The sequence below is a fragment of the Ovis aries genome, chromosome 9, assembly GCF_016772045.2.
Source record: "Ovis aries strain OAR_USU_Benz2616 breed Rambouillet chromosome 9, ARS-UI_Ramb_v3.0, whole genome shotgun sequence".
NCBI lineage: Eukaryota > Metazoa > Chordata > Mammalia > Artiodactyla > Bovidae > Ovis > Ovis aries.
Genome location: NC_056062.1, coordinates 55577458 through 55721636, shown reverse-complemented (window position 1 = coordinate 55721636; position 144179 = coordinate 55577458). Strand labels below are relative to the sequence as shown.

At 38.9% G+C, this 144179-nt stretch overlaps 1 long non-coding RNA gene and 1 other non-coding gene across 3 annotated transcripts; one reads left to right on the top strand and one right to left on the bottom strand.

Annotated features, from left to right (window-relative positions):
* The first annotated feature begins 33910 nt into the window (after positions 1–33910).
* LOC114116375 (uncharacterized) lies at positions 33911–133343 on the top strand. Of its 2 annotated transcripts, none has more exons than XR_003590314.3 (2): positions 33911–34099; positions 133263–133343. It is a non-coding gene; the product is annotated as an uncharacterized LOC114116375 (long non-coding RNA). The 2 variants fall into 2 exon arrangements; XR_009594964.1 differs by lacking the exon at positions 133263–133343 and adding an exon at positions 35823–35904.
* Positions 115743–115873, bottom strand: LOC114116489 (small nucleolar RNA SNORA61). Its single transcript, XR_003590393.2, has one exon. It is a non-coding gene; the product is annotated as a small nucleolar RNA SNORA61 (small nucleolar RNA).
* Positions 133344–144179: the final 10836 nt, after the last annotated feature.

The window sequence follows — 144179 nt, the reverse complement described above, 5'->3', positions numbered from 1 at the left end:
TAAATTTTGTTGCTGGCAACTTCTGAGCCCCAGTTAAGAAATCTTTACCTGTTAATGGGCTTATGAAGGCATTCTTCTATATTGTCTTTTAGAAGAGCACTTTCCATTAAAATTTCTATTTGCCCTGCCCAATAAATTGACTTTAGTTAGCTACACTGATCATTAAGCATTTGAAATATGGCTACTGTGGCTGAGAAATCAAACTTTCATTTAGTCTTTTCTTTAATGTTTTTTAAATTGTGGTAAAAGTTACATAATATAAGACATATTATTTTAACCATAGTTAAATGTACAGTTTGGTGGCACTAAGACGCAGCGTTGTTGTACAACTCTTATCATTGTCCATCCCCAAATCAGTTGAAATTCAATTTTGTATGGCTACATGTGGTTAATGGCTATTGTATTATACAATATATAAAGCTCTATAAAGTTCTATAAAGCTCTATAGTTTTAACTTTTATATTAATATCTTCAATTCATCTCAAATTATTATGTTGTTGATTTTGTTATTTGAAATACTGGCAGAAAATCATCTTTCTCTTTATTTGTTTATCCATTTGTTCCACCATCATTAAATTGTCTTATCAAAAACAATTTACTATGTATTACTCTGTGTCTGAACCCTCTATTTTGTTCCAGTGATTTATTTCCTCTCTTTATATTCAAATACAATGTTAACTTGGTTACTGTAGGTTTATATCTATGTTTTAGAATCTAGTGCTAAGTAACTTCAGTCTCGTCTGACTCTTTACAACCTATGGACTATAGCCCATCAGGCTCCTCTGTTTGTGGGCTTTCCCAGGCAGGAATATTAGAATGGGTTGCTATTTCCTTCTCCAGGGGGTCTTCCTGACCCAAGAATTGAACCTGCATTTCTTAACATCTCCTGCATTGGCAGATGGAGTTTGTTTTTTTTTATCACTAGCATCCCTTGTACTACATTCATCAATTTTTTTAAACCATTGTTTTGCTTTTCTAGTCCTTTGCATTTTTATATAAATTTTAGAGTTAATTTTTCAATTCATAAAAGAATATCTTTGTGGAATTTTGACTGAAAAAGTCTGCATTCACAGACATTTAAAAAATCCTAAAGTATGATGACAGATGTTAACTAGATATTGTAAGAATCATTTACAATATATACAAACATTGGATCATTATATTGTACACTTGAAACTTGTATAATGTTATAAGTCAATTATATCTCAATAAGAAATTCTAGTAAGTCCTTTTTATTATAGACTCTGTTTCTACTGCTCAATTCACCATTTTGTAATCAATGAGATATTACGTAAAATTCTGAAGGCCACAGAGAGTTAAATTTTTAACCTAGAGTTTTATGGTTCCTCATCTTACACTAACCATATTTTTACTTACCAACTTGTAAAGAGATAGTTTAGTGAAAATGATCAATTTTCTCAGAAGAATAGTGTCAAGGGAAGATATATATATATGTATGTATCTGTTCAGTTCCGTCACTCAGTCATGTCCAACTCTTTGCGACCCCGTGAACTGCAGCACGCCAGGCCTCCCTGTCCATCACCAACTCCTGGAGTCCATCCAAACCCATGTCCATTGCATTGGTGATGCCATCCAGCCATCTCATACTCTGTTGTCCCCTTCTCCTCCTGCCCTCTGTCTTTCCTAGCATCAGGGTCTCTTCCAATGAGTCAGCTCTCCGCATCAGGTGGCCAAAGTATTGGAGTTTCAGCTTCAACATCAGCCTCTCCAATGAACACCCAGGACTGATTTCCTTTAGGATGGACTGGTTGGATCTCCTTGCAGTTCAAGGGACTCTCAAGAGTCTTCTCCAACACCACAGTTCAAAAGCATCAATTCTTTGGTGCTCAGCTTTCTTTATAGTCCAACTCTCACATCCATACATGACTACTGGAAAAACCATAGCCTTGACTAGATGGACCTTAGTCGGCAAAGTAATGTCTGCTGTCTAATATGCTGTCTAGGTTGGTCATAACTTTGGAGTAAGCATCTTTTAATTTCATGGCTGCAGTCACCATCTGCAGTGATTTTGGAGCATGGAAAAATGAAGTCAGCCACTGTTTCCTCTGTTTCTGCATCTATTTCCCACAAAGTGATGGGACCGGATGCCATGATCTTTGTTTTCTGAATGTTGAGATTTAAGCCAACTTTTTCCACTCTCCTCTTTCACTTTCATAGGGAGACTCTTTAGTTCTTCTTCACTTTATATAAAACATGTGTATAAATGCCAGTTATCAATTTTATCTTAAGACAGCTATAATTTTGTCTACATCCCTCTCCCCCATATAGCAAGCAATTACATATCCTATTACACTATTGCACAGGGACAATTTGGGCTATAATTCATGCTTTTTTAGTTCTCTTCCCTATACCTACATGCAATCATTCATAATTACCTTCTATTTTACCACCTTCTCTCCTGAGTTGAAGAAGAGATGATCTAATCTGCCTCATTCCCAGTACCTCTAAAGCACGCACATGCACACAGGCATAAATTAAATTTCATCAACATTTAAAAGTTTTTCCTCTCAAAAGACACTTTAAGAAAATAAAAAGATAAACTACAGAATGGAAAAACATTTGCGAAGCATACATCTAACAAAGGCTTTTTAGAATATACAATGAACAGATAACTGCTTACTAATGGATATATAGAGCCCAAGGAACAGAAGGATTTGAGAAAGAGAAAAAAGGATTTGAACATTTTGCTACAGAATATATGTATATGTAATATGTATGATAAATATGGTATATATAATATATACATTTATTCTGTAGTATGTATATAAATTCTATATATAGTATATATATGAATCTATAAATGTGTATATATAATAAACACTTAAAAATGCTTAACTTCTTTATGCATTGTTGTTGTTCAGTTGCCAAGTCATGTCTCAGTCTTTGCAACCACATGGACTGCGGCACACCAGGCTTCCCTGTCCCTCACCTTCTCCTGGAGTTTGCCCAAGTTCATATCTTTTGGCTCAATGATGCCATCCAGCTATCTCATTGTCCATTACCCACTTCTTTATGCATTAGGGAAATGCAAATTAAAGCCATAAAGAAATACAAGTACCTTTTGATTAAATTATTTAAAATGAAAAACAGTGACAATACCAGGTGTTGAAGTATATGTGGAACAACTTGAACTCTCTCTTTTTTTAAAAATTTGTTTTATTTTATTTGTTTTGAATTTAAAATACAATTTTATTTTATTTTATTTTTCCTTTTTTAAAAAAATTTTACTTTACAATACTGTATTGGTTTTGCCATACATCAACATGAATCCGCCACGGGTGTACATGTGTTCCCAATCCTGAACCCCCCTCCCGCCTCCCTCCCTGTACCATCTCTCTGCGTCATCCCAGTGCACCAGCCCCAAGCATCCTGTATCCTGCATTGAACCTAAACTGGCAGAGTGAAGTAAGCCAGAAAGAAAAACACCAATACAGTATACTAACACATATATATGGAATTTAGAAAGATGATAACTTGAACTCTAATACTCTGTTGGTAGGAATGCAAAATGATATAGCTAGCCACTTTGGAAAATAGGTTGGCAGTTTCCTTAAAAGTTAAACATACACCCAGTCATTCCACTCTTATGTATTTATCTGAGAGAAATTCAAACAACCATTCAAAGATTTGTACCTAACTATTCATACCAGCTTCATTTGTAATAGACAAAAAGTGGATATAACCCTACTGTCCATCAGTATGTGAGAGGATAAATACATTTGTGGTATATCCACATATTTCCCACTAAAATGGTTTCATGATCTACAATTAAAAAGACACAGATCAACATGACTTGTTCCGGATAAAGGCAAATTACACACTGAGTTTGGGATAGTTCTCAGCTGGCCGCGTGCGCTCCTGCAATCTGGTAAACTCCTACAGTCTGTTTGAGATGCTGCTCTGGCATGTCTCTTTGGCAATGTCCCCACTCCTTCTCCTAACAAAGTTTATTGCTGCCTGCTTTGGACAACTATTATGGAGTCCATTTATTAAACTGAGTGACTGATAATTTTGTAACAAAGGCCATATTTTATTTATTGTTGCTTCCATTTATCCAAGGATAAATAGACAAATGTATGAATGATTATAGAAAAGATACCCAAATGATCTCTAAGTGTGTGTATGGCCATGTGTAAATGAGCAGCCCCTTTTTGGACTCCTTAGATGGACTTAGTTTGGCTCAAGTTTTGCAGGAAAGTCATGGATTTTACTTTTAAAAAAAATTTTTGAGAATATAAGAGATGGTTTCCATGCTACATGACAAAGTTCTGAGAAGGTCAAAGCAATAAAGAATTCTGAAATACAAGAGTAGACTTGCATAAAATCCAAGGTGATAAGTGTCATTAAAAGACGAACTTGCTCTTCTGCCTGGCTCTGTGGGCTGGGTCTTGTCTATACATTCCGTGAAACCAAAAATTCTGGTGCTTTCCCAGCAGTACAGTGGGCGGCTGCCAATATTTAGCTTAATAATTTGACTTCTAACCTAATGGGGCAGGAACTGTTTTGAGACTCTGATGGAAATGAAAATGCCCCTTCTTAGCAAAAGATTTGCCTAAATACATCCACAATTTTATATATAATATTAGGGATTTTACTCTGCTGTAAACCAGGGGTCCTTAGCCCCCAGGTCATGGACTGATACCAGTTCACGGCCTGTTGGGAACTGGTCACACAGCAGGAGTGAGTGGTGGTTGAGTGAGAAAAGCTTCATTTGTATTTACAGCCACTCCCCATTGTTAGCAACACTGGGTGTTGCTGTCTCCCATCGCCCCTAGATGAGATCCTCTAGTTGTAGGAAAACAAGCTCAGGACTCCTGCTGATTCTGCATATGGTGAGTTGTATAATTATATTCATTATATATCACAATATTATAATAATAGAAAAAAAGTGCACAACAAATGTTCTGTGTTTGAATCATCACCAAAGTCATTCCATACCCCCATTCCCTGCGGGTCCATGGAAAAACTGTCTTCCAAGAAATCAGTCCCTGGTGCCAAAAAGATTGGACCTGCTGCTGCTAAATCGCTTCAGTCGTGTCTGACTCTGTGTGACCCCATAGATGGCAGCCCACCAGGCTCCCCCGTCCCTGGGATTCTCCAGGCAAGAACACTGGAGTGGGTTGCCATTTCCTTCTCCAATGTATGAAAGTGAAAAGTGAAAGTGAAGTTGCTCAGTTGTGTCCGACCCTCAGCGACCCCATGGACTGCAGCCTTCCAGGCTCCTCCGTCCATGGGATTTTCCAGGCAAGAGTACTGGAGTGGGTTGCCATTGCCTTCTCCAGAAAGATTGGAGACTGCTGTTATTAACCAACATGATAAAAATCCTGCACCAAATAGTAACAGGATAGTATCTCATCAGGATAACCTTAACTGTTACTTTTTAGCATTTCCTTGTCTGTGTGTGTTATATGCTCAGTTGTGTCCAACTCTTTTGACCCCATGGACTATATATAGCCTGCCAGGCTCCTCTGTCCATGGAATTCTCCAGGCAAGAATACTGGAGAGGGTTGCCATTTCCTTCTTTAGGTATCTTCCCGACCCAGAGATCAAACCTGGGTCTCCTGCATTGGCAGGCAGATTCTTTACCATCTGAGCCACCAGGGAAGCATCTCCTTAGTGAAAGGTTTTTGAATCTTTTCTATCTTCTTCATTCCTACCTCCTCCCGTTAATAATGTCTCTCCTAAAGAGTAACAATAATCATGCAACCAGGCTCCTCATTTCTATTTCCTTCTAATTCACCCTGCACACTCTTGCTGCATTTCAAAGAGCCCATCTCTTCACATCACTCCACTTTCAATAATCTTAGGATCAAGTTCAAATTTATCAGAAAGCGCTTGAACACCAGATTTTGGCATGAATCCCTTGCTTTCCATCTCCTGCAACTTTCCATCTTGACTCTTTTCTTCAGGCATACCAGTCTTCCTAGATTACGAATTATATAAGCAAGCTGCTGCTTCCATACTTGCCTCCTTCCCTGGTCCCCACACAACCTCCTGCCCTGTCAGTGGCTAATCCTGTTAATCTTTCATAGATTAGTTCTGTTACTGAGAGCATTAACTGAGCTAGCCTCAGCTCTCCTTAGCTAGGACAGTAGTAATTCTTCCATTATTTCGCAGCCTGTGTCTACCCTTCTATGCTTATCCTTCTGGGATTAATTGTTGATTTTCTTGTCTGTCTCTCTGACCAGATTCTAGGTAGCTTTAGGGCAAGAATCCTGTCTTAGTACTTGAGTGCTTGATGCTGAGGTCTCTAAATGAATGAATATATTTTGCCTCTTGCTTCCCTTAGAATAGCTTTAAGAGAGGGTTGTCCCCTGAGCTCTTGGTTCAGGAACACTGGATGAATTTGCTAGGGAAATCTTCCTGCATCAAGAAGGCCAGCTTTGCATGACTCGGCTTCTGATCATCTGTGCTTCAGATCCTTCCAGCTTCTGCAGTACATGAAAGGCATGACCTACATGCAGACTTTATAATTCAAGGATTAAGTTTAAATGTATGATAGAAGGGGAACTTCATATCATATCTAACCAGTATAGAGAAATATCACTTTTCAGAATTCCAAGATAATAAAAATGAAAAATTGAAGAAGCAAGCATTGCTGACCATGACTCAGAAAGTAGGATGATTTAGAGAAAGTTTCTTGGAGGGAAAAGGCATTTGGTGACTCTGAAAGTTTCTACTTTTCTCACAGAACTCATGGTCTGAAAAATGACACCATTGAATCTTTTTGACCATCACAAGGATATTCCCTGGTGATCATAATCCTCCAGTCACCAGCATGGACACCAAGCCCAAGGGTGAGAGAGGCAAGTGAAAGTCAAAAGTAAAAGTGTTAGTCTCTCAGTTGTGTCCCACTTTTTTGCAACCCCATGGACTGTAACCCACCAGGCTCCTCTATCCATGGCATTCTCCAGGCAAGAATACTGGAGTTGTAGCCATTCTCTTCTCCAGGGGATCTTCCTGACCCAGGAATTGAACCCAGATCTCCCTGAGCCACTGGGGAAGCCCAAGAGAGGCAAGGGGCCTCAGCAAACGTTCAGTAGCTGAATTCATTGAAAATTTTAATCTCAGGTTCACTTTTGCATTCATTCAGGCTTTCCTCCTCTGAGAAACAATTTTTTAAGCCCTTGCTTTTTGCCAAATCTCAGGCTAGGCTCTGGGGATTTAGATATAATCAAATGTCAATCTCTGCTACAGAGTTTTTTCCTTTTTTTTTTGGGGGGGGGGTGTATGTGTGTGTGTAAAAAAAAAAAGCATAAAATTAACCCTTTTAATAATTTCCAAGAGTACAGATCAATATTGTCGACCACAAGCGCATTGTTCTGCAACAGATCAGTGGGAACCACGCCCTTCACTCTCCTGCCTGAGTGAAGCTCCACACCCACCGCACAACACTCCTCAGCTGCCCCTACTTCCAGCCCCTGGTACACCTTCTATTTTCTGTTTCTACAAATTTGATTAGATACTGCCTGTAAGTGGAATCATGTAGTATTTGTCCTTCTGTGACTGACTTATTTCACTTGGCATAATGTCCTCCAGGTTTGTCCATTTAGCATATGACTGGATTTCCTTCTTTTTTAATGTTGAATAATATTCCATTGTAAGTATATACATTTTCTTTATTTGTCCACTGATGGGCATTTAGGTACTACCTTTTGCTTACTGTGAATAATAACCACATGTGTGCAAATGTCTTTTTGAGATTCTGTTTTCAGTTCTTTTGGATATATACTCAAAAGTGAAGTTGATGAATCATATAGTAATTCTATTTTTAACTTTTAGCACCTTCCATATTACTTTCCTTGGTGGCTGTACCATTTTACATTCCCACGAACAGTGAAAAGGGTTCCAATTTCTCCACATCTTTGCCAACATTTATTGTCTTTTTTTTAAATAAATAACAATCATCCTGACAGATATGAGTTGATATCTCATTGTGTTTTTGATTAGTGATAATTAGTTATGTTAAGAATATTTTCATGTGCTTTACAGTGCTTGTATATTTTCTTTGGAGAAATACCTTTGTATTTCTTTGTATGAAACCTATTTCAGTATTTTGTATTCTCAATAATTTTTTCCCACAACTTTATGAGGTAGGTGCTATTCCTGTTTTTTAAGTAAAGAAACTGAGGAACAGAGAAACTAAATAGCATATTGTTTTTCTCAGTTATGAATATATGTTCTTATCAGATTCTTTCTTGTTACAGGTTTTTACAAGACATTAAATATAGTTGCCTATGCTATGCAGTAGATCCTTGTTTTTTATGTATTTTATATATTGTAGTGTGTATATGTTAATCCCAAAACCCTAATTTGTCCCCCCTCTCAATTCCCCTTTGGTAGCCATAAGTTTGCTTTCAATATCTACGAGTCTATTTCTGTTTTGTAAATAAATTTATTTGTATCATTTATAGATACTTCGTATAAGTGACATATGATATTTGTCTTTGTCTGATTTACTTTTCTTGCTATGATAATCTCCAGTTCCACCCATGTTGCTGCAATGCATTATTTCATTTCTTATGGTTGAGTAATATTCTATTGTATATATGTACCATATCTTTATCCATTCACATGTCGATGAACATTTAGGTTGCTTCCATGCCTTAGCTATTGTAAACAGTGCTGCTATGACAGTTTCTCAAAAAATTTAAAGAGAGTTTTCCTGATAATGGAAACATTGTGACCACAATAGATTTATGTAAATAGCACTGCTCTGAACATTGGAGTGCACGTATCTTTTCAAATTAGAGTTTTCATTTGTTTTGGATGTGTGCTCAGCAGTGGGATTGCTAGATCATATGATAAGTCTGTTTTTAGTTTTTAAGGAATCACCATGCTGTTCTTCATAGTGGCTGTAACAATTTACACTCCTACCAACAGTGTAGGAGGGTTTCCCATATCTCCCTCTCCGGTATTCATTATTTGTAGACTTTTTGATGATGGCCGTTATGATTGGTATGAGGTGATATCCCATTGTAATTTTGATTTGCATTTCTCAAATAATTAGTGATGTTGAGTAGTAATAGAATCTAAAATTTCTTGTATTTTTACCTTTCCATATAACGTATAGATTCTTCTTCTGAAAACCTGTTCAGGTACAGATGTTTGTGAAGAAAGGATAAGGCTCACTGATCGAAGAAAGGATGCTCACTACTGATATCTTAAAATACAGAAAGATTTCAATAAATATTGTTTTGAATTATGGAAAGAAATAAATATCCACATTCTTTATGAAGCAACAGAGAATCTGAATTTCTGACATATGCTAGGTCTCGGTATGGGCTGCAGGTTCAGCTTGGCCACATCACCCAAGCCTGCGAACATTCTTGCTGTGGTCAGTTTTTATATAGGAAGGGATTCAAGAGCACACTCATGGGTGCTCCATCTCCTGGTCACAACTTCAACTATCACTCATCACTCTTTTCCCTTTGAACTCAATCACATTATCTTAATACAGGTCTACATAGTGAGCATTAATTCTTTAGTCAAGAGGGATCTTGTGAATGGCTCTCAAGGTGCAAGTCTTTTCAGTGAATTTCAAGAAGCAGAACTCACTTTTTAATTTCTTTCATGGGGACATCCATGCATGTATGCAAAAATACTTTAAGGTCTTATTCTAAGTCAAATCCTAAGCCAGATATTCCTGTGATAGAATTGTAAAAGTTGGTCTCTTAAAGAGTTAATTGTCTATGGGAAAAATAAGCCTACAGCTTGATCTTGTCTCAGCAAACATGCATATGTTTATATATGCAAATAGAAAAAATATGGAAGAATTTACAATAAGGTATTAGTTTCTATCCCTGGACTATAATAGGCATAACTTCTTCTAATCTTTTCTATAGTATTTGTATCTTTAACTTTCTACTATACATACAGATACTTGCTACATAATAAAAGCTTGTTAATTTATTTTTTACTGAATTTTATTGGAGTAGTTGATTTCACAGATAATCACAATGGTATGATCACTCACCTAGAGCCAGACATCTTGGAATGTGAAGTCAAATGGGCCTTCGGCAGCATCACTATGAACAAAGCTAGTGGAGGTGATGGAATTCCAGTGGAGCTGTTTCAAATCCTTAAAGATAATGCTGTGCAAGTGCTGCACTCAATATGCCAGCAAATTTGGAAAACTCAGCAGTGGCCACAGGACTGGAAAAGGTCAGTTTGCATTCCAATTCCAAAGAAAGGCAATGCCAGAGAACGCTCAAACTACTGCACAATTGCACTCATCTCACATGCTAGCAAAGTAATGCTCAAAATTCTCCAAGCCAGGCTTCAACAGTACATGAACTGTGAACTTCCAGATGTTCAAGCTGGTTTTAGAAAAGTCAGAGGAACCAGAGATCAAATTGCCAACATCCGTTGGATCATCAAAAAAGCAAGAGAGTTCCAGAAAAATATCTATTTTTGTTTTATTGACTATACCAAAGACTTTGACTGTGTGGATCACAATAAACTGTGGAAAATTCTGAAAGAGATGGGAATACCAGACCATCTGACCTGCCTCCTGTGAAGTCTGTATGCAGGTCAGGAAGCAACAGTTAGAACTGGACATGGAACAACAGATTGTTGTTCCCGATGGTTCCAAATTGGGAAAGGAGTTTGTCAAGGCTGTATATTGTTATCCTGCTTATTTAACTTATATGCACAGTATATCATGAGAAGTGCTGGGCTGAATGAAAAACAAGCTGGAATCAAGATTGTCAGGGGAAATATTAATAACCTCAGATATGCAGATGACACTACCCTTAGGGCAGAAAGCAAAGAACTAAAGAGCCTCTTGATGAAAGTGAAAGAGAAGAGTGAAAAAGTTGGCTTCAAACTCAACATTCAGAAAACAAAGATCATGGCATCTGGTTGCATCACTTCATAGCAAATAGATGAGGAAACAGTGGAGCTGTTTTATTTTTATTTTTTGGAGCTCCCAAATCACTGCAGATGGTGACTGCAGCCATGAAATTAAAAGACACTTTCTTCTTGGAAGAAAAGTTATGACCAACCTAGACAGCATATTAAAAAGCAAAGACATTTCTTTGCCAACAAAGGTCAGTCTAGTCAAAGCTATGGTTTTTCCTAGTCATGTATGGATGTGAGAGTTGGACTATAAAGAAAGCTGAGAGCCAAAGAATTGATGTTTTTGAACTGTGGTGTTGGAGAAGACTCTTGAGAGTCCCTTGAACTGCAAGGAGATCCAACCAGTACATCCTAAAGGAAATCAGTCCTGAATGTTCATCAGAAGGACTGATGCTGAAGCTGAAACTCCAATACTTTGGCCACTTGATGCGAAGAACTGACTCATTTGAAAAGACCCTGATGCTGGGAAAGACTGAAGGTGGGAGGAGAAGGGGACAACATAGGATGAGATGGTTGGATGGCATCACCACCTCAAAGAACATGAATCTGAGTAAACTTGGGGAGTCGATGATGGACAGGGAGGCCTGGCATGCTGCAGTCCATGGGGTCACTAAGAGTCGGATACAACTGAGCAACTGAACTGAACTGAACTGGTAGTTGATTTACAATGTTGTGGTAGTTTCACGTGCATAGCAAAGTGAATTAGCCTTACATATATTTATAACCACTCTTTCTTAGAGTCTCCACTGAAGACAGAAATGCTAAAAAAAAATCCAATATCTATGAATTATAAATGGCTGTTTGAGCAAAGAAGAGAGAGGATAATAATCCTATCAGGAGTCAGAAGGTGGTTTACAGAGGAAATGACCAATGGCTGATCTGGGAGAATGAGGAGTCTACTGGTCAGAAAAATAGTGGAGAAGGACATACAAGGTGCAGAGAATGGAGTAAACAGAGACAGGAAGTAATAGGACATGCATTAGATGAGGCAAGATACAGGGTAGCAAAGGAATAGCTGGAGAGATTAGACAGGCATCACAGTCCAGATTAGGACACACATACTCTTTAGATTCAGAAGTGATGGCTTCAAACCCTGGTTTTGCCACCTGTGGGCTGTGTGAAGTTTGGAAAGTGACTTGAAGCCCTTTCAACCTTGGTTTTCTTGTTAGTTAAATGCATACTGTGAAAATGCTTGCTCTACTATTGTAAAGGGTTTTTGTGAGGCTCAAAGGAAGTATATTAGATTGCAAAGTTCATACTGTTGTTGTTGTTTAGTTGCTAAATCGGGCCCAACTCTTTTACAACCCCATGGATTGTAGCCCGCCAAGTTCCTCTGTCCTTGGGATTTCCCAGGCAAGAATACTAGAGTGTGTTGCCATTTCCTTCTCCAGGGGATCTTCCTGACCCAGGGATCAAACCCACATCTTCTGCATTACAGGCAGATTCTTTACTGCTGAGCCACCAGGGAAGCCCCAAAGATTATATAGATATATACACCAAGGTTGCTGTAATTGTCTACAATACCTGTTGGAAATGCCCTGCTCTATTGATAAGTTACTGTTTTCTTGATATTTTAACTAAATTTTTATGATTATATGACTTTTCTTTAAATTTTTTTCTCTATTGATGTTAGCTCTAAAATACAATACAGAAAGAATACATAAATATGTATATTTCTGACATTTACTATCCTATAAATTGGTTTTTAACACCCACTGCAATTGACAAGATTTTTCTTGGGAGATGTGGTTATCAATAAAATTTATTCAATGAGCAGTCTAAGTGGTGGTGGTATGATTTAATGGGTTGATAAAAGATAGGTAGAGTCTGAGAGCCTGGAGAGAGGTGACAGGACTTGGAAGACTGTGCTAAAGGGTCACATGTTGATTGTGGGAAAGAGTTAAGTTGGAAGGTGGAAAATATTGAGGGCTGAAAAAGACAGTGGTCACGAATCCTGTGTTGGACATAGGAAGGTGCTTAGACTCAGATTAAATAGGATCTTGGAAGGGTACTACTGTGAAAACTCAAGCAATGGTCCTAAGTAAATGGTCCAGGGTCCTGACCTTTGATTTGGTTTGTAAGGCTTAGGTTTAATCACAGAAGCAAGACATAATGAAATATGAGCATAAGGTCAGAGCAGGCGAGCAGCCTCATCACCCAGATGCAATCCTTTTGTCCTTGGGTTCTTTATGCTTCAGTAATGGGGATGAGCTGGCCCTGCAGGATTGCTAAGTGGCTTCAGCTGGAGGATCAGAGGACCTGAAAACCCTGAGCCAGGGGCTATGGTATGGACTCTACTTGGAAGTTTAGGGACTGAAGGGGAATGTGCCCGGAGGTTTAGTTGTTGAGGGTCAGGTTTTCACAGGGAGAGTGTTGGTTCACTATCTCAAGAGTTCCCTGGATGAAACCTGAAATTAGCCCCCTACATGGAGGGTAAAGAGAGACGGAAGGAAGAGGTAGGCCACTCCAGATGGGTAGGAGGCAGGTGCAATAAGCACAGGAACTTATATTCACAGCGTGTCTTGGACAACCATGAGACAGATAGATCTCTGCACCAGCCTGGTTTCAAAAACCAGGCTTCAAGACATCACTCTCTCAAGGCTGCCTCCTTAAGTGACTCCTAGCATAGGAACAGTGAACCAATCATACATTTTAAGTACAGGAGAAGAAGTAAGGCACCTTTGAACACTCAGGTCCAGTTCGAAGTTCAGCTGGTGGTCATGTCCGCTTGATGACTTCTTCCAACTAAAAGATAAGGGGGGATAGTTAAGTCGTATATACAAAGTGGTAAGGATTCACTGATGCCTAGTTCGTATCTCAGCTGCTCTCCGATCACTTCATTCTTGACCTTTTCTTGGTGTTATTCCTATATATTATAATGAGCCTGGGGGACCACAAATTGCATCTTGCATTTCTTTATATCCATCACTCAGAACAGAGTTTTGTTTTTTATTGTTCAAAACATGCTACTTTTGGTTGGGTTTCGTTTTGATCTCCCTTTCCTTGCAGTGCCAGTACAAGGGCCATTTATAAGCAAATAAAATACTCCCCCTTTGGAGATAACAGAAGTCAGTTTATTAGAGTCTTTGTTGCATGCATTCCTTGATCTTCCTGATCTATAATACTTGGTGTAAAATTGTAAAAATTTTTCAAAGAAGAGTTCTACTCACTGCCCCAATTTCCTGATCTCCTGTTTACTTTTTACTCTTCACCATCTGGTTTCTGTCCTAGCCACTTCACTGAAACTGTTCTCATAAGGTCAGAAGTAACCAAATAATTACTAAACTAAAGTGGTATTTTTGATGTTTAGTTACTTGGCATCTTTGTTTCAACTGACACTGTCTTGTAAACTACTCTCTTGACTTGTAAGATCGCACAAACTCCTTATAATGTAGCTACTCCTTGCAGACTTCTTTGTCTACTTCACAGTGCCTCTGAAATGTTGTGGAAACTGTCCATTTTGCATAGTCTTCCTGACTAATTTATTCCAATGTCCTCTTAAACTTTGCTGATCTCTAAAGTTTCTTCTTGTACACCAAATATGTTTAATGAAATTTAAACTTGCCTATCTAATTGATGCCTGTGTCTTTTGGACAAGTAGGAAGATTATGTAAATAATACATATAATATTATTATATATAATTTGTATATAATATATTATATAATATATAATATGTACATGATACATTAATATTAATGTTATATTGTATAATATATTATTATAATATATATTATTGTCAGAGAAGGCAATGGCACCCCACTCCAGTACTCTTGCCTGGAAAATCCCATGGACAGAGGAGCCTGGTGGGCTGCAGTCCATGAGGTTGCTAAGAGTCAGGCACGACTGAGCGACTTCGCTTTCAATTTTTCACTTTCATGCATTGGAGAAGGAAATGGCAACCCACTCCAGTGTTCTTGCTTGGAGAATCCCAGGGACGGGGGAGCCTGATGGGATGCCGTCTATGGGGTCGCACAGAATTGGACACGACTGAAGTGATTTACCAGCAGCAGCAGCATATATTATTGTACATTATATATTATATAAATAATATATTAATATTAACATATATATTATATTATATTAATATATAATACATTATATAATATCATTGTGTATTATATTATAAAACATAATAATATATTATTTATATAATCTTCCTACTTATGTATATGTATAGTGTCCACTTAACCTTCAGTATTCCTGAACCGAATTTGTATCTGTGGCTACCTTCTGCATCTTCTATGTTGTTCTGTGCTATTCTTAGTTGCTCAGTCATGTCTGACTCTGCGACCCCATGGACTGTAGCCTCCCAGGCTCCTCTGTCCATGGGGGTTCTCCAGGCAAGAATATTGGAGTGGGCTGCCGTGCCCCCCTCATCCTCTGTGCTACCTGGAAACAATGGCCTAGGTAATCACCCAAGCTATAAACCTTATGTTTATCTTCTTTCTTGTCTTTCATATTCATTGTATAATCCTGTCTATTTTTTTCTCCTAAATACTTCTTGAATTTGTTCTCTATGCTCATTCCAGCTACTACTACCTTATCTCTTGTTACACGTAACACTTACCACTCATCATTTCTTACCTGTTTTGATCAATAGCTTTCCTAACTGATCTTTAAACCAATCATTTCTCTACACTGCCATCAGGATCACCTACGTGTAACATGTTTCTCATAAACTTAATGCTCCTTAAAGATGATTATTACCAATAGGATAATCCAACTTTCTTACATGATACACATATCTTTTCATGATCTGACTTTTAACTTTTCATGATCTGACCTTTACCTACATCTCCAGCCACAAATATTACAGATTTCCATCTTATGCTTTACTGTTTAGTGGTATAAGTTTGCCTGAGGTCTCCCAACCTCCTATGCTCTTTTTCCTTTCAAAGTTTACATTCATATTGCAGGGAAGAGAGGTGATAAATCCTTAATTTGGAAAATAATTGGAACGTAGAGACTCTTGAGGCTAAATGTTTTCTTTTCTTGGTCTTGACAAATAATATGAGTGGTGGAGTGACCTAGAGTCACAACTCTTAAATGTTAATGTGTGTACAAAATAGATGGAGGTCTTATTGAAATTCAGACTCTGACTCCATAGGTCTGGGATGAAGTTTACAGTCTGCATCTCTAATAATACTCCAGTGGTGCTGATGGTCCCAGTATATGGACCACAGTTTGAAGAGTAAAGCTATAAGAGCCCTGATGTCCAATATGGCAGCTCCTAGCCAGGTATGACTATTTAAGCTAAAATCAAATAAAATTAAAAACAAATTCTTCAGTTAACATTAGCTACAATGCAGTTGCTAAATAGCCACATGTGAGTAGTGTTTACCATATTGGATATTTCCATCAATGTGGAAGGTTCTATTGGACACGGTTCTTTACAGAGACAATAACACTGCTCTATATGGTAGAAGATCTGTGTCTATGTCTCAGTTCCATAATTTACTAGGTTTATCAGCATTGGATTTCATATCTGTAAACCTCAATTTCCTCATCTGAAAAATGGGATTCATAATGAGAATCTCCTCAGAGGGTTTGGAAAACTTAAAATAGTTAGCAAAAGTGACTGACATATTACAGATTCTTGATAAACCATATTACTTAGTAGTTAAAAGCATGTTTATTTATGGAGCCAGACAACCTAAATTAGCATCTTGGTATGTCGATACTACCACTTATTTCTTCTGTGAACTTTGTCAAGTTTTAATGTCTCTGTGTTTCAATTTTTTAATCTGTAGTATGAGGATTATAACAGTAGTTATCTAATTTGCAGAATTTTTAAGAGGATTGAATATCTAAATATATGTAAATCTCATAGAACATAATAAGTACTCAGTGAATATCAACAGAAAAAAGTAATAATTAATTTAGAGTATAATGGATGCTCTTGCTGTCTAAGTGTTTTAGAATAGGGATTCTTAACCTAAAGTATATATAGGTGAACTTTTGAGAAACTTGGTACCCTGAATTTAAATGCGTATGTGATATGTGAATTTTTATTATTCCAATATTCATTCATTCCTTGGGCTGGAACCAGGATAAAAAGGAAGGGTTATTTCAAAGAACTTTCATTACCAGGAGAGTTCTTTATCTAACAGTGACTTGCTTTCAACAGCTCGCTCACCCTGATGATCTTTTTGACAGCAGAGTTTTTACTTGGGGGCTGGGTTCTCAGGAATATGATAAATTCATTTTCCCAGAAATAAAAAATTTCACTTCAGCTCTCGAAGCCTCAGTTTCCTCATCTGTAAACTGGGGCTGTTGGGCTGGGTAATCACTGAATAATACTGGAAATCTAATCTATGTTTATGATCCTAAGACAAATGGAGTGCTGTGACTGAAACGGCCACTGTATCAAGGGCTTGGGACAGATTTAAAATGAAAGCTTGATCAATATTGCTTTATCAAATCCCTTTATCTCTAAACAGGAAATCTAAAGCAAGGAGCTCTTGATACATAGCAGGTGTCTGAGCAGGGAAGCACAGCTTTCTGTGTAGCAACCTCCCATGCTAAAGAGTGTAAATAGAAACCTGCAGGACAGCTAAGCAGCTGTGAGAGGAGCCAGAACGAGGCAACTCAGTTTTTTTCTGCAGAAAGAATGCTTAAGAATACCATAACGCATTGCCTAGACAATGCAGCGGAGTCTGGGGCATGAGCAAAAATCTCTGACGGCCATACTGAGAGTATACCATCAACTGAAATGTGACATCCTTTATAAAACCAATGAATTTGAGTCTAAGATGAATGGTAAAACAGTTCTGCCTTAAACATTCACATGTATGTGATTTTAATTATTTTATCACAAAATATTTATACATAGACACAGCCTTTGTTTTTAAGTCCAAAGAAAGACCTGTACTGTGTGTTATTTTTTAAAAGAGAAGCTTAAATAGGAAAATCACTTGAATCCAAGTCCTTAGTCATTTTGCTGAAACAAAATGATAGTTCCATTTACTCTCTTTTTCCTTATACTGGTGTATGCCCAAATCATCTTTTCTCCATCTCACAATATGCTTTCTTAAGAGACCATTATCATTATTATTTTTGGTTCCTGCTAGCAGTTCTAAATGTTTAAAAGTAAAATTTATCATATTGTAAAGATGCAAACAAGTTAATGATTTTCTAATCTAGATGAAATTCATAAACCATGTAAATCTTGCAAGCTCATTGTGACCGGATATTTATATCTGAATTTGAAGAAAAGAAAGGAAAATTTCTGCCCTTGGAATCCTTCTGGTTATCTAGCTTATTTAGTATCACTCTCATGTTCACACCATAATTTTATTCTCAGCTAATGTTATTGACCCAAATATTTCTAAGTGACAGATTGCTCCATCTCAGATGAAATGTAAACTGCCTTCCTGTTGACTGAGTCAGGAGTCACACAAAATCTTTTCTGAAACTCTGATTAAGCCCATAGTTGTCATTCATCTCTGTCTTTGTATGCAGTGTGTTTGCCTTTCATTTGACCTCTAAACTTGTTAAATTCAGGATGTCATTTTTTTTCTCAGTATCACTAGTAATATCTTTGCTGCTAAGTCACTTCAGTCATGTCCAACTCTGTGTGACCCCATAGATTGCAGCCCATCCGGCTCCCCTGTCCCTGGGATTCTCCAGGCAAGAACACTGGAGTGGGTTGCCATTTCCTTCTTCAATGAATGAAAGTGAAAATTTAAAGTGAAGTCACTCAGTCGTGTCCGACTGCTAGTGACCCCATGGACTGCAGCATACCAGGTTTCTCTGCCCATGGGGTTTTCCAGGCAAGAGTACTGGAGTGGGTTGCCATTGCCTTCTCCAGCTCACTGGTAAATATCAACCATTTGGCAATCACAAGGGCCAGAGAAAAAGGAGGATGTATACAGAGTTACCTGATGCCTTAGGAGCAGTACATATTTCTGAGTTTCTAGTGTGAAAATGAGAAAAAGTAGTCAGTCCCTAACACCATAAGAAGAAGCAATGACAAGCAACAGGACGGTATATGTGGAGAACTGCAAGCAAATTAGGGCTGTCGAGAGATGAGACCAGTCAGTGAATCACCACCTTAAAGGACTTGTACTGTGGTTATGGGGAAACTTTGAAGTGTTTTAAGCTGTATACTTCAATGTTTATATGTGCATTTAGATAGAAAACCCAGTGGGGGGAAACAGTTAATTTATTCCTGTTTTCTTATTTAACCCACAGACAAGCACTCTGCAAAAGGTCAAGGATTGCTGTAAGGAGTACACAGAACTAAAGTGAAAGTGAACGTGTTAGTGGCTTAGTGGTGTCTGACTCATTGCGCCCCTGTGGACTGTAGCCCTCTGTCTGTGTGATTCTCCGGGCAAGAATACTGGACTGGGTAGCCATTCCTTTCTCCAAGGGATCTTCTCAACCCAGGAATCGGATCCAGGTCTCCGGCACTGCAGGCACAGACTTTACCATCTAAGCCACCAGAGAAGCCCCTATACACAACTAAGAGGGTATCAAATTAAAAAAATGGGTACCAGCTATTTTGGTTCATTTTTCTTTCCTTGCTTCTTATCCAGGGAATGAATCGGTGGAAGGAGGGAGTTACCTCCAAAGTCTATGGCAAGTTTTATAAGTAGACGCCAAAGTAATTTTCCTTTCACCTTATCTAGAGGCTCATAATCCTCCCCCACTCTTGCCTCCAGTGGACATATAGCATTTTGTTGCAGACATTGCTTGAGGGGAACATAAAGTGATACGGATGTACTGCAGTCATTTCAGCAGCCCGTAGATCATAAAAAATGAAGCCAGAATAATGAAGATCAAGACACGACAATTTAAAGATGGCATGTTGAGCAATTGGAAGAGAAGGAATAAAAACCTTGCAGTAAGCCCAGCAGCTCTGATTCAATTAAATGGACCCAGCATGGGTCAGTTTAGGACATGGGTCGGCTTGGGACAGAGATCAGCACTGGAGTGGAAAGCAGATCAAAACAATGACTCAGAACAAGAGTGATGAGAAGGAACCAGAATACAAATAGGCTCAGATTTAGTAGTGGATGGTGACTAGTTAAATGGATGAACAGACAGTAAATGAAGACAGTTCAATCCATAATGTGGATGAATTCTTCTCAAGTAATTACTGTCCTCTCTTTTTAAAATAAAACTTCAAATAGAAAATTCTGTAGGTTCTTGAGTGAAACAAAATTATCAAAACTCCCCATGCTGTTATTTTCATTGTTTCTTTCCAAAGAGGAGAAATACTGATTTGGAAGTCATATTCCAGGACACTGTTTGGATTATACTTAGGAGATAAAATCCCTGAAGCAGAAATCAGATGACTTAGGAAAACTGGCGGCTTCCTGTACCCAATCCCATTTGCCAGAGTTCCCTTCTCTTAGATTTCAGAGGAAACTTCCATCCTCAAATTTCTGTTTTGAACAATTCAATATAAGTTGGTTTAATGACACATTAAACCATGTGTCTGAAAAACATGTGGTTGTGTTAGCATTGAGAGCACACTGCTATTGCTTCCCAGGAGGGTCAGTGGTAAAGAATCTGCCTGCCAATGCAGGAGATGCAAGCTCAATCCCTAGCTCAGGAAGATCCTCTGGGGAAAGAAATGTCTACCTACTCCAATATTCTTGCTGTTAAATCTCATGGATGGAGCAGCCTATGGGTTAAAATCCATGGGGTCTTAAAGAGACTCAGTGACTCAGTTCAGTTCAGTTGCTCAGTCGTGTCCAATTCTTTGTGACCCCATGAATCGCAGCACGCCAGGCCTCCCTGTCCATCACCATCTCCCGGAGTTCACTCAGACTCATGTCCATCGAGTCCGTAATGCCATCCAGCCATCTCATCCTCTGTCATCCCCTTCTCCTCCTGCCCCCAGTCCCTCCCAGCATCAGAGTCTTTTCCAATGAGTCAACTCTTCGCATGAGGTGGCCAAAGTACAAGAGTTTCAGCTTCAGCATCATTCCCTCAAAAGAAATCCCAGGGCTGATCTCCTTCAGAGTGGACTAGTTGGATCTCCTTGCAGTCCAAGGGACTCTCAAGAGTCTTCTCCAACACCACAGTTCAAAAGCATCAATTCTTTGGCGCTCAGCCTTCTTCACAGTCCAACTCTCACATCCATACATGACCACAGGAAAAACCATAGCCTTGACTAGATGGACATTTGTTGGCAAAGTAATGTCTCTGCTTTTGAATATGCTCTCTAGGTTGGTCATAACTTTTCTTCCAAGGAGTAAGCCTCTTTTAATTTCATGGCTGCAGTCACCATCTGCAGTGATTTTGGAGCCTCCCAAAATAAAGTCTGACACTGTTTCCACTGTTTCCCATCTACTTCCCATGAAGTGATGGGACCAGATGCCATGATCTTCATTTTCTGAATGTTGAGCTTTAAGCCAACTTTTTCGCTCTCCTCTTTCATGTTCATCAAGAGGCTTTTTAGCGCCTCTTCACTTTCTGCCATAAGTGAAGTCACTCAGTTGTGTCCGACTCTTTGTGACCCAATGCTCTGTAGCCTACCAGGCTCCTCAGTCCATGGGATTTTCCAGGCAAGAATCCTGGAGTGGGTTTCCATTTCCTTCTCCAGGGGATCTTCCTGATCCAGGGATCGAACCTGGGTCTCCAGCATTGCAGACAGACGCTTTACCCTCTGAGCCACCAGGGAAGCCGTGTCATGTGCATATCTGAGGTTACTGATATTTCTCCAGGCAATCTTGATTCCAGCTTGTGTTTCTTCCAGTCCAGCGTTTCTCATGATGTACTCTGCATAGAAGTTAAATAAGCAGTGTGATAATATACAGCCTTGACATACTCCTTTTTCTATTTGGAACCAGTCTGTTGTTCCATGTCCAGTTCTAACTGCTGCTTCCTGACCTGCATACAGATTTCTCAAGAGGCAGGTTAGGTGGTTTGGTATTCCCATCTCTTTCAGAATTTTCTACAGTTTATTGTGATCCACACAGTCAAAGCCTGGAACAAACAAGGCTATTACGGTGGTGTTATGACCAGGGAAGCCCAAAATATGAAAATTCTTCCCAGCACATAGCGGTGGCTCCCCACAAGGTCTCAGAGAGAAATATTTGGCAAAGAAGGTCAGCATAACACTAAATTGTTAGGTGGAACATTTATCTGAAGTCCAAATGGTCTGCATGGCAAGCCTGGACCTGGGTTGGCAGGAGTTGGTAAGGTCAGAGGGACCACTGAGATAGGCCTGGAGGCTGTGGCTTCAGGAACCACCTGGCACCAAGGTGGGCTGGAGGCTGGGTCCTGGGGGCACCTGCATTTGTGGGAGCTGCCCAGAGCTTGGGGCCACAGTAATGGTTCCCTGGGGGAGCCAGTCAGAGCTGGAGTGAATCTGGTGCTGGGTCCCTGATAAAGGTTGGTGCTCCCTTCACTTTCCTTACCTCCACAGCAAGAGTTTCTCTGGGCTGCCTGGTGGAAGAAGAGTGCTGGGACAGTAAGGGGCAGCTGCTTTCCCTACCCACCTCAATTGTTGTTGTTGTTGTTCAATTGCTAAGTCATGCCTGACTCTGCGATCCCATGGGCTGCAGTATGCCAGGCTTCTCTGTCCTTCACTATCTCTCTCTCTCTCTCTCTCTCTCTCTCTCTCTCTATATATATATATATATATATATATATATATGAATCAGTTTTATATATTGGATTCTTACTACTTGGATTTAAAGTTTTAAATTAAATAGAAATGTGAAAAAGAGGAAGCGATGTAACATGGATTTAGCAGAAAGATTCCCCATGTGTTCCCCTGCTAAATAAACTCTGCTTGAGATTATTGGAAAATGGCAGATAACTAGAAGAAAGGGTGTTCCTATACTGGATGAAGCAGTGAAAACTGGAAAAGTGACTCATAGCCTTTAAATAGGAGCTATTTCAGTTCCCTTTTATTTATGTATATTTTAGTTCAGTGCAAGAAAATATAATATGACTTCTAGATGCTCAACTTATGCTAGAGCAGATTTTGTCTTCTAGTATCTTGAAAACAGGAAAAATAACCAGAGTTTTCTAAATATAGGGATGGGAAGTAAAAAGAGAGAAACATGCAGGTGGAATTAAGAAGGATGAGTCAGTTGGTAGTGAGCTTCAGGGAGTCTCTTAAAATTAAATCCGTTCTTCCCACAATACCAAAAGCGAGACATTGAAAACATAATTATAGTTTAGTAATAAGAATGGGCTCTAAATTTGGTGTTTGCCAGAAGACATCTTGCTCCCTTGGCTTCAATCTAATTTCCTCCTGGAATAATATCCATATTAAGGCACTTTGTGAAAAAGATACACCCTCTCAACTTTTTTTTTTTTTTTTTCATTCTAGAGTAGAAGACTTCTAGATTCTTGGGGAAAATTAAATCTAAACTATGTGAGGTATTTATCACTCTCCCCAATGCTGATTACACATGCAAAAATATGAAAGATAATAGGTTTTCTTTCACTTACCAATTTCTGGTTTTCCTCTGATTTCTTCCTTTCCTTGTTTCTTACCTCAATGAGGGCATTCAACAAGAGAAATAAAAAATGAAAGAACACAAAGTCTTCATTTACAGTGTAGTAGTAGTGTTTTTGAACTGTGGTGTTGGAGCAGACTCTTGAGAGTCCCTTGGACTGCAAGGAGATCCAACAAGTCCATTCTGAAGGAGATCAGTCTTGAGTGTTCTTTAGAAGAACTGATGCTAAAGCTGAAACTCCAATATTTTGGCCACCTCATGCGAAGAGTTGACTCATTGGAAAAGACCCCGATGTTGGGAGGGATTGGGGGCAGGAGGAGAAGGGGACGACAGAGTATGAGATTGCTGGATGGTATCACTGACTCGATGGACATGAGTTCGAGTGAACTCCGGGAGTTGGTGATGGACAGGGAGGCCTGGTGTGCCCTGATTCATGGGGTTGCAAAGAGTCGAACATGACTGAGCGACTGAACTGAACTGAACTGAGCTGAGTGGTCTTAGTCTTTTAAAAATTGTATGGAATATTTGATTGGGTTATTTATTTATTCATTTTACTCTTGAGTTGTCAGATTTCCTTACGTATTTTGGAAATTAATCACTTATTCCATATATTATTTTTAAAATTTTGTTTCCATTCTGTAGACAGCCTTTCATTCTGTTGACTCTTTTCTGTGCAGAAACTTTTTAGTATGATGTAGTCTCACTTATCTAGTTTTGCTTTTGTTGCCTGTGCTTTTGGAATCATATCCAAGAAAAATGGTGCAACAACTTTGGAAAACAAAGGAATTTTCTTGAAAAATTAAAACTAGACCTACCATATGATCCAGCAATCTCATTTCTGAGTATACATCCACATAAATGACATGTGGATCTTAGGGGAATATCTGCATTCCCATGTTCATTGCAGCATTATTCACAACAGATAAGATATGCAAACAACCTAAGGGTCCACTGACAGATGAATGGGTAAAAAACATGTGGGAAATGGGCACAATGGAATATTATTCAGCCTTAAAATAAGACATCTTTTTATTTGTGACCACATAGCTGGACTTAGAGACATTATGATAAGTGAAATAAGCCAGTTATAGGAGGTCGACTACATGATTATTCTTATATAAAGTATTTAAAATAGTCAAAATCAGAGAAGCAGCAAGCACAAAAGTGGTTGACAGAGTCTAGAGGGTAGGAGAAGGAGAATTGTTCAATGGTTATAAAGTTTCAGGTATGCCAAATGAGTAAACTCTAGAGATCTGGTTTACAGCAGTATTGGCACACCTCCGACTTTGTTGAATAGATAAATCTCATGGTAAATACTCTTAAAACAAATAGAGAAACAAATAAACCCCACAAAAACAGAGGGACACAGGTAACTTTAGGAGGTAATGGATATGTCTGTTACCTTGACGGTGATGATGGTATCATGGATGCTTGCATATGCCCAAATGCCATCAATTGTACACATTAAATATGTGCAATTTTTGTATATGAATATCTCAATAAAGTTGTTAAAATTATGAAATGTTTGAAACTTACAGAAAAGTACAGAGTAATGTTATTACCAACTCACATTTAGTTACTACCTAGTATTTTTAAATATTGACATTTTGTCATATGTTCCCTTTTCTTTGAATGAAATACATATTTCAGAGAGGTTTAAGAATCCTCGCTACCTTCCTGCAATCCCACCTCCTCTCCCCACAGGGATAAAGCCAAATCTCCTGAATATTAGGTCATCAGTTTTATAAATAGGTAAACCACTGAATAGGGCAAGAAAAGAAAAATAATACCTTTAAGATAGATATAAACATTTTGTTTCCAAAACAGCTTCAGCAGAACTATTCAAATCCCTAAAGGATGAATAGGTTTTGCCAGCAAGGTTTTGCATTCATTATGTCAGCAAATCTGGAAGACCCAGCGGTGGCCACAGGATTGGAAAAGGTCAGTCCTCATCCCAGTTCCCAAGAAGGATAGTACTAAAGATTGTGCTAACCATCAGACAATCGTACTTATCTCCCATGCTAGTAAGGTCATGCTTAAAATCTTGCATGCTAGGCTTCAGCATTGTGAGAACCAAGAACTTCCAACTGTCCAAGCAGAGTTTAGAAAAGGAAGAGGAACTAGAGATCAAATTGCCAACATTCACTGGATTATAGAGAAAGCAAGGGAATTTAAGAAAAACATCTATCTCTGTTTCATGGACTAAAGCCTTTGACTGTGTGGATCATGACAGACTGTGGAAAGCTCTTAGAGAGATGGTAACACCAGACCATCTTACCTGTCTCCTGAGAAACTTCTATACAGGTCAAGAAGCAACAATTAGAACCCTGTATAGAACAACTGATTGGTTCAAGATTGAGAAAGGAGTATGACAGTGCTGTCTGCTATCACCCTGCTGTCTACACTATATACTGAGCACATCATGAGAAACGCCGGGCTAGAGGAGTTACAAGCTAGAATCAAGATAGGTGGGAGAATCATCAACAACCTCAGATATGTGGGTGATACAACTCTACTGGCAGAAAGTGAAGAGAAACTAAAAAACCTTTTGATGAGGGTAAAGGAGGAGAGTGAAAGAGCTGGCTGAAGATTAAATATAAACGAAAACTAAGATCATGGCATCTGGCCCCATCACTTCATGGCAAATGGAAGGGGAAAAGGAGGAAGTAGTGACAGATTTCCTCTTTTGGGGCTCTAAAATCAGTGGGGATGATGACTGCAGCCATGAAATCAGAAGATGATTGCTTCTTGGCAAGAAAGTGATGACAAACCTAGACAGTATGTTGAAAAGCAGCCAAATTACTCTGCTGACAAAGGTCTGTATAGTCAAGACTATGGTCTTCCTGGTGGTCATGTACGGTTGTGAGAGCTGGACTGTAAAGAAAGCAGAATACCAAAGAATTGATGCCTTTGAACTGTGGTGCTGGAGAAGACTCTTGAGAGTCCCTTGGACAGCAAGGAGATCAAACCTGTCAATCTTAAGGGAAATCAACCCTGAATATTCACTGGAAAGACTGATGCTGAAGCTTCAGTATTTTAGTCATCTGATGCAATGAACATGAAGTTGGGCAAACTCCGGGAGATGGTGAGGGACAGGGAGGCCTGTCATGCTGCAGTCCATGGGATTGCAAAGAGTCAGACATGACTGGCCAACTGAACAACAACTACAAACATTTTGTTAGGCTATGCATTTTTTCAGGCTTTTATTCTCATTGATTAAATGAGCCATAGTCACACTCTTCCCACTCAAACTGTGATCTGTGGACCAGAGCAAGGGAATCTCCTGGGACAGTGTGCGTTAGAAACGCTGAATCTCAGGTTCCACTCCAGGTTGACTGGTTTAGAACCTGCATTTTAATGATAACATTAGAAGATTTATATGTGTATTAAAGTTTGAAAGACACAGGTCTAGAGCAGCTACTCTGAATTTCTGTGTCTCAGCAGGCTGATGGATCATGATGAGCTGCAAGGTGAATACAAATACACTGTTACTAATAACAAATAAAGACACAACTTTTGGAAAGATTTTAAAATAGAGCAAATTTGAAGTACTTCACACAGTACCATCATGCAAACTGTGCATTTCCTGAGTGGGAGGCTAAGAATTGAGCTGGGTCCCTAGAGATAGAGATGTGTGCATCACCGTGTTGCAAATATCTCAGTAAGTGTTTTGGAATGCCGTGGGGATAATCATGTGCTCTGTGGCTATCGGAGAGTAAGTTAGTGACTGTAGTAGAGTTATCCCATGGAATGAATAATCCAGTGACTAACTGCTCTCAGAAACATTTCCTCATTGAACAAATATTTGTTGCTCCCTTACACAAGCCACTTCCTCTACTAAACCCCAGAGGACAGTGGGGAACACCACAGACACAATGCCTGCCTTACAGTTTCTCAAGGGAAGTAGATATTTAAGAAGAGATTGGTCAGTGAATCTCAGGGGAAGAAAGGTATGAGTCTTATGAAGCAAGCTAGCCAGGAAGATAGATAGATAGATCAATAGATAGATAGAAAAGAGACAGATAGATAGATGATTGACTGATAGATAATATATAGTAGATTGATAAATAGAAGATACACAGAGACAGAGAGAATGAGAAAATACAGCAGAGGTACTTGCTGGAGTCTGCGTGCTGGATCCAGAGATTAGAAGCATTTGAAAAGTTAGAAGAGAAATGTCTGATTTTAACAGAATAAGTGAAATTCTTAGAACATGCAGAAGCAAAGAGAAACCAGACTGCAGAACTTTGCAGGCACTGGCTTTAATAAGATCACCAGACATATCAGGTTTTTAAAAAACTATGTATTTATTATGATTAGACATAACAGTTCAGTAGAGCAGTATGTTATTTGTGACCTGGCTCTTGGAAACTATGATTCAAACATTATTCAGGTTTCTTAAGACGTAGTATCTGAGTCTTTCAGAAGCAGTTATGCCATCGTTCAGCCGTTAAGTCATTTCTGACTTTTTTTGACCGCTTGCACTGCAGAATTCTAGGCTCCTCTGTCCTTCACTGTCTCCCAGAGTTTGCTCAAAATCATGTCTATTGAGTCAGTAATGCTATCGAACCATCTCATCCTCTGTCATCCCCTTCTCTTTTGCCTTCAGTCTTTCCCAGCATCAGGATCTTTTCCAATGGGTCAGCTCTTCACATCAGGTGGCCAAACTATTGGAGCTTAAGCTTCAGCATCAGTCCTTCAAGTAAATATTCAGGGTTGATTTCCTTTAGAATTGACTAGTTTGATCTTGCTATCCAAGGGACTCTCAAGAGTCTTCTCCAGCACCACAGTTTGAAGGCATCAATTCTTCAGGGTTCAGCCTTCCTTCTGGTTCAACTCTCACATCTGTATATGACTACTGGAAAAACCATAGCTTTGACTATATGAACCTTTATCAGCAAAGTGATGTCTCTGCTTTTTAATACCCGTCTAGGTTTGTCATAGTTTTCCTTCCAAGGAGTAAGTACCTTTTGATTTCATGGCCTCAGTCACTGTCTACAGTGATTTTGGAGCCCAAGAAAAAATCTGTCACTGTTTTCACTTTTTCCCTAACTTTTTTGCCGTGAATTAATGGGATCATTGCCATGATCTTAGTTTTTTTAATGATGAATTTCAGGCCAGCTTTTCCACACTCCTCTCTCACCTTCATCAAGAGGCTCTATAGTTCCTTTCCACTTTCTGCCATTAGAGTGGTGTCATCTGTGTATCTGAGGTTATTGATATTCCTCCTGGAAATCTTGATTCCAGCATGTGATTCATGCAACCTTACATTTCACGTGATGTATTTTTCATAGAAGTTAAATAAGCAGGGTAACTATAAACAGCCTTGATATACTCCTTTCCCAATTTTGAGCCAGTCCGTTGTTTCATGTCTTGTTCTAACTGTTGCTTCTTGACCTGCATTCAGGTTTCTCAGGAAATGGGTAAGATGGTCTGGAACTCCCATCTCTTTAAGAATTTTCCATAGTTTGTCATCATTCACGCAGTCAAAGGTTTTAGTGTAGTCAATGAAGCAGAAGTACATATTTTTCTGGAACTCCTTTGTTTTTTCTCTGATCCAATGAATGTTGGCAATCTGATCTCTGGTTCCTCTGTCTCTTTGAAACCCAGCTTGTACACCTGGAAATTCTCAGTTCATGCCCTGCTGAAGACTAGCTTGAAGGATTTTGAGAATAACCTTGCTAGAATGTGAAATGAGCAAAGCAGTTTTAGTTTGATTATAAATTGAACCCTAGACTTCTTCCCTGGTGCATAAAGCTGGAAGCTCCCACTCTCTGTCTCTTTCTCAAGGGTCGCACAGGGGAGTCTCAAATTTCTTTTATTTGAAAAAATGATGACAACAAAGCTAATTTTAAAAAAAATGTGTTCTGTTCTATCTACTACTGCTATTTTCCCAGATTATCACTGTGGCAGAGAGGCAAGAAGAGAGGAGGGAAGCACTCAGACTGTCCTGCCTGGTATTAGGGATTAACAATGTAATGGTGTCAGGAAAATACTGTATACATATATTACTATATACAATCTATTATATGAGGACATCCCTGGTGGCTCAGATGGTAAAGCATCTGCCTGCAATACGGGAGACCCAGGTTTGATCCCTGGGTTGGGAAGATGTCCTGGAGAAGGAAATGGCAACCCACTCCAGTATTCCTGCCTGGAGAATCCCAGGGATGGAGGAGGCTGGTAGGCTACAGTCCATGGGGTTACAAAGACTATATACAATATATTATATAATATATTGCTATATACATGTTATATAATGTATATATTATAAATAATGTATATATAATACATACATGTATAAATAATGTATATGTGTTCTCCTGATATTTTCTTTTACTCAGTGGTCCTTCTGTCATTCTAATTTTATCACTTCCTTGGAGAAAGAGTAGACAGCAGAGAGAAAAAAATTCTGGGTTTACCTCTGGGTTTTGAATTTCAAAAGTCTAGCCCTACTTTCAGAAGAAAAAGCCATGAACATTACATTTAAGAGGCCTCATAAAAAAAAAAGAAAAAGAAAAAGAAAAAACACATCAGTCTTCCCTGATGACTGAATTAGATGAAAGTCCTTTGTGTGTGAGACAGAGTCAGAAGAGAAGTGAGAAGTGCCCTGGGTCCTGAACAAGGTGGCGGGTGAGTGGCTATTTCCTGTGCTTCCTATAAGGCCACATCTGAGAAGATAATAAAAATCCCATATACGCTTGGAGGGCCAAGAGCAAAGACATCCTGGATCTTGATTCCCAGGCAGAGTTGGGGAGGTGGCAGAACCTCAGGGAGGGAATGCCTTCACAATGGGTTTAGGCAGGGGCCCTTAGTCAGTCCAGGGGACTTGCACTTCCCCTGTGTAATAAAGTACAAACGAATAATTCTGATTGTCTAAAGTGGTGCAGAAGTTAGACGGTGCTGTAGGTATTTTAATTTTTGTGGCGGAAACTGGTATGGAAGCTCTAGGATGAGTGTATGAAACCACAGGAACTCCCAGACAGCTGAGGATGAGCTGGACCTAAGGGCAGCTGTAGGCAGGAAGCATGGATGACATTGACCCACCTGGTGGACTGACGGCCTGTGATCCGATGGGAAGAGACTCTCATCTGATGCCTGATGCATGTGCTCACAGGTCATGTTTCACCCTTAGTACTCTGTAGACCCTCTGGAATTTGTGTGTAACCTCAAAGTAGGGAGGGTACTAAATTGCTTAAAATTTAGTTTTCTTCACTCAGTAGAATGAGGACTAAAGTATAAATTCAGTATATGCAGCAGTTACAAAGTATATAATTCAGTAACTAAAAAATGGTTACCTTTCTTCATGATCAAAATTATACCTAAAGTTTGTGCTTTTTACAGTAGCTTTCTCAACATTTGTGTAGGATTGAGTTTGGGGATGATGTATATTGAGAGGAGAAAGGAGTTGTCTCTTTTCTCTTGCCTTCTTAACTTAAGGTATTGTGTTATCTATGGTGGAAGCATTTCTGTTCCTGCAGTACACTGAGTCTTTTCCAAATTTGTCCATAAATCTCTCCTTTCTCCACTGTTGACCACTGCTTAGAAATAATGTCCAAGGACACCTTCAATCTCAGATAATATCGTTTCTCACAGAATTCTGCCAGTATAAATGGTTCTATCAGTTCCCAAACCCAATTACCTTCCTTTCTGAGGTCCAAGTTATTCTGGAGGCAAGGATGTAGAAACTTTTTAGCTTAGGGAATGAATAGCAAACATGTATAGAGAGAAAACAGATGGAGAAAATATAGGCAAACATGAAAAAAGATGGAAGAACTGAGCTGGAGAGAAGGAAGAAAGTAGAAACGTGAGCACAGATTTTCTTGTTGAGAATGTAAACCAGTTTGTTCACCAGTCGTTTTTCCTCCCAGAAGGAATATATTTTTGGTGTGATTGTGCTGTCAAGTATAAGTCATATGCAGAGGCTTTGGTGTGAACATGGTAGCATTTAGGAGCAATGTTTAATTTTTTTTGTTTAATTTTCTGGGGAGATGGGGTGCCCTTTGCCTTTTTATTTATTTTTTAAAAAGTTTATTTATTTGTTTGTTTGTTTTTTTTTGTTGTGGACCATTTCTTAAAGTCTTTATTGAATTTGTTACAATATTGCTTCTGTTTTATGTTTTGGTTTCTTGGCCACAAGGCATATGGGTTCTTAGCTCCCTGACCAGGGATCGAACCTGCAGCTCCTGCATTGGAAGATGAAGTCTTGACCACTGGACTGCCAGGGAAGTTCCTGTATTTGCCTTTTTAGAGCCTTTGTCCCTTGTTAAGGTGGATGTTGGGTGGAACCCTTATTATGCTGCTCTGCTCTTGCATCTCTGGCTACTTGGCTACTCTTTGTCAGATGGTAATCATAAAGTGGGCCTCCTTAGTGGCTCAGTGGTAAGGAATCTCTCTGCAATGCAGCAGATGCAGGTTCGATCCCTGGGTGGGGAAGATCCCCTGGAGGAGGAAATGGCAACCCACTTCAATATTCTTGCCTGGAAAATTTCATGAACAGAGGAGCCTGGCGGACTACCATGCATGGGGTCGCCAGAGTGTCAGACATAACTCAGCGACTAAACAACAACCAGACGGCAGCACGTGAGCACCATTTCTGTACACACTGGAGTGGGTTGCCATCTCCTTCTCCAATGCATGAAAGTGAAAAGTGAAAGGGAAGTCGCTCAGTCATCTCCGACTCTTCATGACCCCATGGACTACAGCCTACCAGGCTCCTCCATCCATGGGATTTTCCAGGCAAGAGTACTGGAGTAGGTCGCCAGTGCCTTCTCCCCTAGAACAACAGAAGCTATTATTGTAATGACAGTGGGAACCCCTGTGTCTCTCGTCCTGTGAAGTTTGCTGTGTGTGTTTATCATGGAGACTGCTGCCACTTCCCCACTGGATTTAATAGGGTGCTTGGTGTGGTGGGGCCACACGTCATGAAGGCCTGTGGACAATCTTCCATGGCACTCACATTCACTGGGGGAATCACCCTTGGTTTGTTTGTGTCTAAGGTCGATGCTTGTCTAGAAACCAAAACCACAGCACCACTTAGAACAATTTAGAGCGGTCGATGGCAAACCCTGAGGAGGTGGTGGGGAAGGAGAAGGGGTGTGTTCGAGGGGTCTCTAGCTGCAGCTTTACCCTGTGTGGAGAAGCCGGCTGAGCACTGTCTGCAGGGTGGCACTGACTCAAGCTCTGGTATCGAGTTTCTCACTTTCAGTTCAGTTCAGTCGCTCAGTCGTGTCCAACTCTTTGCGACCCCATGAATCACAGCACGCCAAGCCTCCCTGTCCATCACCAACTCCCAAGTTTACTCAAACTCATGTCACGTCCATCGAGTCAGTGATGCCATCCAGCCATCTCATCCTCGATCGTCCCCTTCTCCTCCTACCTCCAATCCCTCCCAGCATCAGGGTCTTTTCCCAATGAGTCAACTCTTTGCATGAGGTGGCCAAAGTACTGGAGTTTCAGCTTTAGCATCATTCCTTCCAAAGAACACCTAGGACTGATCTCCTTTAGAATGGCCTGGTTGGTTCTTCTTGCAGTCCAAGGGACTCTCAAGAGTCTTCTCCAACACCTCACTTTAGGGAGCAATAAAACAATACAGCTGAGCCAAGAGCTTGGGTGGAGGTGGGAGGGAGGAGAAGAGGCTCCGTTAACCTGGGAGATGCTGCTCTTATTTATTTGCTGAATTTCTGTCACCACACTCTGAACACATAGTGCCCGTTACACATTTGTTGAATGAATAAATAATTTGGGGTGAAATGGTTAATTCTACTATAGTTGGAGTAGGAGGTGGCAAATCATTCCAGTATTCTTGCCTGGAAAATTCCATGGACAGAAAAGCCTGGTGGACTGCAGTCCATGGGGGGGTTACAAAGATCCGACTGACCAAATGAGTATACTATCTTTACTTTCATAATTAAATAATTGTTCATAATAGGTCTATAAACATTCAGTCTATTTTTTTATGTGCAATTCTTTTATTTTTTTAATTGACCAGATTGTCTAATAATTTTACTGATAACTCAGCCATGATGGTCAGACAGAAATCTGGTTGATGAAAATAACTATGGGTCCAATAACTCTGTGAACATTTTTTTTAATTACTGTAGTATAATTGCTTTACAATGTTGTGTTAGTTTCTGTTATACAACAAAGTGAATCAAACATATGTATACATATCCCCCTCCCTGCTGAACCTCCGTGCCCCACCTTCATCTCATCCCACCCCTTCTGGGTCATCTGGAGCACTGAGCGGAGCTCCGTGTGCTACACAGCAATCTCCCATTTAACACATGGGAGTGTAGATATGCCAGTGCTACTCTGTGAAGGTTTCTGTATTTCTGAGAGCATATTCTTAGGCCCCAGAAAAGGAAATCTGCATACATGGCAAGATAATCCCCCCATTGCCTCTCCTCCACAGGGAAGCGTTTGGAGTTCGAGAGGTTTCGTTCAGTGACCTCAGTCTCTGCGATCTGATGGTACAGATGCAGCCATTATTCTTTCATGTGAGACGAGGGGGATTTGCAGTGAACGCAGGGAAAGAGGCAGCAGCAGTCCTTGGACGCAATAATGCCAAGGTCTCATTCTCAAAGAGCAGAAGGAAAACCCTCTCTTTTCTCATGTGATTGTAGAGGAGCTGGACGGCTGCCATTACTGGGAAAAAGCTTCTACTGGCTTCTACTCATGGGTGCAGAGCTCACGGTTTTCCTCAGTATCAGCAGAAGCCTGAGCAAGAGAAAACTTCCATTAACATTTGGCTAAGGTCTGAGCTGGCAGAGTCTGCAAGACGCAAGATGAGGTAAATACATCAACAGACTTGTTCCGTCTGAGAGGCAGCATTTTCCCGGAAGTGGAGGGGCTTCTGGGGATGGGGAGCTTTCCGAGGGGAGAGGGGATGAAAGGGTCCCTGTGCGAGGAGAAGGGACTGCTAGGGAGATGAGGTTAGGGCACAAGCGTATGCCCGAGAGGGGCAGTTTCTCTAAAGGCTTGGAGGGAGAAGCTGTATTTTCAAGGAAATGAGTTAAATTAGGTTATGACTCCTGGTCCTGTCCTTTTTGATGCTTACTTGATACTCCTGTAAAAGATTATTCAGACTGCTGGATCTCAAGGGCAGAGGATCTTCCCTTGGCCATCTCACCTCATAGGTTACCAGACGTAAGATACGAATGGGCAAATAACCCCAGAGAGCTCTGAAAGCCCATTCTATAAACTTCCCCTCCCAAGACAGGCAGTTGATGTGCATTAATCCATCTTTCAAGGTAAAACCAGGGTTCTCTGCATCTTCTAGTACCTAGAAATTCATCTTCCACTCTCTTTACTGAAGACTACGGTATTTTATGGGTCCAAGGGATTCACACATCAGAATTTTTATTGCTTGTAGTTTCAAGGAAACTTAAAGAGAGCATTAGCCTTTTTTTCCCCATCTAAATTATACCCTTAAATGACATTCCTAAAAGAGAATTCCAAATATTCTAAAATATAAGAAGATAAAATTAGAAAAATTAAAAAAATCTATTTTGTGCAAGCTGTTAGAATTTCATTAGGCAAACTTCTGTTTACTATGGACTTATTTTTCATTTCATATATATTGGGTATGTGGCCTTATTTTCAAGATCATTTTACCAAGCATTTTGTGTACCTTTAAGCCAGTATTTTTCTTTGCATGTATTCAGTACCTTTTTTTTTCTTTAGTGGGAAGCCACAACTATTATATACATTATATAATTATATGTGACACTTCTTGGCTATTACAAATACAGTTGACAGGCCCTCATCAGCTTGTTATCCTGCCTGTACAGTGAAACATGAGATCAGTCTATTATTTGAATCTAGTTCCTTTTTACCATTTATCCTCTTTTGTAGGCAATTGATGTTTCCTTAGCAACAATATGAAGTTAAATAGTTACTCAAGGGCTTTCTTCAAGGACTGTATTCATTTTCATCTGTTAATTTTTTTTCCACGTTTGCTTTGTTAATTATGGTCCTTACCTTAAAGTATTGGTTGTTTTTATTGTTGCACTCACATTCACAATTTGCAGGGAAATCAATTTTTAAACCTCCAGAATTTCATCTAATGCATGTCATACGGTCATTTGGATCATGGAAGGGACTCTTCATGGTACTTTAAGTATGCTTTTTAATCGTATGAAAAAGAATCCAGTATTTGTAAATATAATTCTTAAACCCAATCCTCTTGAAGTTAGCTTAGTCAATAAGTAAGCATAATACTGGGGACAATCATTTCTTGTATAAATGGGTTGTTTCTTAAAATTAATCTTATTAGAGAAAAGATAATCTTTTCAACAAATGTTTTTGGAAAAACTGGACAGCTATATGCAAGAGATTGAATCTAGACCACTATCTTATACTATAGAAAAAAATAAACTCATTGTGAATTAAAGACTTGAACATAAGATCTGAAACCGTATATGAAACCATAAAACTCTTAGGAGAAAAACATAGGCAGTATACACTTTGAATCAGCGTTAGCAATATCTTTCTGTTTATGTCTTCTCAACAAGGGGAACAAAGTGAAAATAAACAAATGGGACTACATCAAACTAAAATGCTCTGCACAGCAAAAAAAAAAAAAAAAAAAAGAAAGGTAAAAAGAAAACCAAAGCCATCAACCAAATGAAAAGACAATCTACTGAGTGAGAGAAGACATTTGAAAAATATTTATCCTGTAAGGGATTAATATCTAAAATAAACACAGAACTCATACAACAACAAAAAACGAATAACCCAAATGGAAAATGGGCAGATGACCTTCTTTTCCAAAGAATACATAGAGTTGACCAACAGGCTCGTGAAAAGATGTTCAACATCACCACTAAGGAAATCAAAACCATAATGAAACATCACTTCATACCTGTTAGAATGGCTATTATCAACAGGCCAAGAAATAACAAGTGTTGAAGAAGATGTGGAGAAAAGAAAATCCTTGTACATTCTTGGTGTGAATGTAAATTGGTACAGCCACTATGGAAAACAATAAGGAGATTTATTAAAAAAATTATTAAAAAAATTAAGAATAGAAGTACCATGTAATCCAGCTATTCCACTTCTGAATATTTATCCAAATAAAACAAAAACATGAACTCAAAAAGGTATGTAAATCCCTATGTTCACTGCAGCATTATTTACAATAGCCAAGACATGGAAAAGCCGAAGTGCCCATTGATAAATGAATAAAGTGCCCATTGATGAATAAAGAAGATATTTTGTGTTGTTCAGTCACTAAGTCATGTCTGACTCTGTTACTCCGTGAACTGCAGCATGCCAGACTTCCCTGTCCCTCACTATCTCCTGGAGTTTGCTCAAACTCATGTCCATTGAGTTGGTGATGCCATCCATACATCTCATCCTTTGTCACCCGCTTCTCCTGCCCTCAATCTTTGCCAGCGTCAGGGTCTTTTCCAATGAGTTGACTCTTTATATCAGGTGGCCATAGTATTGGAGTTTCAGCTTCAGCATCAGTCCTTCCAATGAATATTCAAAGTTGATTTCCTTCAGGATTGACTGGTTTGTTCTCCCTTCTGTTCCAGGAACTCTTAAGAGTCTTCTCCAGCACCATAATTCGAAGGTATCAATTCTTTAGCATTCAGTTTTCTTTATGGTCTAGCTCTCACATCTACACATGACTACTGGGAAAAGCAATAGCTTTGACTATATAGACCTTTGTTGACAAAGTGGTATCTCTGCTTCTTAATACCTTTTTTACTTTTAATATATGTATTTATATTCTTAATAATATATATCTATAGACAATAAAATACTGCTTAGTCAATAAAAAGAAGATGAAATCTTTCCATTTGTGATAACTTGGGTGGACCTTGGACCTTGAGGGCATTATACTAAGTGAAATAAATCAGATGGAGAAAGACAAATGCAGTATGATTTCACCTTCATGGACTTCCCTGGTGGCTCAGATGGTAAAGCGTCTGTCCACGATGCGGGAGACCTGGGTTCAATCCCTGGGTTGGGAAGATCCCTTGGAGAAGGAAATGGCAGTCCACTCCAGTACTATTGCCTGGAAAATCCCATGGACAGAGGAGCCTTGTAGGCTACAGTCCATGGGGTTGCAAAGAGTCGGACATGACTGAGCGACTTCACGTTCATGTAGTATATAAAACAAAGTAAATGAACAAATCTAATCAAATAAAGGCAAAAAGGTCAAACGATATGGAGAACAGAGTAGTGTTTATCAGAGGGAAAGTGGGGTGGAGGGAGGGTGAAGTGTGTAAAAGGTGTCATCATATGGTGATGGATTAAAGCTACACTCTTGGTGATGAGTATGCTGTAGTGTATATAAAACTGAAATATAATGTGCTACATATGAAATTTATAAAATGTTATAAGCCAATGTTACCTCAATAAAAACAAATTTAATCTGACAAAATATCATTTAGCAGACTTAGTTATTCAATAAGTGAAATATATGATGTTTTTCATTTGCATGAATTTTTTTTCAATATAAAATGTCTGATAATTGACTACAACTCACAGGCCAAGAAGGAGTATTCAGGAACTTGAAGGGACTTCTTATGAATGTGAGGAAAGAGTGTGATGGTGGAATTTGCATCTTGCAGGCACATGTTTGCTCACTATAGTTTGGCTTTCTGTAGCTCCTCCAAATGACTTTCAAAGTGAGAAGTGAGACAGGAGCCTACAAATTCAGCTTCTGTGGTCTAACCGTGCCAGTTATTGAAGTCATGCAAGAGCCCCACGTGAGAGCGGTTAAGACAGCACTGCCTCTGGTATCCAGTGGAATCAAACATCAGTGTTTTAAACTGTTGAGCTTTGACCTAATTATTTGAATGGTGGGATAGGAGTGTTCCTGGGGCAGGAAATCTAAGATACACACATTCTTAACATAAATCATGTAGTATAGGGACAAAAATGTATAAACTGGTAAAAAATACTTTACCAATAAGCAACTTTTAAATAGGTGTTTTTTTTTTTTTTTTCCTGATTCTGAAAACAGAATTCCTCTTATTTGAAAGGTTGGGAGGTCAGGAGTGAGGGTGGTTACAGAACAATGGGTAGGAAAAAAGAACGTTTTTTTCATGAAAGTGATTTGTAAATTCTAAGTAATGAACAAATTGCAGCTGCCAGTATTATTTTGTCTATTTTTTCCCTGATGATAATCTGCCTACATTTATAGCTCATTGAAACACCTCAACTCAGGGACAATATTATCTAGGTGCTTTTCATTGGAATTGAATTTTACAAAAAGAAAGATGGCTTAGTTACTTTGCATTTTAAGAGAATGAAGGCTTCAAATCTTTAATACATTACCTTCAAGAGACATAAAATTTCTTCAGAAAGCTTATAACCATGATCAAATATAATTTGAATAACTAGATAGTTACATTATTGAAACTTATTGCTTTTAAAAGATCCAACTAAGAATGTGACTTTACAAATGATACATTCTTTTTCTACTTAAACAGTATAAATACTAGATGTTACCAAAAGAAAATCCCTAGTTTTGTAGGAAAATATTAATCAATTTTCTTTGAAAATATTTTGTTATTATGGAAAATTTCAAGGTCATATAAAAAGTTTATAGAAGCTCCCATATGTATATAATCGTCAAGTCACAGTGATTCTTGACATTCAGGTCAGAATTTCAGGAGTAAAACACTATAAAATCTCAGATACTTATTTTATTGCTGTGAGTCATGTATAGTTGCAGATTACATATTATATATATGTAACAAAAATAGCTGCGTGCAAGCTCAGTCTGCAAGGTTAGTTGTGTTCAACTCTTTGTGACCCCATGGATCTGTCCATGGGATTTCCCAGGCTAGAATACTGGAGTGGATTGCCATTTTCTCCTGTAGGGGATCTTCCTGACCCAGGGGTTGAACCCATGTCTCTTACATCTCCTGCCTGGCAGGCAGATTCTTTATCACTAGCATCACCTGGGAAGCCTTAATAGCCAGCAAAGCCTTGTTATAATATATGCAGCTTAGGTTTTTGGGATAGCCATCAATCCTCCTTGAATTCCTGTCACAAATTGGTAGTTTTGGGCCTCTTTTGATCCTGTCCTCTATCTGTGTTCTCTGTAGTGGCAGATATAAAACCTTCCCTCCAACTTCGACAAATTTAGGTCTATAGAGTCCATCTGAAAAAATAACTTTCAGAATTTTCCCTCCCTGTAAGTCTACTAAAAAAAAAAAAAAGCTTATTACACTCTACAATATGGTTAGTTCACACTTATCACCACAGATTCATTTTCCAGAACAGATGACCGTGAACTATGTATTAATATGTGTCTCCCCATTCCTACCTCAACCATAAGCATTAATGAGCTTTAGCATATTAGGAAAACAAAAATGCTTTTTCCCATTGAATTGAAATAATTTATACTAGCCCAGTCTGTAACAGGCCAATTTACGTACCTAGCACCACTTACACAGAATTTGGCAAATTCAGCAAGGACGACAAAACAAAACGTAAGCCAACAGATGAATGTGATGTGGAAAGGAACACACAGTGACTGATATCAATTACAATAAACATTTGGCTGAACTTCCCCAGATGTAGCCAACTTTTGGGATACAGCAGGTGAATCCTGCTGTAGAAGAGGATTTCAAAATACCACTCCCACTCTATAGAGCTCAACCTCTGTCTCTTGCTAATGCTTATTACTATGAATACCATCCAATTTTTTACTTCTACGTAGTAACTTGAGTTTTGTTTCAGCTCCTTTCTGTAGTTTCAACCAGGGGCAAATTTGCACCCAAGGGGACTGTGATGGGATTTATGAGAAAAATATGTTTTTGATCATTCACATTTCTAAGGTTCTTGGCTCACAGCTTTCAAACCCCTTGGAATTGAGATTGAGAAAGATGTCTTTTTGAAACAGTTTTATTTATTTTTAGTTTTGGTTGTTCTGGTCTTTTTTTTTTTTTTTTTTAACTGCATGACGGCTTTCTTTATTTGTGGCAAGTGAGACCTACCCTCTAGTTGTAGTGTGTGAGCTTCTCATTGCAGTGTCATCTTTTCCTGTGGAGCCTGAGCACCAAAAGTGCATGGGCTTCAATGGCTGTGGCACGTGGGCTTAGCTGCCCTGTGGCATGTGGAATCTTCCTGAACCGGGGATGGAAACCCCATCCCCTGCTTTAGCAAGTGGATTCTTGACCCCTGGACCAATAGAGAAGTCTAAGAAAGGTGTCTTTTTTGTGTGTTAATGAGGTGACTGTTGGAGAGCACCTAAGGTTGGGGGCTGGTTGTCAGTGGAACATACCACGGGTTGAGAATTGGAATTTTCAGCCTCCACCTCCCTCATCTCCAGAGACGGGGAAAAGTTGAATCAATTGCCCATTGCCAATGATTTAATCAAGGTTGTCTGTGTAAGGAGGCCTCCTTTAAAACTCAAAAGGACTGGGTTGAAGAACGTTTATCAGTTGATGATCTCCTGAAGGTGCTAAAAGAGTAGCTTTCCTAGAGAGGAAATGAAAGCTTCCTGCCCTTTCCCCATGTCTTGCCCCATGCATCTTTTCCATCTGGCTGTTCTTGAGTTTCATTCTTTTATAATAAACTGGTAATCTGATAAGTAAAATGTTTCTCTGAGTTTTGAGCCATGCTAGTAAGTTAGTTGATCCCACAGAGGATATCATTGTAATCTTTCATTTTATAGCCAGTGGACCAAGTATAGTTAACAACCTAGGTTTGTGATTGCTGTCTAAAGTAGGGTAAGGGGGCAGTCTTGTGGAAATTTTGTGCTTTTCCCAGGTAGATGGTGTCAGAATTGAGTTGAATTTTCAGACCTCCTACTGGTGAAAAAGTTGGCTTAAAGCTCAACATTCAGAAAACTAAGATCATGGCATCTGGTCCCATCACTTCATGGGAAATAGATGGGGAAACAGTGGCAGACTTTATTTACTTGGGCTCCAAAATCACGGCAAATGGTGACTGTAGCCATGAAATAAAAAGATGCTTACTCCTTGGAAGAAAAGTTATGAACAACCTAGACAGCATGTTAAAAAGAAGAGACATTACTTTGCCAACAAAGGTCCGTCTAGTCAAGGCTATGGTTTTTCCAGTGGTCATGTATGGATGTGAGAGTTGGACTATAAAGAAAGCTGAGCGCCGAAGAATTGATGTTTCTGAACTATGGTGCTGGAGAAGACTCTTGAGAGTCCCTTGGACTGCAAGGAGATCCAATCAGTCCATCCTAAAGGAAATCAGTCCTGAATATTCATTGGAAGGACTGATGTTGAAGCTGAAACTCCAACACTTTGGCCACCTGATGCAAAGAACTGACTCACTGGAAAAGACCCTGATGTTGCAAAAGATTGAAGGCAGGAGGAGAATGGGACGACAGCAGATGAGATGGTTGGATGGCATCACCGACTTAATGGAGATGAGTTTGAATAAACTCCGGGAGTTGGTGATGGACAAGGAAGCCTGGTGTGCTGCAGTCCATGGGATCACAAAGAGTCGGAAATGACCAAGCAACTGAACTGAACTGAACTTGTGTTCAAAAATTGCTTGTTGAAGTGAGAAACTTGCTGCTCCCCTTCCCACATGAATTGGAATTGGTGACCAGAACTTTATAGGGATATTTGCAATAGGGAAGCCCCAAGAATAACTAGAATGGGTAGCCATTCCCTTCTCTAGGGGATATTCCCGACCCGGGGATTGAACCCAGGTCTCCCACATTGCAGGCAGATTCTTTACCATCTGAGCCACCAGGGAAGCCTCTTGCAATGTCTGGAAATGTATAGATCCATATATATAATATATGTATTTTATTCTTTTATTTTTTCATTAGGAGGTGCTATTCGTGTCTAGTTGGTGGAATTAGGGACATTGCTAAACATCCTGTGATATACAGAATATCTAAAGCAAAGAACTATCTGGCCCCAAATGATAAATGTGCTAAAGATCAGAAATCTTGCTCTGGACATTTCCATTTTAAGTGACAAGTAGTTTCACTTTTGGAAAGCCAATTTATGTCTTAGGCATGTGTGCCCCAGTGTCAGGCATGGAAAACATATTTCATAGTCTACATTTTAATAGGTCCTTCCTCTAGGGGAGTGCTGGGAAAAACAGAGAGAAGAATATTGATCTCTTTCTGTTCTAAATAGTCTCAGTGCCATGGACATCCAAGTGACAAATTGTGGTTAAGCCCCAAAGTTTCCAGTGTGAGCTTCTTATTTATCTTTCTGATGACTTCTTATTACCACTTTGCCTTGGGGACTCTTACCTCTTGGCTGCTGAGTTTGCCAGCTGAAGTTCTTCTTGAGCTTTTGCAAGGTGTATGTCAATGTACGCCTAGAAGCTCTGGCCCAGTCAACTTGTCCTTCACCAATGTCTAATGTCTATTTTTTAATTAATTAATTTTTAATTGGAGGGTGATTACGTTACAATGTTGTGATGGTTTTTGTCATACATCGACATGAATCAGCCATGAGTGCACATGTATCCCCCCATCCTGAACCCCTCACCCACCTCCCTCCCCACTCCATCCCTCTGAGTTGTCCCAGAGCACCAGCTTTGTGTGCCCTGCTTCATGCATCAAACTTGCACTGGTCATTTATTTTACATATGGTAATATACATGTTTCAATGTTATTCTCTCAATTTATCCCACCCGTGCCTTCTCCCATGGAATACAAAAGTCTGTTCTTTACATCTGTGTCTCTTTTGTTGCCTTGCACATAGGATCATCTTTACCATCTTTCTAAATTCCATATATATACATTAATATGCAGTATTGGTGTTTCTCTTTCTGACTTGCTTCATTCTGTATAATAGGCTCTAGTTTCATGCACCTCCTTGGAACTGACTCAAATGTGCTCCTTTTTATAGCTGAGTAATATTCCATTGTGTATATGTACCACAACTTCCTTATTCATTCATCTGCCAGTGGACATCTAGGTTGCTTCCATGTCCTAGGTATTGTAAACAGTGCTGCAATTAACATTCACCAATGTCTATTTACTTTATCACTGTCACTGCTGGTTGACACAAAATTTCTTGTTCAGCAGTATGCTAAAAAACTATCTTCTCCACATTGTCCCAGCTCTGATGTTGACTGTTAATCATATCCTGGCCATTCTTCTGGGTTGTTCCTGCTATCCTTTTTAGAACTAGGATGGTCCATGCAGGGCTTTTGGTTCTATTTCTACTTTTAGAGAATGAGAATTGATATTAAAGTGTCCTTCTTGAGGATGTCAGTCCCCAGATGAGCTGGGAAGTATCTCTGAGTATGGGATTACCCATACTTCACTGTAAGAGAGTCTTTAGGATAGTAACCTGCTCTCCCTCAATCCACATTCTATGGCTCACCCTTTCCCTTTAGGGCTTAGCTACAAGGAGCTCTTTTAGTTTTGTTTGTATCTATGCATTTGTCTGTCTTTGGCTTCCCTTGTTCACAGTGGGAGACATGACTACACACTCATGGCATCCAGTTCCATCATTTAATGGCAAATAGAGGGGGAAAAGGTGGAAGCAGTGACAGATTTTGTTTTCTTGGGCTCCAAAATGACTGTGGACAGTGACACTGCAGCCATGAAATTAAAAGACGCTTGCTTCTTGGAAGAAAAGCTATGACAAACCAAGACAGCATATTAAAAAGCAGAAATATCACTTTGTTGACCAAGGTCCACTGACAAATGAGCTATGGTTTTTCCAATAGTTATTTATGCATAAAAGTATGGAAGTTCTTTAAATTAGAGTTACCATATGATCCAACAATTCCCACTCCTGGGCATATATCTGGAGAAAACTAATTCAAAAAGAAAATGCCCTCCAGTGTTCATGTGTGTGCATGCTCAGTCATGTCTGACTCTGCAACCCTGTGGACTATAGCCCGCCAGGCCGCTCTGTCCATGGGATTCTCCAGGCAAGAATACTGAAGTGGGTTGCCATTTCCTTCTCCAGGGACTCTTCTGGATCCAGGGATCAAACAAGGGTCTCCTGCAACTCCTGCCTTGGCAGGTAGATTCTTTTACCACTGAGCCATATGGGACAGCATTGTTCACAATAGCCAGGACAAATAAGCAAGCTAAATGTTCATTGACAGATGAGTGGATAAAGAAAATGTGGCATTTATATACAATGGAATATTCAGTTCAGTTCAGTTCAGTAGCTCAGTAGTGTCCAACTCTTTGCGACCCCGTGAATTGCAGCACGCCAGGCCTCCCTGTCCATCACCAACTCCTGGAGTTCACTCAGACTCACGTCCATTGAGTCAGTGATGCCATCCAGCCATCTCATCCTCTGTTGTCCCCTTCTCCTCCTGCCCACAATCCCTCCCAGCATCACAGTCTTTTCCAATGAGTCAACTCATCGCATGAGGTGGCCAAAGTACTGGAGCTTCAGCTTTAGCATCATTCCCTCCAAAGAAATCCCAGGGTTGATCTCCTTCAGAATGGACTGGTTGGATCTCCTTGCAGTCCAAGGGACTCTCAAGAGTCTTCTCCAACACCACAGTTCAAAAGCATCAATTCTTTGGTGCTCAGCTTTCTTCACAGTCCAACTCTCACATCCATACATGACCACTGGAAAAACCATAGCCTTGACCAGATGGACCTTTGTTGGCAAAGTAATGTCTCTGCTTTTGAATATGCTATCTAGGTTGGTCATAACTTTCCTTCCAAGGAGAATGCATCTTTTAATTTCATGGCTGCAGTCACCATCTGCTGTGATTTTGGAGCCTCAAAAAACAAAGTCTGACACTGTTTCCACTGTTTCCCCATCTATTTCCCATGAAGTGATGGGACCGGATGCCATGATCTTCATTTTCTGAATGTTGAGCTTTAAGCCAACTTTTTCACTCTCCTCTTTCATTTTCATCAAGAGGCTTTTTAGTTCCTCTTCTCTTTCTGCCATAAGGGTGGTGTCATCTGCATATCTGAGGTTACTGATATTTCTCCTGGCAATCTTGATTCCAGCTTGTGTTTCTTCCAGTCCAGCATTTCTCATGATGTATTCTACATATAAGTTAAATAAGCAGGGTTGCAATATACAGCCTTGATGCACTCCTTTTCCTATTTGGAACCAGGCTGTTGTTTCATGTCCAGTTCTAACTGTTGCTTCATGACTTGCATACAGCTTTCTCAAGAGGCAGGTCAGATGGTCTGGTATTCCCATCTCTTTCAGAATTTTCCACAGTTTATTGTGATCCACACAGTCAAAGGCTTTGGCATAGTCAATATAGCAGAAATAGATGTTTTTCTGGAACTCTCTTGCTTTTTCCATGATCCAGTGGATGTTGGCAATTTGATCTCTGGTTCCTCTGCCTTTTCTAAAACCAGCTTGAACATCAGGAAGTTCATTGTTCACATATTGTTGAAGCCTGGCTTGGAGAATTTTGAGCATTACTTTACTAGCGTGTGAGATGAGTGCAATTGTGTAGTAGTTTGAGCATTCTTTGGCATTGCCTTTCTTTGTGATTGGAATGAAAACTGACCTTTTCCAGTCCTGTGGCCACTGCTGAGTTTTCCAAATTTGCTGGCATATTGAGTGCAGCACTTTCACAGCATCATCTTTCAGGATTTGAAATAGCTCCACTGGAATTCCATCACTTCCACTAGCTTTGTTCGTAGGGATGCTTTCTAAGGCCCACTTGACTTCACATTCCAGGATGTCTGGCTCTAGGTGAGTGATCACACCATCGTGATTATCCAGGTCGTGAAGATCTTTTTTGTACAGTTCTTCTGTGTATTCTTGCCACCTCTTATTGACATCTTCTGCTTCTTTTAGGTCCGTACCATTTCTGTCCTTTATTGAGCCCATCTTTGCATGAAATGTTCCCTTGGTATCTCTAATTGTCTTGAAGAGATCTCTAGTCTTTCCCATTCTGTTCTTTTCTTCTATTTCTTTGCATTGATAGCTGAAGAAGGCTTTCCTATCTCTTCTTGCTATTCTTTGGAACTCTGCATTCAGATGCTTATATCTTTCCTTTTCTCCTTTGGTTTTCGCTTCTCTTCTTTTCACAGCTATTTGTTAGCCATAAAAAATGAAATAATGTTCTTTTCAGCAACTTAGACCTAGAGATTATCATTACTAAGTGAAGTAAGTCAGAGAAAGACAAATGTCATATAATATCACTTACTTGTGACACGTAATACAAATAATCTAAATGAACCTGTTTGCAAAATAGAAACAGACTCAAAGACAAAACAAGCTTATGGCTACCACAGAGGACAGGGTAGAGGGAGGGATAAATTAGGAGTTTGAGACTAACAGATGCAAAATATTTTATATAAAATAGATAAAAAACAAGGTCATTCTGTACAGCAGCAGGGAGCTATTTCAATATCTTGTGGTAAACTATAATGGAAAAATATGACAAAGCACACACACACATATGTATATATAAAACTGAATCACTTTGCTGTATATCAGAAGCTAACACAACATTGTAAATTAACTATACTTCAGTAAAAATAAAAAATACTTTCAAAAGTTGTCAGAAAAAATCTACATGTGTGTCCCTTCATCTGAATATTTGCAAATAGTATATTTGTGTATATGTCCATGTTTGTCATTCAAAAACATTTTGAATGTCTCTTTTCATGTTTATCACTGTGCTAAAAATGAGTCATATAGATTTCATTGAAAAAAATCTTAATTACTCTGAAGCCTCCTTGGTCTCTAAGATGCAACTGAGAAATCTTGTTAATGATTGGAGAAGGGGATCTACATGTAAACAAATTGACAAATGTGAAACTGACTTGTCAGACTTTACAACCAGGAAGTTCAAATTTGTGTCTTTTTGCTGGACTCACAGGAAATAGCTTAAGAAGCATATCCTTGAGATATGCTCTGACCCACCTATCATTGATCAATGGAGAAAGAGAGAAAGTTGAAACCCACTTGGGGGAGTCACCCCAGTTGTTAGACTGGCTACTAAGCAGCAACTAACTGTAGAATCAGGGTCTAGAGTGTCTCGTATTATAGCTAAAATTAAATAAATTATACTTTTTATGGGCCTGGAACAGGCCTGTCATGTCTATCTATGAATTGATTTTTATAATAATAATTATTAATTGAAATAATTTTGCTAATTATAATTATTAATAAGATTTCTTTTAATCTCACAAGTGACTTAGCTGAGGCCACAAATATTTCCTCTAATCGAAGAAAGAACATGGGGTTTGGGGCTAGCTAGACCTTGGTTTTAATGTCAGCTTTTATGCCAACCTAGTAGGTAGTGCAAGTTACAAAATCTCTTCTAGCTGCAGTCTTTTTAATAAGTAAAATAGAGATAATAATTCTTTCAAGAGTTGTTGAAAGGCTCTTGTAAATGTAAAATATCCAACTGAGTACCTGGCATATGGTAGACAATTAGTCACAGCTACTTTTGCTATTCTGATTGGTATTTTCATCTAAGAAGGTTCAATTCCAAGAGAACAAGTTAACAGAAATCCAGAAAAGAGGTGATACCTGAAGTTAGATTCTGCTTATTCTATCTCTAGGGAGCATCTGAGGCCAGTCACCAAGGACGTGGAGGAGAATGCCCAGTTCTCCTTGAGAGGGCCTGCCAGAATCTGAGACAGGTGGTAAGAGATTCATAGCAATGAGCTTGTTCAAAGGCAGGGCATAGATCCTACTGAAGAAATGTGTTAGAAATCCAGTTATATGGACCAGGCAAGTATAAAGGAGTTGTGGAAATGAGTAGCCACTGCAGTGTTCAGGATGCAATGACTGATGTATCAGATACCACATCTATAGCAGCATTATGAATTCCAGTGTCCATTTCATAATAGATTAAGCCTGTTAATGGTTTCCATAATTGCTTCCAGACTAACCCAGGGTCGAGATATTTTGAGTATATAGCTTTAGAACCTGTGGTTGAGCTATCGTGTGGAGACAGAGGCTAACTCGACCAAAATTGATTTCTTTTGTCTTGATTGAGTAATTTGCTTTACACATGAGAGAGAACAAACATATTTTCATAGCAGGACTACATCAGAGTTTCATCAAACTATCTGCTATCCAAAGGCTTATGGTAATGAATTATAATATTTTATACTGCTTGTAATATAAATAAATTCTACTGAAATAACCATATTATTTCAAAAAGCAAACATCTAACTTTTCAAAATATATAGTAGCATTTTATGGTAGTGCTATTCTTATAAGCATCTGTGGTAACAAAATTCATTGGTGGCTCAGCAGTAAAGAATCCACTTGCGATGTAGGAGATGTGGGTTCGATCTCTGAGTCAAGAAGATCCTCTGGAGAAGGAAATGGCAACTCACTCCAGTATTCTTGCCTGGAAATCCCTTGGACAGAGGAGCCTGGTGGCCTACAAGAGTCTGACATGAATTAGTAACTAAACCGCCACCACTAGGGTAACAGAATTCTAGTGTTCCCACCCTTGTGTACACATTCTGAAAAATGTGGATATGATGGCATATCACCCCCATGATTATAAGGCAGAAGGAGTTTTGCTGATATAATTAAGGTCTTTAACCAGTTGACTTTGAGTTGACCAAAAGGATTATTATTGGGATGGACATGAGCTAACCAGGTGAATGTTTAAAATAAGTAAAGAGATTCAAAGTGACGGAGACTCTTGCCCTGGTCTTGATGGAGCAAACTGCCATGATGTAGAGAAAGCCATGTGGTAGGGAATAGTGAGTAGCCTTCAGGGGCTGAGAGTAGTCCCAAGCTGACAGCCAGCAAGGCAGCAGGAACCTTGGTCCTACAACTACACTAAACCAAATGCTTGCCAAAACTTCAATAAGTCTTCAAGAAGACCCTGAGCTCTAGATAAGCCCACAGCTCCACTCACGACCTGGCTTCAGTCTGGCAAGACTCTGAGCAGAGCATCTAATAATAACCATTCCCAGTCTTCTCATGCTGTGAGTTAATGAGCAGATCATTATAAGATACTGAATTTGTGGTAATTTGTCACACAGCAAGAGAAAACCAATACAGTTACTACACAAACATTACTATGAATTCTAAGTCTAACTGTATTGGAAACCAACTAAAACTGAATGTAAGTTCTTGGTTTTAAGTTTTAGTAGGTTTGGCCAACTTTGATCAGAATTGAAAAGTTTAATGAGAGATTATTCCATGTCTGATGAAACTCCTTAATTTAAAATTAATTCTGAGATCTGAAACTAGCTAGAATTGGGTTATTTTCCCCAGATTTCTGAGTCACTTAAAATGTGATTTTAGAAAATGTATTTAAGCCACTTTCTTTAAAAGCTTTTGTTCCAAAATGTGTAGAAGAAACTTCACAGACCATATGTTTTATGTTTGCTAAATACGGGAGCAGATTTCTGAGCCTTCTAGCTTGCTAGGTATCAGTGATTTCAGAACATTTTATGTATAAGAAAAAAAGTCTTCTGCAACACCTTTTACGCATTTTCCAGGCCAGAATACTGGAGTGGGTAGCTGTTCCCTTCTTTAGGAAATCTTCCCAAAGCAGGGATTGAACCCAGGTCTCCCACATTGCAAGCAGATTTTTCACCATCTGAGCCACCAGGAAAGCCCAAGAATATTGCAGTGGGTAGCCCATCCCTTCTCCAGAGGATCTTCCCAACCCAGGAATCAAACTGGGGTCTCTTGCATTGCAGCTGAGTTACCAGGGAGGCCCCCAAATCAGAATCACTGGAAACCGAAAAAGAATAAGATGTACTTCTCTTCTTGATTGAAGAATAGCACACATCTACTTCAGCCTAGACAATGGGTATTTTCAGAGCAGCATGGAAAGCAGAAAAATGAATTAATGTCTGACAATGTGAGAAGATGAATTCTTACCCTTCTGTTGACTTTTTGACTTTAAAGCTTTTTGTTTTGCCATATCCTTCCTGGTTTTCATCTCATTTATATTTCATGATATTGAGATAGTCATATGTTTCAAATGAATTGCAATGCTTTATTTTTGTCTTTTCCAGAAGACCATAGCATAAGATGAATAGATACCAGATTTAAATCTTTTTGGATGATTCAGAAGGGGAATGAACTTGAATGTAATGTAATTTGAACAACATCACTATAACTTTGAAACTTTTCTTCTAAAAACTCTAACTTGGTAAGAGATTGTGAGTCAGTTATTTCACCTTTATCATGCCACAAGCTTTTTTCTTCTTTTGCAAATATCCTTCTAGTTCAAAGACCCATACATTCAGCATCCTTCAAAATGATATTATCCTTTTTTTTAAACTTCAAAATAAATGGTTGAAATAAAAAGAGAAGGAGAAAAATGCTAAAGTAGTGAAGACAAGATTGTGTATGATTGAGCTTGACAATATGATTGTTGATTAGCGCTGATGGTTTTTATGCATTTGGAAAAAATGCAGTGATTCAGATTGCGTTTATGAGCTGTTGTTTTCAGTTGACAATAGCAGTGTCTTTGAAAGAATGTGTTCTCCCATTTGCTTCCATTGTCTTAGACTCCTCAGCAACACACAAAAGACTGATTTATGATTTTTTAAGCAGCAAGGGTCTTTAAATGAAATTGATTAAGCATTTCTCTTCCTCCTGTACCTTTAAGCTGATTTCACTCCAAAAGCTCTCAGAAACGGAGTATTTATTGAGGCTGCCAGGGTCATCCATTAGTTGGACTCTACCGCATGGTTTACTAATGAGGCTAGGCTGTGTTTGCTGTCACTAATGCTGATTTGAAAGAATGCTTTAATTACTTCTTTGCATTGATTGTGGTTGCTTTTCTTATGGTTTTAGCAGTAACTATGTTGTATGATATCTTTCTTTTGGAGGTTTTTTTTTTTTTTGTACTACTTGGCATTTTGTTGTTGATGGCCATCTATGTTGGCAGAAAAATAGATTAAATTAACCTTCCCACTTGCCATTTGGGCAAACATGATTTAAAGAGTTTTACGTTTAAACTCCTGGGCTTCCCTGTAGCTCAGCTGGTTAAGAATTTGCCTGCAAGGCAGGAGACCTGGATTTGATCCCTGGGTTGGGAAGATCCCCTGTAGAAGGGCATGGCAACCCCCTCCAGTATTCTTCCTCCCATGGATGGAGGAGCCTGGTAAGGTATAGTCCACAGAGAGTTGGACATGATTGAAACGATTTAGCTTGTGTGCATGCAAACTCCTACTTCCGCCAACATATTGAGAGTAAACACCCAGGAGACTGCAGAGGTTGCTAAGCTTCTCTTCTGTAAGGAAAAGCATCATTGTGGATCTCATCTACATGTGTCTAATAATGGCAATGTTCCTCCTTTTATTCGGAGTTTAGGCTGATTCTTTTTGTAAAGATCTTGCATCATATAGCCTGATGTGTAGTTAGGTTAACCCATTCTTAGAGCTGTTAGATGTTATTTCAGTGCCTATACTTGAGTTTCTTTCTTTCATTCTTGTTGTTTCTAACTCAAATGCATTTGACAGAAAGCTAGTCTTTTGAATATCTCCTGGATCTGAGTCACCTCACGTTTTCCTGAAATGTCTTTGGTAGGGCAGATGTTTAAATAATCTTCACTAGATAAATTTCACCAGGGATAATATCTTCTTCCATGATGTAATATAAAGCCTGTATAGAATCTGAAAGTATGCTTCCACCACACCTTCTTGTGTGACCCGAGTAGGTTCCTTAAGCTTGAGCCTGAGCTTCCTAGTGGTAAAATGTGCATGTTACCTACAATTCAGGCTTCTTAGAAAGATTAGAGTAGATTGCATGCTTGCATGGGTGCTCATTCACATCCAGCTCCTTGCAACTCCATGGTCTATATAGCCTGTCAGGCTCCTCTGTACATGGAATTTTCCAGGAAAGAATACTGGAGTGGGTTGTCATTTCCTTCTCCAGGGCTCTTCCCAACCCAGGGATTGAACCTGTGTTTCTTATGTCTCCTACACGGGCAGGCAGGTTCTTTGCCACTAATGCCACCTGCAAACATATATAAAATACACATAAAACATTTTTCATGATACACAGAAGGCCCTCAAATGAATATTGTCTTCAGGTAAAGGTTCTTCTTTATCATTTCCTTATGCTGTCATAAGGACAGTAGCAATAAATATCTTGCATAACTTTATAGAAACTGTCTCATGTACAAATGAACAGGGAGTTCTTACCTATTCCTACTCATTTTATAAAATAAATGTAAAACAATTGTGATGTTGTAGTTTCCATGAGTAGTTAGAGTTTGATTATCACTGTGGATTGATTTATAGCATCACACTTTTCTTTTGGATGAATATGTATTTCTTAATGCTGAATGTGTATGTTACCAAAATATTTCAGTTTTTTTTTACCTCTTGTTTATTTTTAATTTATGTTTAAGGTTTTTAAACAACTGGAGAGAGTTGGCTTGATGAGTATTCCACTGAAAGTTCTACTGACAATCATTTATAATCAGACAAAATGACCTCTGGAGAATGAATGTCAGTCCTGGCCAATTCAACAGTGGATTCCCAAACAAGTTACAAGTTAAATTTTTATTACACATGGTTACATCTAGTCTTGTAGAATTCTTAGAATTTCTCAGGTTTATCGTTTAATGATAAATATCCAGGCATTATACTATATGGCATGTCCTTTAAAAAGGAATGAGAGTCAAGGAATGATTTGAAGGCATATTGTCACAAACACATAGATGTAAGGCAGAGAAGACATTGAAGAGAATGAAGGATGAATGGGTGAGAAATATATAGACTTCTCAAGATGGAGAGTATAGGGTAAAGCATGAGGAGAGAGGACATTGTGAAGTCTATTATAGCAGTGAGTGGAATTGATGTGCACACTTTTGTTAACCAGGCACGAGAGTTGAGGTGTTCGCTCCCCTTCCTGCCCCATTTGACAAGTCATTTCAGTAATGTCTGCATTTGACAGAAGGTGCTTTGAAGACATGTGAACTATGTGGGAGGAATATTGGAATATAAAGAAGAATTTGTACCCTCTGACCAGGGAACTAGAAAGTGTCTGCAGGATAGCAACACGGGGAATCCAAGGAAACAGATGGCTTCAAGCTCTAATCAGCCAAGAGTTGCTGGTTTCTGTCTTCTCAGTGATTTCTCAGTGAGTGCTGTATAATGATTAATAAGCAACTTAAAGTGCTTATACCTTGAAGGGCACATTAATTCAATGGATCTGGGTCCAGATCTCTTAAAATTCAGAAATACTTTGGTTCTTTTCAGTTTCTTTTCAAAAGAGGAGATAAAGTAGCAATAAATCAGAAAAGGGAATCTCTATACGCCAAACTTAGGAATAGTGCTTATTTGGACAAAGGTAGATGTGTATTGGGCTTCCCAGGTGGCGCTAGTGGTAAAGAACCTGCCTGTCAATGCAGGAGACATGAGAGACACAGGTTCAATCCCTGGGTTGGGAAGATCCCCTGGAGAAGGGAATGGCTACCTACTCCAGATTCTTGCCTGGAGAAACCCATGGACAGAGGAGCCTGGTGGGCTACGGTCCATAGGGTTGCAAAGAGTTGCAAAGACATGACTGAAGTGACTTAGCAGCAGCAGCAGTGGCAGGTGTAGAACACCTCATCATATTCACATTCAAGGTTGATCTGAAGTTAACCTGGAGATACTCAGGTGTTGTCTCCTCTGTGGAAAGCTTTTGGACAGTAGGAACCGAAGACATTGTTTTTCATTATTTAAAGCTACTTGAAGGTAGACACCGTGTACTCCCCACCTACCTCCACCTGCTGCCTTATCTATCAGACCAATCACGATGCTCTGCAAAGACAGGCGCCCAGTCACACACCACGGAGAACAGCACAGTGCAAAAAGAGAAGCCGCATTAGAGCAGTTATCCAGACACATGCATCCTAAATCAACAGCTTTGCTTTGGGAATTAAAAGAGAACCTTATATTTTATAAAGTACAAGAGTATGAAAGAAGAGAAATCCATCTGGGTTACTGTGGTCAAGCAAGACATGTTGTATATCATCCTCCTCTCTGGCTCCATGCCTCAGTATTTATTATTTTGGATAGAGAGAGTCAGGGGGGACCTGGTCAAAGTTTTCACATCTGTTAATCTAAGAAGTGGTGCTGACATTAGTCTCTTTATTTTACTTTAAAATTTTATTTATTTTTAAATTTTAGACAGCCTACTTTTTATTGACATTAATTGATTTGCCATAAAAATGAGTTTCTGGTGTACAACATAGTTATTTGATATTCTTGTGTGCGAGTGCACTCAGTCACTTCAGCTGTGTCTGACTCTTTTGTGACCCTATGGACTACAACCCGCCAGATTCCTCTGCCCATGGGGTTCTCCAGGCAAGAATACTGGTGTGGGTTGCCATGCCCTTCTCCAAGGGATCTTCCCAACTCAGGGATTGAACCCAGGTCTCCTGCATTGCACACGGATTCTTTACCCACTGAACCACCTGGGAAACCCAATTTGATATTCATATACAATATGACATGATCACTATGATACGTTTAATTACCAACTGTCACCATACGAAGTTATTGCAAAATTATTAACTATATTCTCTATGCTGTACACTTCATCCCCGTGACCTTTTTTATACCTGGAAGTTTGTACAGTTTTTCTTACATCCTCTTGTCACCTGATGGTCTCTGGATCTTCCAGTGATTTGCTTCATCAGTTCAGTCGCTCGGTCGTGCCTGACTCTGCGACCCCATGGAGTGCAGCACACCAGACTTCCCTGTCCTTCATCAACTCTTGGAGCCTACTCAAGCTCATGTCCATTGAATCAGTGATGCCATCCAGCCATCTTATCCTCTGTTGTCCCCTTCTCCTGCCCTGAATCTTTCACAGCATCAGGGTCTTTTCCAGTGAGGTAGATCTTCACATCAGGTGGCCAAAATATTGGAATTTCAGCTTCAGCATCAGTATTTTCAATGAATATTCAGGACTGACTTCCTTTAGGATGGGCTGGTTGGATCTTCTTGCAGTACAAGGGGCTATCAAGAGTCTTCTCCAACTCCACAGTTCAAAAGCATCAATTTTTTGGCACTCAGCTTTCTTTATAGCTCAACTCTCACATCCATATATGACTACTGGATAAACCATAGCTTTGACTAGAAGGACCTTTTTTGGCAAAGTAATGTTTCTGCTTTATAATATGCTGTCTAGGTTGGTCATAACTTTTCTTCCAAGGAGTAAGTGTCTTCTAATTTCATGGCTGCAGTTACCATCTGCAATGATTTTGGAGCCCCCAAAATAAAGTCTGTCACTGTTTCCACTGTTTCCCTATCTATTTGCCATGAAGTGATGGGATCAGATGCCATGATCTTCATTTTTTGAATGTTGAGTTTTAAGCCAGTTTTTCAGTCTCCTCTTTCACTTTCATCAAGAGGCTCTTTAGTTCTTCACTTTCTGCCATAAGGGTGGTGTCATCTGCGTATCTGAGGTCTTTTTAAAATTTCTCCCAGCAATCTTGATTCCAGCTTATGCTTCATCCAGTCCAGCATTTCTCATGATATACTCCGCATTTAAGTTAAATTTGCCTCAGAAAATGAAGAGATGTGATGGGTGTGACCCTAATCTCCAGAAGTTGGTGAAATACCAGTGTCTGGCTCTGCCCACTTGATTTAGCACAGAGACTTTGTAGGCTTCTTCTTCTGCTCTGTTGATGTCAGAGATGCAAGCTGGAGTAAAGGTTTCCTTAACTTCTAGTTTAGGATATGTGCTGAAACTGGGAAATGTCCCAGGTTTGACAGTATATCCATCAGTGTTGTTAGTATTTCTCAGATCTTTCACTTTGGGGATTTATTTGCTTTCTAAAAATTTGTGTGACAAATCTTTTTCTTTTTCTTCCAGTTTTCTCAATGGGGAATTTTTGTACTTTTATGTATACCCTTCAAAATATACTTACCAGTTTCTCTTAACCCTCTTTCTGTTTGCCCTGATTGTGATCTTTGGCCTGATAGATGCAGTCGATACACAAAAGAATATTCCAAAAGTGAATATTCATTGGCTTATTTTTCACTTACCTCAGGTTAATGCCTGTTTATTTTTTAAAACATCACACAATTCCAATTAATATTAGACATCAGGAGATATGCAATTAGTATAAGCACTGATTCATCTTTGATGTGTGAAAAAAACTACTTAAAATTCATTATATCCCACTAAAAATAATTTGGAATAAATTAAGTATTTTCAAAGGCTATTCCACCCCAAGAGTTCCCCCCAGAGTTTCAAAATAAATATATTTCTCATTACTAATAAGGAATTCTTTTAGCCCCAACAAGGAGCTTATTCTTTACCAGCTGAACCACAAGGGAAACCTTACAAATAGCTGTGAAAAGAAGAGAAGTAAAGGGCAAAGGAGAAAAGGAAAGATATACCCATTTGAATGCAGAGTTCCAAAGAATAGCAAGGAGAGATAAGAAAGTCTTCCTCAGTGATCAATGCAAAAAAATCAAGGAAAACAATAGAATGGGAAAGACTAGAGATCTCTTCAAGAAAATTAGAGATATCAAGGGAAAATTTCATGCAAAGATGGGCACAATAAAGGGAACAAATAGTATGGACCTAACAGAGCAGAAGATATTAAGAAGAGGTGGCAAGAATACATAGAAGAACAGTATAAAAAGATCTTCATGACACAGATAACTATGATGGTGTGATCACTCACCTAGAACCAGACATCCTGGAATGAGAAGCCAAGGGGGCCTCAGGAAGCATCCCTACGAACAAAGCTAGTGGAGGTGATGGAATTCCAGTTGAGTTATTTCAAATCCTGGAAGATGATGCTGTGCAAGTGCTGCACTCACTCAATACGCCAGCAAATCTGGAAAATTCAGCAGTGGCCACAGGACTGGAAAAGGTCAGTTTTCAATCCAATCCCAAAGAAAGGCAATGCCAAAAAATGCTCAAACGACCACACAATTGCACTCATCTCACACACTAGCAAAGTAATGCTCAAAATTATCCAAGCCAGGCTTCAATGGTACATAAACCATGAACTTCCAGATGTTCAAGTTGGATTTAGAAAAGGCAGAACCAGAGATCAAATTGCCAACATCCATTGGATCATTGAAAAAGCAAGAGAGTTCCAGAACATCTACTTCTGCTTTAAGGACTATGCCAAAGCCTTTGACTGTATGAATCACAACAAACTGTGAAAATTCTTAAAGAGATGGGAATACCAGACCACCTGACCTGCCTCTTGAGAAATCTGTATGCAGGTGAGGAAGCAACAGTTAGAACTGGACATAGAACAACAGACTGGTTCCAAATCAGGGAAGAGGTGCGTCAAGGCTGTATATTGTCACCCTGCTTATTTAACTTACATGCAGAGTACATCATGAGAAATGCTGGGCTGGATGAAGCACAAGCTGGAATCAATATTTCCAGGAGAAATATCAATAACATCAGATATGCATATGACACCAACCTCAAGGCAGAAAGTGAAGAAGAACTAAAGAGCCTCTTGATGAAAGTGAAAGAGGAGAGTGAAAAAAGTTGGCTTAAAGCTCAACATTCAGAAAACTAAGATCATGCATGTGATCCCATCACTTCATGGGAAATAGGTGGGGAAACAATGGAAACAGTGACAGACTTTATTTTGGGGGCTCCAAAATCACTGCAGATAGTGATTGCAGCCATGAAATTAAAAGACGCTTACTCCTTGGAAAAAAAGTTATGACCAACCTAGATAGCATATTCAAAAGCAGAGATATTGCTTTTCCAGCAAAGGTCCATCTAGTCAAAGCTATGGTTTTTCCAGCAATTATGTATGGATGTGGGAGTTGAGCTATAAAGAAAGCTGAGTGCCGAAGAATTGATGCTTTTGAACTGTGGAGTTGGAGAAGACTCTTAAGAGTTCCTTGGACTTCAAGGAGATCCTAAAGGAAGTCAGTCCTGAATATTCATTGGAAGGACTGATACTGAAGCTGAAACTCCAATACTCTGGCCACCTGATGTGAAGAACTGACTCACTGGAAAAGATCCTATTGCTAGAAAAGACGGAGGGCAAGAGGAGAAGGGATGATACAGGATTAGATGGTTGGATGGCATCACCGACTCAATGGACATGAATTTGAGAAAGTTATGGGAGTTAGTGAAGGACAAGGAAGTCTGGCGTGTTGCAGTTCGTGGAGTCACAAAGAGCTACATAGGAACAACCCACTGAACTGAACTGAAGGGGCTGATGCAATAATCCTAATGATTGAGTCTATCACTGCTGGGATAGCTATCCTCAAAGACATTTACATTCATCTTCCTTCTTATCAGCACTCCAATCTTATTCAGATATTGGTGGATCCATATATTTTATGAAGTGAAATATATACCCTAAGTCAATACTATTAATATATATATATCCATTGTCTTTGCTAGAGTTTCATGTCATGAAATTCTGATCAATCACAATTGAGGGAACTCTCCTAGGAAAGCTATCTTCACTCTTAAAAAAGTACTTAGAATAAATAGCATTTGCCCTTTTCCCCCTTGTATTTGAACTTTGCGGCATAGGCACACAATGCCTGGAGATACTGTGGTCATTCTGATGCAATGAAAAGTGAAGCCTACAATTGGCAATAGCAATCATGATACTAAAATGCTGATTTAGCTGATGCACCTGTTTTGGGGTCTTCTTATTACATGAGATAACAAGTTTACTTTATTATGTTCAAAAGCATTAAATCAATTTTAATAAGGTATGTGTGTGCTCCGTTGCTCAGTAGTGTCTGACTCTTTGTAGCCCCATGGACTATAGCCAGCCAGGCCCCTCTGCCCTTGGAATTTTCCAGGCAAGAATACTGGAGTGAGGTGCCATTTCTTACTGCAGGGATCTTCCCAATCCAGGGACTGAACCCACTTCTCTTGCATCTTCTGCATTGACAGGTGGATGCTTTACCACTGCGCCACCTGGGAAGCCCCAAGGTATAACTGACACACACTAAATTGTACTTTAAGATGTGCAGTTTGACAAGTTTTGACATCTGTACATACCTATGGTATCATGCAATCCATATAGTGGGTATATCTACTCCCTCAAAAGTTTTATTATGTACTTATATTTATGGTGGCTCAGATAGTAAAGAATATACTTGCAGTGTGAGAGACCTGGGTTTGATCCCTGGGTTGGGAAGATCCCCTGAAGAAGGGAATAGCTACCCACTCTCCACCCTTGCCTGGAGAATTCCACGGACAGAGGAGCCTGTCTGGCAACAGTCCATGGGGTCACAAGGAGCAGACATGATCGCAGAACTAACAGTATTTAATAGAGCCAGGTTTAATTATTTTTTAAAGTGTTATATTCCTTTATCTCACCTGATCACACTGACTAACACAGTGATGAACGGAGCGGTGAGAACTGACATCTCCCAGGTTTTAAGTATGATGTGATATGTAATGTTTTTGAAGATAGTTTTGTTTGGGTAAGTTCTCTTCTCTTGCTAGTTTGCTGAGAGATTTTTACTAGGGATTGATGTTAGATCTATCAAATTTTTTAAAAAAAATCTTTTGACACAGTATACTGTTTGATTTTTGAGTTTTTAAGAAACTGCATTTCTAAAGTAAACCTAGTTTGTTTGTGGTAGCTTTTTGTTTTTATATAATGATGGATTTAATTTGATGACTTTTTATTAAGGAGTTACTGTCTAAGCCCATGAGGGATTTGTGTCTATAGTTTTTTTTTGTTGTAAGGCATTTATCTGGTTTTGGCATAAAAGTAATGTTACTATAAACTGAGTTGGTAGCTATTATCTCTTCAGTCTTTTGGAAAAAAAATCATTTTATCGTTTTCCTGTTCTCTATGTATTTCTGCTATAACCTTTATTATTTCCTTCCTTCTGCTTACTTTGGTTTTCATTTGTCTCTATTGTCCCCTTGATTGTTATGATGAAAGCTAAAATAATTGATTTGAGATGTTTCTTTTCTAACATAGGTATTTTAGTTTTATTTCCCTTTGTTGTGGTTGTTCAGTTGCTAAGTCACGTCCTACTCTGTGACCACATGGACTGCAGCACACCAGGCTCCTCTGTCTTCTACTATCTCCCAGAGTTTGCTCAAATTCGTGTCTGTTGATTGGGTGATGCTATCTAACCGTGGCATCCTCTGTCATCCCCTTCTCCTGCCTTCAGTCTTTCTCAACATCAGTGTCTTTTCCAATGATTCGGCTCTTTCTATCAGGTGGCCAAAGTATTGGAGCTTTGGCGTTAGTTCTTCCAATGAATATTCAAGGTTTATTTCTTTTAGGATTGACTTGTTTGATCTCCTCACAGTATTTATTTCAAGTACTGCTTTAGTTGCATCCCACAAATTTTGATAAGCTATGAGTTTATTCTTAGTCGATTCAAAATGCTTTCTAAGTGTAGATTTGGAAACGTGCAATTTTGTTTCAAATACTTGGGACTTTTCCAGGTATGTTACTGTTACTGACTTAAAATTAAATGTTACTGTGGTTAGATACATGCTTGGTACGATTTGATTCCTTTTAAGTATATTCATGGCATCTGGTCCCATCACTTCATGGGAAATAGATGGGAAACAGTAGAAACAGTGTCAGACTTTATTTTTGGGGGCTCCAAAATCACTGCAGATGGTGACTGCAGCCATGAAATTAAAAGACGCCTACTCCTTGGAAGAAAAGTTATGACCAATCTAGATAGTATATTCAAAAGCAGAGACATTACTTTGCCGACTAAGGTCCGTCAAGGCTATGGTTTTTCCTGTGGTCATGTATGGATGTGAGAGTTGGACTGTGAAGAAGGCTGAGTGCCGAAGAATTGATGCTTTTGGACTGTGATGTTGGAGAAGACTCTTGAGAGTCCCTTGGACTGTGAGGAGATCCAACCAGTCCATTCTGAAGGAGATCAGCCCTGGGATTTCTTTGGAAGGAATGATGCTGAAGCTGAAGCTCCAGTACTTTGGCCACCTCATGAGAAGAGTTGACTCATTGGAAAAGACTCTGATGCTGGGAGGGATTGGGGGCAGGAGGAGAAGGCGACGACCGAGGATGAGATGGCTGGATGCCATCACAGACTCGATGGACGTGAGTCTGCGTGAACTCTGGGAGATGGTGATGGACAGGGAGGCCTGGCGTGGTGCGATTCATGGGGTCGCAAAGAGTCGGACACGACTGAGTGACTGAACTGAACTGAACCGAACTGAACTGAGGTATATTCAAACATGTTTGTGTCACAGTATATGAGTGGATGTTCTGTGTGCACTTGAATACGTAATCTGCTGTTGAGTAAATATTCTGCAAATGTTATATAGGATAAAGTTGGTCAAGTCTTCTATATATTGATATTCTGTCCACTTGTATCAGTTATTAAGAAAGAAATGTTAAAATCTCAGGCTATCATTTTGCATTTGTCTATTCAGAGGGCTTCCCTGGTGGCTTAGTGGTAGAGAACTTGCCTGCTAATGCAGAAGTAGATTTGATCTCTGGGTCAGGAAGATCCCATGGAGAAGGAAATAGCAAGCCATTCCAGTACTCCTGCCTGTGAAATCCCAAGGACAGAAGAGCCTGGCTGGCTACAGCCCATGGGGTGACAAAGAGTTGGACACAACTGAGCTACTAAGCAGAGCACAGCACAGAAATGTGGCATATGTACCCTGTGAGCCAGACTGCATAAAGAAGTTGGTATTCAGTCATAGATTGCAGTAAAGATAGATGCCAATGAGCAAACATTACATTTTATAAGAATCAAAACTGACCTTGGTTAAACTGAAACTGAAGTGGCTCAGCTGTGTCTGACTCTTTGCTACCCCATGGACTGTAGCCTACCAGGCTCCCCAGCCCATTTGGAATTTTCCAGGCAAGAGTACTGGAGTGGGTTGCCATTTCCTTCTCCAGAGGATCTTCCCAACCCAGGGATCGAACCCTGGTCTCCTGCACTGTAGGCAGATGCTTTACCATCTGAGCCACCAGGGAAGACCTTGGTTAAGTATGACACATGTAAGCCATGTTAGGCTATCATTTTAGGCTGCTGTGGAATGTGAATTTAACTTTGCTTGGATGAAAGGAGCCCAAGCATTCTAATTTTGAGTTTTGGGGGGCTTTCTTAATGTCATTTTTTTTAACACCAACTGGATAAACACTAATTGGGATTAAGTATGCCTCCAACAATGGGATAGAGACATGATAAACATAGTTTGCAAAGAAAAATAAATTTAGTTTTGAATTCCAGATTTCATGCCTTTGAATTTTAATTTTTCTACGTGTATGTATGAAAGACAGAAACAAGGAATAGAAGCCAATAACATTTTCAAGAGAAAAGCATGTGATCTCCTGGCTTGCAGTCTTTCTCTACTTCAATCTATCATTTATACTAATGCTTGGAAAAGATTTTTAAAATACTTCTTTGCACTCATTACCTAATCTTCCCAAATTTCAATGTTTTCTTTATTTTATAGATAGAAATCTAGACTTTATGCTAACTTAAACTTCCACATATGGGTTCCTGTGTAAAACTGTTTTTAACCCTAATTGCTGTTTCTCCTTCAAACCGCAAGCAGGATTCTTCCTTTACTCAAACAGATCTATTAGATTTCTTACACATACCAGGCTTCCCTGGTGGCTCAAACAGTAAGAGTCGGCCTGCAATGCTGGAGGCTGGGTTTCAGTCCCTGGGTTGGGAAGATCCCCTGGAGAAGAAAATGGTTACTCCAGTATTCTTGCCTGGAGAATCCCAGGGACAGAGGAGCCTGTGGGCTATAGTCCATGGGGTCACCAAGAGTCAGACACTTTCACTTTCACCTTTACTGGACATGACTTACCTCTTTGTCTTGGGTTGTCTTTTCCCCTCCTTTCTGTATGTCTGATTATAAATTTCTTTTGAAATCTATGCTCATGTCACACATGATTTATGAAGCTTTCTCTAAATGCCCCAATCCTGACTCCCATGAACTGCTACAGAAATGACCGATATATCTTCATTGGCATGTGGACAATTTGGCTGTGCTTTTATCAAGACTTTTATTTGAATTACAAAATGGTCTCAATTTTTCTCTCTGTAAATGCTCATATTTTGAATACTGAGCTTTCATCCACCATAATTCTTCTTGCCACCTAATTTACTTCTTCACAGATTCACGCAATACTCAATTTAAAAGGTTTCTTCTCTTTCAATGCATTATCTTTAAAATAACTTTTACTCAGAAATCACTTTACTTTCCCTGAAATGTGCTCCCTGAATTGAAGTCAAGAAGTAAAAATTGTAACAAAGATAATCACAGCTTTTAGAGTCAGAGACAACTACCAGATTAGGTGTTACCTGGAACTGTTCCTTTTTGTGTAGAAGTTACCTTTATCAAACAATCCACCCCATCTGGGGTAGAGAAATATGTTTTGTATGTACTTCGTGTGGATCATAAATGGTTGAGATAATTAGTAAGCAACTGATATTAAAAGGTCAATTAGAATGGATTAATTTTAGCAAGAGTCCTCTTATTCAAAGAAATTGGGTCATATATTTGGCCAATTAGCACAGTCAAATGTGAAATTACAACACAATTTTGTGCAGTGAAGAATTAAGTTAACTCAAAGACAGATCAGGCCTTCGCCTTTGGCTACTGGGAGGTGATCTTTAGTATCCTGGGATGTTCTGCCTAATAAAAGAGTCTGTCTGGGGAAAGGGAATGAAGACTAAAGGTATTAGTTTGAGCCTCTAGGAGGGACTGGAGACTAAAGGACAGCCACCTGGGTAGTATGTGATGGAGTCCCAGTAAAAGCTCTGGACACTAAAGGCTTGGATGAGCTTCCCTGATTGGCAATACTCTGTACCTGTAATGCAGGAGATGTGAATTCAATCCCTGGGCCGAGAAGATCCCCTAGAGAAAGGCACAGCAACCCACTCCAGTATTCTTGCCTGGAGAATCCCATGGACAAAGGAACCTGGTGAGCTACAGTCCATAGGATAGCAAAGAGTCGGACACAATTTAAGTGACTGAGCACATACATGCTGATACATGTGAATATACCACATTCTTGATTCCTTGGGGAGAGAACAGAAAAACTCCACACTTGCTTCCTTTCTTGGACTCTTTCCTATGCTGCATCCTTGGCTCATTTTAATTTGTACCCTTTCCCTGATATAAACCATAACCGTGATTATAACAGCATCTAAGTTACATGAGTCCTTCTAGTAAGTTATTTAACCAGAAAGTGGTTGGGGACTCTCTTTCCTATTGAATTTCAATTATTTTTAGAAGTGAGTGTACTCTTGTCATGTGCTGTAAATTTGCAGTTGGATAAACTCAACACAGATATTCATCAGAGATATCCATAAATATTTAGAGTCTACTTCTTCTAGGCATATTGTATATATAGAGTGTGTGAAGAACTGTTGTTTAAAATAACTGAAATTTGTAGATTGTAACTCCAGTGTAACCTAGACATCTAGTTGAGGAATACACAAATAAAAGCTTTGACTTACAGCATAGAAGTGTAAATTTGTTTGACTGTATTTTGAAAGGCATTTTCTATGAGTATGGACTCAGAGCAGGGTCCTCCTAGCTTTATTCCCTGATTTTTGAACTCGTATTTCATGTGTATGTCAATAATTCCTTGAGTAATATAATCATAATGCTAGTACAACAGACAAAATGGTTTGGGACTGCATAAACTCTTAATATGCACACAATTCAACTGTAAGAGGAAGTATTCAAGCATACAAAAGGATAATTTAGTGTGGAAGAGTTTTTTGTGTTATGAATATCTGTATATAGGCCTAACAGAAGAAACAAAGTGTTAGTTGATAAGACAAATTAAATGATTGGTCAGAGAGCTTCTGCTATAATTGATTAAAAAGATAAGGTCAATACTCACACTTTGATATATTTCACAAATTTTAAACATCAAGCAGCATTTTAAATTACAACACCTGATCTGTAATTGCTTTTTTAACCTTTAATTTCTGTTCTATTTTCCTTTGTTTCACTTAAATAATGGTTTGTCTTAGACTTATTAAGAGGAAGACTCAGCAGCACAATGAGAGAATCGAAAAGCTTTTACATTATTAACAGTATAAACTCTGAATAAAGGCAGTATATAGTTATAACATGATTTGCATATAGTATAAGTAAATATAGAATTCTTAGTGTATACTTGAATAGAGTGAAGAATTAAGCCAGTTAATGTCTGTGTCTAACAAGTGGTTTGGGAAGTGATTGATTTACCTATCTGGTCCAGTTCTCTCATCACTGTGCTTTCTTCTCAAATCAATTCAGTGCAGTTAATTTTAGTTGCTCAGCCATGTCTGACTCTTTGTGACCCCATGGACTGCAGCAAACCAGAACTCCCTGTCCATCATCAACTCCCAGAATTTACTTAAACTCATGTCCATTGAGTTGGTGATGTCATCCAACCATCTCATCCTCTGTTGTCCCCTTCTCCTGCCTTTAATCTTTCCCAGCATCAGGGTCTTTTTTAATGAGTCAGTTCTTCACATCAGGTGGCGAAAGTATTGGAGTTTCAGCTTCAGCATCAGTCCTTCCAACGCATATTCAAGACTGACTTCCTTTAGGATGAACTGGTTCGATCTCCTTGAAGTCAAAGGAACTCTCAAGAGTCTTCTCCAACACCACAGTCCAAAAGCATCAATTCTTCGGCACTCAGCTTTCTTTATAGCTCAACTCTCACACCCATACATGACTATTGGAAAAACCATAGCTTTGACTAGTTGGACCTTTGTTGGTAAAGTAATGTCTTTGGTTTTTAATATGCTGTCTAAGTGGTCATAACTTTTCTTCCAAGGAGCAAGCGTCTTTTAATTTCATGGCTGCAGTCACCATCTGCAGTGATTTTGGAGCCCCAAAATACAGTATCTTACTGTTTCCACTGTTCTCCGCCTATTTGCCCTGAAGTGATGGGACCAGACGCCATGATCTTAGTTTTCTGAATGTTGAGCTTTAAGCCAATTTTTCACTCTTCTCTTTCACTTTCATCAAGAGGCTCTTTAGTTCTTCTTTGCTTTCTGCCATAAGGGTGGTGTCATCTGCATATCTGAGATTATTGATATTTCTCCCGGCAATCTTGATTCCAGCTTGTGCTTCATCCAGCCCAGCGTTTCTCATGATGTACTCTGTATAAGTTAAATATGCAGGGTGACAATATACAGCCTTGACGTACTCCTTTTCCTATTTGGAACCAGTCTGTTTTTCCATGTCCAGTTCTAACTGTTGCTTCCTGATCTACATACAGATTTCTCAGGAGGCAGATCAGGTGGTCTGGTATTCCATCTCTTGAAGAATTTTCCACAGTTTGTTGTGATCCACAAAGTCAAAGGCTGTAGCATAGTCAATAATGCAGAAATAGATGTTTTTCTGGAACTCTCTTGCTCTTTTGATGATCCAACGGATGTTGGCAATTTGATCTCTGGTTCCTCTGCCTTTGCTAAATCCAGCTTGAATATCTTAAAGTTCATGGTTCACATACTGTTGAAGCCTGGCTTGGATAATTTTGAGCCTTACTTTGCTAGTGTGTGAGATGAGTGCAATTATGCAGTCATTTGAGCATTCTTTGTCATTGCCTTATTGGGACTGGAATGAAAACTGACCTTTTCCAGTCCTGTGGCCTCTGCTGAATTTTCCAAATTTGCTGGCATATTGAGTGCAGCACTTTCACAGCATCATCTTTTAGGATTTGAAATAGCTCAGCTGGAATTCCATCACCTCCACTAGCTTTGTTCATAGTGATGCTTCCTGAGGTCCACTTGACTTCTCATTCCAGGATGTATAGTTCTAGGTGAGTAATCATACCATCGTGATGATCTGGGTCATGAAGGTCTTTTCAGTATAGTTCTTCTGTGTATTCTTCTCACTTTTTCTTAATATCTTCTGCTTCTGTTAGGTCCATACTATTTTTGTTCTTTATTGTGCCCATCTTTTCATGAAATATTCCCTTGGTATCTCTAATTTTCTTGGAGATCTCTAGTCTTTCCCATTCTATTGTTTTCCTCTATTTCTTTGCATTGATCACTGAGGAAGGCTTTCTTATCTCTTCTTGCTTTCTTTGGAAGTCTGCATTCAGATGGGTACATCTTTCCTTTTCTCCTTCGCTTTTTGCTTCTCTTCTTTTCAGAGATATTTGTAAGGCCTCCTCAGATAGCCATTTTGCTTTTTTGCATTTCTTTTTCTTGGGAATGGTCTTGATCTCTGTCTCCTATACATTGTCATGAACCTCCACCCATAGTTCTTCAGGCACTCTGTCTATCCTAATTAATCCCTTGAATCTATTTCTCACTTCCACTGTATAATTGTAAGGGGTTTGATTTAGGTTATAGTGGTTTTCCCTACTTTCTTCAATTTAAGTCTGAATTTGGCAGTAAGGAGTTTATGATCTGAGCTACAGTCTGTGGTCCATGTGATTAGATTGGTTAGTTTTCTGTGATTGTGGTTTTCAGTCTGTCTGCCCTCTGATGGATTCGGATAAGAGGCTTATGGAAGCTTCCTGTTGGGAAAGACTGACTGAGGTGGAAACTGAGTCTTGTTCTGGTGGGCAAGGCCATGCTCAGTTCAGTCTAGTTGCTCAGTCGTGTCCGACTCCTTGCAACCCCATGAATCGCAGCACGCCAGGCCTCCCTGTCCAACATCAACTCCCAGAGGCCGTGCTCAGTAAACCTTTAATCCAATTTTCTATTGATGGGTGGAGCTGTATTCCCTCCCTGTTATTTACCTGCGGCCAGACTATGCTTGCTTCCCTTGTGGCTCAGAGGTTAAAAGCATCTGCCTCTAATGTGGGAGACCTGGGTTTGATCCCTGGGTTGGGAAGATCCCCTGGAGAAGGAAATGGCAACCCACTCCAGTATTCTTGCCTGGAGAATCTCATGGATGGAGGAGCCTGGTGGGCTACAGTCCACGGGACTCCCAAAGAGTTGGACATGACTGAGTGACTTAACTTTCACTTTCTTTAATTTTCAAACTATGCTTCCCTGGTGGCTCAGATGCTTTCTCTGGTGGTAAAGCGTCTGCCTACAATGCGGGAGATCTGGGTTCAATCCCTGGGTCGCAAAGATCTCCTGGAGAAGGAAATGGCAATTCACTCCAGTATTTTTGCCTGGAAAATCCCATGGATGGAGGAACCTGGTAGGCTACAGTCCATGGGGTCGCAAAAAGTCAGACACAGTTGAGTGACATCACTTTCACTTCAAACTATGGTGGAGGTAATGAAGATAATGGCAACCTTCTTCAAAAGGTCCAATGCATGTACTGCTACACTCATTGCCCCCAACCCTGAAGTTGGCCATCACGGACCCACACCTCAATGCTTAACCACTACAGTTTTCTTTCACCACTAAGCCTATGTGCTCCTTGATTTATCACCTTATCTAGCAAGTGTTGATTTTTCTTTTGCAAACTCTCCAATAATTTTTTCATAGGCTTTTCTGAAATCTGCTTTTTTTCTCAATGAAAAATTTGATCATTTTCTCCATCAAGAAATATAGGGCTAAATCACAATGTTTAGATAATATGTACCAATTTGATATATATGTCTTTGCCATGAAATATTAAAAAAAATCAACCAGATACTTTTCAGTAGAGTGGAATGAAGATAATTGCCTGACTTTGCTCTGCCTTCTGGCCTCTGGCTTAGCTGATTGCTCCAAGGGTGGAAAATATTGATGTCCTGAAATTTCACAGATATATAAATTTCAAATCTGCTTTCGGTTAACTTGCTTAGCAATCACCGAACACTTTCAATTTAACAATTATTGTTTTCTTTGAAAACTGAGGGAATTCTATTGTATTAGTGTCTTTATTTTTAAAATAATTACATTTCCAGTTATCTCTTCTCTCTCAATGAAATTCCTATTGCTAGGTCCAAACTCTTCATTTTCAGTTGCTATAATTATGTAACAAATTACTCCAGAACTTATTTCTTCACAACAACATTTTAATATTGCTTATGACTTTGTAAGTTGGAACTTTTGAAAACATTTTTGGTTAGGTGGGTCTCACTTGGGGATTCTAATGGAGTTGCAGCAGACTTCAGCTGGGATTGTAGTCATCTGAAGATTCTACTGGGCTGGACATTCAAAATAACTCATTCATAAGGAGGTAATTGATGCTGGTTGTTAGCTGGAAGCTTAGGGACAGCTGTCAGTTGGAGTAGCTGCCCATGACTTCTTCAGGTGACTTGGACCCCAGCTTGATTTCTTTCTGCAGAAATTTGTTGAATTCTCCAAGCTCCTGATGACTCACTTCATCATGTGGTGGTTTTGTATTATGCTTTTTGGATATCCTTTTGCTATTCTGTTTTTTAAACTATTTTAGTGAAACATGACATAGTTACAAAGTGTGCACAGAATTTTTTTTTAACTCAGTTAATTTTCATTAAATGAACACATCCATAGAATTGGTGCAAAATCAATATGTAGAACATTACCAGCATCACTAAAGTCTCCAATTCCAGTATCTCCTCCCGAGCCTTTCTCCTCTGTCCTAACTTTGAACACCATTGATTGGTTTTGCCTGCCTTGGGGTTAATTTTAAAGAAGTCATGGAGTAACACTATGAGTTTGTGTTAGTTGCTCAGTTGCGTCCAATTCTTGGTGACCTTGCAGACTGTAGCCCGCTAGGCTCCTCTGCCCATGAAATTCTCCAGGCAAGAATACTGGATTGGGTAGCAATTCCCTTCTCCACGGGTTCCTTCTGACCCAGGGATCAAACTTGGGTCTCCTGCACTGAAGGCAGATTCTTTACCATCTAAGCTACAAAGGAATCCATGAACTCTGAATGTGATTCTTTTTACTTGATGTTATGTCTGTGGGAGGAAATCACACTGTAACATATACTGATTTACTCACCCTGTTATTATATTGTACGAAAGGTCATAGTTTGGCTATTTTATTATTAATGTACTTTTTTGCAGGTTTTGGTTTTTATGAATAGTGACCCTATAATTTAGTAATTCTAGTAGCTTATTTGCACATTCTTTTGAATTTTCTCCCTACACAATTCATTTGTGAATAATGACTTTACAATACCTTGATAAAGCTGTTGGGTGGGAGAAAAGAGAGATGCACTTACTTAGAATGACTTCTTGACCAGAAGCCTGGTGAGCACATTTTATGTATAGACGATTTACTAAACCTTCTTTCATAAATGTTGAATCAGTGTGTCTTCCTGGGTATATGAATAGCTGCTTTTTCATAATTTTTCTAATACTGTGTACATTTTGGTATTAACTCTTGCCAATCTTTTATCCAAAAAAGAAGACTTTAAAATTGCAATGATTACTGGAAATTTGCATTGAAATTATTTTGTATATTGCCTTATTATATCTTTTGATCATTTTTCTTTTGACATGCCTTGTGAATTAAGATAATATTTGACATGAGAAATCTGCCAAAGAGGGACTTAAACAGCTAGGGATGGATATCACAGACTTTTTCCTTCACACTCTTATTTCATCTCATAATTGTCACCTTTTGGTATAAGATGGATATTCTCTCTGTTTCTCCAGCAGCAAGAAGGAGATGGGGGTAAAGATTTATACCGTTTACATTTCTCCAACTTTAAGTTTTCCCAGAAGCTTCGTCCCGTAATTTTTGCTTCTATCTTATTGTGTGCGTGTATGTGCCCAGTTGCTTGAGTCATGTCTGACTGTGACCCTGTGAACTGTAGCCACCAGTCTTTTTTGCCCATGGGATTCTCCAGGCAAGGAAACTGAAGTGAGTTACCATGCCCTCCTCCAGGGGATCTTTCCCAGCCCACTTCTCTGGGACCCCTGCATTGCATGCAGATTCTTTACTGCAAGGCCATCAGGGGAGCTCTCTCTCTTATTATCCAGCATTAAGTCATATAGTGACCCCTAGCTACTCTGGAGCAGGAAAAGTAGCCAAGTATAGACAGAGGAATCACCATTTCAAGCAAAATCAAGGTCTGTTTGTAAGAAAATATGGAAGAGTAGATTGGGTAGACAATAGCAAAATTTTTCTCTCTTTATCAGTCTGGCTCCCCAACACCAATACACAACTTCTCATACATAGGATCTTTTTACCATCATCTCAAGAAGTATTCCCTGAAAGGTTCCTCATGGTCTGGTGGCTTATGAACTAAAAGACTAGTCACCTGTCTATGATATATTCTATATACACCATAGAGTAAGAATTTTATGCTTCTTTCATAGCTACAATTAAAATTCCAAAGCAGAAAGGGGCCAGTGGTAACTACACAGTGGCTACTTTTCTCTGCAAATACCACACGCTCCAAGGCAGCCATAGTAAGGTCTCCCTGGCTACAGCCATGATGTAAACCCATTGGCAATGCATCAGGTATGTTTCATTAGAAACAGAACCTGAGACATTGATTCTTATACAAGTCATTTGTTGATAGAGTATCCTCAAGAGAATCTTATGAGGAAATGAGGACAACATGAGAGGAAGGGGAAGAAGCCAGGGGCAAGTTTAACTCAAGTCTCAAGTTCATCCTTGGGGACTTTGGGAGTAGGCATAGTATCACAGAGTTGTCCCTTTTTGAAGCAAGGTGTTGGGCTTTTACATTTGTATCAGTGGGTCCTTAGCTGCTGGGTACCACTCAGCTGCAGGATTTTGGCTCATTGGAAAAGACTCTGATGCTGGGAGGGATTGGGGGCAGGAGGAGAAGGGGACGACAGAGGATGAGATGGCTGGATGGCATCACTGACTTGATGGACGTGAGTGTGAGTGAACTCCAGGAGTTGGTGATGGACAGGGAGGCCTGGTGTGCTGCGATTCATGGGGTCGCAAAGAGTCGGACACGACTGAGCGACTGAACTGAACTGAACTGAACGTCCTGAGTCAGGGGGCTCTGATTGGTGGAGAGCGCGTCTCTGGAGGAAGATACAGCTATCAGCCATTAGCAGCCAGCAGCACAGCAGCTGGGCCTGGAGATCTGGGCAGGTACCAAACAGCATCAGAGAGCTGATCTGGCAACTCCTTTGTATCTAGGGAATTTCTGCATTTTTTTCCTTTGGCTTCTTCTATCCAATGCATATTGGGAGAAAGTTGGAGGAGAGGAGTTTTGTTTGCTCCCTTTTTCCATTGATTCTTCTGAGGTGGGCTTAAGGGAAGGAGGATGTCTTGGTTAGTCAGCTTTCTAAGCCCTCTCCCGTGGGTATAATTTTGGGGACCTAGAGATGGATTTAGGGGTTCAAAGGTTGCAAGCTGTTGCAGACAGGCCTGAGATTTTGTTTTCAAAGTTAAGATCCTCAGACACTTTCTAATTTTTTCTAGTTACGTGCAGTTAGAATGTTACTTATGCATGATGTTTAAATATGAAGATTGTCTGGTTTTATTTAATGGCCTCATCACTCAGGCTACCACCCTAGGGATACTTATGGATGTTTTAGCTTCTTGGTGATGGAATTTTTCTGAACTCTTTACTAACTAAGAAACTGAGGAACAGAGAAACTAAATGCCTGGTAGCAGGCTACACACTTGAGTAGATAAGTTCAGTTTTCCTTCCTCCAGGTCCAATGTTTTGACTAAATTGTGTTCTCATCAATATGTGATTGAGACATAACTGTAATATTAATGGAAGTCTATTTTTCTTGAATGTCTACTATATTATTCCAAATGCTTTACAAACATAATTTATCCTTCCAAGAAATCTACAAATAAATTTCAAGAGGTGACATGGCTAAAAGGGACTGAGCTATTTGAGACTATGCCTAATATTTAGCAGAAAATATTATCCTTCTCCAATTAGACTCCCTAATTCCAAGTGTCGTTTCCTTGGTTTTCAAAACCATTCTCTCTCTCTTTTTTTTCCCCCCAAAATATACTTCTCTTTGACCCTTGTCTGGTCCATGTCATGATAATTTCACATCAGGGCTATTGAAATTGCCACTTTCTGTATTTTCTATAACTGATCTCATCTGATTCTTGAGGCTTCTTTGCTTCCCAAAGCAGGAAGATTTCAACTTTGCCATTTAAAAAGAAATGAGTCTCATTTAAAAGTTTCTCTTTATGATAAGTATTTAGTCAATTTAAACTCCCTTTCAAGACCTTTTTTTTTTTTCTTCCAGGATTTCTTTGTTCCCTTTTTCCACGATTGCAACCAGGCTTGAATGAAAGCTCAGCTTACAGTGGTGGAGAAGGAGCCTCTTGCCCTCTTGCTTTTTTGGGTCTGCATTAACCTCAGGGGAACGGAATACCTCCGTATCTCCTATTCCCAGGCATCTTCTGCTGTAGTCTCTGCTGAGATGTGGTTCCATCATCTTTCTTTCTAGACAGTACACTGACATCCATTGCTGAAACTTGTGTTCCTGTTAGGGAAAGCACACTGACTGAAACCGCCCACCCTGGCCAGGCCCATAGTAACCATTTGCATGAGTTCTTTTATGATAGGAGGTCCTGGTAAGGAACATGGAACTGATAAGCCACCATCAACCGGAAGAGTTCGGGAAAGGTCAAAAGGTGACATCATGTGTCCGACCGCCTCCCCAAATCCTCACTGACATGCATCTTGGATAAGCAATGCCTGCACCACCAGGAAGGACTCTGAGTTAGAATGATTGGTCAGACACAGCCTGGAAACTTCTCCCATCACCATAAAACCTGAGACTGTGAGCCATGTTGCAGAGAAGTTCCCCTGGGTTCCCTTACCCTACTGCTCTCCGCCCGGGTGCTCCTTCCCAATAAAATCTCTTGCTTTGTCAGCATGACAGACAATTCATTTCTGAGTATTAGACAAGAGCCCCATTTGGGCCCTGGAAAGGGTCCCCCTTCCACAACAGTCTCAGCCACTCCCTGGCCTCCTGCCTTTTATACCCCTCACACCCCTGCACTCTACTTGGTGTTACTGGGGCTCCAGTCTGACACCTGCACACAAGCAATGGGCCAAGATGCACTGATGCAGGCAGATTCCCCAGGAGACCATCTTCTTGTGCCATATTAGAAGAGGCGGGGAAGCAAAGAGTCTATCAGAATGTTCTTGGGTTCTTTCTAAGCTTTCTTGCAGCCTCTGTCAGAGTTTCTATTATGCTTTTTCCTCCCTTTTGCAGGGATTCAAGCAACATCTTTACATGTATAAAGAAACTGAATGTGAAAGTGAAGTTGCTCAGTTCTGTCCAGCTCTTTGGGACCCTGCCAGACTCCTCTGTCCATGAGATTTTCTAGACAAGAATACTGGAGTGGGTGGCCATTCCCTTCAAAGTCTCTCTCAAGCTCTTGCCACACTGGAACCAAGCAGGACCCAGTGGGGCTCCTGGGCACAAAAGTCTTTCTGTGTCTGCCTCCCTCTGCTCTCCTTCCTTTCCTGATTACAGGAAATAGGCTTCATTCAGCCTCCCTAAATGTCCCTGAGTTCCAAAGGGCATGTTCAAACAGTTGTTAATCAAGGAAGGGAGAAGATGAGGAGACAAGGGAGGAGCAGCCTTGGGGCAATGTCCTGGTTCCTCCTCAAGGGATATCATCAGTTCAGTTCAGGTCAGTTGTGTCCAGCTCTTTGTGACCCCATGGACTGCAGCACACCAGGCCTCCCTGTCCATCACCAACTCGCGGAGTTTACTCAAAATGGACTATTATATGTTGAGTCAGTGAAGTCATCCAACCATCTCATCCTCTGTCGTCCCCTTCTCCTCTCACCTTCAGTCTTTCCCAGCATCAGGGTCTTTTCCAGTGGGTCAGTTCTTCGTATCAAGTGGCCAAAGTATTGGAGTTTCAGCTTCAGCATCAGTCCTTCCAGTGAATATTCAGGACTGATTTTCTTTAGGATGGACTAGTTGGATCTCCTTGCAGTCCAAGGGACTCTCAAGAGCGTTCTCCAACACCACAGTTCAAAAGCATCAATTCTTTGGTGCTCAGCTTTCTTATAGTCCAAATTTCACATCCATACATGACTAGATGGAGAAAAGTGAAAGAGGAAAGCGAAAGTGAAAGATGAGAGTGAAAAAGTTGGCTTAAAACTCAATGTTTGGAAAACTAAGATCATGGCATCTGGTCCCATCACTTCATGGCAAATAGATGAGAAAACAGTGGAAACAGTGACAGACTTTATTTTGGGGGGCTCCAAAATCACTGCAGATGGTGGCTGCAGCCATGAAATTAAAAGATGCTTGCTCCTTGGAAGAAAAGCTATGACCAACATAGACAGCATATTAAAAAGCAGAGACATTACTTTGCCAACAAAGGACCGTCTACTCAAGGGATATACATAACAATATCTGTGAGCTGCTTTGCAGGTACTGAAACCCCCTACCAGGTGAGAGAACTTAGCCCTGTGCTACCCACTAGCAGGTAGAGCCCAAACCAGCTGGAACCAGAAAATTGTTGATGCTGACTCCCACTTACCTTACCACCAATCAATCAGCAGAATGTTCATGAGCTGATCACACCCTCTTTGAACTATTACTATAAAGCTCCTCACCACCTACTGGAGGTTAGGACACACACAGTTTTGAGGGCATTAGCCTACTCTGGCCCCTTTTGCCTGTAGAGCAATAAAGCTATTTTTTCTACTTCATTCAAAACTCTGTATCCAAGATTTAATATGGTGTTGGTGTATAGGGACCTTTTCATACTGTTCATGGGGTTCTCAAGGTAAGAATACTGAAGTGGTTTGCCATTCCCTTCTACAGTGGACCACTGTCGTTTTGTCAGAACTCTCCATCATGACCTGTCTGTCTTGGGCAGCCCTACATGGCGTGGCTCATAGTTTCATTGAGTTAGACAAGGCTGTGATCCATGTGATCAGTTTGGTTAGTTTTCTGTGATTGTGGTTTTTGTTCTGTCTGCCCTCTGATGAAGAAGATAAGAGGCTTATGGAAGCTTCCTGATGAGAAAGACTGGCTGTGGGGAAAACTGGGTCTTGCTCTGGTGGGTGAGGTCTTGCTCACTAAGTCTTTAGTCCAACTTTATGTTGATGCTGTGGGGGTGTGTTCCTGCCCTGTAGTTTGGCCTGAGGCCAAACTATGATAAGGGTAATGTCCTCCTTTAAAAGAACTTATGCCAGCATGCTGTGGCTCCCAGGACTGTTGTAGTCAGGGCCTCTGACCTTGCAGCAGGCCACTGTCAACCCATGCTTCCACCAGAGACTCTGGGACACTTACAGGCAAGTCTGGGTCAGTTTCTTATACAGAGGCTGGATTCAACATCAAAAGTAGAAGGGCGTTTCTCAACATCTCAGTAAAGTATTACTTATATTAACTGTATTTTTAGACCTCTAACTTTTATTCTTTATTTTAAAAAATATTTATTGATTTATGACTGCACTGGGTCTTTGTCGCTGTGCATGGGCTTTCTCTAGGTGTCGTGGGAGGGCTTCTTATTGTGCTGGTTTCTCTGGTTTTGCAGCCTGGGCTCTAAGGTATATGGGTTTCAGTAGTTGAGGTGCACAGGCTTAGTCGTCCCATGACAGGTAGGCTCTTCCTGGGGCAGGAATTGAACCCCTGTCCCCTGCATTGCCAGGCAGATTCTTAACCACTGAACCAACAGGAAAGTTCCATCTAAGCTTTATTCTTAATACATACAAGGGGGTTGTGGGATTTAGGAAACTTTGTTCTCTCATCAAACTCAGGCTTTTAAGACTCACTAAAACTAAACATTCCAGCTCTTACAACCTGGAGAATGAAGTCTCATCTTTCTAACTTGGAATTTAACATCTTTCAAAGTTTGATTGTTGACCTATCTTTCTGTTTTCAAAGTCTCTGTCTTCAAAAGGATTCATATCCTTATTCCTGTTTAGACCACTTACCCAAACTGAAATACCCATCTCTTCACCTTTCTCCCCTGTTTTGCTTCCTACTTGATCAATTGCACAATCTCTTCCATCATTTTATTTTTATTTTCAGTCCCACCTCTGAGTTTTGGCAATTCTCAGGGTTTTGTTTTTTGCCTTCTCTTGATTTGTGGGCTTTTTTTTTTTTTTTTTTTTGCCCAATTGTACCTGCCCCTAGTTCTTGACTACTGCCTCTAGTTGATCATTCCCACAGCGTTTCTCTTGGAGCAGGTTGTTTCTTTACTGGAGCCATTTATCTCTCCTGCAGGCTCTGCAGACTGTATGCATTCAAAGCTAGTGTTAAAGAAATGGGTGACAGAGAGCTGTAGTTCTTATATTCTGAACAATTTAAGCCAAATTTGTTGTATCAAGATAAAGAAAATTTCAAAAATGATGGAGAATTTAGAATGTAGGAAATTCAGCTTTATGAGTGTTAAATGTTAATTTATCATAGAGAAAAGTCAATAGATGCATGTAGGTATAAAATTTGTGCCATCTGCCCACGTTTTGGAAGGAGTAATACTATGACTCTCTCACTTATGTTCTGTTTCATTTTTATTCCTTAAAAACATTTTTGTCCTGATTATAAATATAATGGGCTTCCCAGGTGGCACTAGTGGTAAAGAACCCTTCTGCCAATGCAGGAGACTTAAGAGATGCAGTTTTGCTATCTGGATAGAGAAGATCCCCTGGAGGAGGGCGTGGCAACCCACTCCAGTATTCTTGCCTGGAGAATCCCCATGGACAGGAGCCTGGAGTCCATAGGGTCGCAAAGAGTCAGACACTACCGAAGTGACTTAGTACATAAATGTAATAAAAGCTTATTAACAAATAATTGGAATACTAAACAAAAAAATATAAGGAGAAAAATAAAAATGGGTCTTAGGTCACCATTCAGAAATTAGAACAAATAAAATTTAAAATTATACTTCATTCTGAACTTTTTTCTATGCATAGTTAATATACTGAATTGAATAGTTTGTTTATCCATTTACATTTAGGTAAAATTTGGTGGCTTAGATGGTAAAGAATCTGCCTGTAATGTGGGAGACCTGGGTTTGATCCCTGGGTTGGGGAGATCTCCTGGAGAAGAAAATGGCAACACACTGCAGTACTCTTGCCTGGAGAGTTCCATGGACAGAGGACCCTGGCAGGCTCCAGTTTCTGGGATCTCAAAGAATCAGACATGACTGAATGATTAAACACTTTAACACTTTCACTCTTTCACCATAGTACTAACTACTGTTCTGTATTGGCAGTTTTCACTAATATTATATAGGGAATATTTTTATAATTTCTCATAATTACCACTTTTAGTGATTGTAGTATATCCCATTGTCTGAATATTATACTATAATTTATTTCATTATTCTCCTTTTATTGATACTTTAGATATTTCAATTTTTTTTCTGTTTTTAAAGGGTATGAATGAAGAGGAGAAGGAAAAAAAACCCAACTCTGAGAACTGATAAAACTCAGAATGAAGCTGAAAGACAGGAAATATAATGGAGGAGATTGTTTGTTGGTGAACATCCCTTTATCTATTCTTTACCTTTGATCTCATGTCTGATTATTTTCTTCAAATTAAGGCCTAGAAATTACTAGGACTAAAGTTGGGAATTGTTTTCTTTGCCTCAACTAACTAACCAAGGTCCAGTCTTTCTTATTCAATCTGATCTGGAATTCATCAGAAGCATAGTGTGAATGTTCCTGATTGTTTTCTTTTTTTAACTATAGCTTTTCTTTCTCCAAAAGGAAAAAAAAAATCAATAACGTGTTTTTCAAACTACTTGTAAAAAACTTGCCTTTGTAAACTGATGATTGCTCCAAGACCATGTATATCTCTACACGTCCTTTCTTCAGATTCTTCCAGCAGAAACACAGTAGCTCCTCAAACCTCATGTGTTTAAGAGGTAGTTAGGGTTCTGAAGCAGATGAGGCCAGAGAACAAAGCCAATATTTAAGGAAGGAACATCATAAGTATTTTCTTTGATCCTTTAAAGAGAATAACATTTTATAAAAGACACTATCACTTATTGACTGTTTTAGGCATTGTACAATGTTCTGGATTACCTGTGCATTTTAGACAAAAGATATAAACACAGTTCCTTTCGTTTAAGGTTTTGTTTTGTTTTGTTTTGTTTTTCCTCCATCATAAGTGATATTCTTCAACACATCTTGAAACCAAGTTTGATTCTTCTGAGTGAAGTAATTGGTTATTGTTATGGCCCGAATATTTGTGGCCACAAGTTCATATACTTTGGCCACCTGATGTGAAGAGCCAACATAGTGGAAAAGATCCTGACACTGGGAAAGATTGAGGGCAGGAGGAGAAGGGGGATGACAGAGGCTGAGATAGCATCATCGACTCAAGGAATGTGAGTTTGAAGAAACTGTGGGAGATAGTGATGGACAGGGAAGCCTGGTATGCTTCAGTCCATGGGATTGCAAAGAGTTGGGCATGGCTAAGGAACTAAACAACAGCAATAAGTTCTTATACTGTTCATATATGTTCATAACTCCCCATGTGATTGCAGTAGGAGATGGGGTCCCTAGGGAAGTAATTAAGCCTTTATGAGATCAGAAGAATGAGGATAGGATCCCATAGAATTGGTGTTCTTAGAGGAAAAACGATCCCAAAGAACATAGGCTCTCTCTCTCACTCCCCATCGGTGTAGAGAAAAGGCCATGTTAGAACACAGTGAAAACTGGTTGTCTACAAGACAGGAAGGGATCTCTCCCCAGAAATCAACCATGCTGCCACTCTGATCTGATTTCCTGTCTCAAGAGCTGTGGGAAAATAAATTTCTGTTTAAGCCACTTTCTCTGTTGTATTATGTTATGGCAGCGTAGAAGATGAATAGTCACTAGTCTAATGTCAGACAGAACCTGGGAGCATAGAGAAGACATAAAGGGTCACTTGTTGAATGCTAAAAGGTGACTAGGGGTAAGAATTTGGAAGAAAACAAAAACAAAAACAAAAATAAAACCTTGGCCTCTCTTGTGTAGAAATACAAACAATTTAAATAAATAAAAATGAACAATAGTCTTAACTGAGTATTTTTAAATGCAAGTGATGAAAACGAATTGTGAAGCTTCTTAAACAACAGAATTCTTGAAACTCAAGCCCAGATTTTCATTTTGTCGGTTGGGTGGGGTCTCTGTGTGTTATTTTTAATTTTAAGAAGCATCTCAAATAAGTCTGATGATTAATTTGGTTTTGGAACCTCTGATCTAAACACTACAGTGTTTACTTTTCACTACTTTTAAAAGAAAGATACTATTTGTTTATACTCATCACAAAATGAGTATAACAACACACAGTGGCCAACTGACTTACTGCTAAACAGTCTTCTCTTATAATTAACAAAGAATTTAATAAAAACTTGTAGTCATTCTATATTTTTATCACTTCATTCTTATTAAATTCTCTTTTTAGGAAACTTGCCTGGAAGGATGACTCACCTTTTATCCAGCTTCAAAAGAAAACATTTTAGTCTTTGTGTTTAATTTCCAGTGTAAGATTGATTGCTTTAGAGAATTAAAACAAACAAAGAAAAACAACAATAGATTCATTTTTCCCCCATAGAAATATTTTAGAATAACAGCTGGTGAATTCATTTTAAATCTCTTTGTGCTATTCTTTGTTCTATTCCTGAAGAAGAATTTCTTTTCTTTTACTTTCTCTCCCTCTTCTCACTGCCTCCAACCATTTTAGTAACTCTAATTTTTATGTGATCTTATTTTTAAAAATTTGATCAAAGCTATTATAAAGGAGCAGATGCTTCCTGAAAAGTGCTGTTGCACCTTTGCTTCAGAGATTGTTCTGTTTTAATATCATGAATTTTTGTATTTCTCTGATCATTTACCATTGTATGTCTTGGTTTGATTAGAAATCAACTAATATCTACTCTTGCCTGGAGAATCCCATGGGCGGAGGAGCCTGGTAGGCTGCAGTCCATAGGGTCGGTCGCAAAGAGTCAGGCAGGACTGAGCGACTTCACTTTCACTTTTCACTTTCCTACATTGGAGAAGGAAACGGCAACCCATTCCAGTGTTCTTGCCTGGAGAATCCCAGGGATGGAGGAGCGGGGTGGGCTTCTGTCTATGGGGTCGCACAGAGTCAGACACGACTGAAGTGAGTTAGCAGCAGGAATAACACTCCAAAAACCATTGTGGGGCTGGTATTATTATCTGTTGTATTGAATCACATAAAATTGCTGCATTTAAAGGTTGAAAAAATCAACTCAGTATTAGCAATTTCATATGACCCAGCCTAATATAAGCAAAAGAGTTCCAGAAAAACATCTATTTCTGCTTTATTGACTGTGCCAAAGCCTTTGACTGTGTGGATCACAATAAACTGTGGAGAATTCTGAAAGAGATGGGAATACCAGACCACCTGACCTGCCTCCTGAGAAACCTATATGCAGGTCAGGAAGCAACAGTTAGAACTAGACATGGAACAACAGACTGGTTCCAAATAGGAAAAGGAGTATGTCAAGGCTGTATATTGTCACCCTGCTTATTTAACTTATATGCAGAATACATCATGAGAAATGCTGGACTGGAAGAAGGACAAGCTGGAATCAAGATTGCTGGGGGAAATGTCAATAACCTCAGATACGCAGATGACACCACTCTTATGGCAGAAAGTGAAGAGGAACTAAAAAGCCTCTTGAAAGTGAAAGAGGAGAGTGAAAGAGTTGGCTTAAAGTTCAACATTCAGAAAACCAAGATTATGGCATCCAGTCCCATCACTTCATGGGAAATAGATGGGGAAACAGTGGAAACAGTGTCAGGCTTTGTTTTTTGGGGCTCCAAAATCACTGCAGATGGTAACTGCAGCCATGAAATTAAAAGAGGCTTGCTCCTTGGATGGAAAGTTATGACCAACCTAGATAGTATATTCAAAAGCAGAGATATTACTTTGCCAACAAAGGTCCATCTAGTCAAGGCTATAGTTTTTCCAGTGGTCATGTATGGATGTGAGAGTTAGACTGTGAAGAAAGCTTAGCACCGAAGAATTGATGCTTTTGAACTGTGGTGTTGGAGAAGACTCTTGAGAGTCCCTTGTACTTCAAGGAGATCCAACCAGTCCATCCTAAAAGAGATCAGTCCTGAGTGTTCATTGGAAGGACTGATGCTGAAGCTGAAACTCCAATACTTTGGCCACCTCATGCGAAGAGTTGATTCATTGGAAAAGACTCTGATGCTGGGAGGGATTGGGGGCAGCAGGAGAAGGGGACGACAGAGGATGAGATGGCTGAATGGCATCACCGACTCAATGGACATGAGTTTGAGTGAACTCCAGGAGTTGGTGATGGACAGGGAGGCCTGGCATGCTGCAATTCATGGGGTCGCAAAAAGTCAGACATGACTGAGCGACTGAACTGAACTGAACTGAATATACTTGTTGGGTGAATAAACTGAATTTCAGGCAGATTAAGTGACTTTGCTCAAGGTTATTTAAATGTGAAAGAAGTAGTTTACGCAACCTGTTTTCCCCTAAATCCTAGTTGTTTGTCTTAGAATAAAAAACGTATTTACCAATGCCCACAATGTATTCTTGCCTGGAAAATCCCATGGACGGAGGAGCCTGGTAGGCTACAGTCCATGGGTTGCAAAGAGTTGAACATGACTGAGTGACTTCACTTTCTTGTTTCTTACAACATGTTTTTCTTTTTTTCTTTTCATAAATTGAAAACAATTAGAGCATAAGTTGTGTTATGTACTGTATACCACACATGCATACAACTCTGATTCATAGAGCATTCATATTGCATTTGTATTATTTTAACATCAAGTAGGCTCTTCTATGTTACTCTCTAGATGTACATGGTTATATGTGAATATACTATTTTATGTTATAGAACTTACTCCTGCAATATAAACAAATTTTAAGTTGATCAAATGTACACTGAAGGGCTTCCCTGATGGCTCAGTGGTAAAGAATCTGCCTGCCAACGCAGGAGACGCAGGTTCGATCCCTGATCCAGGGAGATCCCAGATGTTGCAGAGCAACCAAGCCCATGCGCCACAGCTACTGAGCCTGTGCTCTAGCGCCTGGAAGCTGCAACTACTGACCCTATGCGCCACAGCTACTGAGCCTGTGCTCTAGCGCCTGGAAGCTGCAACTACTGACCCTATGCGCCACAGCTACTGAAGCCCTTGAGCCCTAAAGCCTGTGCTCTGCAGCAGGAGAAGCCACCACAATGAGAAGCCCTTGCACTGCAACTAGGAAGTAGCCCCTGCTTGCCACAAATACACCAAGGAAGACCCAGGAAACCTCCAAAACAGAGTCAGGCTATTTAATAGCATTTTTTTGTGTGTAATCCATTTCCCCTTGGGTGTGCATGGGACATGTGACTTGTTTTGAACAAATATAGAAACTGGGATGAGCTGTCACTTTTCTATTATACTGTAAAGGTAAGGACAATACTCCCATGATTATAGCACATTATCTGTGTGCAATGACTGTAAGCCTACTCAGTCTCCTCTCCTGCTGGCCTTGAGGAAGCATACTGCTATGCTGTGAATCTTAAATGGAGAGGACCACATGGCAAGGGACTGTGGGCAACCACTAGGAGCCAGGGGTTTCAGGTCGTTAGCTCAAATAACTGTTCTGCCAACATCCACAACCATAAGAGCTTGGAAGAGAACTCTGAGATTCAGATGAGATTCCAGCCCACTTGACATCTTGAGCATAACCTGTGAGACCCTGAGGCAGAAAACTGTGTCCAGACTCTCCATGAAAAGTGTGAGATACTTAAATGTGTGTTAGATGCAAGTTTATGGTAGTATATTTCTCAGCAACAGATAACTAATGTACCAAAGGGAGGGCAATTTTTTTCCCCTTACTCTCTCCCCGTGTCTTTTGATATTAAGAAAGCTTCTCAGATTTGAAAAAATATATATATTTAATAAATATGTATATATTTCTATTCTTTAGTAGATGGACCATAGGTTAAAGTCAGAAGTGGATGGTTTTAAACATAGCAGGAAGTTTCAGATGGGAATGGAAAGGAGAGAACTGTGAGATGTAGTTATAGCAACAATGGGAAACTAATACATCTTTTTATACATTCCAGAGAAAAGAAAAATAGAAGGCATTAACTCAATGAAATCCTTTACCTGGACCCTTAAGAATATCCTGGATTTTTTTTTTCCATTTCCCTTTGATATGCTGTTATGATCCTGGGACGTGTGCCATTTATTGATTGTTTGCAAAATGCACATTTTTCTTTATGACTTCAAAAAAAACTTTCTGTGAAAGCTGGAAACTAACACTCTCAAGACAAAGCAAGTTATTTCAATCAGTAGTTAGCATAAGAGAATAAAGAGAGCAAAGAGTTTACATTTCCAAGGTCAGAACATATTCTAAACAATGTTTTCACATCTTTTAAAAAGAGTATTTGCTCTGATTTAAATTTTATAGCTTGGGCATGCTAAAATATTATAGATTCATTTATATAACCCTAACATGTAGTCTGTACTAATGACATGTAAATTAACATTAAAGGGCAGTGTGTTTAATGCAAAATTCTCATTCCTAAATATATCTTTAGACCCACAGAGCCTAACCGTGAAGATGCACAATAGATATTTAGTTAAAATATATGTTGCCAAGAGACCTATTTAAAACAAAAATAACTTTTATATAAGCACATTTACTTATCTGCTCATTCACAAAACTTGGTTGTGTAGCAAAAATATAGTACAAAATGCACAGATATTATAACTTATAAGTTTTTGGCAACTGGATTAATCATGGTTATCATTTTGAAATGTGTAGCAATATTGAATCACTATGCTGGGTACCAGAACTAACATAGTGTTGTAGGTCAACTATCCTTCAAACTAGGTAAACAAGGAAACTCATAGAAAAAGAGGTCAGATTAGTGGCTACCAGAGGCAGGAGTAGGATAGGAGGAGGTGGAAGTGGATAAAGGTAGCCAAAGGGTACAAACTTCCAGTGATAAGATACATAGATACCTGAGATGTAAAGTACAATGTGAGAAATATAATGAACACCTGTTGTATGTTATACATGAAACGTGTTAAGAGAGTTATTCCTGAGTTCTCAGCAAAAGGAAAAAGTGTTTTTTAAATTCTTTTAATGTCATATCTATGTGGTATGATGGATGATGTTCACCAAACTTATTAGGGCAATTATTTCATGATAGTCAAACCATTATGCTATACATCTTATATTCTGTTATATTATATATTAATATCTTAAAAAAATAAAAAATCAAGTTTAATTTCTTATAAACTTCTTATGAACTAATTACAAATATATCACTCTCTCTGGCCTCCAGTTTAATCATTTATAAAATAAGATAAAATGTACCTTCATATAAGAAGTGGTATTGTCCAGAGACTATAGCATAGATACACAGATTCCGTGTGGGTTGAAATCGTGGCTCACCCACTCACTCCACGACTATGGGCCAGTTATTCCATGCCCTTGAGGAATAACTGCCTCTGTTTTCTTATCTGTAATATACGTACTACTTGGTAGAGTCATGGTAAGATTAAGTGTAAGAGCACATTGTCTGTGCTCAGTCTGTGTTCCCTACTGTAATTTAGTTGTGAGGGATAGATGAGGTCACATCTGGAAAGCATTTAGCACTCAGTGTCATCCAGTTTCATTTACTTGAATATTATATAGCATAAATATGTTATAGATAGATACAACACATTTAGTATATTGTGTAACATTTCCTCAACCATGCCTGCTAAGTTGCTTCAGTTGTGTCTTACTCTTTGAGACTCTGTGGACTGTAGCCCACCAGACTTCTCTGTTCATGGGATTCTTGAGCAAAAATACTGGAGTGGGTTGCTATTCCCTCCTCCAGGGGATCTTTCTGACCCAGAGATGGAACCCGCATCTCCTGCATTGCAGGCGGATTCTTTGCCACTAAGCCACTGGCAAAACCTCTCTCCTCAACCTTAGAGCACACTGTTTTTTCATATTATTATATTTCAAATATGGGAATGTATCTTACGATTGACTTTTACATTTAGCATAGTGCTTTTCTCCTCCTAAAGTTAATATTAAATTTGTGATGGTGTCTTACAAATGAGGAAATAATTCACATGTGTATATCATACTTATGAATGCATATATTGGTCAAGAAATTTCTTTATTCACCTCTCTTTCCCAAGGGCCCTCATATTTGCTCAAGAAATGTAAGTTGCACTATAAATAAATAACTTATCCACATCTCTGAATTTAATCCAACCTCCACTTTTCCCATGCCATCTTCCCTATATTTCAGTCTAGCTAAACATACTTTTGGTTAGTCAATTGCTTTTAGATATAATATGGGGCTGCCTTTGCCTTTGAAATAAATACAAATCTCATCACATTAGAAATCATGTCTATTCCAAAATCTGTGCTCCTGCTTGTCTGACTACCTTGGTCCTTCAAAAGTGATCACCTTTGAGTTTCCACTCAGCAGCAAGATCCTGCTCCAACATTCCTGTCTGGTTCCCCTTCTTTCTCTCCACCTCCTTCCCTAACCCCTCCTCCTCCTTTCCAGCAAAGCACAGCTGCTGGGAGGCTGTGCAGCACAGAGAAAGGGCTTGTGAGTCAATGTGGACGGAGGTCTGCAGGGAATATTTTTGTGTATGTTTCTCTAGTTTTTCCCTCATGACCAAGAGCCACTTTTTACTCATTTGTATACTTTCAAGGCACAGTACAATGCCTGACCCACAGTATGTAATGCTTTTGAATTATTAAACTGGAATAAGTCACAGATTATTCATTCATGCTTGATTTATTAGTTGACCATCTATTGAGAACTATGAGCTAATTAGCTGGAAGGAAAAAAAGATGAACAAAGTTTCTTTCCTTCCACAGAAAGTCTCACAATGAGTGGGGAGACAGACTTATAAACTTATAACAACAATAATGAAACACTCAACATATTTATGTAGGAAATGTTATAAGAGCAGATAAGATAGAAAGATTTACTCACTGTTCTTAGGAGAGTGGAAAAGTGAAAATGCAATTGAATTTTGAAGAATGGCCATTTAAGAAGCACAAAATTTTAGTCAAGGAAATTGCAGTATGATCCAGCTCCTCCTGGACATCCTACTGTTCATCCAAGAGAGGGTTACCCCTGATGGCTCAGTGGGTAAAGAATCCACTTGCAATTCAGGAGACACAGTATACACAGGTTCCAGCCCCTAGATCAGGAAGATCCCATGGAGGAGGAAATAGCAACCCACTCCAGTATTCTTGCCTGAAAAATTTCATGGACCAAGTAGCCTGGTGGGCTACAATCCAAAGACTCAACAGAGTCAGACATGACTAACCAAGTAAGCACAGCACAGCACAGCAGACCCAAATGAAATGAAAACTAATCCACACCAATATTGTAATCAAATGTCATAGTGGCATTAGTCATTATAGCCAAATAATAGAAACAACTCAAATGTCCATTAATGGCTGTCTAGGGGAAGCCTTACAAATAGCTGTGAAAAGAAGAGAAGTGAAAACCAAAGGAGAAAAGGAAAGATATAAGCATCTGAATGCAGAGTTCCAAAGAATAGCAAGGAGAGATAAGAAAGCCTTCCTCAGCGATCAATGCAAAGAAATAGAGGAAAGCAACAGAATGGGAAAGACTAGAGATCTCTTCAGGAAAATTAGAGATACCAAGGGAACATGTCATGTAATGATGGGCTCGATAAAGGACGGAAATGGCATGGACCTAACAGAAGTAGAAGATATTAATAAGAGGTGGCAAGAATACACAGAAGAACTGTATAAAAAAGATCTTCACTACCCAGATAATCACGATGGTATGATCACTCATCTAGAGCCAGACATCCTGGAATGTGAAGTCAAGTGGGCCTTGGAAAGCATCACTACGAACAAAGCTAGTGGAGGTGATGGAATTCCAGTGGAGCTATTTCAAATCCTGAAAGATGATGCTGTGAAAGTGCTGCACTCAATATGCCAGCAAATTTGGAAAACTCAGCAGTGGCCACAGGACTGGAAAAGGTCAATTTTCATTCCAATCCCAAAGAAAGGCAATGCCAAAGAATGCTCAAACTACCACACAATTGCACTCATCTCACACAGTAGTAAAGTAATGCTCAAAATTCTCCAAGCCAGGCTTAAGCAATACACGAACCGTGAACTTCCAGATGTTCAAGCTGGTTTTAGAAAAAGCAGAGGAACCAGATATCAAATTACCAACATCCACTGGATCCATGGAAAAAGCAAGAGAGTTCCAGAAAAACATCTATTTCTGTTTTATTGACTGTGCCAAAGCCTTTGACTGTGTGGATCACAATAAAGTGTGGAAAATTCTGAAAGAGTTGGGAATACCAGACCACTTGATCTGCTTCTTGAGAAATCTGTATGCAGGCCAGGAAGCAACAGTTAGAACTGGACATGGAACAACAGACTGGTTCCAAATAGGAAAAGGAATACATCAAGGCTGTATATTGTCACCCTGCTTATTTAACTTTTATGCAGAGTACATCCTGAGAAACGCTGGGCTGGAAGAAGCACAAGCTGGAATCACGATTGCCAGGAGAAATATCAATAACCTCAGATATGCAGATGACACCACCCTTATGGCAGAAAGTGAAGAGGAACTAAAAAGCCTCTTGATGAACATGAAAGAGGAGAGTGAAAAAGTTTGCTTAAAGCTCAACATTCAGATGGGGAAACAATGGAAATAGTGTCAGACTTTATTTTTGAGGGCTCCAAAATCACTGCAGATGGTGACTGTAGCCATGAAATTAAAAGACGCTTACTCCTTGGAAGGAAAGTTATGACCAACCTAGATAGCATATTCAAAAGCAGAGACATTACTTTGCCGACTAAGGTCCGTCTAGTCAAGGCTATGGTTTTTCCTGTGGTCATGTATGGATGTGAGCGTTGGACTGTGAAGAAAGCTGAGCCCCAAAGAATTGATGCTTTTGAACTACGGTGTTGGAGAAGACTCTTGAGAGTCCCTTGGACTGCAAGGAGATCCAACCAGTCCATTCTAAAGGAGATTAGTCCTGGGTGTTCATTGGAAGGACTGATGTTGAAGCTGAAACTCCAACACTTTGGCCACCTCATGCAAAGAATTGACTCTTTGGAAAAGACTCTGATGCTGGAAGGGATCGGGCTCAGGAGGAGAAGGGGACGACAGAGGATGAGATGTCTGGATAGCATCACCGACTCAATGGACATGAATCTGAGTGAACTCCGGGAGTTGGTGATGGACAGGGAGGCCTGGCGTGCTGCAATTCATATGGTTACAAAGAGTCAGACATGACTGAGCGACTGAACTGAACTGAACTGATAAATGAAATAAATAAAATGTGGAAACTGCATGTAATGGAATATTCAGTAGTAGAAAGTACTGATATGTGCTACAATGTGGATGAACCTAGACAATAGTATGTTAAATGAAACAAACTGTATTAGAAATGTTTAAAGAACTTTTATAATGTTCTTTACTATATAAAATGTTAAAAACAGGCAAAACTGTAGGGACTGAAATCTTAATGGTTGCTTAGAGTTGGGGAACCATTAAGGAAATATAGAGAGTGATTTTTAATGGAACAGGTTTCTTTTGGGTGTGACCAGAATTCTCTAAAATTGATTGTGGAGATTATTTCACAGCTCTGTGAATATACTAAAAGACACAAATGTGTACTTCAAACAGCTGGTGAATAAATTATATTAATATCACAATAAAATCATTTTACAAATAAAGAAACAAAATGAACAGGCAATCCAAAGATTTGCTATAAATTTTCATGTGGAATTGTTACAACCAAGATGTTTAGTTGTTATACTGCATATCAAATATTCTTAAAATAACTAAATCCGTAGAGAGGAAGAAATGGACAATACATGAGAGAGATGTAGGGAAGAAAGCAGATGGAGGAGAAAAATCTATAGACTGAGGTCCTTGAAAAACTTGTGGGCAGATGGCATCTAGAACATGGAAGGATTACCTCTCCCACCAGGAGGGGGAGGGATGTAGCTGAAGATGGATAGGAAAGCAGGTATACTAATAGGCGGAGTTAGGAAGGGTTGAGTGTTTATACCATGTGGGCTCTATTGACTCTGGGAAGCATAGCATGTTCTTTCTGAGTGTTGAAAGAAAGAGGAGGGTTGATAGATTGAGCAGCAGACACAGCTGCCAGACTGACAAAGCAAATACTCACCAAGCCTTTTATTCACCCATTGTGCCATAACAGTGTTGCTAAAATGAAATACATGAAATGAGTGGACAGTCTTAGCATGAGGCTTAATATGAATAAAATTCCAGGAAATAGAATATCAGTTTTCATGACAATCTCAATGGAAAAAAATTATGACCAACTCAAGACATTTTGCTTGACTATGATTCCATTTGTATGGTTCCATGTTCCATGTAAACTTAACTTTTGCAAAAAAAAAAAAAAAAGTTAATTCCTTTTTTTAAAGGAAGTCCAAGCTAAGAAGATAATTCTTGACAATAAAGTAAATGAGAAGGAAAACAATAGTTATAAAAAATAAATGCAAATGTATGGAAGCACAAATTAAAAAATTTAGATATTAATAACACACATATTGCATTATATGTCAGGCTCTGCTCTAAGCAACACACTCACTTATTTAATACTTATAAAATCCTATCTGTTGAATAAGTTACACATAAATCCCACTATTTTTTATTTTTATTTTATAATTATTATTATTTTTACTTTACAGTATTTTTGCATTGGTTTTGCCATACCTCAGCATGAATCCACCATAATTCACTTGCCGTACATCAGAAACTAACACAACACTGTAAATCAAGTATATGCCAGTAAAAACTTTTTTAAGAAAAAAATCCTATCTATTGGATGTATACTCACAGTTTAAATAAAGATGAAGCATAGAGCAGTTAGGTAGTTTGGAAAAATTCACATAGGTGGTAGGTATGAAAGGAAAGGTTCGCTCTCCGGCAGCCATGCTCCACAACCACCTTGCAACACTAGATACGCTGTAAGAAATGTCCAGGAAATATAAACTATCCTTTGTGTCTGAAATGAATATAAAGTTTCTAGTGAGCAGTGTCATAAGAGGAAGCTAGAATGGTAGGCTGGGATGTTTGTTATTACCCTCAGATACGGAGCCCAAATTAGTACCATACCAGCTGAGTAGCTGTTCCAAGCATTTATTTATACAGAACTGCAAAACATCACTGAGTGCCAGCAAATTATGAGAAAGTTAATAACATAGAGGAAAGTATATTTACTGGGATTCTTCTCAGAAAAAAACTCAGAATGCATTGTCAAAGAAAAATGATTGGCTCCTTGGACAAAGGATGATATCCCAGAGGAATACCTGCAAGCAACAACAGATGAGACAGCTCGTAACTGCTTTAGGTACTGAAATAAAATTAGTATAAGATGAAGTGCACTCATCTCATACATTCAGTAGGATAGATCTTGACAACTGAATATGCCTTTGAAATCATCTCCCACAACAAAATAAGATATAGACTATCTTCATCTTCCAGAAAGTTCCATAAAACCTTATAGTTAGTTATCTCCCCCACACACTATCTGTTCTCTCACCATAGATTAACTCTGCTTATATTTGGATTTCATATAAAAGAAGTATAAAGTACAGAATTTTTTTTTCTAGTTTCTTTCACTTAGCATTCTGTTTTTGAAGTTCATTCATGTTGCTGTGTGAAACAGTTATTTGTTCTTTTTTATTACTGAGTAATATTTCATTGTGTGAATATAGGACAATTTGTTTATGCATTTTCCTACTGAAGTCATTAGTGCTTTCTTTTCAAGCTTGGGACGATTATACATTTTCTTTTGAATTATTTTTGTGTACATGTGTTTTTATTTATTTATTTTTTTGGCAAACATGTAGGAATAGAATTTTACATCATAGGATGTGAGTAACTTGATTCCCTTCCCTGAAAGATCAGTCTGGATGTTAATAGAACTTTATTTGGCAGAATAAGTTAAGCAAATTTGGGACCAGAGCTGAATTATGTATAAAAGTTGGAGGGAGGATGATGCTTTCTTCTGCCCCTTATCACATGGATGCTCAGCCTCATCCATAAATAATAAATGAACAAATATTGAAGGGCTATTTGTTTGAAGGAATGATAAATTAATAATCTACTAGAGGGAACAAAATGTCTTAAAATCTGGTTTAAATATACCATAGATATGAATGTAGATTTGTTTTGAAGAATTAAGTGACATGATTGAATCTATGTCTAATGACAATAACTTTCGTATATTGGAAGGTGAACATAGAATGGGAAAAAATTTAAGGCTATTTCAAAACTCTAGATGAAAATTAATGAGATCAGCATTTCAGGAATCCTTAGGAGGGAATTGAATTCAGAAGATATATAGACCCCGCTTTTGAATGTGTGTGTGTACACATATGACTCCATGAGCATGCATGCATGTTGCAGTGGAAACTAATTTTGTAATAATACTTTTTTCTCATTCATTGCAGTTACTGCATCCACAATAGATTCTGTATTACAGATCCAGCTTAGTCAAAATGCTCAGAGCAGCTGGGTATCCCCATCGTGGAAGGCTTATGTTGCGCACTCATCCAATGCCTATCTGGTGAGACCCATAACACTTGATATAGCATGACTTTTTAGTTTGTGTCAGAATGTTTCTAAAACTCCTGGCCTTTCCAACATGGTAGTTGAGAAAGTGCTCCAGTGCTCTAGTAACAGTTCTGAAAACCACAGAAAATAAAACATCCAGCTGATGTGAATACCATATATGTGAATTATGTGAATTCATGATTCACATAATTATGCGAATATCATAATATCATTCACTCTGACCCAGGCCTTAACAGTACTTCTTTTATTGTGTTTCTCGGCCATTTTCACATATAAAATAGGCAAGGACTGGTCAGAGATGAACTTTTTAATATCAGATTCAGAGAAAGATCTCAAAATATTTTATTTTTCAGCCCAAAAAGTCCTGAAAGAGCTTATCTTTTTCCTCTCCTTGCTGTATCAGGCTTTGCCTCTCTGCTAGCTGTCATGTCCAACCATGATCTCTACCTCTAACTAAAGTAAAGCTGGATGGTCATGGTTTAGGTCATTTTAATGCACTGTACAGTCTCACTGTTTATTCAAGGTATTGACCCACAACTCTAGAAGATATGAGAAAACTTAAAGAAAAATTGAATTAGAAAGAGCCTTTTCTTGTATGTTTTCTTCAACTTGTGATCAGTATGTGCATATAAACTCCACTATCCAAGTTTATCACACTATCTACCTCATAAATTCACTGCGGATGGTTAGCCTATTATTTATATTATTTCCATTCTTTTCTTTAGTCAATCTTTTACTCGAGTATTTTTCAAAATTGAAACTAGATCTGGAATCAATCTTCTATTATTAAAAATCAAGGATGTTACTTTAAATATTTGGTACTTGCTGAGCAGAAATGTAACCCCTGATTGCTTCTAGTAGGAGCTCTTATTCAAGGCTACAGGTTGGTAGCTTTCATAAACAGGGCGGTACATTATTTTTGTGCGTCACTAGCTAGTCATGGTCATTGTACTCTGGGAGGTCAGGAACCAGAGTGGCAGTGCATATGTTGGGAATATGACTTTATTTGGAAGGTCACATGCCTCCAGAGTCACCAGGAGAAGTGCATGCTAACTCTGGCCCTGGAATGCGTTCACTGATTTTGCAAACAATTTATGTAGCAGCTGTGAACACCAATTGTACTACATCAGCGTCAAGAGGGAAAACAGGCTTTCCTGCACGTTAGAGAAATTTTGCTTAACCTTGGATGGCTAGCTTAGCAAGCTCTAATGTATTTACTTCCATACACAGTGAAAAGCAAGGCATGAAGGTTCTGGTTTTTTGTAAAAAAGATACGCTCTGCTGTATAAAACTTGATGCAGGATTCTTCACCTTGGCTCAACTTTCAATAAATTGAAATTCCAGTCTTGAAATAAAAACTGCTGATGAGACTGTTAGGATGCTTCAAGTTCCACTCTCTATACAGAGAAGACTGCAAACTGTAGTCAGAATGACAAATCAGAATGACTCATCTAATTAGGCAGAAAAGGAATACAATCTTTATTGGAAAAAGAAAAAAAGCCTATATTGGCCTATAATTTCTCTTGCAACTAGATCAGTTGACTTAAATTTGAGTATCTAGAACTTAAGTATCACCTTCAGAACCACAATACCTCCTCCATAATAAATAGAAATTGTTCCATAAGACCCAGCTCAGTTTAATTCACTCAATCATGTCTGATACTTTGAGACCCCATGGACTGCAGCACGCCAGGCTTTCCTGCCCATCATCAACTCCCAGAGTTCACGCAAACTCATGTCCATCGAGTCGGTGATGCCATCTAGCCATCTCATCCTCTGTTGTCCCCTTCTCCTCCTGCCTTGAATCTTTCATAAACAGGGTGGTACATTATTTTTGTGCATCACTAGCTAGTCATGGTCAGGGTATTTTCCAGTGAGTCAGTTCTTCGCATCAGGTGGCCAAAGTATTGGAGCTTTAGCTTCAGCATCAGTCCCTCCAATGAATGATCAGGACTGATTTCCTTTAGGATGGACTGGTTGGATCTTGCTGTTCAAGGGACTCCTCTCCATCACCACAGTTCAAAAACATCAACTCTTCAGTGCTCAGCTTTTTTTACGGTCCAACTCTCACATTCATCTACTTGAAAAACCATAGCTTTGACTAGATGGACCTTTGTTGCCAAAGTAATGCCTCTGCTTTTCAATATGCTGTCTAGGTTGGTCATAACTTTTCTTCTAAGGAGCAAGCGCCTTTTAATTTCATGGCTGCAGTCACCATCTGCAGTGATTTTAGAGCCCCCCAAAATAGTTTCTCACTGTTTCCATTGTTTCTCTCTTTGTCATGAAGTGATGGGACTAGATGCCATGATCTTCATTTTTTAAATGATGAGTTTTAAGCCAGCTGTTTCAGCCTCCTCTTTCACTTTCATCAAGAGGCTCTTTAGTTCCTCTTCACTTTCTGCCATAAGGATGGTGTCATGTGCATATCTTAGGTTATTGATATTATTCCCTGCAGTCTTGATTCCAGCTTGTGCTTCAACCAGATTGGCATTTCACATAATATACTCCGAATATAAGTTAAATAAGCAAGGTCGCAATATACAGCCTTGATGTACTCCTTTCCCCATTTGGAACCAATCTGTTTTTCCATGTCCGGTTCTAACTGTTCCTTCTTAACCTGCATACACATTTCTCAGGAGGCAGGTCAGGTGGTCTGGTGTTCCCATCTCTTGAAGAATTTTCCACAGCTTGTTGTGATGCACACAGTCAAAGGATTTTGTGTCGTCAATGAAGAAGAAGTAGATTTTTTTCCTGGAATTCTCTTGCTTTTTGTATGATCCAGTGGATTCTGGCAATTTGATCTCTGGTTCCTCTGCCTTTTCTAAATCCAGCTTGAACATCTGGAAGTTCTTGGTTCGAGTTCTGTTCAGCCTAGCTTGGAGAATTTTGAGCATTACTTCGCTAGCATGTGAGATGAGTTCAAGTGTGTGGTAGTCTGAGCTTTCTTTGTCACTGCTTTTCCTAGTTTTGTTCGTAGTGATGCTTCCTAAGGTCCACTTGACTTTTCACTCCAGGATGTCTGGCTCTAAGTGAGTGATCACACCATCATGGTTATCTGGGTCATTAACATCATTTTTGTATAGTTCTTCTGTGTATTCTTGCTACCTCTTCTTAATATCTTCTGTTAGGTCCATACCATTTCTGTCCTTTACTGTGCCCATCTTTACATACCAAAGGAAATTTTCCCTTGGTATTGCCCACACAATATCTCAGTAAGGGCTGAATAAAGCCAAATTCTGTGAAACAAACTGCAATGAAATGTTGAAAGTTTATTCACAATAATGGTAATCTGTCAGCTAATTTCTAATAGAGATCGCACATTATGTTTCTCATTAAATTGTCTTCACAAAAAACAATGGATAGTAGCTTGCTTTGGAGATATTTTACTCTTCAGACATCTATACATAGGAAACAGTATTTTAAAATTATTTATATATAATATGTTTTATAAAATAATGTTTTTGAAGGAAAATATTATCAGAAATCAGAATAATTTGGAGTAAGGTATCCTCCGAAGAATTGATGCTTTTGAACTATGGTGTTGGAGAAGACTCTTGAGAGTCCCTTGGACTGCAAGGAGATCCAACCAGTCCATCCTAAAGGAGACCAGTCCTGAGTGTTCATTGGAAGGATTGAGGCTGAAGCTGAAACTCCAATACTTTGGCCACCTCATGCGAAGAGTTGACTCATTGGAAAAGACCCTGATGCTGGGAGGGATTGAGGGCAGAAGGAGAAGGGGATGATAGAGGATGAGATGGCTGGATGGCATCACCAACTTGATGGACATGAGTTTGAGTGAACTCTGGGAGTTGGTGATGGACAGGGAGGCTGGGGTGCTGCAATTTATGGGGTCACAGAGTCGGACACGACTGAGCTACTGAACTGAACTGAACTGATCCTCCTTACTAAGGTACCCTCAAAAAATCTTTTTGATAGTGTTAATCAGTTTAGGCATTGCTCAACTATTCTATCTGCTTCTGTCTGCCAAAAATGTTATCTCAAGTACCGTAAGACCCATGGTGGCTCAGACGATAAAGTGTCTGTCTACAATGCCAGAAACCTGGGTTCGATCCCAGGGTTGGGAAGATCCCCTGGAGCAGGAAATGGCATCCCACTTCAGTACTCTTGCCTGGAAAATCCCATGGGGAGAAGAGCCTGGTAGAGCTACAGTTCATGGGGTCGCAGAGTCGGACATGACTGAGAGACTTCACTTTCACTTTTCACCCTGAGACCCACAAGAATGCTACAAAACACCAGGTGGAGTGGATTCTGAGAGGCAGTTTTTACAGCTATGACCTATTCATCCTATGTATGTATGTGTTAGTTGCTTAGTTGTGGCCAACTTCTTGCAACCCCATTGACTGTAGCCCACCAGGTCCCTCTGTCCATGGGATTCTCCAGGCAAGAACACTGGAGTGGGTTGCCATTTCCTTCTCCAAAAGGGTCTATAGAAAGAAAGTGAAATTGCTCAGTTGTGTCTGACTCTGCGACCCCATGGACTGTAGCCTACCAGCCTCCTTTATCCATGGAATTTTTCAGCCAAGAGTACTGGAGTGGGTTGCCATTTCCTTCTCCATTATCCATCCTATAGAAAATACCAAAAGTTAAAAAAAAAAACAAAAGTGTTTTTGTCTGTACAGTTAGGACTAAATCATATAACAATTTTATACTTGTGTAGAAAGAATAAAAATATTGCTATAAAGAGTTCATAAACACCATTTATTGTCATATAATATTTCAGTGGAGAATCATGACTTAGATGTTTCTATTCCACTCTACTGTGAAATAGAATCTACTGTGGTGACGAATGTCTTTGAGTATAAGATAAATCATGGCATGGCAGAAAATGTATGATACTCAAGAATCAGACAAATACAATTTCAAATTTCATCCACTTATTTGAAAGCGTATGTGACTTAAGACATATTATTTTAGACTTTCCCAATCTTAGATCTCTCACACTTCAAATGGATGTTATATCTACCTGGTCAGGCTATTGTAATAGTTAATTAAGAAAATATTTTCAGAATATCCAGGAAAAGGCTTGATATTTATTACTGTGATTAAATTATTTTATCTATTGCTATTATCATCTTTATTGTGCTAAAGACCTAAGACAGATGCCATTTAATCAGCATCACTGAAGGATAGTTTAATAATTGATCATGCTTACTGGCTATTCCTTAGGACCATTTTTATTAATTTTATTTTTTTATTATCTGAAATGTTAATGTCCCCTTATATTTCTGTTGTTGGTTTATATATTTTAATACATTAATATAATATTTAATATGTTGCTTGATACATTTAAGTTAATTTTTGTCAAAACTTCAAAATAGATTATTGTTCCAGTGAATAGCCTATTTAATGTTTGGATCTTGGAAATATATTTGGACACTGTTTATATTTGCCTAATATTATCTTTGCCCAGCCCTTTATTTGCAATGATATTGTACCATGCATCTTAATTTTTGTAGCATATAACCAAGTTTTATTCTTTAATTCATTTGAGAATTGTTTTCTAATGAGTTTTTTTTTAATATTCAGTTTAAAAAATTCTCCCAAATATTTTTATTTACTTCCTAGGAGTAAGAACACTGTTTTTGGGACCAGCACATGGATTAGAGGTCTCTAAGAGTCAGGCCACATATTATTGAGACAATGTTTCTCTTATTGTAATTGACATTTCCAAGATCCAAGACTTATGCCTGAAAGACAGCTAAATGAAGCAGAAAAGAAGCACGTCAAGTAGAGATGGACAGAGAAAATGAAAAACAGGACAGGGGATATGTATGGAGAAAAAAGTTTACATTTTATTTTAAGAATGAGTTTGAAAATACATAATTATTAGAATTCCCCCTTTATACTTTTCATTGTACATAATTTGGAAAACAATAAGGTTTAACAGGTTATTTTAGCTTGGATTCTATTATCTTCATGTGGTATACTTCTTGTTTAAAGAACTTTTTGTTTTCATCTTCCATTCTGTTTTTTATATAAACTAAATATATTTTGTCCATAATTTCTTCAATAATTTAAATGGCATGTATTTAATTTTTAATTGCATTAAGGAATATCTTGTGTTTTTAAGCACTTTTAAATTACATTTACTTAAAATTCTTAAAATTACCTAAGTTTTTAAATAATAAGGAGATTTTTAAAGTTTATCATTATTCAAGAGAATCTGTTTTCTCTTTATATCCATCTATCCATTATATCTCATGCCTCAGCAGTCTCCCTAGTTTTCTGTAATACAATGCAGGGGATATAAATCTGTATTTTTTAAGACTCTTTTCAACAACAAGTTTTTTTTTTCTTCCACATAATTGTTATGCATTTAACTTTGGATCCAAATTCCATAGATATTTAAGTTATTTCATTGGCTTCTTTTTTTTTGGCTTACATATTTATCATCAGTCTCTTTTATCTACAACTCATCATCGTTAGATTCTAAACTTTGATTCAATAATTGAAGGGCATCTATCTAGGAAGGATGACTTGATAGAAAATCTACTTTTATTTCCACAAACATTTAAACCATCTTGCTATACATTTCACCCATGAAAATCAATTTGGTTACACAAAGATATCATGAGTAGTAAATTTTACTTTACTGTTTTCCAGAAGCTCAGACTGTGCAAAGAAATCTAAAGTCATTGTAAGTTGTACTCATTTTTAATCTACTCCTAATGTGTAAGGTAATTTTAAATATGCCCTGAATATGGGTAGATAATCAAGCTTTTCATAAATTTCTTGAACCATGCCATTTTCAGTTCAGAAACCATTTCTACTATTTTTTTTTTTTTGCTCAAGATTCTATTCATGAGTTCTATTATTTCCTTAAAAGAGGGATATTGCCTCTGCTTCATTTTCTCATATTTATCCTCATCATTTTTCTCTCTTTATACTCTTGTCTGTGATCCAGAAATGTATCTCCAGTTTTATTTACTAAACCTGAACAAGCTGTTCATTCACAAACTTTGCTCCCATTGCCCTCTTGTGATGATCTGCTACATATTCAGACAGTAGATATTTATTTATATTGTGTTGCTTTGAATCCAAAATATTCTTATTATGCTTTTAGGAAACAGCTTAAAACAATACCAATTTATTATCTCACAGACCTGGATGTCAGAGTTTGAAATGGGTTTCAGTTCAAGTCTGAGATGGGCTAACAAGTTGTTGGCAGGGCTGTGTTCCTTTTGGAGCTTCTTGGGGAGAATCCATTCCTTTGCCTGCTCCATCTTCTAGAGGTCACTTGCATTTCTTATCTGGTGCTCCTTCATCCACTTTCAAAAACAGAAACATAGCATCTTCAAATCTCTGACTCTACCGTTTCTCTTTTTTACTTTATAAAAATCTTTGCTTATAATTACACTGATTACAGTAGACCCACCCAGATACTCAGGAAAATCTCCCCATTTCAAGATCCTTGAGCACTTCTGCAAAGTCCTTTTGCCATGTAAGGCAACACAGTCACAGATTCTGGGGTTTAGGGCATGGGCATCACTGTTGTTTAGTCGATAAGTCATATTTGACTCTTTGCAATCTCATGGACTGAAGCCCACCAGGCCCCTCTGTCTGTGGGATTTCCCAGTCATGAATACTGGAGTGGGTAGCCATTTCCTTCTCCAGGGGATTGTCCCAACAAAGGAATCAAACCTACATCTCCTGCTCGGCAGGCGGATTCTTTACCACTGAGTCACCTGGGAAGCCTATAGATGGGCATCATTAGCAGTCCTATTCCAGCAGAATAGAAGCATATATTTGCAATTTCTATCTTCTTATGATATGAAATTGGCCATCAGATGGACAGAAAGAATCTGATCAAATACTGTGATTATTGGATATACTGTTACAAGATATGTCAGAATATTAACTTTTGGTGAACTTCATTTCTGAGCTTATTCTTTTGGGACTGGAAACTTCAGAATTGAGTAACAGAAAGCTTTTTCTCACACATGAAGCCAGAACTATCATTTGTCAAAATTTCAGATTAACCAGATGTTTTTAGGGCACTTGAGTTGAGGCTATTAGATAATTGAGCAACTTTCTTTTTGTCTCTTGATATTCCTATTTCAGGTATATTTATTAAAGTGCTTATAAACAGTTGGTGTACATGAAACAGCTCTTTCTTAAGTTTCAAATCTGTTTTGATTAACATTTGTGTATATATTTTAATATTAGAAATAAACAAGAAGAAAGCTAGCAAAGAAGGGAGAGTGATGTGACATGTTTACAATAAGGAAAATGTAAGTTATCTAGGAAGCTGGAGAAATTGAAAAACATTTCAATCCCTCGTATATCATTTAATTCAAGAATAACTTCAAGCACGTAAGAATATTAAAGAAGTATTACAAAGCATATTAAAATAATAAGGACCTTGGTAAAAAGATATTTTAGTCTCATGGCAAATTTCAGTCTTGAAAAGCATTATAAACCTTTTATGTGCTTAGTGGAAAAGAAGGCAGTAACAATGGATGAAGTCTGCAGTGGGTGTGGACCACAAATTAGCTCTCCCTCTTTTTGATGTTTTATTTGGATTCTTCTGAATTAGCATGCTATAAAATATCAGGCTTTACCAGAAACATGTGGAAAATGTGTTCTCAATATTATTTCTATTTTCTTAGTATCACTGGAAAATAAAGAAAGAGTCCTTCTGTTCATCCAAGGAAACTGACAGATATTTGCCAAATAAAATCCTATTACATGCATTCATAAAGACCATGGATTAAGTATATCGCTTTTCTTATTTTCATTCCTAAATATTATTTTATTATGACTGCAGAAAATAAAAGAACCAACATTCTCTTTATCTGGTTCTGTGAAGGCAAATGTCAAGATGTTTTATGCTTAAAATGTAAAAACATAACCAGAAAGACAAAGAAGGAAGAAAAACAAGCAAAACACATAGTCAGAAGGAAGGAAAACAAGCAAAACATTTCTAGAGTGGAGTTCCCTTTTAATCAGCTGGTCAAAGGACAGGATTTATATATATTTTAATTATAGGGAGAAAATATAAAGAAAAACAGAAGAGAAGAGGTTTTGTATAGTTGTACATATATACGTGGGCTTCCCAGGTGGCACTAGTGGTAAAGAACTTGCCTGCCAATGCGGAAGACATGAGACATGGGTTTGATCCCTGGGTTGGGCAGATCCCCTGGAAGAAGGCATGGAGACCTACTCCAGTATTTCTGTTTGAAGAATTCCATGGACAGAGGAGCCTGGTGAGTTCCAGTCCATGGGGGTTGCACAGAGTTGGACATGACTGAGGAGACTTAGCACGCACATACGTACGTAGTTGCTAGTCGTTAGTGAAAGTCGCTCAGTTGTGTCCGGCTCTTTGCAAGCTCATGGACTCTACAGTCCATTGAATCCTCCTGGCCAGAATACTGAAGTGGGTGTTTCTAGATGGCATGTCTTTCAAGGTGATCACTTTAGAACAGGAGCCCAGAACCTCTGGGTTCTAATGCCTGATGACCTAAGGTGTAACTGATATACTAACAATAGAAATAAAGTTCAAAATAAATGTAATGCACTTGAATAATCTGGAAATCAGCCCCTGCCCCATTCATAGAAAAGTTGTCTTCCAGGAAACCGGTCCCTAGTCCCAAGAATGTTGGGGATGGCTGCTTCAGAGAATCATGGAATAATGACTATGATAAAGACTCAGGGAGGACTTTGATCACACTTCCTAACCCTGAGGATTAAGAGTGAGCAGCTGGCATGTGAGGGGACTGGAAGGAAGCACCAGGTGTCATAGTAAGACTAGGAGACAGTGTACATGAGATAGACCCCCTTCGCGGTCAGTTGGAGTCCCAAAGAGAGTTAGTCAATGAAAGTAAGGGATAAATGTAATTCTAATTTAGTCTTGTTCTTATGCACAGGCCATATTTCCTCCAGCCCTCGCTGAAGCCTGACATTTGAAAATGGTCAGGATCCATTAGAGATGGCGGCTGCAGTTACATCCAAGTGCAGAACTCATTTTGCCTTCCTCCTTATTCGTGGACACTGGGGTAAAAACTCAGAGTAGGTCAAATAGAAATAGGACAGCAGCCATAAGAGGAACAATAATAAACTCATTTCTTCTTTCTCTTATGGCTCTACAGGTCTCAGACGGATATCTGTGTTTTGTTTCGAGAGAAGAATATGAAATTTACACAAAGATGGTTAGGATTATCCCATTCTGTGAAACAATTGTTCTCCTCACTGATAATGCAAGGGGATCTTTGAAAATGCTTTGCAAAGTTGTTTTGGAAGTTAAAATGAATGTTCCTTCTGTCATTCACTAGTACTGGTTGGCTAAAAAGCTCGTTCCAGTTTTTCCATAAATGTTAGTTGCTTAAGTAAAGTCGCTCAGTCATGTCCAACTCTTTGTGACCCCATGGACTGTAGCCTGCCAGGCTTCTCCATTCACGGGATTCTCCAGGCAAGAGTACTGGAGTGGGGTGCCATTTTTGTGTCCAAATCTTAGCAACTCCATGGACTGTAACTGGCCAGGCTGCTCTGTCTAAGGAATTCTCCAGGTAAGAATACTGGAGTAGGCTGTAATTTCCTCCTCCAGTGTACCTTCCTGACCCAGGGATTGAACTTGAGTCTCCTGCATCTCCTGCATTGCAGGCAGATACTTTATTATCTAAGCCAGCTGAGAATCCCAGTTTTTCCATAAAATCTTACCAAAAAAAACACAAATGAAGTTTTTGGCCAACCCAACACATAAAAAAACTATGGCAGTTCTCAGGCTAAGTTTGAGAAAAAAGTATAAAATAGACCTTTTCCCCTGAACAGTCTTCTTTTTACACTATTCCTGTTTTGGGAGGCTACTGCCTTTGCCACTCAATGAAGCTATGAGCCATGCTGTTCAAGGCCATCCAATATGGACAGGTCATAGTGGAGAGTTCTGACAAAACATGGTCCATATCTTATGGGGCTTCCCTGGTGACTTATGGTAAAGAATCCGCCTGCAATGCAGAAGACCCCAGTTTGAACCTTGGGTCGGAAAGATCTCCTGGAGAAGGGAATGACTACCCACCCCAGTTTTCTTGCCTGGAGAATTCTATGGACAGAGGAGCTTGGCAGGCTACCGTCCATGGGGTCGCAGAGAGTCAGACACGACTGTGTGACTAACACTTGGATTACTGATGCCAATGTGATGACCCAGCCAATGCTTCCCAAGACAGTTGTGTCCTCCTCCTCTCTATCTAATCAGAATCTTTCCTACACAATGTCCCACTTTCTGATTGTGCACTTACATTCTTCCCAGAGCTCTTTTAGCTGAAATATTTAAATTCACATGAAGGGATTTTCCAGCAATCGTGGTGTTGGAGAAATGGGACAATAACCTTTAAATTAGAATATGCAGACAATTGCTTACTATGTCTATAATAATTTATTATAGTCTTTATATCAGATTTCCCCTTTCTAAAGGGAGTAAAGCCAAAGGCCTCAGACCTCACAATTACAGAATTATTGACAGAGCCCAGAAATCAAGGAACCAAATCAAATACTTGCTGAAATCTGCTAAACAAAATATGCTGCTCTGGATTCATACTAATTGTCTTAAGCATCACTCACCAGAGAAAACCTTGGATGTAAGATCCAGGCACTAACACATCTCAGGCAAGCACAAGATGCAGAGTTCCTGTCACCATGGAGACAGCAGCAAAAGGACACCGTCTCAGTATCCTTGAACACTTCAGCTACCACAGCAATATGTGAGAAGATTAAACCTTATTCACACCATCGGCACCAAGTCCACTAGAATGTAGTGAAACATGAAGGCAGAGCTAGTCTAGGAAGTGACTTTTCAAGACACGTGACTGGGGATTCACCTGATTTGTCTGTATTAATCTTCCTCTAAAATTCACATTCTTTGACTAGACATGGTGAAATGTCTTTCCCCTGAAGTAATTTGAGTAGAGAATATAAAGTAACAATAAATATAGTTCAGTGAGTGCATTGGTGCTGAAATCAAGAACAGAGAATTAATTCACTTATTCAGCCTTTGTGAATTAATGTCTCCACTAATTTTCATTTAAGACTGAAGTGTCAGACTTTGATATTAGTAACAATGGTAAGTAATATGTAGGCCCTACCCCTAAGCTATTCTAAAATCTAATTTACCAATGAGTAAAGGCCTCACTGCATTATAAGGTAGAGGTTATGGCATTTTGTATGTGGCTGGTACGGACTTGAGCCGTTTAGTTAGGTGCTTTGTAATTAAGCTTATTTTAAGTGGTATTGGCATTTCTAAGGGGGAAAAAAAAACAGTATATGAGTGTTTATACACGTAAATATATACAACCAGGCTGAATAAAACTGGGTTGAATTCCAAATACAAATGGAGATTTATAGCAAAGGGGTAGGGTGAATGGAACATTACTAAGAAGAGACTTCAGAGGTAAGGGGGCATTCTGGCTAAATGACTTGATAAGATTAGCGCTGAAGGCTGAGCCAGGAGATTAGATGTCATCTGGAGGATGATAGAGGATGAAGAATTTGATCAAATATCAAGGGTGATCAGATGGAGTGTGGAGAAGTGTGGTTAAGGGACTTAACAAAATCCAAGCTAAGAATGGGCAATGCAAAGATGAATAAGGAAGCCCAAAGTCTGGATATAAAACATGGCTCAGAATTTTAAATTTGGTCAAGGGGAGTCTTTATGACCCAGCCCTCAGTGGTACCCATAACGGTGCCTGGTTGAAACTCTACCTGCTTGAAAGAGTGAGGACAAATTCAGGACACTTGCTGGTACGAAGCAATTGACTGAATTTTGGGAAGGTTCAGTATTAGTACTAACCTTAATGCTGATAGTAAGGAAATCAATCTGTTTAAACCTCTCTGGCTCTTTGCTTCTTTATTTATAAAATGAAAAAATAGTATCTAAATGGATGACAACAGCATAGCTCCCAAGCAATTCATCTTGGTAGGGTGAAATCAAAAGACCATAGTAGATTTCACTCTATGTATATATTCTATGCTGGGAAAGATTGAGGGCAAGAGGAGAAGGGGACGACAGAGGACAAGATGGTTGGATGGCATCACCGACTCAATGGACATGAATTTGAGCAAGCTCTGGGAGATGGTAAAGGACAGGGAAGCCTGGTGTGCTGCAGTCCATAGGGTCACAAAGAGTTAGACGTGACCGAGCTACTGAACAACAAAATAAATTCCAGTCTTGGTGAAACAACCTCCGTCATTTCTCCTTCATGGGACTGCATTTCATGTGTGCTTGGCCTTCACACTCCATCATTCAATCAACTTGATCATCCAGTAAGCTCTGAATACCTACTCTGTCCCAGAGCTTGTTCTAGGAACATCTCTCTTAGGTCGTATATTACCTGACAAGCTCATTTTCCTGAGAATCACCTTCCCTCTAGCCAGGGTAACAGGTCTCTCTGATCACAAGAAGACCTTTGAGAGAGTGAGGTAGGAAATAGATGAGCCCCTGGGATGGACACCTGGTATTTATCAAGTGAGTAAAATTCAAGCTTTGTTCTCACCCAGACACTTCAAGGACAAGGCTAGTGGTAAAAGTTGAGCTCTGCTAAAGCAGAGATAAGGTGCTCACTCATGAGATCGAGGAAGACTTCCCTGTCTGCACATGCACAGTCAGACTACTTGGGTGCCAAGAAGGGAGGGGGGCACCATCCCATAATAAGTGTGGACATGTACCCATAGGCCTCTTCAGTGGGTGAGATCTATCTTAGGAAAAAGTTGTACATGCATCTTGGGGAAGCTCCCAGGACCAGTCAGGTGTGGAGATAGCAACAAGTTAATTGGCCATATGCAAACAAAGAAAGATCCTGAAGGGCTGTCCTTAAAAGTGGTGTAAATCACCTCTTTACAGCACTCTTCACTCAGAACGCCTGCACTCCTCTCCGGATGCATAGCTCTGTCTTGCCTCTGACAGAATAAACTGTTTCTCTATGTGCTTTCCCATACATTGTGCCGTGTCTCTAATAACAAGCTTTGTACATGTTTTGTAATTTTTGCCTCCTTGAAACATTCTTAGTCTTTGAGAACCCGTGAACTCTAGCCCATCAGGCTCTTCTGTCCATGGGATTCTCTAGGCAAGAATAATGGAGTGGGTAACCATTCCCTTCTCCAGGGGATCTTCCTGACCCAGTGATCAAACTCAGGTTTCCTGCATTGCAGCCAAAGGTTTTCCCATCTGAGCCACCATCGTATTCACCCAAATTCATGTGTTGAGGTCCCAGTCCCCAAACCTCACAATGGGACCTTATTTGGAAGTAGAGCTGTTGTCAAAGTAATCCCTAAGGTGATGTCTGTCAATCTATATGTCTGTCTTTGTGCCAGTACCATACTGTCTTGATGACTGTGGCTTTGTAGTAGAGCCTGAAGTCAGGCAAGTTGATTCCTCCAGTTCCATTCTTCTTTCTCAAGATTGCTTTGGCAATTCGAGGTTTTTTGTATTTCCATACAAATCTTGAAATTATTTGTTCTAGTTCTGTGAAAAATATGGCTGGTAGCTTGATAGGGATTGCATTGAATTTGTAAATTGCTTTGGGTAGTATACTCATTTTCACTATATTGATTCTTCCAATCCATGAACATGGTATATTTCTCCATCTATTAGTGTCCTCTTTGATTTCTTCCATCAGTGTTTTATAGTTTTCTATATATAGGTCTTTAGTTTCTTTAGGTAGATATATGCCTAAGTATTTTATTCTTTTCGTTGCAATGGTAAATGGAATTGTTTCCTTAATTTCTTTTTCTACTTTCTCATTATTCGTGTATAGGAATGCAAGGGATTTCTGTGTGTTGATTTTATATCCTGCAACTTTACTATATTCATTGATTAGCTCTAGTAATTTTCTGGTGGAGTCTTTAGGGTTTTCTATGTAGAGGATCATGTCATCTGCAAACAGTGAGAGTTTTACTTCTTCTTTTCCAATTTGGATTCCTTTTATTTCTTTTTCTGCTCTGATTGCTGTGGCCAAAACTTCCAGAACTATGTTGAATAGTAGTGGTGAAAGTGGACACCCTTGTCTTGTTCCTGACTTTAGGGAAATGCTTTCAATTTTTCACCATTGAGGATAATGTTTGCTGTGGGTTTGTCATAGATAGCTTTTATTATGTTGAGGTATGTTCCTTCTATTCCTGCTTTCTGGAGAGTTTTTATCATAAATGGATGTTGAATTTTGTCAAAGGCCTTCTCTGCATCTATTGAGATAATCATATGGTTTTTATTTTTCAATTTGTTAATGTGGTGAATTACATTGATTGGTTTGCGGATATTGAAGAATCCTTGCATCCCTGGGATAAAGCCCACTTGGTCATGGTGTATGATCTTTTTAATGTGTTGTTGGATTCTGATTGCTAGAATTTTGTTGAGGATTTTTGCATCTATGTTCATCAGTGATATTGGCCTGTAGTTTTCTTTTTTTGTGACATCTTTGTCAGGTTTTGGTATTAGGGTGATGGTGGCCTCATAGAATGAGTTTGGAAGTTTTCCTTCCTCTGCAATTTTCTGGAAGAGTTTGAGTAGGATAGGTGTTAGCTCTTCTTGAAATCCACACACATATGGACACCTTATCTTTGACAAAGGAGGCAAGAATATACAATGGAGTAAAGACAATCTCTTTAACAGGTGGTGCTGGGAAAACTGGTCAACCACTTGTAATAGAATGAAACTAGATCACTTTCTAACACCCCACACAAAAATAAACTCAAAATGGATTAAAGATCTAAATGTAAGATCAGAAACTATAAAACTCCTAGAGGAGAACATAGGCAAAACACTCTCCGACATAAATCACAGCAGGATCCTCTATGATCCACCTCCCAGAATTCTGGAAATTAAAGCAAAAATAAACAAATGGGATCTAATTAAAATTAAAAGCTTCTGCACAACAAAGGAAAATATAAGCAAGGTGAAAAGACAGCCTTCTGAATGGGAGAAAATAATAGCAAATGAAGCAACTGACAAACAACTAATCTCAAAAATATACAAGCAGCTTATGCAGCTCAATTCCAGAAAAATAAACGACCCAATCAAAAAATGGGCCAAAGAACTAAATAGACATTTCTCCAAAGAAGACATACGGATGGCTAACAAACACATGAAAAGATGCTCAACATCACTCATTATCTGAGAAATGCAAATCAAAACCACAATGAGGTACCACTTCACACCAGTCAGAATGGCTGCGATCCAAAAATCTGCAAGCAATAAATGCTGGAGAGGGTGTGGAGAAAAGGGACGCCTCTTACTCTGTTGGTGGGAATGCAAACTAATACAGCCACTATGGAGAACAGTGTGGAGATTCCTTAAAAAATTGCAAATAGAACTACTGTATGACCCAGCAATCCCACTGCTGGGCATACACACCGAGGAAACCAGAATTGAAAGAGACACATGTACCCCAATGTTCATCGCAGCACTGTTTATAATAGCTAGGACATGGAAACAACCTAGATGTCCATCAGCAGATGAATGGATAAGAAAGCTGTGGTACATATACCCAATGGAGTATTACTCAGCCGTTAAAAAAGTATACATTTGAATCAGTTCTGATGAGATGGATGAGACTGGAGCCGATTATACAGAGTGAAGTAAGCCAGAAAGAAAAACACCAATACAGTATACTAACACATATATATGGAATTTAGAAAGATGGCAATGACGACCCTGTATGCAAGACAGGAAAAAAGACACAGATGTGTATAACGGACTTTTTGGACTCAGAGGGAGAGGGGGACGTGGGATGATTTGGGAGAATGGCATTCTAACATGTATAACATCGTGTAAAAATTGAATCGCCAGTCTATGTCTGACGCAGGATACAGCATGCTTGGGGCTGGTGCATGGGGATGAACCAGAGAGATGTTATGGGGAGGGAGGTGGGAGGGGAGTTCATGTTTGGGAACGCATGTAAGAATTAAAGATTTTAAAATTTAAAAAATAAAAAAACTAAAAAAGAAAAAATAAAAAAATTAAAAAGATTTTTAAATTAAAAAACTAAAAAAATGCAAGCAAAAATTCTAACACACACACACACACACAAAGATGATGTCTGTCATTAGGGTGAGCCTTAATCCAATACGATTGGTATCCTCATTATGAGGGGGATATTTAGCCAAAGAGAAATGGACACAGGGAGAACTCCACATGAAGATGAGGGCAGAGATACAGAAGCCAACAAAGACTGCCAGCCAATCACCAGAAGCTAAGAGAAAGGCAAGGGGACAGATTCCCCTCACAGCTTCCAGAAGGAACAAACTCTGGCAACAACTTGATCTTTAACTTACAGCCTCCAGAACTGTGAGACAATAAATTTCTCTTGGTTAAGCCACCCAGCCTACAGTGCTTTGCTATTATAGTCCTAGAAAACTAATTCACCCAAATGAGAAAGCTCTGTACTCTCTGATTCATGCTTTATTGTAATAGCCATGGGGCTGAAAATGTTGCACTGGTGTTTCTACAATAATAGTTATGTGCAAGGGGCTTAAGACAGTTTGGAGCACAATTTGAAAATTTATTACCTTACTCCCAGAGGTCAAAGCTCAGTGTAAGGTAAATAACCAATCAAAATCAGACTAAAGGTACATTTAGAAAATAAGACAATATCAACACAGTTTTTGTCCTTAAAACATATGTGGATAACAGCTTTATTAATAAAAAAATATTGAAAAAGATGTTCATATGACTTTCTGAAAGCAATAGACACAAAAATACAAAGAAAATAGAAGACAATAAAGGAAAATTCGGCAGTACTCTAAAATGCCACACTCACCATTCATTCATGGGAAGTATAGCTGCACACGATGTATAGTAGATACAGAAAATGGTATTTATAATTTTTCTCATGTTCTGAGCTCTACAACTAACAATGGAACAGCATGTGAAGGAATTCCAGAGTCAGCAAGAAAGGGACAAAAAGCAACAAAAAAATACCTATGAGACCAATTAAGATGATTTGGGGGTTTCCCAGGTGGTGCTAATGGTAAAGAACCTGCCTGCCAATGCAGGAGACTTAAGAGATGTGGGTTTGATCCCTGGTTTGGGAAGATCCCCCTGGAAGAGGGCATGGAAACCCACTCTAGTATTTTTGCCTGAAGAATCTCATGGACAGAGGGGCCTTGCAAAGAGTTGGACACAATTGAAGCTACGTAGCGTGCACGTGCATGCACGTGCACACACGCGTGTACACACACACACACACTTTTCAGATCAGTGATTCTTGCAAATAATTTGAAAAAACAATTTTAGAAACACAGGGATGTTTGCATGGATTTTGCTATCCAGTATTGGGGAACTCTGAAAAACTTACTTTCCGGACCAGGCTGATTGAGTCACTTGCCACCTCCGGCCATCGCTGGTGTTCTCTCTAGATTTAGCATATGGGGACTGTTCATCCATTCTCCTCCTCTCTGCACTTTCTTCTGTGAACTTGTGAATGAACTGGAAAAGAGAGGTGAAACATGTTGAATTTATTTATAGGTCCTTCCATTATTTTCATACTTTTAACTAAAATATCTGCATGCTTTTCCCTTTTGCCTTCCACTATTTGATGTTTTCCTTAGCAAGTCTGGGCTTCCCTGGTGGCTCAGTGGCTAAAGAAAATGCCTGCAGTGCAGCAGATGCAGGAGACATGGGTTTGAGCCCTGAATTGGAAAGATCCCCTGGAGGAAGGCATGGCAACCCACACCAGTATTCTTGCTAGGAAAACCTCAAGGAGGAGCTTGATGGGCTATAGTCTAGGGAGTCACAATGAATTAGAAATGACTGAGTGACTGAGCACACACACCTTAGCAAGTTTATAGCATCCCTCTGGAGAAGGGATGAGGTGGGCATGAGAGTGAGAATGAATTGCTACAATGTGGTTGAAAAACATTTAAAACAGCAAAACCTTCAATATTTGACAATAGGCTTGAAAGCCTTTTCATATGTGAAGATCTGTGTGTGTTTTCTCAGTCATGTATGACTCTTTGTAACCCCATGGATTGCAGCCTACTAGACTCCTCTGTCAGTGGGATTTCCCAGGCAGGAATACTGGAATGGGTTGCCATTTTCTTCTCAAATATGAAGATCTTCTGTATTCTATTAATACAGAGCTGTGTACCTCAGCACACTGGTGTGTCAAAAATGAGTTACAGGCATCAGAAATATTGATTTACTCAGACTGTTAGGGATAAGACTGCATGGGGTTAAAATAAAGCTGAGGCCTGGAATGCAGGTGTGCCAAGCTTTCAGGTCCTCACCAAGACAAGAAAATGTGGATCCGGAGTTTATACAGGCTGCTAGCTTTTTCCCAGCAGGATGAACAGCAACCAGTGGAACAAAACATCACCATGGAAACCAAAGGAATCAGAGGACAGCCCAAGGATGCAAGATTTCCTTTCCTTTTTCCCTATGAGGTCACGTGAGCCACAAACCTCTGCCAGGAGAGAAGCAAATGAGAAATATGGGTGGTTGCATATTTTGCGTAAGAACACTATTTAAATTATTGCATCAGGCTAGTATTTAGAGATTAGACAGATTAAATGTGGTCTTCCTTCCCTATTATAGAGGTTTTGAGAGTTTTTGAGAAAGATATGCATGTGTACGTGCTAAGTCACTTTAGTCGTGTCTGACTCTTTGCAACCCCATGGACTGTAGACTGCCAGGCTCCTCTGTCTATGGGATTCTCCAGGAGAGAATACTGAAGTGGGTAACCATTCCCTTCTCCAGTAGATCTTCTCAACCCAGGGATGGGATGAAATCTCCATCTCTTCCATCCTCTACATTGGCAGGCAGGTTTCTTTTACCACTAGCACCAAAGGCAGTCTTAAAAAAATAAAGAGAATGTGCATTCTTTGTACATCTATGTGAGAGTGGGAGTGTATTTGCTTTTCTGCTGAATTTTACTGACTCTTGTCCAGTTTTATGACTGATATATAGGGTGAGATGGATTAAGAAGTAGATGCTAGTAACTAATAGGAAGAAGATTTGAACAGATGCACCCTGTTCTCTCAATGACTTTTCCCACTGACTCACACTCTTCAGTTCTGGAGAGACCTGAAAATCTATGGCTAGCCTGCAGTTAATAGGGACTGTGGGTCTCTGCAGAAATCTTTTTCTGAAGTTTAACATAATTGTGGCACTGTTTTTTCAGCCCTGTAGGTTACTGGGTAGGCTGAAGATGACTGAGTTGCTCATAGAGACTTAATAAATTAGGGCAACTTTGTGTTTCTAAAATGGTAATCTCCGGCTAGCTTTTAAATTTCTAATTTGTTATATTGATAGGTATGTGTGTATATGTGCTCAGCTGTGTCCGACTTTCTGCAACCCTCTAAATGAGTTGCCATTCCCTTTTCCAGGGATCTTCCCGACCCAGGTATCAAACCTGCATCTTTTGCGTCTCCTGCATTAGAGGCAGATTCTTTACCACCTTGCCACCTGGGAAGCCCCCATTAATAGGTATAGTGCTTTTATAAAATATAATTTAAAAAATCACTGAGGTTCAGAGAATCTCAACTTTTTGCAAGACCAGAGAGCATTGGTGATGGCTGGTACAAGGTAGAGTTGGGACATGAGTTGATATAATCTGCTTCTGTTCTCACTGTGGTTTCATTTTTCCTTTTCTTTGTATTCAGAGTTATTCAATTTTAATATGGATATCTCTTCTAATCTTTGGGGAAAAAGATACATTTTTGAGGGGTATCAGTTAAGCACTTGAAGTCAAGGTCTTGCACTGGGTACTGTACAACCACTAATTTACATGGTACAGTTTTGTCTATTCTGAGCTTACACAGAAGTGATGGTTGGGGAATTAACTTTGCATTGAGACCAGGATACACAAAACATAAATTCTTCAAATAAAGACAGCCAAATGAAACTCCCAGGATCCTTGCTTTATAAGTGAAATGTTGTATTAGGAATATTCTTGAATTCAGATAACATCCATCAGAAAGAATTAGAGGTGGAAAAATAAGATTCTTAAGTAGATTATTTTCAAGTTTCTGAAGGATAAAGGTATTTCTGCTTTAATATAAAGATTAAAGAAATGAAAAGAGGTTTAAGAAAAAATTTTAATGGAAATAAAAACAGGTGGTTTGTAAATTCCTAACAATAATCTCTGTAATTTTACGTATAATTTTCTGGTGAATAGGAAAACAGAACAGTTAGTAGAAAACACACTCCCTTCGTTAGTTTAACTGCACTGGGCTCCATTAGCTGTTAAAGAAAACATTTCTTTCTATTTTATCTTTGGTTTTAGGAAAGACACTTTTTCTATGAATTTGAATTAAGTGTTAATAGGATGACTATTTCACATTGGATAACTACAGATTGCTTATTTAGGTGTTTCTATGGTTCAGTAACTAAGCATCGATGAATATGTAATTAGCTTTTAAACTCTACCCTGATAGGCAATATGCAATTGTGGTTTTATGGAACTTCATTTAACATGTCCCTAAGCATTTTTACAATGTTAAATAGAAAAATGTGACCTGGTATTTGCTTCAATGAAATGAATTTATCCCTCAAAAGACAGGTGAACTATATAAAAGTTTGAGAACAACTTAGTGTAGCGATATTAATGCAAAATCTGTTATAGAGACTAGAGTATGCAGAACATTTAGGAAATTGAAAGGAAGTTGCCATTACCTGGAAAATTCATTTAAAAATTCAATTTAATTTGAAGATACAATATAAAGCACCAAAAACAGAGAATATACATGTATGGACTGGGTGAAGCACAAAGTAGAATCAAGATTGCTGGGAGAAATATCAATAACATCATATATGCAGATGACACCACTCTTATGGCAGAAAGCCTCTTGAGGAAAGTGAAAGAGAAGACTGAAAAGGCTGGCTCAAAACTCAACATTCGAAAAATGAGGATCATGGCGTCCAGTCCCATCACTTCATGGCAAATAGATGGGAAAGCAATGGAAACAGTGAGAGACTTTATTTTCTTGGGCTCCAGAATCACTGCAAAAGGTGACTGCAGCCATGAAATTAAAAGATGCTTGCTCCTTGGAAGTAAAGCTATGATCAACCTAGACAGCATATTGAAAAGCAGAGACATTACTTTGTCGACAAAGGTCCATCTATCAAAGCTATGGTTTTTCCAGTAGTCATATATGGATTTGAGAGTTGGACCACAAAGAAAGCTGAGCATTGAAGAATTGATGCTTTTGAACTGTGGTATTGGTGTAGACTCTTGAGAGTCCCTTGGACTGCAAGGAGATCCAACCAGTCCATCCTAAAGGAAATCAGTCCTGAATATTGTTTGGAAGGACTGATGCTGAAGCTGAAGCCCCAATACTTTGGCCACCTGATGTGAAGAACTGACTCATTGGAAAAACCTTGATGCTGGGAAAGATTGAAGGTGGGAGGAGAAGGGGTTGACAGAGGATGAGATGGTTGGATGGCATCACCGACTCAATGGACATGAGTTTGAGTAAGCTCTGGGAGTTGATGAAGGACAGGGAAGCCTGGTGTGCTGCAGTCCATGGGATCGCAAAGAGTCAGTCACAATTTAGTGACTGAACTGATGTGTAGTTTTAGACATAAAATAACAAACATTTAAGTAGGTTTTGGCCAACATGTCTGGAGGTTAAGATGATTAGCTGAAATTCAGTTAGACAGATTTTCATAGTTCTAAAATTCTGTCTGGAAATGATAAGAATTTTTCTGAAATTGTTAAAGAAAATTCTTTCTCCTCTTGAAGGTTGCATTATGAGATAAGAGATGCTAAGAAAGCTTTCTGCAGCATGTTTTGGTAGCAGGAAAAATCACAGAGCATGGGGGAAATAGAAAATCGAAGTTTTCTGAAATACTATGAAAATAATAATAATAATAATAACAGTAAAATCCCTCCCAAATTCCCCTGCTTTCTCAATTGAGTACAGAAATAAAAAATTGCATTCCAGTTCTATCAATAAGTATCAATATTTTATTGGATTCAGGGAAAATATTTCATGATTATTTCAAAAGGATTAATAATTCCTATAAACCTCCAGACTCTCATTTTGACACCAGGTAAATATTTTTAAAAGCTAGATAGCATTTAAAAAGAAAAGGAAATATCTGTTTTTCCATAATGAGTAGTCTTGGGAATTATGTAGAAAGTCATCAATAAAAGATTACTTCAAAATACTTTCTGTAGACATATAAACTTAAGAAAAGCTTTCTTTAATTTTTATTTGATTATTTAGGCATAGTCCACATTCATATATCTGTGTATAAAAGACTTTCATTATATCATATGTATATAAAAATATATTTATTTCTAATTTTGAGGAACATGCTAACCATCTTAATATTTATTTTAAAAATTTAATTGTATCATTTTTACCTTGTTTGAAATTAGCCCACATGCTACATAGCAGATACTTGAGCACAGCTTCAGTGCTACTATTTCACCTTTTATTAATATGACCACTGAGACCAGAATTCAGATCTGATGGGAAAGGGCACTGGAGGGTTTAATTTATTTTAAAAATTTTACCTTATGATTGTTTTCTTGATAACATATTACTTGTTTTCTTGATTATTAAAGTAAAGCATGCTCTTAGTATAAAATGCAGAAGTATAGTTATATGTGCACCGACTTCATGTTCTACTCCTCACCCTGGGCAGATCCAAGACTTTTGAGTGAGGGTAAAGGGTGTTGGGGACATTTAATCAAAATAATTATTGGAGATAGAAAAGGCATAAAAATTAAGGCATATAAATAAAAAGAAATTCCAAGGGATTCCAGACTTTGTAGAGGGACAAAACAAAGAGAGAAGACTGATCAACTCAGTGGCATTTTGGCCCTCAGAGCAATTTCCATCTATGGCTGAATTGTGCATGTCTGATTCAGTTTCCCTAGCCAGGAATTTCTCTCCTTCACTTGACATATCAATTAATTTCACAAAATGCATCTGGTAATTAGAGGTGGAGCCACAATAGTATAAGTAGCTCCACCATGAAGGGATGGTCTGGGAAGGAATTTGGGAGGACATTGTGATGTAAACCAAGAGCTAGCTCACAGAGTTATTTATATATATATATATAAAATTAGAAGGTAATTACTTTACAATATTGTGATGGTTTTTGCCATACATCAGCATGAATCAGCATTAGGTATCACAAGGGTTATTTTAAACGTTGCTAAGTCTATTCTGAAGGAGATCAGCCCTGGGATTTCTTTGGAAGGAATGATGCTAAAGCTGAAACTCCAATGCTTTGGCCGCCTCATGCGAAGAGCTGACTCATTGGAAAAGACTTTGATGCTGGGAGGGATTGGGGGCATGAGGAGAAGGGGATGACAGAGGATGAGATGGCTGGATGGCATCCCTGACTCGATGGACATGAATCTGAGTGAACTCTGGGAGGTGGCGATGGACAGGGAGGCCTGGCATGCTGCAATTCATGGAGTTGCAAGGAGTCGGACACGACTGAGCAACAGAACTGAACTGAACTGAACTGAAGGAGCTTCTAGACACTGCCAGCATATTGTTTCTCCTCTTGCCTCTAGAATCAAGGGTTGTCTTGGCTTCAGCATAGTTATACAGCAGCACCATGGACGGGAAAGCTGCAGATGTTCCCTCTCCTGGGATCTTTATATAGTTGAGCTGGGTGCTGAGCAGCACTGACAACTCTCCACAAAGTCTGTGTCTCTGCCATTCTCATCATCTATGAGGTTTGCATCTTTCAGAGCAGGGAGGGCTTCAGCAGGGTAAAGGAGCAGAAAAATAAGTATCTCCTCACGTAGACGCAACATGAGCAGCATTGTTATTTGTTTTGTATTTTGCTTTTTTTCTTTTCCTGTGCATTAAAAAGAAAAAAAAAACATGTATCTGAGATTACACTATGTCATGTCATTTTGCTTTTTTTTTGGTCCTTCTGCATACTTGTGCACATAGAGAAGGAAATATAACCTACTCCAGTATTCTTGCCTAGAGAATCTCGTGGACAGAGGAGCCTGGTGGGCTCCTGTCCCTAGGGTCGCACAGAGTTGGACACGACTGAAGCGACTTAGCATGCATGCATGCATTGGAGAAGGAAATGGCAATCCACTCCAGTGTTCTTGCCTGGAGAATCCCAGGGATGGGGGAGCCTGGTGGGCTGCCGTCTATGGGGTCGCACAGAGTCGGACACGACTGAATCGACTTAGCAGCAGCAGCAGTTCTAGCTACACACATGCATATTTCCCATATCATTCATCATTCTTCGCAAACATGACTCTAATGGTTGCATTTTTTTTTTGCTGCGGCACGTGTGTTATTTTTTCATGTGAATATATTTCTAAAATTCTTTCATCGTGTCAATATTAGCTTACCTAACCATTTTCATCTTAATAGAAGTGTAAAGCATTTCTTTGTTTTACTATTAGAGCAAGGCAGTGGCAGTGGAAACCCTCACAGATGCTTCTAAGTGTGGATATATGTCCATAATATGTTCATTAACATGATTATTGTGTTGAAGAGTACACACCTCTTGGGTAGGTACTGCCTTAATCACAACCAAGATACCATTCCAGAAAGGAAGTCTTATACGTCTGCTCCTCTATCCTCACTGTCTTCTTTTTCTACTTTCCACCTTTCCCGACATACATCGCTCTCTCAAAATTCCTTCCTGCTCCTTCGGGAAGCCCCATTCCTCTCCACAGGAAGAGACTTATCCTCTTGATCTGTTTCACTATTGTATAAACTTAAGAGGTGACTTTCGAGGTATCTCAAGAGGGCCTCCTCTGCTTGATCATGACAAGCTCTGAACAGTGCAGCGGGCTCTCTGGAAGTTCTGGGGGTTCAGTTTTGGTTCACGTTTCTCACTGGAATTTCCCTTAGATTAGCCATGGCCAGTTTCCTCACCATGTTTCTAGGATGTTGCTTAATTCACCAACGCAGTGTCATTGTTGCTGTTCTTCACTCACTCACTCGTGTCTGACACTCTGCGGCCCCATAGACTGCGGCACGCCAGGCCTCTCTGTCCATCACCATCTCCTGAGGTTTGCCCAAGTTCATGTCCATTGCATTGGTAATGCCATCCAGCCATCTCTTCCTCACAAATAATTGTCTACATTTGTATGTAGGAAAAGAAGCTTCTATCAGTGTGTCTTTATCTTTGTTTCTCTTAGAATAATTCGTTGTTGTTGTTTAGTCACTAATTTGTGCCAGATTCTTTTGCAACCCCATAGATTGTAGCCCACCAGTCTCCTCTGTCCATGGGATTTCCCAGGCAAGAATACTGGAGTGGGTTGCCATTTCCTCCTCCAGGGGATTTTCCCTACCCAGGGATTTAACTCTCATCTCCTGCATTGATAGGCAGATTCTTTACTACTGTGCCACTAGGGAAGCTTTTAAAAATAATAGTTTCCACCATAATCATACTAAACCTAATAGCAGCTTGTAACACAAGCGAAACAAGACTGGATAAGCATGAGGTCCTGTAGGCACGGCATCAATTTTGATGACATATTTTTGCTCCAAATTGAAGGGTCTCGGCAGACTCACATTCATCACACTACTCATGCGCACTTACACTTAACTCTCACAAGATGCCAAGTGGTTACGGTCATTCCCTTTTAGAAAAGTGACAGTAGAAGGCACTAGAGTTTAGAATGATTACATTTGTTGAAGATCACAAAGGTAACGCAAAAGAGCAGGGGTTTGTCTAAGATTGGGGACCATGGAGTTAACCCCTCGGCAGTCACCATCATCATGATCCCCACTGTCATCATCCATATCTAACTTAAACAGTTCTCACTATGTGTTAGTCCACAGCTTTAAATTGTTTACTGTATTGACGAACAGTGAAGTACACTATTTTATTATTGTCATTTGACAGAGCTCTTTGAAGTATATAGTATAATTATTGCCATTTTAAACAAAACTGGAAACAGAGAGGTTATAAAACTTGGAAAATGTCACATAGCTGGGAAGTGAAGAGCCAGGATCTGAAATCTGTATCTTTGTGCTTAAGTTCTATATCAACCTGCGTCATATTGAAAGTGTAACTTATTTTGTTCATTCTTCGGAAAATTCAGTTCGTGGCTACCGCACTGGACACCTTGAAAAAAACCCTAAAAGCCGCTTTTACATTCCCATGTCCACAATCATAATTCTGCAGTTTCCATGTGGCAGGTGCCAGAGCACTTGAGGGGTTTAGTTTCCAATCTGTTGGAGTCACAAGTTTACTACTGAATGTGATTGCATCCTGGGCTCCCTGCCCCTTGCACTTCTTTTATTCTGTGTCACTTGCATTAATACATATCTGATCTTCCTTTTAAAAAAAAAAGTTATTCTTTTCATGAACGTGAATTTATTTGTTATTTTTTAGTATTTTCTTTGTGTTTTGACTGCTCCTGCCAAGGTTAATCTTTACCTCATTTTAGTTGCCCTCTGGATCATCGTGTTTTCCTTTGCTTTCTATCTTTCTCTTTCCATTTTATTTTTTAGATGACATCTGTAGATCAGCTTGACTCTTTCTGTTCTATTGCTTGCATCTATTATTTCCATGATTTGAGATGATTTGTTTGTGATTATGTAATTAATTATGATTCCTTATTCTATTTTTTATATATATGTAAATATATAAATAGTATATGTAAATATATAAATAGTATATGTATATAATTTCCAAGGTTCTTAATTTAATGAGCTGTTAGTCATTACACATAATCTCTTTGTATTACCTACTAACTGGTATGTGACTTTTTGACTTTAATTATTATATCAACCATTTATCTGAATTCTCCTATTGCAGCTCTGAGAGGTGAAAAAAGGATCATGTTTACTGGAAATAAAATAAAATAATAATAGTGCTATTTCCAGTAAACATGATCTTTCTTTCCCCACTCACAGCTAAAACAGGACTCACCTGTCTCTTCGATGGAGAGAGTTTTCCTATTTCCCTATCATGACCTTTCCTAATTCAATCTGCCTGAAGAGCTTCTAGGAAACTTCAAAATCCCTTTACTCGTTATTTTCCTTTAAGTCTTCCCTGACTTGACTTGCTTTCCTCTTTTCAGCCTCTTTCCATTCTCTGTTTGCACCTCTGTTCTCACTTCACTATTTGCAGTTGTGTGTTTACTTCATTGTCCAGCGCTTCCCATTTTCAGACTGAGTCTTTGAGGGCAAGGACTTTCCAACTCTTGTTTGTATTGTTATAGTCCAGAAGAGTCTCCAGGTAAGGAAAAAAAAAAAAAAAAAGACAAGCGCATGTTAAATGAATGAGTAACTTTGGACAAATAGCAGTTGAACTAGTTTTCGCTTTTACTCCTTTGAACTTTGTGATCTAGATATGACCAACACAGACCACAATGATGAGAAAACAGTGCTTGGTGATACAGTATACCTATATTTAAAAATTCTCCAAATAAGCATTGTTTTGCTTCACTTACAGGGTTGATGTAAGATTTTATAATGTTTAATTTTTCTCATTGTTAAAAGTCATAAACATTCACCAACAAATCATATGCTTCCTATCAAACCAGGAGATAAACTCATTTATAATACCATATCCACAGATTCTTTGGTAACATTCTGCTGTATTAAAAAAAAAACGCAAATATACAGTTGTCACTCAGTGTCTATGGGATTAGTTCCAGGATCCCTGAGAATATCACAATCTGTAGATACTCAAGCTGCTTATATAAATGACATAGTATTTGCAAATAACCTATACATATCCTCCTGTATACTTAAAATAGCATCCTGATTACTTATAATACCTAATTCGATGTAAATTCTATAACGTAGTTGCTTTGGTATAGCAAATTCAGGCTTTGCCTTTTGGAACTTTCTGGAATTTTTTTTTCTGGATATTTTTGGTCTGCTATCAGTTAAACTGGAGGATAAGAAGGGTCAACTATATAAACAAAATTGGGTTCATTACTATTTTTCCATTTTTGAGTTTTCACATTTCAATTTTAGCTTTTATATAGTGTTGAATATTTATAAAATTGGGTCTAAGAACTCCAGGTTTTGGGAGGTGCAATGACTTTCTTCTAGTCATGTTTTAAGATCAGGATATGATACATGGCTTCTAATACTTATTGACTTTTATCACTCAGTTTGGAGCATATATTTATGTGTGGCATTTTCCCCCTCAGGTCCTTGATTCTAACTGTCATTGAGAACATGGATTTAATTTCGGCTATTCTGCTTTCCTCCTGTCAACCCCTGAGCATCCACTGAAAAATCACCAGGGGTTCCTGAGAGCACTGCGTTGTGCATCATCTCTGCTGGGGATCATTAATGGAACACTTGTGAATTGGTTTCAGAAGAACTATTTTTAGAAGCTTTTTTTTGGCCTATTAAGCTCACAGGTAGTCAGAAACTCAGACCAAAGCTGGTTTATCATTTGCCATTTATCAACCCTAACTTTAACCCTAAAGTGGGAGATGGACCGAATCCTGATCACTCTTGGCTAGGAAATGTAAACCAAAGTACTGGATTTCAGTGTGTGAAGTGAACTGAATTTTAAACAAAGAGTATAGTAATGGGATCAGTGTATTTTTTTCTTAAATGAAATAAAATCCACATGTAAAATCTAAAATCTCTATTCAAACTATATTTCAAAATTATGATTTATGAATCATAAATGAAACTTATATTAGCTACATATTTTAATTACAGATGCTAACACACTTAGGCTTCTCAAGTAGTGTACGGGTAGAGAATCTGCCTGCCAATTCAGGAGACATGAGAGACTCAGGTTCCATCCCTGGGTGGGGAGGATACCTGGAGTAGAAAATGGTAACTCACTCCAGTATTCTTGCCTGGAAAATTCCATGGACAGCATAGGCTGGTGGGCTACAATCCATAGGGTTGAGAAGAGTAGGACACGACTGAGCGAATGAGCACACAACACACTTGGGTGCTTATAATGCACCAAAAGTGCCCTAAGCACTTCAAATTTATTATTTCCCATAAGCCAACAATACATTCCTGAAGTGTTTCAGACTATTTGTGTTCCTCCAAAATTCACATGTTGAAGCTCTAACCCCCAATTCAGAGGTGTTAGAAGTGAGGCCTCTGGGAGGTAATTAGCTTTAGATGAAATCTTGAGGGTGTGGCCCTCATCAAGAGATTACTGCCTTTATAAGAAAATACCGGAGAGTTTGCTTCCAATCATTTTTTATCTCTCTCTCTGCAATGTAAGGACAGAAGATAACTGTCTATAAGCCAGAAAGAGAGCCCTCATTCCTGCAATGCGGGAGACCTGGGTTTGATTCCTGGGTTGGGAAGATCCCCTGGAGAAGGGAAAGGCTACCCACTAGAGTATTCTGGCCTGGAAAATTCCATGGACTGTATAGTCCATGGGGTCGCAAAGAGTCAGACACGACTGAGAGACTTTCACTTTCACTTTTCACTTTCACCTTGAATATGAACACACTGACACCCTGATCTTGGATTTCCCACCTTCAAGACAATGAGAAAGAAATGTTTCTTCTATTTTGTTATAGCATACTGAGCAGATTGAGACATGAGGTAGGTCCTATAGGTTTACAGATGAAGTAGAAGAAACTTGGGAAGGTAAAGTAACTTCATTTTTCTAGTGAGCAGAAATAGCCCCTGCCCACTGATTCTAGTATCCACATACCTAACTACCAAGCTGCACTGTCCCTTCCCAAGCATCGAAAGAAAAGCAACCCTTCTGTGAAATCCTTGTGTGACCCTGTTACCATAGTAAGCTCAACTTGGTCCTGGAATTACCAATGATCACCATAACTTCCAGGCTGGTAAAAATTCAAAAGCTTTACCATATTGTCAGTTTGGCTAGAATTTTTCCCTTTGTTAATTATCATATTCCATTTTGAAATAATATATTTTCCCCATAATAACTAAAGAGATAATGACTTTACCTTTCATTCACTCAGTGTCAATTATGTGCTAAGCTTGGAGTAACTGAATATTTTGTCCTTAGATACTCATTCCTTTTCGTTTGCTTTTTCCTACATGGACTTATATTTCGTGCTTCCTCTCTGTCAGACATTCTTCAGCACACTGGGGAAAACACTGATGAACAAAGTAGATAAATGTAATGTCCATCTTGGTGGGGAGAAGGAGACTGATAATAATTAAGATTGATAATAATTTGTGTTAGTAATAAATGTTATAGAGAAAATAAGAGACAAATGCATGGGAAAGTTAATTCAATGCTAACATTTCTTGAAAAGTGCTAGATTTGGATTGATACTCAGATCATAAATCAGAATTTCTGGGGAAAAGCTTTCTAGGCAAAGAGAACAGTGAATGCAAAGTCCTTGAGCTGGAACTGACCCTCACATTCCAGCGACTTTAAACAAGGTGTTTTTTGGAGCCATTGTCTAAGTTTCTTCAGACTCAGATTATTTAGACCCTAGGCATAAGCCAATTTGCATAGCTGGATTAAATACCCTAACGAACTCTGACCCATATGCTTGGGCATTAAGGATATCAAGCACCCATTTATGTTTTGTTTATGTCTTCCTTCCTGTTGAATGTCGTCTGCATTTGAAATCTTTCCAGCATTGACTTTGAAAAGGAAGCATGGGTCATTTAAATGAGAGAGCAAGCAGACAGCAGATGCTGTAAGTTAAGCATTAGTGATCATGATTGGCTTTTGAACATCTTCCAAGAATACTCTTCACATTCCTTCCCAGCCTCTGGTGATCTGACTGATTTATGCTAGAAATGGTGATGTCATATTACAGTCTTCCACTGGTTTGCTGCTGGTACACCACTAGTGTTCAGTTACGGCAGTGATAATGAACATGATGTCGATCATTAAGTTACTGCAGCCATTAGCAGAGCAATTTGGGGTGGAGGACATTATTTTCTTATAAAAGAATTAAACTCCATTGGAGTTGTTAATCCAATGAAAATTCACATGCCACTAATGACTCAGAACACTTCACTAGGAAATGCCTCGGTGTACATGTAAGGCAAAGCCATCAAAGCAGATGACAAAGCATGGAGCAGAGGAAGGATTTATTGTTGAAGGGACTAAAGCAGGGCGTGCCTGTTGTAGAAAAAAATATTTCTCTTCTGTATCAGAGCTTCTCTTCTGTATCAATGTTGAATTAATAGCCCAAAAATAGATGCAGAATTATGTAAGCTCATTTCTAAATTTTAATTTCAGAAATAACAACAACAACAAAAAATAGACAGGGAGAAAGATGTTCCATATATCATGAGGCCAAAACAAAACTTTTGGAGAAACACAGGTGAGTCTGAAGTTATTGAAAGGGAAAGTCACTCAGTGGTGGCCAACTCTTTGCGACATCATGGACTATATAGTCCATGGAATTCTCCAGGCCAGAATACTGAAGTGGGTAGTGGTTCCCTCCTCCAGGGGATCTTCCCAACCCAGGGATCTAGCCCAGGTTTCCTGCGTTACAGGCAGATTCATTATCAGCTGAACCACCAGGGAAGCCCAGGTATACTGGAGTGGGTAGCCTATCCCTTCTCCAGCAGATCTTCCTGACCCAGGAATGGAACCGGCGTCTTCTGCACTGCAGGTAGATTCTTTACCAGCTGAGGTACCAGTGAAACGAAGTCGCTCAGTCATGTCCAACTTTGAAACCCCATGGACTGTAGCCTACCAATCTCCTCTGTCCATGGGATATTCCAGACAAGAGTACTGGAGTGAGTTGCCATTTCCTTCTCCAGGGGATCTTCCAGACCCAGGGATTGAATCCAGGTCTCCCACATTGCAGGCAGACGCTCTACCGTCTGAGCCACCAGGGAAGCCTCTTAAGTTATTAGAACCATCAAATGGCAAGGCTCTGAGAAAAGCTTGGACTTAAATCTATATCAATTTTAAAGCAAAAAATTTATTTGTTAATTAATTTTGAATATTTAATGATATATTGAGAAAATTTGCTCAAATATTTATTTTTAAAATATGTTTTTTTAGCTATTGGGATTTGCTTTTTTCTATTTAGAAAGAAGTTCTGTAATCACTCTGTTATTAGCCAATGCGCCAGGAATGCTTATGACATACCTGAATTGGGGCAGACAAGTATTGTTTTCTCAGAGGCTTTACAGAAAAGCTTAATACATTTACCTTTGAAAATTAAATTTTGTCACATAAGTGGTTTTTTTTTTTTCCATAAAAGCCTCTTTTGTTTTTTTTTCCCCCCCGCTAGTGAATCTAGCTCTGTGCAGTTACTTTGTTTTTAAAAACGAGGTTGCAAGCTGCTGTGTAGCATACTCCTCATAGGCAGCAGCTGCTGCTTCTGCTAAGTCGCTTCAGTCGCGTCCGACTCTGCGTGACCCCATAGATAGCAGCCCACCAGGTTCCCCCGTCCCCGGGATTCTCCAGGCAAGAACACTGGAGTGGGTTGCCGTTTCCTTCTCCAATGCATGAAAGTGAAAAGTGAAGTCGCTCAGTCTGTCAGTCGCGTCCAACTCTTCATGACCCCATGGACTGCAGCCCACCAGGCTCCTCCATCCATGGGATTTTCCAGGCAAGAGTACTGGAGTGGGTTGCCATTGCCTTCTCCAGGCAGAGGTGATCATTAAAGATAAAGAAAATAAATTGCCTTATGACATTTGGTGATTTGGAAACTCAGATTCAGACACACATGGGAACTCAGATGCCTCTTCTCATGCTTGTCTTTATGAGAAGACAGGATACATATTAAGTGTGATTTGTGGTCCTCATGTAAGCATGGAGAGAGTTCTACACATTCTATTCTACTTGCATGTTGGCATATATTCCCAGTGTAACCAACTGGAATACATGGAATTCCAATATCACTTATTTTGTGGGTGTTAACATTTTGGAAAGTCAGAATCATTTGCCTTGTTGAAGAACCAGGTTGGGTGGGTCTTGACCAATATCAGCAGCCATCGTCATTTTTTAAAGCAGAATTTATATGAAACATCTGTAAAAGCAATGGCACTTTTCTAGCATTGCCGAGGGGATTGTACTTAGTATTTTGATTGGAAATAAGATATTGAATGTCTTGTGCGGTAAATTTGAGGAAAAATCATTCTTTTCAATACTTATGCAGAAGTCATCAGTAATATCTGGTATGAAAAAGAATCTATTTTTTGCTCTTTAAAAGTATGATTAATATTCTTCAAATGTCAACCATGCATACATATAATCAGATAAGACAAATACAAAGAGAATTACTGCAGAAGTTATTTTCTATTATCTTAAAGAGATGTAAAATTTTAAATTCTAAGCATAGTCAGAACAATTATTTGATAGTTATATGTAAATCTATTAAAGAAATATGTAAATATAAGATAATGTATTACTAAATCTTAGCAAGTCATTTTTATTCAGAACAGTTTTGGAGCTTTTGTACATAATGAAGTGTGTTGAGAATATTTCAGCTTAGTTAATAGCATGTCTTTAAAAATGACACATTAAACATTTCTTTAAGTCACAAAGCTGGGGAATGTTTGCAAAATGAATTTAAATCATTAGAATCACTTAAATCTATCTAGGTTTTTAAAAAAATCTAGAAATGTACTAAACTATTGTAAGGATAAGAAAACAAGGATTCAAAAATAAATATTTGGTTGACGGTGACATTAAACCTAAGAAAGATAATTTCATAGTTTATCATTTTAAGGCCTAAAAGGGAATATTTTAGATTTGTTAAGTGAATATTCATTCTAGATATGCCAAGTTCATGATACCTGTAATTTTGGAAACAGTGATATCATTGACAATGTCACTTTGGAAAATATGGAAATGAGTCATACAGCATTACATCCAATTTTGTTGTTTATTTAACTGTTCACAAAAAGGATCTCATCATAGTCTACTGAAAGTATTGTTAGTCAGAACTGTGATTAGAAGTATTATTTATTGCTTTCTCAGGTTGAAGTGCTAGTGTGTCTATTCATTCATTTATTCATTCAGTGAATAGTTGCCCACCATGTATAAGGCCATTCTAGGCACTGGCCATTCAGAAGTGAACAGAACAGGAAGGAAGAGTCCCTACTGTGAATGAAACCATCGGTTAAGTGTAAAAATCATATGTATGAAAATACATGTGTCATATTGGCTGAAATTCATTTTTTTAATAAACATTAGTTACATTTAGGACTGAGAAAGATTTGGGAAATGACATTTGCCCTAAGAAGAATAAAGTGTCAAGATATTTTCACATATGGCATAAGTGACCTGCAATGTTTTGGAACTCTTGCTTCTCTGGGAAAAATATATTCCTAAACTGAAAATCTGACCCGTAATTTCTCACTTTTTTTTTTTATTCATTTAAGTGAAAAACAAAACAAAACAAAACAAACTATAAATAAATGAAGAGCTAAATAGGGGCTTCCCTGATAGCTTAGTTGGTAGAGAATCTGCCTACAGTGCAGGAGACCTTGGTTTGATTCCTGGGTCGAGAAATCTGCTGGAGAAGGGATAGGCTACCCACTCCAGCATTTTGGGGCTTCCCTTGTGGCTCAGCTGGTAAAGAATCTGCTTGCAATGCGGGAGACTTGGGTTTGATCCCTGGATTGGGAAGATCCCCTGGAGAAGGGAATGGTTACCCACTTCAGTATTCTGGCCTGGAGAATTTCATAGACTGTATAGTCCATGGGGTTGCAGAGAGTTGGACATGACTGAGTGACTTTCACTTTCACTTAGATAAATAGACTGATAAATAGAAAAACAAATACAATGTTCTTTACACATGTTCCTCTAATATTCTCCAGAAGCAGTTCAATTGATGGATAGTAATTAAGAAGGGTTTTTAAGTTTGATGTGTGCCAAAGCTAAAATCATTTTTGGCACAATTGCTTTGTCAGCAGATAGCAAACTAAATAACTCTATCCAACAAGTTAAACCACTTAGTTGTATGGGGGTTCAATTTGAAGCTAATCAATCCTGAGGGGTTTCTAAGGATGCTTTCAAATGTATACATGTTATAGAAGCTAATTTAAAGTTATACCATGATTCTAGTAGGTGTTTGATAAGTCTTCTGCCTCTTTAATTTACCGACATGAAAAATCTGGAGTTCTATCACAAAATTGTGTGACATTAGAGTAGATCCATTCTACCTCTGACTAAAGTTATCCTTGATTTCAGGTGTCCCTGTGGGCCACTCTTATGTTCTGAGATAATAATAGTACTAACAATAATAACTAACATTTATTATTTTGTGAAAGCAACCATACTAATGATATAAACAATAATAGCTTTCATTTTCAACTTACTCTATGCCAGGCACTATGCTAAATGCTTTGCATGCATTATCTTACTTAATCATCCAAACAACTTAATATTTTTAATATTGAAAACAGAAATGCAAGCAGAGAGTAGATTACAGCTTAAGCATATAGTAAGCAGGGGGAGGGTGTGGAATTTGTGACTTGGCTCACATTAATCAATTCCAAAGGCTATATCTATAATCCCAGTTCAAAATAAAACTTCAACCCTATACACACTTGAAGCACAACTTACATAATATGAGATATTGCAATTCTTTCCAGCAATCTTTATCTTGCAGAATTTTCCTTAAACCTCTTTTTTTCCCTCCTAAACCTCTTTTAAATCTCAGCTGGATCAGTGGGCATTCATAAAGGATAACCCCCCAAATAGCAATCATATCATTTTAGGATTATACAAGCTTTATGTTAGTATTAAGAGAGAAATGTAAAAAGCTATATGATTTGATTATTAAATTGACTTTACAAAACCAGAAATTTATCTTATCTCTTTTAACCACCAAGTTCCATAAAATCTTTTAAGATTATTAAAATGCATACAACTAAAACACAGAGATAAATAAATGATGTAGACAAGATGAAGGGGAAAAGATGAAGATGATAAAAGAAAAACTACTGTGATAAAAGACTAAAATTGTGACACAGTCAAGCATACCCTACGATCCTGAAACTTGCCTGCAAATTTGATTTAAAACTTCCTTAAAGGCCAAAGCAGCGTGGGAAACATAGTTGTTTATGAGATTTAGAGTCTCCAAAAGTTGAAAAACTAGGTAATATTTAGAAGGAGCACAGCATTTCCAAATTCTGAAATTTGTCTTCTGGGATCTAATAAAGAAGACTGTTCTTCAGAGCATCTGACATGAGGTTAAATATAAACTTTCACAGAGCTGTTTCTTCTTTGGTCCTTTAATGTTGAGTTAAAGCAACTAAGAAAACAACAACAACAACAAAAACAATACTGCTTAAATTCAAGCTTCCCTGGTAGCTGATGGACAGGGTCATAAAATAAAAATTATTTCATGAATAGCATATCTACTTGGTTGGCAGCTGATAAGGCTGGGATTGCAGGAGTTCAAGGTTGTAGTTGTTGCAAGGATTTGTAATGCTGTTATTCTATGTCCTGATTAAGAGCAATTTCATTTGTTTGATATAGGTTTAAGATTTATTTTTTTTTTTAATGAAAGGGTCATGAATCTAATCAAGATGCTTGTCTAGATAAATGGCTATCTCACCTTTGGGTGGAACCAGGTCAAGAGGAATGAAAGAGTAGAAAGAATAATAGAAATGAGTGATGAGAACCAAGGATGAGAACCTGGTTCACTGTTACTAATACGAGACTTTCAGTGAGTTAATACATGTGGATATCAGTTTCCTTCCTGAAAATTTATAGATAGTTGTAATTGCTCCTTTCATATGGTTGTCATGAAAAGTAAGGAGATGTGGGGGCCTCCCGGGTGGTCCAGTGGCTAAGACTCCACTCTCCCAATGCAGGGAACCTGGGTTTGATCTCCAATAAGGGAGCTAGATCCCATATGCTGCAATTAAGGATTCGCATGCCACAACTAAAGCTCCTGCATGCCACAGTTAGCAGATTCTGCACAGAGTAACCAAGATCGAAGATCCTGAGTGCCACATCTAAGACCTGGCACAACCAAATACAGAAATAAACAAATAACTTATATAAATATAATGTATATATGGGGCTTCCCTGGTGGCTCAGACAGCAAAGCATCTGCCTGCAATGCAGGAGACTCGGGTTCTATTCCTGGGTCGGGAAGATCCCCTGGAGTAGGAAATGGCAATTCACTTCAGCACTCTTACCTGGAAAATCCCATGGACCGAGGAGCCTGATAGGCTACAGTCCATGGGGTCGCAAAGAGTCGGACACATATATAAAGTAAGGAGATGTGGCAGAGACAAGAACAGGTACAATTACTATATTCTTTTTCAGAAAAGACTTTTTGAATTATAATTGTTTCTCACCACTCACATTTTACTTTATTATTTTACTTATTATTGCACATGTCTGTACTTAGTTGCTCAGTCGCGTCCGACTCTTTGTGACCCTATGGACAGTAGCCTACCAGGCTTCTTTGTCCATGGGGATTCTCCAGACAAGAGTACTAGAGTGGGTTGCCATTGCCTTCTCCCAATGCTGTATATAAGGTCATGCAAACTGTAAAGTGAAAGCACAGTAACCATCCAGTGGACCTGACCAGTGGAAACAGATGCGCTAACTCGTGTGTTGTGTGTTAGAGAAAGGAGACAGAAAGAAGGAGAGAGAGAAATTTCAAACGCAAGTGTTCAAATACTCTTAGATTAAAAACCAGGGATGGGAGAAATGTCCATGCATGTTTGGGTACTCTGGGTGCCTAGCTGCTGGTGGGTCACTGCCTAGATAAAGCCTGGACATACTGCTTTCCTCTTGGAGAAACCCCACAATTATGTGCCTATATGTTTAACATGACTTCAAAACACTAGATTAGAAGTAACTGAAGGAGGTGCTTGGGCAGATGCTTCTACTCTGGTTACGTGTTGCTGATTAACAAGCAGGGAGAGTTAAAGGGTTATGGCCGGAAGTGGCACAATATAATCCCCACAGTATTCTAGTGGTAAAGGTATCACAGAAGTTCAGGTCACAGATGCTGTGAAGAAGCTGAGCATACAGAATCTGACTTGAAGATTGATTTCAGGATTAAAGGTGAAGGTTAAAAAGCAGTGTTGATTCTGAAATAGGAATTTGCTACTTCTGAGTCAGGAACTTGTTGATGAGTTTGTGCCACAGGATGAGTGACTAGAAAGAGCTGTCACCTCTGTCTGAGCTTATGTGATGGAAGCCAATGTCCCTCTCCATCTGGCTTGGGTCTGACCTCTGACGAGTGAGCCCATTGTCAACAGAAGGCAGTAGCCTGACTGAAGGCACTGCTGCTGCTGCTGCTAAGTCGCTTCGGTCATGTCCGACTCTGCGCGACCCGAGACGGCAGCCCACCAGGCTCTGCTGTCCCTGGGATCCTCCAGGCAAGAACACTGGAGTGGGTTGCCATTTCCTTCTCTAATGCATGAAAGTGAAAAGTGAAAGTGAAAGTCTGTGATAATGACAGAAGAGCCAGACTGCTAAACCAGGGTAACTCTGTATTTGTTTTTAATTGCTGCCATAACAAATTATCATACCATAGAGTCAGAGGCTTAAGCAGCACTTACAATTTTGTAAGCCAGAAATTAAACACAGGTGTCACTGAGTGAAAATCAAGGTGTTGGGAGGGTTGCCTTTCCTTCTGGAGGAGAATCTGTTTCCTTGCTTCCTCCAGCTTCTGAAGATGCCTGCATATTTTGGCTCATAGCCTTCTTCTAGCTTCAAAGCCAGCAACGTGATATGCCTTTGATCTTTCTGCCTTTGTCATATCTCACTTTGACTCTGACCTTGGCTGGGAAAGATTCTGTGCTCTGAAGGATTCATACAATTAGATGAGCTCCAGAATAGTCCACTCATCTCAAGGTCCTTAACCTTAATCACATATGCCAAGTCCCCTTTCTCTGGTAAGGTAACCTCTTTATAGGTTCCAGGGATTAGGATTCAGGCATCTTTGAGGACTGCTTTGCTACCACAAACCATTACAGATGAGGAAACTTTATCATAGACCCATCTCCTCCTGTCTCTCTACTCCATTTCCCATCCTTGACTGTTTCACGGATTTTGGAGGTACAGAGTTCTTCACCAGGGACCACAGAAGCAACACATTTTCTATGTGACTAGCATTGTGGCCAGTGAATGTCAACACTGCCTTCAGGGACAATTCATATGGTCCCTGGTGGGCTAAAAGGCTGACCAGACCTGATTCTCAGGCACTTGTGAGCTAGCTTGGAAACATTTGAACAAGAGAATCTGTGGAAAGACTGCATTTTTCTCGTGTGAGCATCTGCAGGATCAGAAACAACATTTGGGAGATCAATGTAAGCTGATTTCCTCTCCAAAGTTGGTGAAGGTTGGGGACATACCAGTTAGAGTTGAGTGAATGAATAAATATATTTTTCTTCAGTGTCACTGCTTTTATATAACACTCAAAAGCCTGACTTGCTATTTATGAGAAAAAAATACTGGAATTATACAAATATAGGCATACACATACAGAGAGATAGAGAAAGCCATTTTAAAAAGGAAGCTTCTGTGGATATACAAGATTTAACTTCTTTCTTCATTCCCCAGGCAGAAGCCGGTAAGAGTCTATTAATAGCCTCCCCTAGCATATAACACTGCAGATGTTCCCTTACTGCTGAGTTTTTTTTTAAATTTCTATATCCAAACTTGTTATCAATTATCTATGTTTGCATTTTGGGAGTCTGGATCCAGAAGGAGCATTAACTATAGTGCTGTTATAGTGTTTCTGCTCAGCATCAGCAAGGTTGTAATAATTTTTGCATAAAATATTTGCTGCATTTTCCTTGTGGAGTTTATTAAAACCCAGTGTCTGTCACGAACCAAGGAGGCCAGGATTGCACAACCATTCATCTTCTGCCTGTGAAATCCTAAAATCAGGATAATGGAAATAGTAACAGTGAACCTCATTAAAATGCAAGAGGGAGGAGGGCTAAGGGCATAAAGGAAAAGGGAATGATGTGCGTGTGTTTTTCACATTCTGGGAGAAAGCATTGATTAACAGCAGGTTCTCAACACTCTACATGAGTTCATTTTCCATTGTTTCAGGGAGCTCTATTTTGGTCATCAATGAAACAGAGCAGTTTGGAAAGAGACTTTCATTTCTTGGTATGCAAAGAAAGCATCATGTAAGTATGGAATGATCTTTTCTACTGGCTGGATTATTGCATGTACTGAATTGATATACTACCCTCCTTGGGCATAAACATGTTAAAGAGAAAAGGAAGAGACACAATTAAATACTTCATCTATTAAATGAACCTCCCTTAAATACACTTTAGCTCAAATTTGTTTAAGAGAAAATAATTTAATGTATGCTTTGAATTTCAAATGTTATGTTTGATTTAAACAAATAAATAAAGCAGACCGCATTCTCTTGACCTGCTGAGCTTGAGTGTGACTCATGACAGTCTCTGTACCAGTTTGCATCCAAGAACTGGAATATTGATCTTAGTCATCTTTAATGAGAAAATTCTTGGCAATAAAGGAGAAGGATGCTGGGTGATGATTGGTCGCTAATGTATTTCAACTGGTGCTTCTTGGCATAAAAATAAATAGGCAAAATTGAAAATGTTATGGTGACTTTTTGGTGTGAAAGTAGCAACATGCCAATAAACTTCATTCTTCCATTGTAGTAAGGCCTGGAACAAAAGTTTTGAGAAAGTTGAAGGCTCTGTGCTCTTGGCTGAGCTGCCTCCTCAAAGAGATGGGCCTCTGTGGACCTTCTGGACCCATTCGTTACACTTTGCAACACATGGGTGTTGGTCACTTGGTCCTACCTAGCTGCTGATATTCATTTCGTTTTCTGTGGTGTATTCCTCCCAGGCTGAAGCTCTCTGCTTCCAACAACAAAAAGCTCTCAGTCATGTGAAGTCCTCTCAGAGAGAAGGTGGAAAGTTTAAGTCCTCACCAATACAAATGGAGTTTTAATTTCTAGAGATTGTTCATTTCGTAAAGAATAGGCAAGATACACTCAGCTTTGTGGCTTGCTCTAAAGAGAATAATAGAGGCTTGGAATCAATACATCAGAGCTTTAACTTTGACTCAGCTGTTTAGCAAAATGTCTGACTTTGGGTAATAAAAGAAAATGTGGTCTATACATACAGTAGAATATTACTCAGCTTTAAAAATGAAGGAAATACTGCCATTTGCAACAACATGGATAGACTTGGAAGACATTATGCTAATTGAAATAAAGCAATCATAGAAGGACAAATACTACATGATTCCACTTATATGAAGTCTCCAAAATAGTCAAACTCATAGAAGCAGGGAGTAGAATGATGGTTGCTAGGAGCTAAAGAGAGGAGGGGAAAGTTGTTTAAGATATATAAAGTTTCCGTTAAGGAAGATGAAAGAGTTCTAGAGTTCTGTTGTACAATACTACACCTATTATTAATAATACTGTATGGTACCCTGCAGAAATTGAAGGAGGTGCTTATGTTAAGTGCTCTTTTTAGAACACTAGCAAAAAAAGAAAAAAAAAAGAAATTTTGTGTGTCATCTGCTCTGTGTGGTTTCTTGTATGGTGTTTCATTTCATCCTCATGACCCTTTGAAGTATGTATTATTCAGTTCAGTTCAGTTCAGTTCAGTCACTCAGTCGTGTCCAACTCTTCACGACCCCATGGACCACAGTATGCCGGGCTTCCCCTGTCCATCACTAACTCCCAGAGTCTACTCAAACTTGTGTCCATTGAGTTAGTGATGCCATCCAATCATCTCATCTTCTGTTGTCCCCTTCTCCTCCTGCCCTCAATCTTTCCCAGCATCAAGGTCTTTTCAAATGAGTCAGCTCTTCACATGAGGTGGCCGAAGTATTGGAGTTTCAGCTTCAGCATCAGCCCTTCCAATGAACACCCAGGACTGATCTCCTTTAGGATGAACTGGTTGGATCTCCTTGCAGTCCAAGGGACTCTCAAGAGTCTTCTCCAACACCACAGTTCAAAAGCAGCAATTCTTCGGCACTCAGCTTTCTTTATAGTCCAACTCTCACATCCATACATGACTATTGGGAAAACCATAGCCTTGACGAGATAGACCTTTGTTGGCAAAGGAATGTCTCTGCTTTTTCATATGCTGTCTAGGTTGGTCATAACTTTCCTTCCAAGGAGTAAGTGTCTTTTAATTTCATGGCTGCAGTCACCATCTGCAGTATTAACATCCTTGTTTTACAGATCACACCATTTAAACCAATTGCTTAGAGTCATGCCATGACTAAGTGACAGGGACAGGTCTCAATCTGAGAGCGTTTTATCTCTAAAGTCTATGATCATTTTGTCTCATACATCATTTTTCCTGAATCATAGTTTCTATAGTCATCAAAGTGAGTTTAACAGTGTCTAACTTGCACAAGTCACTGGCAAATGGGTTGAATAAATTTAACCAATCACTGGAAACATAATTATCAACTACCTGCTATGTATTGTGCATGGTTCTAGGTGCCGAGGGGCACTGTGGCCAACAATGGCAACATGACCTTTGAGGTCATGGAGCTTCCTGGTTTGGTACTGGCTTGTTTTATTACCAGTGATTTCAAAATAGAGATGAGGATGAGCTGGAGAGTGTGTTAGCTTGCTATGGCTACTGTAACAAAGAAGCACAAATTGAATAGCGTAAACAATAGAAATTTATCATCTCTCGGTTCTGAAAGCTAAAAATCCAAGATCAAAGAGTCAGAAAAGTTGGTTCCTTTTGAGAGCTGTACTGGAGACTCTCACATTTCTTTGTTAACTTCTAGTGGCTTTCTAGAAATCTTTGGTGTTCTTTGTTATTTGGAAGCACAACCCAGTCTCTACCTTCATCTTCACCAGGTGTTCATCTCTTGTGTGTGTCTGTGTCCAAATATGTCCCTTGTAAAATGATTTTAGTCATAGTGGATGAAGGTCTGCTCTGCTCTAGTATGACCTCCTCTTCACTAATTACCTCTGAAAAGATGTCATTTCCAAACACATTCACATTCTAAGGTTATTGGAATTTAAGACCCTAACATATAAAATTGCCAGTAAACAGTTCTACTGGGATGTTCCTCAGGTACCTAAAATCCATACAAGACTGAACTTAAAGTTCCATCTTCCTTTAATACTTGTTCTTCAGGTTTTTATTTTCAGTTAGAGACACATAATCTATGCTGTCACCTAACCTGAAATCACATCTGACCTTTCTTCCCCCATCAGCTCTCTCAAGTCCAAATGCTTTTCACTTCTCTATTTCTCTCTGTTATGTCTTCTATTCATAACTATTGCTTCTGCGCCAACTCTGACCTTTAGCATCTCTTGCCTGGGGAGGAAATAGTAAGTAAGAACAAAGACTGATGTAGCCCTCAGCATACAGCACTGGTTCCAATGATATCAAAATGAGAATCCAGAGGCTAAGCGAAAACAAACTCTTAAAAATGGTGAAAACTATCAGACAGGTGAATAAGGTGCTCTTGGGTAAATGGCAAAAATCAGAGTTTCTGTAATTCTGATTTTACTTCTTTCTTTAAATCTACTGTCTCGAGGGCAATGTTGACATTAGGTTATGTGAGATACAGAAACTTTCTTATCAAGAGAAATTAAACTTCAGAAAGTCAAAAGCATGTTGACTCAATGAGAGATTACAGGCACTGGTCATCCTGTAATTCTTCTTATCAGGGTGGAGGCAGAGGACTGCCATGCATTTCCCAGGGCAGAGGCCTCTCTGTAGCTTTGAAGGATGACATGTTGGGGGATGATGTGAGCCGGCTGTGTTTATAGCCTCAGCTAAATCACATGAATCATACAGCTAAGCACGTCCAATCAAAGAAGAAAGAAAACAAGTGTCCTGAAGGGTCAGGCAAAAGTATAAAATGAGCCTGACCCCAGGCCTTTTGTCACCTCAGGTAATAAGCAATCCTGGCCAAACAGAGCACTGTCCCCACAATGTTCTTCCTATCTGACCTCTTATCTATTTCGTGATATCTATAAACATAAGAGTTCAGAGCACTGGGAAAAAATTTTTCTGCAGTGCTTTTAACTTTTGAATCAAAAACTGGTATGACTGAATACCCTAGGCTTTTCCTTTATTTGGAATTTTAGAGAAATATTTTTAAAAAGGAGGAAAAGATGATCCTGACATCTCTATGACTTTAGTTCATGGTATTAATAGATAACGATAAGGATCAGAAAACATGGCCTCAGCAAAATTATGAAGATGTTTCTCCTAGAGCCTTTAGCCGTGTAATTCTGGACCACTTCCATGTGTTGAGTGTCCCTTATTATTCCTCTCAGATATTCTCATATGAGAGTTCTCTGGCCATGACACTGTCTGATTTTTAGCTGACCTGATTGTATGGTGACTGTACCATGGCTGGTGCTGATATATTGATAAGGAGCTAACTGAGGAGGCACCAAGGAGTTCCCAGGAAACTCTAATTATTCAAGAAGCAATGGTTATAACCGAACATGGAACAATGGACTGGTTCCGAATTGGGAAAGGAATACGTTAAGGCTGTATACTGTCACCCTGCTTATTTAACTTATATGTAAAGTATATCATGTGAAATGCCAGGCTGGATGAAGCACAGCTGAAATCAAAATTGCTGGGAGAAATATCAATAATCTCAGATACACAGATGACACCACCCTTATAGCAGAAAGTGAAGAGGAGCTAAAGAGCCTCTCGACGAAAGTGAAAGAGGAGAGTGAAAAAGCTGGCTTAAAACTCAACATTCAAAAAATGAAGATCATGGCATCCAGTCCCATCAGCTCATGGCAAATAGATGGAGAAACAATGGAAACAGTGCCAGACTTTATTTTCTTGGACTCCAAAATCATTGCAGATGGTAACTGCAGCCATGAAATTAAAAGATGCTTGCTTCTTAGAAGAAAGGCTATGTTCAACCTAGACAGTATATTAAAAAGCAGAGGCATTACTTTGCAGACAAAGGTCTGTCTAGTCAAAGCTATGGTTTTCCAGTAGTCATGTATGAATATGAGAGTTGGACTATAAAGAAAACTGAGCACCAAAGAATTGATGATTTCAAACTGTGGTGTTGGAGAAGACTCTTGAGAGTCCCTTGGACTGCAAGGAGATCAAACCAGTCAATCCTAAAGGAAATCAGTCCTTCATATTCATTGGAAGGACTGATGTTGAAGCTGAAACTCCAATACTTTGGCCACATGATGCGAAGAACTGACTCCTTGGAAAAGACCCTAATCCTGGGAAAGATTGAAGGCAGGAGAAGGGAATGACAGAGGATGAGGTGGTTGGATGGCATCACCAACTCGATGGACATGAGTTTGAGCAAGCTCTGGGAGTTGACGATGGACAGGGAAGCCTGGTGTGCTGCAGTCCATGTGGTTGCAAAGAATCAGACATGGCTGAGTGACTGAACTGAACTGAGCTGAACTGAGAAGTTCCCTGGCTTTGAGGACACAGGAAAGAGAGTGGTTAAAGACCATTAATTTCCAGTCTGAATCAAACTACCTGAGAAATTTTTGTTTCTTTGTTTTTAATTAAAAGTAGATTTTCTTGCCCCTTCCAGAAAATAAATCATTTTAGACACATGTGGGAAGTGCTGAGACTCAGTATTTTTTTTAAAATTGTAATTACTTATTTATTTATGGCTGTGTTGGGTCTTTCTTCACTGCTGTGAGTGGACTTTCTCTAGCTGCAGCAAGCAGGGGCTACTCTCTAGTTGTGGTGCTCAGACTTCCATAGTGGTCCCATGGTTAAGAATCTGCCTGCCAATGGAGGGAAGTCTGCTCCAGTATTTTTGATTTTTAATCTGGTAATATCTAAAATAGTTTAAGGGACAATATCGATCACACTGAATACAGAAAAAAATGTTAAAGATTAAATTAGCTCTAGGAAATAATATATAATATTTTACCAATGGACACAAGGACAATCCAGCATAGAAGTACAAGTCTTTGAAGTAGAGAATTCAGCAAATGAAATAGGAAAAGGGGTTTCCAAAGACCTAATTGATTGAAATCTTATCTGAACTGTAAAGACTAGATTGATCAATTGAAAGGAATACTTGTATACAAGACAAATTGATTCAGAATTATAGGAACTGAGACCCATCCCAGGTAAGTCATTGGCCTCAAAAATTAAAAAATTCTTCGGTTCATCTGGTCAAAAAAGAATATTACCCACGAGGGGAGCATATTCAAGTGACTTCATTTCTTTCCCATAGCAATGTTATTGAAGAAATGTCCACATATTACTGAAGGGTTAAAAGTGTGAAACTTCATCCAAGTCATATTTTGATAATAAATGCCACAGAGAGGTTTTTTTCAAAGAGGAAAGGTCATATGCTACCGATAAATCCCTCTGGAGAAAGAGAGAAAAAAAGAAAGTCAAATAAACCTGAATCCAGAATAATATAAACTGTATCTAAACATGAAATATAACAAGGGAGGAGCTATGGTAAATGGCTTTAAAGGTCTAAAATTTTTTAGTAAATATTTAATCCACTAAAATACAAAAACTGAATAATGAAAGACTAAATAATAAAAGAAATTGTGATAGCAGATCAGAATGTGAATGTTTTTCGTTTGTCCAGACAAAGTAAAGATAATTACAATTTTCAAAGATTGAAATATGAGGGAGAGATGAGATAGGCAGAAACATGAGAATGCTAATCAGTTCCTCTTTCACCAGAGAAAGAAAATCAAAGGTGTCTGCACTGTAGAAGTATTTTGTAAATGCCATAATTGTTCTAATATCAGTATTTCAGATAATCTTTTTTTCCTGACACTTAGAAGGATGCTACAAAATCATGTATTTTTAATGAGCTGTATTTATCTGAAAAGACTAGTTATTTCCTCTGTCTTTCTTTATTAAATTCAAATAAAATTTAATTTTTCATGTTTAAAATATTTATATTAGATCATATCATCATTTTAGATTTATTTATATATTTATAATATATGTTTCCATTTATAATATATGTTTATTGTATATATGTGTATAAATATATATATAAATATGTATATATGTGTGTATGTAAGTGTTCTGTTCAGTTCAGTTCAGTTCAGTTGCTCAGTCATGTCTGACTCTTTGCAACCCCATGAATCACAGCATGCCAAGCCTCCCTGTCCATCACCAACTCCTGGAGTTCACTCAGACTCATGTCCATGGAGCCAGTGATGCCATCCAGCCATCTCATCCTTGGTCGTCCCCTTCGCCTCCTGCCCCCAATCCCTCCCAGCATCAGAGTCTTTTCCAATGAGTCAACTCTTCGCATGAGGTGGCCAAAGTACTGGAGTTTCAGCTTCAGCATCATTCCCTCCAAAGAAATCCCAGGGCTGATCTCCTTCAGAATGGACTGGTTGGATCTCCTTGCAGTCCTATATACATATATTCTGTAGAAAAGCAAAATTTGTCACCCCAAAGTATGTCTCTTTGTCATGCAGATTATTTTGAGCTAAAACAAAAAATCATGGCCCAAAAGACTCAGAAGAACCTTTGACTTTCCCCTTAATTGGTTAAAGACTAGAGAAACTCTTCCAGGAAATGAGCTATCAATAGATAACTATAATATGAACTGCACGTATAGACAAGGAAGAACCTAGAGGTCTGTTAAAATTCTTCTTTGTGTCCTACGGTCTCTTCATGGCCCAGAAAACATTTGTTACCAACCACTTGCTCTTCTGTTTTCTTGTCAGTTGCCTTCTTCTCTTTCGAAGTCCCAAACCATTATCCACAAGATCCTCCCTGGTCTTTAGTTGAAATGGTGTTTAAGGTGAGAGTTTCAGTCATTTTGGTGAGTTACTCAGTTTCACTGGGTCTGTCCCATATATACATGCTATTAAACTTTTGTTTGATATTTTCTTATTAATCTGTCTCATGACAATTTAATTCTTAGACCAACCAGAAGAATCTGGAAAAGTAGAGGAAACTGTATTCTTCTCCCAAATTCTTAAGAATTTGATTCTTAAATCAATTTGAATTATTTGGGCAGAAGAAAACTTTTTCCTCCCGAAACACACACACACACACACACACACACACACACACACACACACACACACACACAGAGCTGTAGACAACAACAGCCACCAAGTATTATTACTGAGAAATATCCTTGGCAGTAACCCTGTTATCTGCCTTCCATGAGAAAGGTCTTGTCAGCCTAAGTAGGTTCCCACTGCATGAGGCTGAATTAACAGCAAATTCATTGCCAGGTCCTTAATCTTTCCTTATTAGAAAACTTTTGACCCTATATCTGGAAGGTCTATCAGCTTCATTTGTCTTTACCAAAACCCCTTCAGTTTCCCCAAGGGTTCTTTGTGACTAAGACATCTGACCAAACCCAGTAAACTTTAATAAAATCTCTGTGGTCTGGCCCCAGTTGACTGGCTTAAGGAGGAACATCTACTCAAGGTTTGAAGTGAACCTGTCTATAGGAATTTGGATATTTTATTGTGTTTTTCCAGTTTTGGTGGCTGGGAACTTGAATGTAATAAAACAATTGTGAAGTCTCACTTTTCACCATGGCACATGGAGACTTGAGAAAACTGGAGTGCAGGCTGGGGAAAAATGCAGCAACTGCTGGGAAGGAACAGACACAGAGGGGCCTGAGGCTGTCTCAGAGCGCTCTTGTGTCTCAGTCCCTGGATTTTATGTGCATCTCTGTTCTCTTGGGCTTCCCTTGTGGCTCAGCTGGTAAAGAATCCGCCTGCAATGAGGGAGACCTGGGTTCGATCTCTGAGTTGGAAAGATCCCCTGGAGAAGAGAAAGGCTACCCACTCCAGTATTCTGACCTGAAGAATTCTATGGACCGTATAGTCCATGGGGTCACAAAGAGTCAGACATGACTGAGCCACTTTCACTTTTTCTGTTCTCTTAGAATAAATTCTTCTTTCTGTATAAGTTCACTTGAGACAGTTTCTTCTGCCCAAATAATCCAAATTTGTATTTGCTTTAAATTCTTAGAGAAACATATGATGCTTTTAAACATTTTTTTTAAACATAGTATGATTATATTTTAATATACAACCAAAATACAAAACACAGTAAATTGACAGCAATAAAATATGGTATTTCATTTGTACTACACTAAGACATTGATATACCAAGGAAAATGAAAAGGAAAAAAAAAAAGAGAAAAATGAAATAATGCAAGAGACTGGTAAGGACTAAGCATATATGAAAATGACAGGCTGAAGGATTTATAATAAAAGCACCAGCAATTTCAATTCTTGCTATATTCTAAAACCAGGGTATTATTAGAAAACCATTTAACACTTCAAAATATATTTACTGAATTTATAAAAACTTTGCACTCAAACTTACATTTTGGTGGAGGCATATAGTCTTCTACTCTCTGGATTAAGCTGAAAAGTAAAATAATCTGGGAAATTAATGGGTTCATTTAGGAGTAATCAATTCATTCTTTTCTAAAATATAGAGAATTTTGCATCAAGAAACTAAAATATCTCTCAAGACAATAAGATACATTCTGTATATTATGAAGTTGAAAGATAGACTTGATATAATAGAAAAGTAAAAAATATTTCTCACACCTACCTTTTAATGAGGTTACTTAATGAAGGAAATTTTGCCTTTAACTTTCAACTTTTGATAACAAATAAGTTAAGGAAAAGTTGCTTGGATGGTACGGGGAGGGAGGAGGGAGGGGGTTTCAGGATGGGGAACACATGTATACCTGTGGCGGATTCATGTTGATGTATGGCAAAACCAATACAATATTGTAAAGTAATTAGCCTCCAATTAAAATAAATAAATTTATATTAAAAAGTTTATTCTGAGGTTGCTAAGCAAAAAATGTCTTCAATAACTATTTGTTGTAGAAATGAATAAAAATTTCTGGTCTTAAGGAAATAACACCAAGCTTAAGGGAGATATCGCCTTATTTTCAACTTTTGAATTCTGTCAAAAAATGCTGCTGTGCCTACTGATATAATATCAGTTTAGATTTTCTCAGTGAAATATCTCCTTATTTAGAATTTCTAATAAATTATATTTTTATTCTTCTCTTTTTTCACTTAAGCTCATTTTAATTTCACATTTTTTGCTCTTTTTCATGGATGTTCCTTGATTTATCTTTTTGAATATCATAAGCATATTTAAATTACTTTCCAAGTTTCACTTGATATCAATATTTCCCCTAAAATTTGATTTTGTTACTAGTCTTTCTAGAGAGTTTTCAGTTGCTCACAGCTCCCAGAATATTGCTTGGTCTTGAACTGCAAGCTAAGGCCCCTTAATCAAGGTGCCATGAGATATAATGCAGGTACCATCACTAAGTCAGAGAATATTCTCACCCACTGTCTGGTCTGAGACTGTAGTTTTTACCTCCTTTACCCTACATCTTTCCAAAACTGTATCTAGTCCTCCAGTACATTAGGCAAGCTCTGACTCCTGACTCTTGTCATTTTCCTGAACAATAAAATCTCTAGGTTGTTTTAACATGCTTCCAGAACTGGAGTCCAGCATGCTGGTGGCTTCAGTAAAGATGGTGCAGATCATAGCAGTCTTGTTCTTTCATTCAATTAATTTCAAGTTAATTGAGTAAACTTTCCTTTGTGAAATTAAAAGTTTTCAGAATATTGTTCTTAAAAATTACAAATATTTTATAACTGCTATTTGTTGTTATTGTTTAGCATCCAGTTTTCAGGCTTTTTAAAAATAATTTTATGTAACTCATACATTCATTTTTTTCATTTCCAATACATGTTGAGAGCTTAAGGGGCAAGCATCTTTTGGGTGTCTATAGGGTGACTGCAGCCATGAAATTAATAGACGCTTACTTCTTGGAAGAAAAGTTATGACCAACCTAGATAGCATATTCAAGAGCAGAGACATTACTGTGCCAACTAAGGTCCGTCTAGTCAAGGCTATGGTTTTTCCTGTGATCATGTATGGATGTGAGAGTTGGAGTGTGAAGAAGGCTGAGCCCCAAAGAATTGATGCTTTTGAACTGTGGTGTTGGAGAAGACTCTTGAGAGTCCCTTGGACTGCAAGGAGATCC